Source organism: Mixophyes fleayi, chromosome 1, assembly GCF_038048845.1.
Source record: "Mixophyes fleayi isolate aMixFle1 chromosome 1, aMixFle1.hap1, whole genome shotgun sequence".
Lineage (NCBI taxonomy): Eukaryota > Metazoa > Chordata > Amphibia > Anura > Limnodynastidae > Mixophyes > Mixophyes fleayi.
The window spans coordinates 366,952,622-367,096,800 of record NC_134402.1 but is presented as its reverse complement, the minus strand read 5'-3'; the positions used below and the strand labels follow the sequence as shown (position 1 = coordinate 367,096,800).

The following is a 144,179-nucleotide window of genomic DNA, read 5'->3' as shown; positions in this document are numbered from 1 at the left end:
ATGCGACGAGCGCTGACCACCCCGGTATGCGTGCATTTAACAGACCAAGACAAAATCCAGGGATTTGTGCCATTTCTGAATCTGAACATACATTTTCCTCTAATGCGTTACTGTTTTCTTCCAGCTCGGCTTTTACACGTAAAAGTATTTGGACACCACTTTTGGAGTCTGAATGACAAGGTCTTGCTTGGTCATGACTGACCTTACAAGATGATGCCTCAGTGACAGTTGCAGAACTAGCACTCATAGAGAAAGGCGAAGGCCTCATTCTTTCCTTGCCACTGCATGTGTAGAATGGCATGTTGGCAATTTTACTTTTTTCTGAAGATAACTTTGCCTGGATTACATGTCTTTTTTTCTTGACCAAGGTAAAAGATGTTTTTTTACATTTTTGTTTCTCTGACTTAAAAACACTATGCACTTTAATATAGGCTTTAGCAGATGACGTAGAGGGATTACTATCATCATGACTGGTGCCAGCAGCTGCTTGGTGCTCCTGGTCTTCTGTGTACTGCTGTGAATCCCTTTTGATAACACAACACAATGTGACTGCAGATTTAGAAGTCCAAGCCTGCCAGCCCTAATATTTCTATTTCAGAAATGACAATGAGAAATGCAGCAATTGAGCTCTTATCTTTCTGTTTTACCTATATAACACATTACAATGTGACTACAGATTTAGAAGACCAAACCTGCCAGACCTATTATTTGTATTCCAGCAATGACAATTAGCAATGGAGCAATAAAGCTCTCCTCTTTGTATGTTACCTATATAACACCGTACAATTTGACTGCAAATTCAGAAGACCAAACCTGCCAGCCCTAGTATTTCTATTTTAACAATGACAATTAGAAATGGAGCAATGTAGCTCTCCTCTTTGTGTGTAATCTATATAACACCGTACAATTTGACTGCAAAATCAGAAGACCAAGCCTGCCAGCCCAAGTATTTCTATTTCAGCAATGACAATTAGCAATAGAGCAATGGAGCTCTCCTCTTTGTGTGTCACCTATATAACACAGTACAATGTAACTGCAGATTCACACCAAGACTGCCAGCCCTATTATTTGTATTTCAGCAATGACTATTAGCAATGGAGCTCTCCTCTTTGTGTGTTACCTATATAACACAGTACAATGTGACTACAGATTTAGAAACTCAAGCCTTGCAGACCTATTAATTTCAGCAATGACAATTAGCAATGGAGCAATGGAGCTCTAATGAATGTCACTGGAGACTTTGAAGAACACTGCTACCCCTCCTCTTTCTTTTCTACTTATGACGCTGCCCAAACTTCTCTAGAGACTACCAAGAACTGTACTACCCATTCTGGGTCCCTCTGAAATGGTGCTGGATCGACGTAACAATGACGTTTTGCCTCATTTTCAGTTCCGAGGGCATGCGAAAGTACCGAACCAGCTCAGCTCGGCAGTCGGATCTGCTAAGTTCTCGGGGAACCAAGCCTGAGCATCTCTAATTCAGACACTGACAGAATAATGCTTGCCAGTGTTACAGCTTACAAAACAGGATACTGCTAACTCACCCTTCAGTATTGATTCTGGAGTCGTTGCTTATAGGACAATTACTGTTGCATGATGTGGATATTCGACTTGTACTTATCTTTTGAACTGATTGTTCTCCGAGATAAATCTTAGCTTTAGATTTATCTCCTGGATTTATATCTTCTGGTAGTGTACCTTATTTCATTAAAATCACACTTAAATCATAATAGCTGTATTTAATTTGCTTGTCAGACAGTTATATCACAATTCAGAAAAACAGCACTACAATACTTCTCTTTAAGCATTCATGCTGCTGCTTAATGGCTTTTTGCAATGATAATGTTATTATTGTTCTAGCTGTAACCACTATTTTTCTTTACCCATCTAACTGTACAGCAAATAAAACATTATAACTAGTGTGTATCACTCTAATTCATGAAGTTTTAGTAAATGTAAAAACATCTGTTTGTTGATTGCTCAGGATGTCACAAAGCCTTGCCAGAAGTTTGTAACCAAGCAGCCATGGGTTTGAAGCAAGGAGCTGTGAGATAAGCTGTTCATCAGCAGGTGATCATTCTTCACTGGCAACAATATTCTCACTAATTGGTCATGTGTCTGTAAATCAGGGTCAGAGCTTCCCTGCATTACACACAGTGTAGGCAATGAAATATATGGGAAATAAAGGAGTCTGGGACGTGGCTTGGTGAGAGAAGGTTGCAGGAGAGTGCATTGGTGAATGGGTCTGTAGAGCTGAGTGCATAAAGCAAGAGAGGGAGCTGGACAATGCATGTGTTGAAAACACACTCTATACCACCAGTGCGGCAAGAACCAAATTTAATCAGAACAGTCATTGGGGGGAATTTAATTCTGGTCTATGTGCTGCGAACACCACTGCGATGTTCAACTGCGCACATTTCTAGTTACTACAGTACTCCACCATTGTGGATTTTCCTATGGACCTCTATGGGGTGTGAATTCCCTCCAATGTTTTCCCAATTATCCATTTTCAATGTTTATGCTTCTTAGCACACTGAAACTGTACCTTGTTTTTATCTAATGCTGAAACCCAGTGCTGTCAAAATCAGTCTATGACCAGGTGCAACAATTTGTGCTGTTGTGCTCAGCTGTAGCCTGTCTGTTACTTTGCACAAGACATAGCAGATAAAAACTACCATTTTCCCTGTGAAGGGCTCAAGCCATTGGCCTCCACTCCACGTTCTTCTGTCTGAATTCTCACTGAAACAGTCTTAAGGCTAGATTTACTAAGCTGCAGGTTTGAAAAAGTGGGGGTGTTGCCTATAGCAACCAATCAGATTCTAGCTGTCATTTTGTAGAAGGTACTAAATAAATGAAAGCTAGAATCTGATTGGTTGCTATAGGCAACATCCCCACTTTTTCCGCAGCTTAGTAAATCTAGCCCTTAGTTCTTAAATATTTTCTATACCCCACATATTTTACAATAAACAGCAATATGATCTCTCAAAGTTCATTGGAAAAAATAGCAAAGCCACACATCCCAAGAGAACTCTATGTTTCCTCAAGAACATACTGTACGTTTGAGTTTGAATGCGATAAACCTGTATCCCTTTCAGCCATGGACCCTTAGCTACTGCCCTGAAATGTAACCATTATAATTCACAAGAGTATGTCCGCGTCCATCACACCCTTTAATCAATGGTCTATTTCCAAGTGCAGGACTGACATTTAGGCGGTTGCTGTCATACGTGAATTGCCTATTCTACCCCTAAAGGCCTTCTTTAAATGTATTGTGTGCACAGTTTCGTATTGGAAAGACAGGTGTATTTTTTTATTTTTCACATTTTTGTTTTACACTTAGTGGGCCTGAATCATGTTGAGAAATATATCCGTTTGTGTAGCGCATTTTGCATGATTCCGCACTTACCACAACCAGAAAAGTAAATTACACCAATGTACCTAACTGTATGTGTAACACTCCTATATCTAGGTGTTATTAGAGTTTAGTGTGGATCGTACCTGGTCTCCAGATGCAATTTTTTTGAATCATGACAGATCCCCAATACAAGTAGGACACCAAAAATGAAGTAACATCAAATTTATTATTGAGGAATAATATATTACTAAAATGTTTTTGGGGGCAAATAATAATTAGCAATCAATACCATTGCGATTTTCTAGTTATAAGAAATGCTAGTCACAAATATTTTACTCTTAATTTAAATCAACATTCAGTGGCTTTGACTATTTTGGCAATAGTTATTGAAATAGCACATCAGATTAAACACATTTTTACATTTCTACATACAGCATATCAAATAAAATATTCATCTTTTCCTTTCTCTATAAACAGCAGTGTTTGTGGTAATGAACTTAGCTAAGCAATATGAATGCCAAGCACAAAATGGAGGACATCTCTGAGTTGACAACAACAACATGAAGTTGACATGACTGCAGGAACCGATTAAGGGTTCCAGCTGCCCTAGGCTATATCAGCCGTAGCGCCCCCACTCCCCCTCCAGCCACCTCACCTGCCCCCTTCGGCCTCCTCACCTGCCCCGTTTAGCCACCTCACCTGCCCATCTGCCGCCCCTCCCCCCGAGACATTAGAACGGACTTACCTGCTGTGGAGTCCTCTCTTCAGCGCTGTGTATGACAGGCAGTCTGGCAGCGATCGCTGCTAGCTGCCTGTCAGTGTGGCCGCGGGCGCTTCTTACTCTGGTGGTCACGTGAGATGTGGAAGTCCTGATCTCACGTGACCAGAGTAAGAAGCGCCCGCGGCCACACTGACAGGCAGCTAGCAGCGATCGCTGCCAGACTGCCTGTCATGTGATAGTGACAGTCGGGACCGCTCCTTTAGACCAGTGGGGGTCCCGATGACTCCGCTTGCCACATTTAGGGAAAAAAAAAAAAACATCTCAGTGACGTTGCGCCCGCCCTGGCTCCAGCGCCCCAGGCTGCAGCCTGGTCATCCTATTGGCTGATCAGGCCCTGCATGACTGTGAGGTAAGATCTCTGTCACTGGACACATATTACACTTATCTGGTGATTAAACATAACTTTCAGCCAAATGTTCAGTACATTTCTTTTTATAAATTGGGAGGAATAAATAATATTGATATTCTGGTAAATATATGAAACTATTTGTTGTTTTCCTGTCAGAGTTATTGTCACTTGCAAACAGGTAAATATATCTCACTGTCTCATCCTCTTCTATTATCTCTATCTCTTTATCAGTTTCTCCTTATAATGCTATCTCTCTCACACTTGATGTCTGTCTCAGATTTCGTTCTCACTGCGTCTCACCATCTCTGCTCACTACTGCTGTCACTCTAACCGTTTTCCTGGTCACAGCTGCTATCACTCTATCGGTTTTCCTGGTCACTGCTGCTGTCACTCCAGTTCATTAGCTGCCTTTTTTATCTGTTTTCCTCTATAGTCTCTTTTCATAAGGCTCTTCAGCCCTCTCTCTGTTACTCTGCTTCCTTGAATCACTCTCTCCACAGTGTCATTATTTTTCCTGTCACACAAATCACAGAACTTTTCAGCAGCCTTCACAAACTGGACTTTTCTGGGTTTTAAAGTCTTTCCAGTGTCCTGCTGTGAGACAGTCCTGTTTCACTGGGTCCTAGTGCCCAACAGTTTCTGGGTATCACATATGCAATTCATGTCTGAACACAAATGACACTTGCAACTAGTGAGGCGGAACGGGGGAAAGGAACGAATTAATGTAGGTCATGTACAGTAAGGGCGTTCCAACACCGATGCACAATGATTTAAATCATGGTTTTGTTGTAAATATGCTTGATTTCAGACTGCTCCAGGGTTGTCCATTACTAGACAACACGGTTTGCATAATGATGTACTTATTTAAAAATGTGTTGACTAGTGTTTGATGTTAATAGCACCATCAAATGCAAAAAATTGTCATTTATTTAGACACAATTGTGCCCAAATACATTAATTTTTTTTCTCATTTTATTTCAAAGGACACAATGTTTACCCTTGCCGCTCTTAACTGCTCACTCCAATTTAACATCCACACACAGAGTAAGAGGCTGTATACAATTCCACGCATACCTCAACCAGATCAGTTATAAATGGACTTTCAGGCTTTTAAAAGCCTGATTCCGTTGCCTTGACCGGCCAGAGGCAGCACTTATGTATGCGCCATCATAGCCCTGTGTGCGAGATTTCATAATATCGTCGTCCAGAGTGGGGTAATTTTATAAATAAATAAGAATTTTTTTTCAAACACTGGATTTAGTGAAATAAACAATCAAATTACTGACACACACAAAAAAAAAGTGAAGCACACAAATCATTGTGTTTTGTGCAATCTTTTTCCGCCTGGCCCAATATTTGAAGTGTTGGAACGCAGCTGCCTCTGAGTCTTTCCGTCAGGAGGTGGGTGAGGCTCAGAAGCAGGCGGTACAGCTTAGGCTCCCCGAAAGCAGCAGGTGCAACAGGGCCTGGTGGTGGAACTAGCGAACTGTGGACCCCAGTACAGGGAGGTGGCGAGGAGGGAACCGGGGCCCTGACCCTCTGCACCTGCCATGCAGCGGGCCCAATTATCTCCATGGGCCCCGATGGACAGCACCTACTGCACCTATGGTAGTTCTGCCACTGCCTGGTGGGACCAGATTCTGTTTTGTAAAGTGACAAAAATGCTCAAAATGCTGCTGCATTTTCATCTGACTGTCTTTTATGTCTTTAAATGTTTATATTTTTGCGTTAAAGTATTTTGGACAAGGGTGCTGGTCGCCCACATATACAGCAACATTTTATGACTGTCCATGATATTTGGTCAATCAGGAGATGCTGATAGTGTCCTTTCAGGACATTCTTCATCTCCTTCCTCACTGTCACTGGGTTCATCGCCACAATCACAGGGTTCCTCACTGTGACGTATATTGGAAAAGAGAGAAACATATTTTGCCCCCACATTAAGATTGCACTTTTTCCAATATTTGCCATCATATATAGTATATATATTGATGTTTTGTGTCCCTGTTACAAAATTCCATCGCAACACCATTTTTTTAAAAAAAGTTATTCCTCAACTGTACCAAAACGTTCGTAAAAATTTAGTAATTGGGTTCAAAAATGCCATTCTACCCACTGTACACTTAGCCACAGATATGACTTTGACAGCCAACTGGGTTGGTCATTCGCCTTCACAAGCAGGAACAGCAGCAGCATGTACACCACTACGTAACATTTCTCACAGACAGGCCACTCTTTGCATCACCGGCTTCACTAACAGGCATACAGCTGATAATTTGTTATGAACACTAAGGGATGTCATTGATACATGGCTTATACCACTTGGACTCTCCCCAGGATATGTTATTTCTAATAACGCCAACAATTTTGTGTGAGCATTACAGCTGGGTGAATTCCATCACATTCCCTGTTTTGGTACAGAGCTTCTTGAAAAATAACCGTGAAGTGCAGGAGATGCTTTTGGTGGCCCGTAAAATTTCAGTATATTTCCGGCATTCTGCCACAGCATGTAGGAGATTGCAGCAGCTACAAGAACAATTTAATTTGCCTGCCACCAACTTAAGCAAGAGGTGTTAACAAGGTGGAATTCCACCCTGTACATGCTTCAGAGGATGGAGAAACAGCGCAAAGCCATACAAGCATATTGCACAAGCCATGACATTGGGAAAGGAGGGGGAATGTATTTCAGTCTTGAAAGTGGAGAATCCTTTCAGTCCTGTGCAAGGTGCTGAAACCATTTGAAGTTGTGACGTGTGAAGTGAGTGCAGATTCTGCTAGTTTGAGCCAAGTCATTCCCTTAACTCGACTTTTGGAAAAGCAGCTTGACAAACTGAAGGAGGAGATGAAATAAAGCAATTCCACAAAGTATGTTGGCCTTGTAGATCAAGTACTTAATTCGCTTCGCAATGATCCAAGAGCTATTAAAATCTTGAAGTCGGATCACTATGTTTTGGCAACTGTGCTTGATCCGAGGTTTAAGACCTACATCAATTCCATGCTTCCAAATGATCGAGATCTGAACAGTTGCAAGGAGCTCTTGGTCAGCAATTTGACCGCTGAACTGGGCCTTGGCTTGACGACGTCTCCTCCTTCAGTTTCTCAGGCAGCTGCTGCTCAAAAGAAATTGCACTTTCCAAAGAGAAGCAGGGATGATGCAGGTGGCAGACCACAACAGTTTGACATCTGGGCTGGTTTGAAAGATTTCACCAACAAAAGTGTGACCTCGGCCATAACTCCATCCAATCTTACTATTAACATGCAAAGGATGGTGGAGGATTATTTTTAAGAGTTAATTGATATGGAAATGTCAGACAGTCCCTTTCCATACTGGGCGGAAAAACAAGCCATTTGGAAACCCATGTACAAACTAGCTTTGCAATACCTAAGCTGCCCACCCTCCAGTGTGTACTCAGAAAGAGTATTCAGCACAGTCGGGAACCTTGTCAGTGATCGACGTAGGAGGCTGCTTCCTAAAAATGTGAAAAATATGATGTTCATCAAAATGAACTACATCTTCCACGAGGAAGGCCTTTACCAGCAAATACATCCAAGTACTGACACTTCTCTAATGGCGGATTCCAACGGTGATGAATTAATAGTCTGTGATGATGATGTACACACTTATGATGGTGAGGATGATGCTGAAGATGATGATGACATCATCTTGACAGTGTAGAATTCACTTTACAGCACTGTTGGCCTAACAAGCCTTTAGGCCATTGATAGCTTGTTTAGGGAGGGCCTAGCAGGATTAAACTGTATTTTTCTGAATTTGCACTAATAAGTGTAGCGTGTAATATACACCCTTATAGAAAAGCTGCGTTGGTCATTTTTATTTATCTACAAGTCTTTGCAGGCTTTTTTTCGTAATTTTCACTAATAAATGTAGGGTGTAATATACACCCAAAGAGAAAAGGTGCTTTGGTAATTTTGATTAATAGCGTCCTTAAAGCAGTTCATTGGGGCTGATTCTAAGCTCACTGATGAACTGGGTTTTTACTGTGAATTTTAATAGCTCTTTTAGTGCGTTGTCTGGCACCCTGGATTGGTGTGTGTCTGATAAAAGCACGCATCCCGGGGGGTCAGCGCTCGTTGCCATGTATTAGCTGTAGAATTACCTCACTTATCCAAGAAACAGGTGGAGCACTCGTTGCCATATATTAGCTGTAGAATTACCTCACTTATCCAAGAAACAGGTGGAGCAAACGATCGTTGTCATGTATTAGCTGTAGAATTACCTCACTTATCCAAGAAACAGGTGGATCGCTTGTTGCAATGTTTCCTAGATGTGGTAGGAACTGCCGTGTGTTTGAGTCATTGCTTTGTCGCTTACCATACAGCCAGATCGCTGCAGTATTTGGCTGAAAGTGTATGAAAAGCATATTGTGACCTGTGAGATTGTAAACATTGAATGGAAATCACTGGAATTTAGTGTTAATGAGGTTAATAATAATGTAGGTACAAAATAATAACGAAATGATATGATTTTGCCCCAAAAAATGAAATTTTTAGAAGAAATAGCTAAACAAAACCAACACCAAAACACGCAAGGGCAGTTTTGGCAAAACCAAAACCCGAAGCTAATCCAGATCCAAAACCAAAACACAGGGGTCATCTCTAGCTGCAGCGCTGATCTCTCACTCTCTCATTGTCTGGGGAGGAGATCAGGGGGTAAATGTATCAAGCTGAGAGTTTTCTGGCAGGTTTGAAAAACCAATCAGATTCTAGTTATCATTTATTTAGTACATTCTACAAAATAATAACTAGACTCTGATTGGTTGCTATTGGCAACATCTCCACTTTTCAAACCCCCCGAAAAAGTCTCAGCTTGATACATTTACCCCCAGATGTCTCCTGAGAGAAGCTGCAATTTGTTCTGTGAGTTCCATTTGTTTGGTTTAAGTGAGGGACACTACGCCCCTTACTCTAGAGAGGGAATACCTTTGTATTAGCTAGTAGCTGTATGGCTAGGATTTTGTTTATGATTCGTCTTGTTTTGCAAGCTGGTTAATAAAACTAGCTGAGGCTATTAACTGGAAACGTTGTAATATTTCTGGCTGAAATGCAACTGTCCACCCCAGATACAATTTTAGTACAATATATATATATATATATATCAGAACGCTGCCATTGCTGACATCAACAGGAAGCCCAGGAGGAGAACCAGAATTAGGCCAGGGAGAGGCCCTGTTGAGCCCCAAGAGCAACATAACGATGCCCAGGAGGAGGCAGGGAGCCTATCCTAAGCTCCTGAAGAGGAATGTACTCTTGATTTCATAATAATGGGTGCTGTTTGTGTAGAAAACTATAGGCCTCATAAAATTAATTTTTGGTGATTTCTTAACAGTCTAGGCAAATGCTGCCATTATACCGGTGTATAAATTAATGGTTGGCCCTTACGTAAAACAAACAAACTAGCTGGGAGGTGAGCATCAGCATGTGCCTCCAAAATGCAGTCCTCTGGCTTAGTACAGTGTTACCAATAAGATGAGGATAATCTATAACAATGTAGCGCCTCTCCACTCTGTAGAGCTAGAGAAATGTGGGACCAAACTACACCCATAGAACAAAGATATGTTTGTAACATGTAATAATTTTGTGATGTTTAAATATAGCATTTTATTTTATATATTTTATAGGTGCAGAAACTCCAACCCTGCACATATTAGTAAAACAAATCCAAATATATGTTGCCCATATAAAAATATATTACATTTAAACTTTGATTTGTGCTAAATGTGTGGGTGTGTATGTATATATATATATATATATATATATATATATATATATATATATATATATATATACATACAACTTGTATGTATATATATATATATATACATGCAACTTGATGTATATGTTCAGATGTCAATTAGATGTCAATTAGAGGGCGGGGCGGATCAGCTTGACAGCTTGACACCTTTTAAATTAAAATACCTATATTTATTGTGCTACACTCTGCTGGTTTTAGTATTGTCTTTTATTAGAAATGTTCCCATGTTGCACATGGTGTGTAAATGTTGCAGTTCTAATGACTGCATGCTCATTATGCAATTCCTCTGTGAAATCAAAGTATTAGATGAAGACGCTGCATCTTCTTTTTTAATTATCTCCTTCCATAACTGTGCTGTGTATGAAACTATTTCACCCTGGTGGCAGTTCATTTGACAGCTCAGTGCATATGTAGCCTTGCTTGAATCATGTTTATTTATGTTTTAATTGTAGCAGAATGTTCATAGGATAATTTTCAGATAACTTAGCCATGTAACACCAGGCAGCTATTGCATCTCTCTCATCTCTATCACAAATATATTTATACTCTTTGATCTCTCGGCTGCATTTGACACCGTTGACCACTCTCTTCTCATACAAACGCTGCAATCCCTAGGTCTTCAAGACACAGTTCTATCCTGGTTCTCATCCTACCTCTCTAATCGCTCTTTCACTGTTAATTTCTCTGGAGCCACATCTGCTCCGCTTCCCCTATCAGTTGGAGTACCACAAGGCTCGGTGCTAGGTCCTCTGCTGTTCTCTATCTATACCGCTTCTCTTGGAAATCTAATAAGTTCCTTTGGCTTTCAGTATCATCTCTATGCGGATGATACCCAAATCTATCTATCCTCTCCTGATATCTCGACATCTGTGTTGTCCCGTGTAACTGACTGTCTTTCTGCCATTTCATCTTGGATGTCCTCTCGTCAACTCAAACTTAATCTTTCTAAAACAGAGTTAATAATATTCCCACCCGCCAACAAGAGCATACCTGACATTTCTATCTCTGTTGATAACATGACCATAAATCCCACCCCACAAGCTCGCTGCCTAGGTGTAATCCTTGATTCACGCCTATCCTTTGTTCCCCACATTGACTCTATATCTAAATCATGTTACATACATCTAAAGAACATTTCCAGAATCCGCACATATCTCACACAAGACACTGCTAAAACCTTAATTCATGCACTAATCATCTCCCGCATTGACTATTGCAATTCCCTCCTTACTGGTCTTCCCAAAAACAGACTCAAACCCCTAAAATCTATTTTGCATGCTTCGGCAAGACTGATTTTCCTTGCAAATAGCTATTCCTCTGTTGAATCACTCTGTATGTCTCTACACTGGCTGCCTGTCTTCTACCGAATCCAATATAAAATACTTTTACTAACCTACAAGGCCATCAACAAAGCTGCACCAACATACATCTCCTCTCTTGTCTCAAAATATCTCCCAACTCGGCAACTCCGTTCTGCAAAAGATCTGCGTCTCTCATCCACCCTCATTACATCCTCCCATTCCCGGTTACAGGACTTTTATCGGGCTGCACCCACTCTATGGAACTCTCTCCCTCGCACAATAAGACTCTCCTCTGTTCTACAAACTTTCAAGCGTTCTCTGAAAACCTACCTATTCAGACAAGCTTATAATATTCCTCAACCACCATCTTAACCTCACTACCTTTAGCCTGTTACACAATTTCACACAAGACAACTACCCCCGGACCAACATTGTTGTGTGACGGGATCATTTAGCTTATGAGTCACTTTTACCTTTGCAGTCTGGCTGGGCCAAGATGCAAAATGTATACTTAACCTCATGTGTCAATCTCCCATTGTCCCATAGATTGTAAGCTTGCGAGCAGGGCCTTCTCACCTCTTTGTCTGTTTTACCCAGTTTGTTTATTAGTTTATTACGTTTGTCCCCAATTGTAAAGCGCTACGGAATATGTTGGCGCTATATAAATAAATGATGATGATGATGATACTTAAAAAGTATTCCCATGGTAAATGCTGAGGACAATGAGTCATCCATGGGCGAGCGCTTGAGGATAAGCAAGTAGAAGAGACAAGGATGGCAACAGGCTCCATCTACACCTTCACATGTTCACCCTCAGTAGCGCTTGTTCATGCCTCCGTTCTGCTATCCAGTTCTGATTTTAATGAAAACTAAAAGAGTGACAAAGATTGCCATGACCAGTGTTCCATCTAAGCTGAGCAATCTTGAAATGATAGAGTTAAACCTGTATCTTACTAGGAAACATCCTGCAGATTGTGAATGCAAACCTTTCGGGTGGAGCCCTCATTAGAGTGACCTTTTAACTCTTTCCTTTCCAGATTGCTCAGCTTAGAGCAGGGTTTCCCAAACCCAGTCCTCATGGCTCCCCAACAGTGCAGGTTTTCTGGATCACATGTGACATAATCAGGACCACCTGTGGATCTGTTACAATGTGTCAGTCAGTAATGAATACACCTGTGCTCCAGCAAGGAGATGTGGAAAACCTGCACTGTTAGGGAGCCCTGAGGACTGGGTTTGGGAAACCATGGCTCAGAGGGATCACTGGCCATGACCCTTTTAAAAGTGGAGCAGATTTTTGAAAACACTGGAACATTGGGGGAGCGAAGGAAGCCAGATTTTAATAAAAATCGATTTAATCTACAGCTTATTAGTCTGCCGTGGAAGGCAATGGGGCGCTACGAGCATATTATCCAAGGGCGGCCTGAACACTTAATAAATTCATTGGGGATTACTGAGATTCTTCTTCAACACTATTCATGAGGCCCTGGTTCCTAGGGAGTTATCAGACTGCATTTGTATGAATATCAGTTCTATGCACTCTTCCAATGTGTGTAGGTGGCAGATACCACTTAAAGGCTAAGGGGCAGATTTATCAAACTTTCTAAGAAGGAAAAGTGGAGGTGTTGCCCAATTGTAATTATTAGATAATTGATAGCTAGAATCTGATTGGTTGCTATGGAGAACACCTCCACTTTTCCTTTTTAGAAGGTTTGCTAAATCTACCCCAACTTATATGCTTTTCAATAAAATTATCTTTTCTAATGCAATATGTTAAATGATAAATGTTGCTAAGGGAAACCCCTACATGGCTTCTACTCTTTTCTCACTGTAACCTTTAACTTTCTGTTCTTTGCCAGCAGCCAAAGTGCCTGCTTATTGTGTAACGGAAACAGTAGGCACAACATGCAGGATGTGCCTATGGCCTACCCCCAGAACACGTCCACTCCTGAATCAATCATTCCCCTGTGTCCCTAATTTTATTGATCAGTGGTGGCCAACTCGCGGCTCTCGAGCTACATGTGGCTCTTGCTCTCTAAAATGTGTCTCACAGCCGGGAGCAAGGCCTGACCATGGTGCGCCAACAGAGGCAGATTGGTCCCCAGCCAGCCCCACTCCCCGGTCATGTGACCTACTCTGCACAATGCAGAGAGGTCATAGTGTCTTGCAATCCAATCATGGAAGGAGGAGGAGACAGTGTAGCCTGCTCTCCCTTCTTCCTCTGTGTGGGCTCCAGCGGCTCACCTTACTGTTACTTACTGTTTAAACAGTAAGCCTGAGGGGTCCAAACATTGCCACTTTAAATTAACATGAATGAACGGCGCACTGACGTCCAAGTGAAGTGCCAGACAGCTGCCTCATCTGAATGACTGGCTGCCTGCATGAGCGCTGCAGTCGGAGAGCTGGATCTTCGGGTTTAACATAACTCTGCTTAAATTGCCTTCTTCTTTTTCAGGAATCGTCATTTTAGTGGAGGTGTAAATCGTGTCGGGGTTCTCGTCCCCGTTAACACGTACCTAACCCATCTGATGGCTATGTAAGGGATATGTGAAGATGTCAAAAGGGCATGTGAAGAAGTCTGAGGGGTATGTTGGAGATTTGATAGCATACAGGGGGCATCTGGGGTTATCTAATGGCATGTGGGGAGATCTGAGGGTCATGTTTTTCCCTCACTACAAAAGTTCAATCCATAGTGATTGTGGATGCAGTAGCAACATCAACTACTGTGAAGAGACTATAAATAGCCCTTTGAACCCTACTCTGCTGGAGGAGGGTTCAAAGTGTATAAATACACATATAGTAAAGGTAAAGTTGGCTCTTTGCAGTATCTTTAGATATTTTTTGTCTTTACGTTTCTGACTGGTTGGCCACCCCTGTCATAGATAGTCCAATATTTTTAAAGATTTGTCCCCAGAAAGTTGTGTCCCTGGCAAAAATCCCTGTTTTTCTATATTGACCAACTACACAATAACATTACTCATTTTCTGCATATTAGATGCAATTTTAACCATCTAATTTCATTATCTGGGCTTTTTAAAATTTAATTCTTATTGTAGAGGAGAAGGCAAAAAAGTGTGTTATCAAATTCAGTAAACCTGACATGATGGGGATTGTAATTCTCCCAATTTCGCCAGTAGAGTATTGCACATCATGCATTTAGATACACATGAAATTCATGCAGAAACGGGCCAGTAAAATGTGGAAAAGAAAGTCAAAATAATTGCAGTGATGTGTAGCAACAAGCAAAGGGTTTTTCAGAGAGTGAAAAGTGGAGTTTTCCTTTAAAATGCTAAACATATAACATAGGTATAGAACATGCATTCCATTGTCACTTAAGCTGTTGCTGAACTTTTATCTATCATAAGGTTCAATTTTGAAGGGGCTGCCAATGTTTCTAGCTCCTATACCCACTATTCACTGCACTTCCAGCTCAGAGGAAGAGAACTCTAGACTTCCTTTCCCCTCTGAGCAGAATTAATCCGTTACAATGTCGATGGTCACACAGCAGAAAGCTCATTACCCTGGATACAGCAAAGGGGAGCAGGACCAGGATTAGCACGTGTACCAGCTACATGGGCTCCATCAGCTGAAGAGCCATGAGGGGCCTCCCGCCAGACCCCTTAGCAGCATTTACACATGCTACCTTGGTAGTTACATCCCTGTAAGTAGCACTAAAAAGGATAATATGCATCAAGGCCATTTCAGTCACTTATAGCTACTTATACATCGATGGGAAATGAAAACCTGATGATAAGCCGGCAGAAAGCAATTTGAGCAAATGTCCAAATCAAGAGAAGTTAAATATAACAACAGAGCTTCTGCGTCTGTGGTAATTTAATGCTGATCTACGTTCAGTCACTTGGAGAATGTAGTTTAGATTTGATGGGTTAAATCATTTGGAATAACAGATGAAATGCAGTAAAAGGAGGATTTTCTTGCAGCTAATGTCCATTCCCACATCCCAAGGCACTTCCCTATAATTAAACCTATTTCATATCAAGTGTAAATTGCATTCAGAAAGTCGCTGAACACAACTCAACCTTACCTTACCGTGAACGTTGAAGCAGCGTCATGTGTTCTCATCCTTAAAGTACAGAAAGATTAGGTGCTTTTATGGTGCTTTACTCTATTATCTCTATAACTATTGATTTCTGCAATACAATTCGTGTTATAATAGTTCTAGAATCAATGTTACTTCTCATGGTAAAGTATAATAAGAATGAAAAACCCATTTACCTACTTTTTGGCACAATAGGTTGGAGACGAATGACTGAAAAACAATTATTTTATTAAATGGGCCAAGTCAATTATAAGCCTTAAGGGCATTATGTCATTAAAATCTTGGGAAGATGTGAAAACTGGAATTGGCATACAATTATATACCAATGACATGCCCAGCATATAAGAGGTCACATTCAGATATCAAACTGAGAGATTTCCGGCAGAAAAACTTATATAGCAGTTAATAATTATGAAGAAAAATAACATTAGATGGGGAAGCTATCTGCCTTTCTGTACTAAAAATAAAAGATAATATCAACCCATAATAAATGGCCAACACTAGGCAGTGGAAAGAATATGGCCACAGCTTTTATTTAAATTTATAACATTTTAACCTTAAGGGGAGGGGCCACGGATCTTATGCCTGATAACCAACATCCTTGGGACACATACACCATTGCCAACCAACAGGCCACCTGATGACAACCATAACCGGGGTGTAATAACCCTCTCCATGGGATGGAAATCCCTCCAGGAACACCATCCAGATCAGTTCCCCCCCCCCCCAAAGATAAACCTACAATCCCACCTCATTCCAGGGACAACCAAGCCCCTTATCTACAACACAGCTGTGACAAACATCAACTTCAAGTATAATATTGGCATAAATATCTCATTGCACTATTAATGCAACAGGTGCAACAGACAACACAAACATGTAGTCAGTTTAAACATTCTACTTTCATCTAGACTCCTAACTGAGTGGGATGGGTTGCGTCACTTCCTCGTGTTCCCTGTAAAGAGGGGGAGGTGAGCACACCTTTTCCTTTTATATGCCCCTTGAGTGTAAGACATAAAGCTGCTCCAGCCTCTCATTCTTCTCCTTCCCCTTCTCCATCTATGCCAGGACTTCTTGAAGTGACACCATCCTCTATTCACCATTCAGGGAAACTTCTCCCGAGCCAGCAAAACTTCCCCTGCTTACAGAATGGCAGCAGGACCCCTGGCAGGCTCCCTGGTGCGGTCATGATTTATTGAAACCAGAACTCCTACAAGAAGGTATGGTTACCCGGCTTCTATGGACAATATTACATATTTTATTAAGGTTGAGTTTAATTATTGAGTATGTGTTACACAAAACATATGCTTTCTATGTGGTAATAATGTAATATCAAAATAATGATGACTATGTATAATTTATTTTTTGCTTTAGACACAAAAAGCTTCCCAATTGCAAATTTGGAAATACAAAACTGATGAGTTATAGTCCCTCACTGAAGAGATAACCTGACTACAGGCAGTCAAGTGAGGCTTTATATATTCTATTATGTCCTTGAAACAAAGCAACAAGGCAGCTATGATATATTGCCAGCAAAAATAAAACCACATTACACAACAAAAATTAAAGGTACAATAGTTTGTTTTGCTTATAAAAGGCAGATATATGAGATTAGTTATTCAAAATAAGATAAACGTTTTGTATGAGAGACAATTTAACAAATCATTTTTAAAAAGTTTAATTTGTCTGTTTTCTTTAAAATAGATTGGTATAAGTATAAATTGATAAAAATTAAAATAAAATACTATGTTCTTATGTATGTTACTTTACAATTTGATTTGGGCTAAAGTGGACATGTAGCCTACATTGTAAACCTATTAAGCACATGAAAATGTTTATCACACTCTTTATATTTACTTTGTTACTTCTTAGGCTTCATATATAACACTATATATGACATGCAGCTCAGACCAGAAGTGAAATAGGACTAACTGCCCTTTAAGAGGAAATACAAATGGAATGCTGAACCTAGTATTGATCACAAGAAGATTGCAATCAATGATCATTTCAGTGTTCCATGTCTACTCCTTAATAGAGAACAATTATTCGTATTTGATTGCTGGACTGAACACAGGCAGCAGTTAGCCTTGGAGGTACTGAGTCACTATCTAGAAATCTTGCAATCATTCAGAGCAAATAAGGAAAGCTTATAACAACAATTTGGTGCTTAGGTTGTATCAGTCAATGTTTTGATATGTTGTCAGCAACAGAAGTATAATATACTACAGACAGGGGCAAACACAAATGGTTTCAGAACAAGGGAAAAAACTTGCTGCAATAAACCTGCAACAGAAACTTTTTTTTTGGTAGTTAAATTGTAAAACCTACATACCATATCACACAAACATATACATACCAGGATCAGTTTAGGCAGATATCAATTAACTTACCAATACGTATGGATCATTCGAGAAATCCCATGGCCAAAAGACATACATACATACATAAAACATTGCTTTGAGAGGATGGGAGACTGGATAAGCGTGTAAAATGATCCAAGGGTATTGTTAGTTTTCCAAGTGATTAGGGGACCAGGCCCATAACCAGGTTGAACACATTGGTTGTCACTCCCAACAAGGCACACATATTTTAGAAGTCTATACGAGCGATTTCTCAAGCTGCATTCGCTGCATTCCAATTGGAGTGCAACTCTAGAACACTGCCAGAGAAATAGCGCAGCATCTAAATCCACTGATCCACACAGACAGCAGTGATACTGTTACTGCTGACAGTATTATCATGAGCTTGTAGAACCAGTTGTAGAGGTTTTCACCTATAGCAGCCGCCTTTCCCGTAGTGCTGAATATGCTCACAGGTACTCAGATGCCCCCAGGACTTAAACTCAATGTAGTACTACTTATGAATGTACTGCCGCCCTAGATAGCGGGAGATGGTACAAGCGGAGTAAGGGGCAAGCCAAAGTTCTTAGGGTCTGAAGCAGGAAACGTGGTCAGGTACAGGCAAATGGTCAGGGCTGGCAGCGATCAATTGAGGTCCGGGTAACTAGGCAAAAGTTCAGGGCAACGAGCAAACAATCAAGGTCCAGGTTCCAGGCAAAAGGTCATACACTGTAATCAATCCAAAGGTAAGAAGACAGGTAACTGAGCGCTATAACCAGCAGGGAGGCTAAGCCCTCCCTGCCTTAAATACTGATAGTGTCCAATAAGGAGCAAGCTCCATAAATAGTTAATAGGACCCAGCTGCCATACTAACAAACTGCGCATGCGCCCGGGTAATAGCTTGCCGGGTAGCAGCGCTAATAGAATTAATTATCACTCCCACGACTAGCTGTGTTTGCCTGCCGGGACGCGTACAGGGGCTGGAGAAGTGTCCCGACCGTTGCCTTGGCAACGGACGGGTAGAGGTGGAAGTGACGTCCTGGTCGTCATGACAGTCGGAACAAGGGGTAGAGAATACAATCGAGTCGCGGCAGCTCGTAGTAGAGCCGCGGCTTGTGACAGAAACACACAACTTGAATGTTAACTTTCCTGTGGAGAATGCTTATACAGTAACAAGAGATATTGTGTAAAGCTGCGCAAGTGTCACACAACAGTATAAGTATGTGAAACAATCTGCTGTAACTTGCACAGATCCTGGGTTTTGTTCATAAAAGGCCTGTGGCTGGCTGGTGTTTTTGATGGATATGAGGCTTCTCCCTACACATCAATGGAGTACAGACAGTGATTATGTCAGCGATTGCTTTATTATGCGGCATGAGTACAGGCGCAATCCTTGTTCTATTATCGCCATCTCTCTATGGTGATAACAAAATCATAGCAAAATGCTGTATTGATCCAAAGAGAGACCCCCAACCTCACAGTCTGTGGAGACTTTAACACCGTAGACAATCCCTGACAAGACAAATCCATTGTGCTGCCATCCAATCCTAGCTCTGGTTGGGAAAGTATCCACACCTTAAAAACCCGCCATGAGCTCTTGGAACCCTGGAGACTTCATAATTCAATGGAAGAGACCTACATGTTCCTTTTCCAGGTTCATCATACACTCCCTAGAATAGAATACTTGCTGACTTCAAATCAATTGCTGGAGAACTAGCTCCCCCAAATCGAGAGCATTGTAATATCTGATCATTCCCCTATTTCCATCTCCATACAGCTGCACAGCTGTTACTCAACCTATAAGTCTTGGAGATTCCCATCATAATTGAGTCAATCCCATTCATTTGCTGAATATATTAATAAATGGTTGGTTTGTGGATGGCAATCTGGACCACTGGGATCAGGGGCAGAATGAAAATATAAAGTGGTCCTAGAAAATTTCTGAAAGTGGCCTCGTGGCAGGTGTGGCCAAATTGTCAGTAGGCGGAGTTAATGAACAGGAGGTGGGCAGCAGGATGTGGGACTAACCACCATGCAAAGGTTGTAGCCATCACTTTAGACCAGTGGTAGTCAGCATATTGGTGCTGACTACAACGCTTTGCATTGTACATTGTCCATGCCACATACTTACATTACCCCCTTAACAGCACCGATAACAGCGTTGCGGGCGCCAGTGGCATCATCAAATCTCGCCGGCTTCTTGATTCGTTGGTTGTCACATCAGTCATCCTGGATCCTGGTCGGGAAGGAGGCGTTCGGTGTAAAGACGTCGGGGTAAGTCTTGACGGAATAATCATCATCATTATTCCCTACTCCCCCCTTTAGAAAGTGTTAGGCAATCCACCTTCCCTTCAAACACACTGGCAACGCTGCACGCATCACTGTTATGTGCATGTGGCTCCCCATAAAGCAGACCAGCATGAAGAGGGACATAACTAATTGCAGTCGGGAAAGTTGGCAGTCTCTATCCTACCTACTCTTGCAGCATTCGCTACCTGTTGATGTCTTAAGCTCAGTGGATCCTGGAATGTTGGGGTCCTGTTTGGAAAAGGCGTAGAACACTATTCACCTCCTGGTAAGGTAAGCAACTTATAAACACTCTGGGCCCCTAACCAGTTGCTTTATTAAATTAATAGTATTCATATTTAATAAATAAGTCTATTTCTCCTAATCACTCCCAACATTACATTATAAGCACGCCACTACATCAATAACTGGATCAGCAAATTATATAGCCTGTAAGCAGGGCCGTACTGAGGCTAAAAGCAGCCCTGGCATTGAATTGGCACAGACCCACCTGCTGTGGGCTCCATACAAAATTTTGTTGCATGCTGATGAGTGGTGCAGTGCGACATGAAGCATTGCCACAAACATATGTATCACACTTGGAGCTCCTCAAAAGATCATGGGAGGAGCGGCGGCGCATGTCATTTAATTACATTAGTGCCGACAGCGATGCATCTGCAAAGCAATGTAAATCAGTGACAGCAGAGCCCGGCGAGAGAGAGGCAGCTCCGGCTCGGTGTCCCCTGGCCCTTCTGGCATTTTCCAGAAGTGTCATATGGCCTCCAGGCTTGATTGTAAGAAAACATCTGTGAAATACTAATACAAATGGATTTTGCAACAAAAAAAATAGCATTTCCTTACTATGCCCCGTTGCAATTTGTTCTTGTTCTATTTATTCAGCACAATAAGTGAATCAAACACTCTATAAAAAGAGAAAAGAATAAATACCAAACGGTCAGTGACTCTCGCTATAGCCTGTTCAGCAAACTAAACCATGTGGAATGTAAAATTGTCCATAATTTAGAATTTGACATAACCACTTCTTAGGGGTAATTTATTATTATTTTTTTACCCACAAACATTCAATAAAACTAATAACAATGCTGCCAATTTAAGAACAGTAATGAACGAGGCCTATTTGGTTCACTAAGCATTGTATGTTGGCATTTTTATTATTACAGTAGCATGTTTGGAAAAATGTCAGTTTTTTAAGGGAACATTTTTGAAATGGTCTTGAAGCTCGGTATAATGCGGTGCTTATCCATTTTCACTATAGTCGATTCCTAATTATAGTTTAACTTTAGAACAAGTAAATCTTCTTTTTGACATTAATATATGTTAAAATCTGTGCATTAGGGCTCATAACCACTGTATTTTAAATGTGTTTTACAAGCAGTTTTAATGTTTGTAATAAAACACATGTAAACGTGTCTGACACCAGAAATAATTGTTTATAGCGTTAGCATAACCATTGGCTTTATTAGTTGCATTGCGTTCCATTACGTTAGTGTCTTTCTTAACTCTATCTGTTATTGTTAATTTTTAGCATTTGCCATATTTATTAGCATCAGAAAGCTACAGTGATCTTTAAAACATTAGTAAAACACATAGCGATCTTGTTTGCACTTGAAATGCGTTTTTATTATCTTTAAAAATGCAATGCAAGTAATACACAAGTGAGCATGAAGCCTTACCAAGCTGAATAATATACATGAAATAACTGAAGTGTTATACTTAACTAAATATGTTCCCATGCCCTCTGTCACTGCTCTGCTGCAGAATACCATGTTAGAGTGGAGGACAGACATAGTGACGACTAGCAGACATGGGCGGCCAGTGATCTCATAATAGATGAAAAAATTGCAGGGTCTGATGATCCAATAGGTTGACTAGGCTGCAGCCCAGGGCATAAGGCTTTTGGGTGGGATGCACATTTTTTGGGGGTTCAAAATTGGGAGAGCTAGAGGATAAGCGAGTAGAAGAGACAAGGATGGCGACAGGCACAGGCATGACAGACCCCTCCCCTTGTTCACCCTCTGTAGGTCTTGCTCATGCCTCAGTTCTGCTATGCAGTTCTTATATTAATGAAATCAGTGAAAAAGTTTGCAGTGACCCTTTCAAAACGTCAAGTAGAGGATACTACCGGTGTGCGAAGCATCTGGCATGGCTGCACTTTAATGTCTCTCAGTGGCTGGGCACATAAACGTTAAATATCCAATCCCTCCTAACTCCTACTAATTGCTTGCAAAAAAAACAGCATCTGCTGTGGAAAGGATTCAAGGAGCTAGATATACCAATTCCATCAAGCAGAGATTTATACTTTAACCGGAATCTAGTCCGATTAATCGGACACAAGTGGGGAGACGCTCCCGCCACAGGAGATATTGTGGGCTCATTGACCAATATGTATTGAACAATGATCAGTTACTTCCTCTGCCTTGTTAGTCTCATCGCGCGAGTGACTAGTCGTTCATTTTGTTTGTTTGCAGCAGATTGAGCACAAGACATCAGGCTCATCTCCCATGGAGCTCCCATGAAGCTCTATTGCAGTATCTACTGCTTGCTGGCGCTCTCCTCATGGAACAACTACATTTTGCCATATATTGCTGGTTCACATTGTATTGGTGTGATCCATAGAGGGTCTCAGAAACCCTAAGCCCGTCCTTGCCGTAGAGTGGGAAAAGTTAATTCCACCATTCTGTCCTGTCACTCTGTTACCAAGCACAAGATGGTGGGCTCGGGGCTGGAGCATCATACCAGAGAGCCTTCTCCGAGTCGAGATAGATTGTCAGCCTGACAGATAAACAGACCAGCTCCTTGGCCTCCTGTTTTGGTCATCTTGGTTCCTGCCCGATACAAGTAATGGAGCATTACCACTCCTACACAATGACCAACACTCAGACCGCATATCAGATGTAAGGGTATTATATTCCGGAACAGAACAGCTTCCTAACCAGTTGATTGATTCCCAAACTGATCCAATACATATTACAAGAGATCAACTATAAAGGATTTTCCAATTGAAAAATTCAGAATCCTGTTCAAACTCCTGACCACCACGTACAAGGCCCTCTGCCAGTCTACTGCCCCCTATATCTCTAACTTCCTCTCCATTCACACTCCTGCCCGCTCCCTGCGCTCGGCAAATGACCGTCGCCTCTCCTCCACCCTGGTCACCTCATCCCACTCCAGAATCCAGGACTTTTCCCGTGCAGCCCCCCTTCACTGGAACGACCTCCCCGCTCCATCCGTCTCTCTCCCAATCTAAGCTCCTTCAAACGGGCACTGAAAACCCACCTGTTCCTTAAAGCCTACCATCCTTCCTCCTAACCCGTCCCTATTCTGCCCCTTACACGTCAACTGGCTCCCTTTGTGCTTGAGTTTTGTTCACCCTCCCTTAGGATGTAAGCTCATTTGAGCAGGGCCCTCTTCCCTCCTGTCTCCATACCTGTTCTTCTGCTCCGTCTGTACTGCATCAGCCTGCCTGGAGCCTCTGAAGTTTTGGTATTTATTGTTTACTGTTCAGTTATGTCTCACCCTGTATAGTCTACTGTTTGTACTGTGTACGGTGCTGCGGAACTCTTGTGGCGCCTAACAAATAAAGGATAATAATAATTGAGAAACAGGGTTCGGAATTTCGAGGTTGAAAACAACCTAGAGGAGTTCCTCTGCTGTAAGACAATCGTGGTGCATGAGGAAGAAATCTTAGGATTAAGTCTATGACATTTTACTTAGGGATAATTATATACCTATTACACTCACCCTAATATATATTTTATTATTGCCCATGTTTTTCTCAATTTCTCATCGGAGCTCTTAACTGATACTACTGTTGGTTTAAATTTGAAAACATATTATTTTCTCTACGCATGAGTAACAGTATTTACTTACATCTCAACATAGTTTAAAATTTCTAGGCTGCTTCTATTCTATTACCATTGAGGGCAAAGTAGTGTTATATATGTGATGATTTGTCCAGTAATATCCTATATAATTCATTAAGGCAATACCACCACCTAGTGGACTAATGTGAAACTTGCAGGGATAACGACTATTTCAGCACTCTCTCGATCTAAATCCACAGATGTAGCCATTTTATAACACAAAAACCTACAATACACACTAGGAGACAGCATAGCAGACCCTGAGTGCCAATTTATTATTCTGGATACGCATACAAAATATACTTTGGTCATTCTTTATGCACCGAACGATAATGCCCAGGATTTTTTTTTATCAACATTTGATAACTTCTTGCTGGTAGAGTGAATGCTCATCTTGTACTGGGAGGGGACTTCAACACAGTGGGTGACCCTTTTCTGGACAAACAGCCACCAGCCCAGAATCCACATTCCAAAACATGGAAACAAATCCATATTTTATAAACGAATCATCACATTACTGATCCGTGGAGATTAATCAACCTGACTTACTATAAATTGTACATTGGTCAGCCTGATGAAGAATCCATAAAAAATTATAAACTTAGTTCTTTAACAAGCAAAACAAACTTTAGATTTCTCAAAACAGAAATATTATAGGTGGGGGGATAAAACGGGTAGACTGCTGGGCACAATGTCCAAGGCAGCTACACCAAAACATTTTATAACGGTAACCAAAGACCCAACCTCCCTTAGGTTGAGCACAAAGTCTAATGATATAGTGGCGCATTTTCAACTATACTATTCCGCCTTATTTGAAGATCGCCCAATACACAAAGATGTATAAAGGCGGATTCCACATGAAGCTAATCTTCCGAAATTAACTTTAGAGCAACAATAATTTTTGAATGTGGATATTACATTTGAGGAAGTCGTTCAGACCATTTCCAGTTTAAAATTACACAAAGGTCTTGGGCCGGATGTTCCCACGAGACAATTTTAAAATTCTTCAGTATAACATAATTTCCACCTTGTTAGAATATCAATCTACACAGACCACCCCCTTTTCCTCTTTCAATGAGGAACACACATTTTTACTCTTAAAACCCGATAAGACTTAATCTAGACATGAAGATTCTGACAAAGATTATGGCCAGCAGACTACATTCCTTGTTACCTGGTCTGCTAACGGATCACCAGTTGGGTTGTGTAACAGGTAGACATTCAGTGAAAGCAGTGAGGGCTGCAGGGGCGGTAACTTCATTTAATCAGCCCCAATCACAAAATATATTACTAAGTTTCAATAGAAATAAAACCTTTCATACAGTCTTATGGCCCCACATATTTAAAATTCTTAGATTTAGATGTTTTGGTCCTGTCTTTTGCGATTCAGTATTTCTACTTAAACCCCCGTACACTTCTTTGTTAATCATTGGACGTGAGAAAATAACTATAAGTAGAGGGACGAGGGAGAGGTGTCCCTCATCACCTGTTCTATTCAATTTAGCAACTGTTCCACTTTTCTGAATTCTTCAGTCATGGTCCACTTTTGTAGGAATAAGAGCAGGGAGCCAAGAAAAAAGCTCAGCATTTGCAGACGATGTCCTTCTTTATTTTGCCAATCCCTCCTCCTCATTGTCAGATATCTGAAATAAAATCTTAGAGTTTAGGTCCATATCAGATCTGTCCATTAATATGGTAAAGTCGATGGCTATGCTCTTAACTCCTAACATAACCTGTCCCTCATGGGCTCATGATTTTCCCCTACAATGGGCAAGGATATAAGTCACATATTTAGGAGTACAGACTCCCAAGAATCCTTTTTGACTCTACACATGTAATATCGCTCAGAGAATCAGAAAACTGGAAACGGAGCTGAGGGTGGAGTCTTCTCCTCCTTTCTTATACGGGTAGAGACAACCTCATTAAAATGATTATCAATTCATTATTTAGGAATTTTATATGGAACAAAAAAATGACCACTCATAAGAAAATTGCAGCAATCCAAATCTAATAGTGCCATTAATTTTCCAGATATTACATGTTACATTTATGCTGTAGCTCTTTGATATCTCAAAGACTGGATTCATAGACAAGATACATCAATTAACACAAATTTAGAACAACACATAAGTATGTCTTGTGTTGCAGCAAAAGTTCTGTCTAAATGCTCATAAATCAGTCTTTCTCCTATGAATCCAAAACCAGAATGTCATAGCATCCTATCCCTTTATCACTTGGAAAACCTGGCGGCTAAACTCAATCTCGCAGCTTAATAAAAACAGTAAAAAAAAAAACATTATCCTTTCGAGATGGGTCTGAAAAATATGAAATATTACGGACACCACCTATATGATTTTTGCAAGCACAAAATTATGTAAGTAAAATTGTTAGGGCATTTTCTTATCGAGACTGGAGAAGCTCGAGTGGGTTTTGCCAATCGACACCATTAAGTGTAAAGCTACATCTATACATTATAAGACACTACAGGAGGTAATCGATTATTATAAGGTAAGTTCACTCAGACCTACAATACTGAACTACTTGTTTTCCCTCTGACAAATCAAATCTTACTTCAGACATTATTCAAATTGCTAACTTCCAGAATATATGTAGAGATGTTCCTGAACATTGTTTTAGAATATCCCCACATAAAAGTTTCAAAATGAGCTTACTGCCAAATGACAACTGTCCTTGCTGTGCAGTTCCAGAGCAGATCTATATTGGGATGTCCAATAATTTGACGCTTTTGGCTATTGATCAAACAATACTCTGAAAGGTACTCAATAAATTATGTATCCTTTAACCCAGAGCTGGAAAAATTGGGGATATGAATCTGAAGGGGCGGATGGCACCTGTTACTAGCGATAAGCGCCGCTTGTAAAAAGACAATCCTCCAGCTTTGGCTTCAAATAGATAGTCCTTCAATATCATCATCATTTATTTATATAGCGCCACTAATTCCATAGCGCTGTACAGAGAACTCACTCACATCAGTCCCTGCCCCATTGGAGCTTACAGTCTAAATTCCCTAATATAGACACACACTCAGACAGAGAGAGGCAGAGACTAGTGTCAATTTTGATAGCAGCCAATTAACCTACCAGTACATTTTTGGAGTGTGGGAGGAACCTGGAGCACCCGGAGGAAACCCACGCAAACACAGGGAGAACATATACACTCCACACAGATAAGGTCATGGTCGGGAATCAAACTCATGACCCTAGTGCTGTGAGGCAGAAGTGCTAACCACTAGGCCAAACTAGCCTTTAAATTTAGAGTGAATTGGGTGGAGGCTAGTATGGAAAAGGAAACAAAAGTGGAAAAATATGTTGATACATGGGAGAGAGATATTGATTGCTTGCCACACACTATGTACATCTGCAATCTTTATGTCAATTTTATTGTAATATTGTGCGGTACTTTAATTTAATTAAAAAAAAAAGCAGAAGCCAAATGCAGATTTGAAAACATGGGAACATAAACAGTAGTGGGGGAGTGAAGGAAAACAGATTTTAAATTAAGGTCAAGTTTGCTTTTACCTACTGCATATTATCCTGGTATGGAAGGTGAGGGGGCGCTAAGAGTTTATTAGCCTAGGGCGGCCTAAACGGTTAATAAAGCCCCGAAAGATTGTAATCCCGGGTTTGTAACCAGTATCAGATATCACTACAGTAGAACAAAGTCCTAAATCTATGGGAGAAGCTTCAGCTGTCTAATGAAGTAGAGAAGTAATACTACACTTTGTAAAGATTTGCAGTGAAATGTCGGGAGAACTCTGGACATGCATTCTACCTTCATGGTTCATACCGGGACATTTGAATTTGGGGATTTAATGGTAGTTTAAATAATAATAAAAAAACTAAAAAGTTAACATAAGTATGTTTCATTATTATCAGGATTATATTGGACTATAAAAATGTAAATATGAATACACAGACTAATTATAACATATAGGTGCATTTTGAAATCTGTCTCACATAAAACCCCTGGTAAATGCAGACAAATAGAACAATTTAATAAATAAGATATAAACCACTGCAGATGCTACTAGAATCATAAGCACTTGGCTTATAAGGGCTCTTTTTATCTAAATATAAAATAAATAACAGAATTCTGCATTGGGAACTGCCACCTAATGGTAAATAAAATAATGTATTCAAATTCCACACAAATTGAAGAAACAAACTCATTTTATTTTTTATCTTCCATAGTCATATTCACTGTATTCTTGCCTGAACAGATGACAATATATTGGAGGATGATATTTAGAGAACGCACTTCATCCGACAGGACAGAATGAGGCTGCTATGTATGTAAGTGCTATTAGCCTGGAGGCCAGCCCAGCTGACGGCCGCCAAGAACATGCAGGTGAAGGTGGTACACAGACTGGCCACCATCTGGTCCCTCATTTACGACCAGCCGATAGCCCCTCGCCAGGCCCAAATCAGCAGCACATTTCTTGCCAACAATCATCAGATGTCCTAGTAACTGAAAACAGAAAAAAAAGAAGTTAAAATATTTGCTGTGTATTGTTTATATAGTAATACAAATATTTAGCAATACTGCATAAAGTGTCAAGAGTAATATTCTCCCCTAGACAGAGTGGAAGACTAGGGAGATTACAAGCCAATCCACACAAATCATGGGTGCTGCTATTCATCTGGTTAAACAGGGTGGGCGACTGTGGAACAATCATTTGGGAATGTAAAATGCTACAACTGTTAAAGATGACTGGGTGTACCTGAAGTGGTTCAACTGGCTTCATTAGTTCAGATTCCAATACAGCTCAGCCCATCAGTGAAATTCACTTCACCGCATTAAACCAGTACCCACTGAAACATTAAAACTCTCAATACGGTCTTAAAAAAAAAGATCATATGAACTTTTTGGAAAAACAAACTCAAAAACTTACCTTGAATTCCTTACTCTTTACTCATCCCAAATATCTCACTACCCTCCTCAATCTGCCTTCCTTGCTGCTCACGCTGCCTGATGCTCACTCCCATAAAAGAGTAGATCTCAATTGTGAGCCAACCGCCTCCATCCCCTCTGCAGTCACTTTAAAGCTGCAAACTGAAAGGTTCTGCCACTTACATGGTAATGCAGCTTTAAACTTTTACATAAATCAGGCAGCAATCATGTATGATAGTTGATAGAATGCAATAAATGTTGTAAAAAAAAAGTGGAATTTCTGCTTTTTAGAATTAGTAAAAATTCTGACCTATCTGCCCCAAATAGACAATTTTACATCTTTCACTGTTCTAAGAGGAACTGGAGCAAAAATATAGCCTCAAAGGTGAGGACAAATCTTTTGACAGCAATATTATTTTGACGGGCTTATTTACACAACAGGGTAAATAAGCCTAGGCAAGTATATATTTTATGCAGGTTGAAAGAAGAATGCTGATGTGTGACACCGTGTGCCTGATTTATTAAGGAACGCATACTAGAGCATGTCCAAATTTAACAAGGAGCAGATGTGAAGATACACATGATGTATGGGTGCATGTCCGTTCAGCTTTAGTAGACAAGACACTGCAGGCTACGTCCAATACATACGTGGAACAGAAACTCAAAAGAACGCACAGGGAAAAAAAATTCAATTAATGACAAAACATTAGTTATTTTTTCCATGAAATACATTTATTAGAATGTTATGTATGTCTACTGAACATAAAATAAATTTTTATAGTTGCTCCCGATTGCAAACACATCATAGCATGCATACACAGCCATCAATTGGCAATTAGACTAGACTTGTAATTGGAGCAAGAAATAAGTACCTTAAAGATTCCCAGAGCTTGAATCGAATGCTGCTGTGTGCGCTTTAGCTCAGCACGCCCTTACTGTATGTTGACTACGTGCATACGCCCCTTCCCCACCTCTTTCCTCCCTGGTATCGTAGGCTGTAGTAAGTGTTCTATGTGCTCAAAGGTGAATTGAATGGTGCTACGTTCTATGGTGTCTTGTCCGGTTCTGGGTATGTGCAGATTATACGCACACAATCGCTGTTTATGTCTCTTAATGAATCAGGCCATGTTTTAACCTTTAAAATACTTTTTTGTGGCTCAATTTGCTGTTTTTTCACAATCTAGTGATGTTTAATTTTTTTTTTTTAATCAGACCCTAGTTTTTAAAGCTTATTAGTTGACATTTTCGATTTTTTTTATATCCAACAGCTACATAGTATGATTTATATTTGTGTTTCTTTAAAGGAGTCATTTTTTCTTATCTGTTGGTTTCTGTTCTGCTCCTGGTTTATACAGAATACATCAAAGTAATTCTGTCCCTTTGCTATCTGCTCAGCTTGAGGCAATGTATCCCCAATAGGCTGAAAGAGATCAGCTATTCATCAATATGAAAACGAGGTTTCACTTACAGCGTCATCAGCAGGTTCTACTTCAGATAATTGGCTAATAGCTTTCTTAGGTACCACTAGGAAATGTGTTGGTGCTTGTGGAGCGACATCATGGAAAGCGATACACTAGAGAAGAAGAAAATAAAGACACATTAAATAATAAAACACACCTAGGGCGTTCAATGCACTTGTGATACTTCTGTGTTAAAGTGCACTCCATGAACTACAAAACAATAAAAAGAGTGGAGTTAAAACAAACCATTGTCTAGACAAGTTGAAAGAAAGGAAATATATAGGTGATAAGGGAAAGGGAAAGATCAACACTACATGTTGTGTTATTTTATTCTTGTAAATACATCCCGTGGAAAGTCTTTGTTTGTTCTTGGATGAGGAGATCATTGGTATGAGCGGACTACAACATTGTGCCAATGATCCAAGAAAGTCTTTATAAAAAACCTAGACCAAATTAACACAGACTACAGATTTCCAGAATTACTTATGTTTTTTTGCAATATAACAGTGACTCAGTCTGGAGTTACATTGCGTGCGTGTATATATATATATATATATATATATATATATATATTACAATTAACATTCCAAGCGGCCACATTTATTGTGTTCAACAAGTGCTGTGATTTCAGAGAAGTTGTGGTCACCAATCTCTATTTGTAACACTTAACAAGATTTACAACAATATCACCCATAAGGGTATGACTGAAATACATACATAGGAGTCTTCCCAATTATAAGATGCTACAGAATATACTGGTGCTTTATAAATAAATGTTAAATCATCATAACATCATCATTCTTCATTACAATGGAGGGTTCAAAGCTGCAATATGTTTATCCTTGTGTATGATTCAGAACAGAGATAAGCTCTTTCCCACCCCTTGTGATGATCTATCCATGCCCTTTATATATATTGTACCAATATTAATCTTGTGACATTTTATTTTTATTTTGCAAACATTTTTTGTTTTGGTGTGTGTGTTTTGGGACCTCTAACTCATCTTTGTATTATTTTTTTGGTGGGGAGGGGGATAAGAAAAATACACAATGTAAAAATAACTATAATAATAATGTAAAACTTGGGATATATATCTCTATATCTATATAATGCTCTTTATTGACACAAATGAAAACAAAAACACTGTATTCATACAAGTAGATTGCAAATCAGGAAACTGGAGTAAGGGGTTTCTATGCAACTAACGAACACCGCCACAATCTTAATCAATGATATATATACAAATCAGTACATTGGTTGCATATTTATATAATAATTTCCTCCTTAATAGATTCTGTGCAAAAACTAATGTAGCATATTTATGAATTATTTCATTATATCGATCCAAAAAAGGTCGGTATAATGAGAAGTGTCATCTTTAAGGTTTACCAATCTCACGTGTTCTCACATAGAGGGTGGAGACTCAGGCTAGCAGCAAATCATTATGAATCAGTGGCCTTCTTATTGGCTGCTAGACTGTCACTCACATACAGTAAGTACTGCAGAGCTCTTAGTCTCGCCAGAGTCATGGTCAAAGTCTCATCTCACAACACTAAGCTTAGAACCGCAGCGGGCATGTTGTTGCTTTTACCTGGCCGTCCCCGGGAGCCACCTCATAGGCAGCACAATTTTACTGGCTTCTAACTGCTGGAGAAATTTGTCAAATGCTTATAGTACAGCCAAAATATTATTGGCCATACTCACACTATATTACATAAGTAAGACATTCTCCTTTAACAGTGCTGGAAAAAAAATCTTAGCATGCATGTGTCTCTACATATTTTATATGATCTGCATAATCAGATTTAACCTATTCTGCTTTACACTTGTTACTTTCATATTCATTTGTGATTATATATTGCGTAGGCTTGATGTCCTTCTATATATAAATAACTGAAGTAACAAGTACTGTTTTTCCACAGTAGGGTCAACACTCAGAATATCCGTTCTCCCGCTGTCCACCTATTCATTAAAAGATCTTCTAATGCAAGTCAATTATGAATACGCCTAAAAAAAAGAATACTACTGGCCCTTAACTTCTATCAATCCCAATGGATGTACATCTTCTCTAGTCCCTTAAAAAGATCCTGCCGGAATTTAGATTTGACTGATTGGCTCGTGAATTCTACATTATTTTACCCACATCTGTTCTAAGTTTCTGTGAAGACTGGACCAGAAACACATTCTAAAAGTTCAACCATCTGCATATGCTGTTGATATTGATCAGCTGTATACCTGTCCAATAGTAATACCTTGGTGACAGAAAGTGGCACTATAAAAAGAAAGACTTGCTGTCTTATTGTAACCCCTATATTACAGTTGTCACCATCCCTCCGACTCCTCCCAAAAAAAAATCAGTATCTCCGACTGCTCCATGAGGTTTCAATAGCTCACAGGAAGCAGAGATCTTAAAATCTCTCTCTGCTTCCTGCTCTGTCACATTAAATTTCATTGTCGGATATATAAAGGTTAAGGGTTTTCTTCTGTATAGGTGCCCAATTATAGAGAAAAGTGAGTGTTTGCCATTTTCCTGGAGACCAGATTTGCCTGGTAAACTAGGCAGCACGGTGGCTTAGTGGTTAGCACTTCTGCCTCACAGGACCACTTTCAGGAGTTCAATTCCTGACCATGGCCTTATCTGTGTGGAGTTTTTATGTTCTCAAACTCCAAAAACATACTAGTAGGTTAACTGGCTGCTATCAAATCGACTATAGTCTCTCTGCCTCAGTGTGTGTATGTTTGAGAATTTTGACTGTAAGCTCCAATGGGGCAGGGACTGATGTGAGCGAGTTCTCTGTACAGCGCTGCGGAATTAGTGGTGCTTTACAAATAGCTGATGATGATGATAAACACAGAAGCAGGTGTATGCATTTGAAAATAACTAGTTTTTCAATGGGAGAACAAGGACCAAGAGACAGTTTTATCCGCAAACCAGCTTTTTGGAGAGAGAGAGATAGCAACTAGCCATGTAGCAAACCAGAAGAATCATCTGGACTCATCATTCAAATGAGGAAAAGCGGAGTGCGTGTCTGGCCTCCTGTGAAGTGCCAATATTAAACGTCTGCAACTCGGACACTGTCGTTATCCCCCATACAGTTATTACAATAAATACATTTATTATGTAAAAAATCGTTTACTACCAGTCTCTCCCCATGGTTATATTGTGTCTGTTATTTGGGCTGTCTATACATATAAAATACAGTCACAAAAGCAAAAAATATCAAACAGTATTACCTGTGTTTAGTGTTTTTTTTGTTTTCTATGAATCTATACTAGAATGTCATTATCACAATACATTTCAAATTATTGTTATCATGGGGGAATTTTTATCATCCAGCCCTAACTGTTCACATATACACTATACTCAGATGCCAAAACTTGGCCTAATCCAAATACAGTAATACATATGGTGTCAAACAGTGGACCCCTGGTACGTATGGGGAATAAACTTACATAGTCTACCATACTACTTTATACTAGCTGGAAGTTTGAGTGGTAGGCAGTATTCAGTAGGTATTTCAACTAATGATCTAAAGCATGGTTGTCCAACCCGCGGGCCGCATGCGGCCCAGCATGCCTGTAAATGTGGCCCAGCAGGAGTTTTGGTTGTGGCAAGGGGGCAGCGCTGAGAAAAAAAATCCTGCAAAAAAAAGAAGAAAATACTTACCTTGCGGTCACGTCAGCTGGCTCTCCGGCTCCCTCCCTGGTCTCCTCCTCCATGTGGCGCTCGCAGTGAATGTCGGGGGTGACGTCATCACACCCGACATCCATTGCGTAGCGCAGTACAGAGGAGTCACCCGCGTGAACTATCAGCAGCAGTGAAAGATTATCCAGTATCTTATTGTTGTTACTCTGAATTTGGACTTTCTGCACCATGCAATTATGAACTAGCTGTGTTCTCTGTATGTATCTAATATAAATATTAAGAGATGATTGTATTTTTAATATTTTAAATCATTTTAAATGTGCAGTGCTGAGTAGGGTGAAAATATCACCCACTGTTACCCTCATCAGAGGCTGCTCCATGAGCCATTTTTCCCGCCACCCTATCTTTAAATCTCTGTAGATTTCTATTAGTCCTCATGATGCTACCTATATCGGTGACCATTTCAAACTGGTCAATAAAAAAAATGATTCATGGGTGCAGAGAGAGAGGAAAAAAAGTTTTTGGCATTTAATTCTCCGAACCCCACTAAGGGGCAGATGCAGGTAAGTTAAATTTTAGCTGGTAATCATGATTCTGCAACAGGTTTCCTAACTCTTACTAACTTCATTTCCAAGTAAGTTTAATATGTTAACTATGTTTTCTATGGTTTTTTCGATGATCAGCTATCATTAGTGTTAGTGTATTTTATGTGCGGCCTGGGCCACATTGTCTTCCAATGTGGCCCAGGGAAGCTAAAAGGTTGGACACCCCTGATCTAAAGTATCCTAAATTATCTAGGATAGTGCATTGTCCCAGAGGGGCCAGGGGCCACATGCAGCTCTCCTTTAATTAACCCTCTATGGTACTTTTCATATTGATTCTCTTGTCATAGTACAATCACAGTCTATGCAGCAGGAGAGTCCATGATTTGATGGTGATGTCATCTTACCAGCTTGATTAGCCAGTCAAAGGTTAAAGACACACTCCAGCCACACAATAAAATGGTATGCAATCATCTTCTACTAATATCAGTTTTTAGTTAGATATTCCCCTCCCAGCAATTAAGTAAGGGTCATATATACACGTATCCTCTTCTATATTTACAATTTGAATGTACACCGATTGACTGGTACTGCAGTACCCAGACCTACATAAACAATTTATAATGATCTATGTATCCAATCATCAAGTTTTCTGCTCCTGGTACCATGGTGAACTTCATTCACCAGGTCGTCCAATTACTCACAGCCAGTAAACGCTGCCACCATGTCACCCACATGGGGGCAAATCTTGCCCACTGGATATATGAGAGAGCCCAGGACAGACATAATTTACCCTCAGGGAGTGAACCAAAGACCTTTCGTTGAGTGACTCCAGGGTGTTTATTTACTAAACTGCGAGTTTGAAAAAAAAAATGGAGATGTTGCCTATAGCAACCACTCAGATTCTACCTATCATTTTGTAGAATGTACTAAATAAATAAACAGAATCTGATTGGTTGCTATAGGCAACATCTAAAGTTTTTCAAACCCGCAGTTTAGTAAATATGCCCCCAGGAGTATGATCATTCCCTGGAATCACCTGAGAATATTGTTGCTCTCTAGCCTTTTTTTCAGATAGGAGTCAGACCCTGAGACAGCCATAAGAAAAAAGGTTAGAGTAATTAAAATATGGCTCTTACAATAGGCAAATAACAGTAAAACAAAAATAAAAAAATGGGAGTAAAGTAACAAAAAAATTGTGAATGAAAACATTCTTGGGGGGGGGGGGGGGAATTGTTTTGTTTTTTAGATATTGTTCTTAAATTGTATGTTTAATTAACATGTGGAGAAACATAGTGTAGTTGATAAACAATTATCAACTGCCATATAGTTGATAAACTACTTAACATCTTCTGATTGTCTTACGAGTGTCTGGTAGTATATGTTTATATTGTTTTGTTCATCTATTGAAGAAACAGTGAGTGTATTTTAATCAGCACCTGTTAGTCACTTTGTTTTTTTACTCTCCACCTTAAAAGGAGAAGATTAATTAAAACATGTAGCTCCCATCATAGGGAGACTAATAACAGTAAGGTAAAAATTAGAAAATGAGGGAAAGTCACAAAAAATATTGTAGATGCAAACCATGTTTTGTTTTTTTTTTCCATCAACATTTGCAGGTACACAGTGTACACTACAAAAAACACAGATAAGAGATTTAAATTCTATACCATGTCAACTTTCAGAAAACCTATGCTTTGGTATAGCAGTGGCTTTAATTAATTTTCACGTGCTATGGATGTTTACAAAAGTGTGAAAAACAATCATTTGAGGTATAAAAAGGCACTAGACAAACTTAGATGGACCACATCTGGGACCCTGGAAAACTTTTTACAAAAATTTGATTTGAATATTATTTATATTATTCTGCTGAATTACATATACTACTACTTTAGCCTTGCTACTGTTGCTTATGTATTTCTATATGTATATGCAGCTTGTGTAACATATTTGTTACCTTATTTATATGCACCAATAAAAAAAAGTCACCCACCAGCGCAAGAGTTAAACCTTGCCAGGTGTCAATGTGCATGTTAGGTCATCCCCATTGACTGGTGTTGGGTCTATTCCAACTTCTGTCATTGCACACTCATAAACGTCAGTGTCAATACTACATGCATGGGTTATTCCGCATATTACATGAGTCATGTAACACTATACAGCGCAGTGTGACCATGCTGCATTGCTGCACACTATCAGTACTATCTACCAGCATGTATCATGCACAGGATTGCACTGCTACGTACTTGATCGTCCTCATAGATTATATTAGCCGGGATTTCCTTACGGATAATTTTCCCGAATATGGTGTCACCACCGGCACGGGCTGTCTGTGCTTTGCTAATCTCATCCGCCATAGCTGCAGCCCTGATGACAGACAGAGCAGTGGGAGGAGCTTATGGCATGTCAGGCCTTCATAGGTCTGCGACAATGCGTCGCATATCTGAGGCGTCAGACGCCTCTCCTCCGGTAGCTCTTTGTCGGCCATCTTGGATTTGGGCAAAAGCCAAAAAAGAAATAAAGCAGGATGTAAGCTTTTCGGTTACTAGCTGGAGTAACTTGTATCAGTACAGTGACTACGGGGTAATTATTACCTATAAGACTCGGCAAATGAGCCAAAGTAACACATCCCTGACCACGTGCGTACCGACAATGTAACACAGTACATCTATTTAAAGATACAACACACATACAGGTCATTTGGGAAATAAATGTGCCGGAGCTCACACTGACATTACCTGTTACAATACAGTGTTAAATATGTGGGTAATTGTTTTGGCTACTTTTTTTTTTTAAAGACGTAAGTGACGTCACACATGGGCGTGTCTGCTGCACAGTGATTGGCCGAACACCCCGGAGCTGGTGGCGCTCTGACCCTGATGGAGGGTGATTGAGGTATGACCAGCAGGATGAAGGTGAGTGTTGTGTGCATAGTAGGTGTTAGTGTGTTCATGTACGTCCTCACTAGTCTGCAATCTGACAGATGACCATTATGAATGTTATTTATATAACGTTGCCATATTATTTTGTAATAATGCATATCAGTCCCTGCCTCTTGTAACTTACAGTCTAAATTCTCTGCCACACACTAGGTTCCATAGGTGTTCATGTATTTTCCCCCTCTTTCCACTGCAGATAGTAGTATACGACTTTAATGTTTTTACTTGTAAAAATAAATATATAGTTTCCATTTAGTGTATAAATATCTTATTTGAAATCAATATAATGTACCGGGGTCTGCTTCCTAAACACTTCAGTTGAATCAGTGGTGTGTCAGTCCCACAGTGAACGTATTACTGGACATCCATATACTTATCAAAGGCTCATGAAAGTTGTTTTAATAAATGACAGATGAGGTTACATGATAATGTGTTGTCTGGCTCACTGCCCTTTTATTTGAACATTGTATTTGAGGGCAGCAAGCATGAGTGCTGGTGTATGGCTACCACACATACCTATATCCTCATTATTTATAAATGATGGTTTTGCAAACCATTGCTCACAGTTTGCACTGCTGTGCCCAATAGGAACAAGCAGTAAATTGGGGGAGTTGTCTGAGTTGTGCAGTGGACCTGGTGTGAGTTTTCCTTTAATGCAGTCAGCCTTTCATGATATCACTAACCTTCAAGTCATATTTGATATCTTGTACAACTGTTGTGTTTATAGGTTCTGCAGCTTTTCAAAACATTGCACAGAACAAGACAACATGTGTTCCAAAATGATTCTAGGGCACTAGAAGGTAAGTCACAGTATATTATGAACTTTGTCATATTCAGGGACACTGTTACAGTACAAAATGAAACTGTACCTGTAATAGCTGAGTACCACACATCACAGTCTATTTACTTCTATATCTCTACTGGCTTGGGGGAATTAGATATACAGTAATATGGCAGTGACCAGACTATAAGGCAGGAGGAAAAGTACAAGACAAGATCTTTTTTGGAAGAGTGATCCTTGGAGTCTGAATCTCACACCTGGGGTTAAATGTATCATCTTGCGATTTATGCAAGTCACTGGAAATCGGTAACTTTGCAGTAAAAATTTAAAGTGGCGATGGATTGTAAAGGTAAACTTGCCTTTACAATCCATCGCCACTTTAAATTGCATAAATCGCAAGATGATACATTTACCCCCTGGTTTATTAGTATGAAGCAAATGTTTATGTCAAAGAATGCATTATGAAGGCCTTTGCAAAGTCTTTTGTTTAGTTTAGTTGTACACTTGTACTTTCCCCTCTTCAATTCTTGGGTACTTGTTGATTTGCATTTCTATAACCCAGGCATATTGACACCTAGGAGGTACCTGCTGCCAATGGTATAATAATTACATTGGCAGTGACATATGGTTCTTGCTTCAGCTTATGGCAGTAGTACCAGAGTCATCCGATATTCATTGGTACTTTCAGATCTAAGCTGTATTTAAGTAATTTATGATTTGTGTCTTCTCCCCTTGTTTGTGTGGGTTTCTAACACCGTTCAAAAAAATCATTCATCCTAGTAGTTTAATTTAGCTGCTGAAAAATGGACCATAGCGTATGTGTGGTAGATAATTTAGGCTGGAAGCTTCAATGGGGCAGGAACTGTTGTGAATGATGAACTATTCTCTGCAATGCACGGTGTAATACGGTGGAGATGTTATTTATTAGCATTTATTTCTATAGCACCAACCATATTATGCAGCATTGTGCAGATAATATGTAGTTGTTGGAACTTACAATCTAAATTCACTACACCACATACACACACACACACACACACACACACACACACACACGAGTCCATTTTTTCAGAAGTACGTTTTTTGGACTGTGGCATGAAATCTATGCAAACAAGGCGACAACGTGCAAACACCACACAGATAGTGCCCCTGGTTGCAATCAAACTCGTTACCCCATTGTTGCGCGTCAGCAATGCTAACGACTGTGACACAATGTTCTCCATATATAAATAAATGATGATGATAATACTGCCAAACAAGTTGATCTTTTTTTTTTGTCCTTTTACTTTAGCTGCAAGAAAGAAAATCAATGAAGAATTCCAGAAAAACAAAAGTGAAAGTTCCTCTGTAAAAATATCTGAGGTGTGCACCAACTCTCGTTTATTAAGTTGTGCAGGAAATCAAGTTTAGTAGATATTTAATGAGAGAGATGGAACCGTAGTAATCTTTTTGTCAAGGTGCTTATCTTTTCCCTACCGAACTAAACTTACTGTTCAGTTTACCAGTATGAGGGCATAGGGCGTTTTCTACAGACACAAGGAGCCAATACTGATTGAATAACTGTGGCCTTAAGCTTGTTTTATGTTTCAAGATCTTAACCACTGGCCTAACTCATTATACTTCTACATGTATGTACTTATACATACATACAGGGCAGCATGGTGGCTAAGTGGTTAGCACTTCTGCCTCACAGCGCTGGGGTCATGAGTTCAATTCCCGACCATGGCCTTATCTGTGTGGAGTTTGTATGCTCTCCCTGTGTTTGCGTGGGTTTCCTCCGGGTGCTCCGGTTTCCTCCCACACTCCAAAAAAAACATACTAGTAGGTTAATTGGCTGCTATCAAAATTGACCCGTGTGTGTGTGTGTGTATGTAAGGGAATTTAGACTGTAAGCTCCAATGGGGCAGGGACTGATGTGAGTGAGTTCTCTGTACAGCGCTGCGGAATCAGTGGCGCTATATAAATAAATGATGATACATGCATACATGTTAAATAATTTACAAATATGTTAGGTAGGTTGTACTAGCTGGGGCTAACAAAACTAAAATACAACTTTCAGTTCCTTTAGAAGCAAATCAATTGTATAATATTTTCAGTAAGCAATTAATATTAATTTTTGTTATTTTTCTCCTACTAGCTGCTTAAAATAGGAGAAGATGTGGAGATTCTGCTCAGGACGACCGTTATCCAGGGTGTTCACACAGATTCCAACAGAATAAGTAAGGGTCCCTTTGCCATTCTGCAGGAGAATATTAGGGAATAGAGACTTCCTCTGGAAGAACACCTTCAATTTCACTGAAGGGTAAACAATCCGTCCTTTTAAGGGGAACCTGTCATCTACACACAGTTGAGGCATCCATTTGTGAGCTGATCCTGTATGCGGCCTGTTAATTTGCTTAGAACCAGTTAAATCACTCCTGACTCCTGTTCATGAAGCATTGGCTCCTAGTGAGTTCATATATTACATTGTCATGAATATTTGTTCAGTCCACAAAATAGATGCTTCCACTGTGTGTAGGTGACTGATCTACTTTAATTTGCCCATTGACCAAATTAGGAAAGTGACCACTAAAGAAAATATTGTGAGATGCAGGAGAATGGATGCTTAAAAACCTTCTATGTTTGATGGGGCATTAGATTTACATTTTTACCTTTTAGGGGTAAATTTATCAAGCTGCGAGTTTCAGGTGAGTGAATGTGAAGTGCCTATAGAAACCAGTCAGATTCTAGCTGTCATTTTGTAGAGTGTACTAAATAAATGATAACTAGAATCTGATTGGTCACTATAGACAACTCCACTTTTCCAAACCGCTGGAAACTCGCAGCTTGATACACTTACTCCTTAGAGTAATACAGTGGATGGAGCTCTCCTGCATACCAAACCACATATATATATATATAATATAATATCATTGTCACAAACACGCTCCCAGCTGCCGTGACTTTGGGGTGTTCGCTGTATGAGGTCACACACGATTTCAGCCCGCAGTCTCTCTCTACCTATCACACAGGTGATAGAACTACGGAATCGCCCCCAACACAGCGCTCACACCCCCCAGACACTTCAGGTTTGCCACCACCTACTGAGTATGGGCAATAGGACCCCAATAAACTGTCCCACACAGGCTTCTAGCTATTCACAGACTAGCAAGACCCACACCAGCACACAAAGGGTTACCTCTTCACACCTCCAGACTGTTACACAAATGTAAATGCAAGCACACACAGCTTGTTAATCAAATGTATCAACAAATCACACCCTGGCATTCCAAGGGTTAACTTGGACGAGCAATCTCTTCTAATAGGTTAATGGATTCGTTAGAGTATCAAGGGCGCAACTTATTAAATTATAGATTTAATATACAAAAATACAGGGCATACAGATAAAAAAATAATGAATAACAATTAATTGATATGACAAGCAAAACAGTGTAAAATAAAAGGGGTTACATTCAGAATAGCACTTACGTGAGTTGCATAATCTGCACCATGGGGTATTGGCTAGGAAGATGGACAGCTTATCAATGTGGATTGATTTCCCCCAAAAAGTATGACCCTTTGTCCTTTCAAAACACAGGTTTTTAAGCAAAATGGAATGGGATGGTCTTCACAGGGGCAGCGTTTAATGCTAATCGGGGGTTGTGGCTTGTGACACTTTTTCAATCACTATTACATGTTGCCTGGTTTACTAACCAATTCTACTATGTGATATATTTTTTCTGTAGAGCGTGACATCGATCCAATTTTATCATTAATAAATCTCCTATGACTTTGTCCATCTTTTGATATCAAACACACCTAAATACAGTGTATTCGCAAAGCTTACAACTCCTTTCCTTCATTTCTCTGTGGGACAGAATTCTTAATTTAACATATGAGCTGCCCTTCATCATGCTATTGAGAAATATGTGCTTGATCACTACTTTTATTGATTTTAAGGGGCATATTTTAAAACTGAATTCTTTTGGTCTATATTACATGTAGCTTATGTCAGTACATGGCCTCTTTGAGCCAGACCACATGCTGAGCGGTACCTAAACGTCTATTCAGGTGTCACCAATATTCTAGATCTCACCCCGGGAGCTCTTTGAAGCTGCCCCCAGGTGACACTTCTATCTTCTCACATTGGGATGTGCAAAGCCATCCAATAAATTTACATCGGACTCTCTGACTTCAAATCTTACACTTTAACTGCACTTATCAATGGACTCCTTTGATATAACATATTTACACTGCAGTTATGATTTTATCTCTTATAAATAACTGCAAGCTCTCTATGTTCACGACAATTATTTTATATATTTGTCTTCCAGGGAAAAATGTATGTCTTTTTCAATAGCATTCTATCTGTTACAGACTTGAAACAAAATGTTTACAGTAAAGAAACAGACTGCTTCATATGTGTATGTGTGTGTATGTATGTGTATATATATATATATATATATATATATATATATATATATATATATATATATATATATATATAAAAATCATGTACGATGATCTCTGCGAACAGTCAAAGCAGTGATCATGTCTCTCATTAGTGAATAATAATGAGCAGTTCTCATATCTGCACACTAAGGGCCTGGTTTACAGCTGTATTTAAGTACATTTGCATAAGATAAGGATGCGTCATGGTGGATAATTAAGGCATGGTGCATACGCACGACTTACGTCCATAGTTGATATCTTGCATTTGCGGCTCCATGCACTTGGAGAGGCAGATCAGTGGTATTAACATGCAAGCTTAACGAGATGCGTTTTAGTTGAACTCCTAAGCTAAGAGTGAGTGGGACTCATCCTGCAGATAATCGCCATGACTACAAAGGGCAAGTCCCACTCTTCCCTATCAGCGTACAGGGTTCTGTGTTTGTGTGCAGACACATCTTTGTGTTCAACTCTAAATCTGCTCCCTTTGTGCTCTCTTTCTATTCTCACTTAGTAATACAAATATTACTACTAAGTATGAAAAGCAAACTGTTTTTTCTATAGATATTACTGTACTTTATGGTTTGTTGTTGTTTTTAACGTCCAGCTAAAGGGGGGAAAATGTAATTTTATGCTTGTTTGCTTTTTATTTCAGTTCTCCAACCGAGACACGAGGTTCTTCTAGACAATGTACCATACTGTGATTCACCAGAGAAATAATGTGTCCACAACGGCTTCTGAAACCATTTTATCAGCATTATTTTAGCAAATATTTGTTTCTGCTCCATTTTGGGACACATTTTCATACATGCAAGGTGAAAAAACTGCTAAAATTGTTTTGGTGAAATGTTTTTTATTTACTTTTATGTCCACATATTACTTACATTTTAACTTTTTTTTTTAGTTTTGATCACCAGGAAGATTGTTTGTAAACTGATGGTTATATTTGTGATTAAATTATTTTTGCCCTAATTTATGGTACACTTATATTACTAATTCACAGTAATTATGTGAAGTCACATGGCAAGAAACACTATGGAGTAAGTAATCCTGATCCAAGCTCTGACCATGATTGTGTCTTCATCTTGTAGCTGAATATTTGGATCTCGATGTATCAAATAATTGATTACAATATTTTGTTGTGAAGTTGTACTGAATTTGCACACATGCTAAGTATGTACGTGAAGGAAATCTTATTGTATGTGTGAGGGAGCAGGGAGATTCAGTCGGTCAGTCATGGCCCAATCCATATAGAAATCATTTATGAGGTTAAACAAAACGGCTATGTTGTTTATAAGGGATTTAACCACACGGAGGCACTTGCATGCTTTTTTTGTTGTACAATAATCATTCATATAAAAAAAAACTATTCTATAATTTCTTGCTGGTTCTCCTCTTAAATGTATAGAAATTAAACTATCTGTCCATTATTTGATGCGTGAGATAGAGTGAAAGAAGTGTTTCATGTGCATTAGGCAGCACAGACATGGAGATAGATGATCTATTAACCTTTTTCATTATAGCACCAACATATTACTCAGATTTTTTTTTATTAAATCATTCACACCAGTGGATCTTACAGTCTAAATTCTCTTAACACACATACAAACGCACACAAACATTACCCTGGCAGTATGTTTTGTGAACTTGGCAAAGAAAGAAAGGATAGAGGAAATAGTGTATATGAAGGCACTCCGCGATATTAATATTTACTTAAAATTTTATTTCTTTATTAGTATATTTTAAAAGAATCCCTCCTAATTGAATAGCGAAATATTAAAACCAAAGTGATAGAAGTGAATTAAAATAGCAAAATGAATTGCTAAGCCCCGCTACTTAATATTTATATTAATAAGTATTTGGTGTATAGTATAATATAATAATCACTCCTATATTAGACCAATCTGACAGTTGGATACTACTCCAAATCAAAATGATTTAAGTATGTGTGGTATAAATTGGACTAGTTATCATATTAGTCTTAGTTGCAATAATGTATGAGTGATAAACTAAATGTCAACAACCCAATATCCCAATAATTCTTTATAATAATAATATTTATCAGTGATGGGATATCTTGATGTAATAGGAACTCCACATACATAAAAACACACTCTCTCAGTACTCCCACAACTCCACAAATACGCTTGTATATAGAGCCAATTAAAGGCTTAAGCGCTTGTGTATATTTATAATGGGATTGGTAGTGCTTGAATGAAATCTATGCCTAGCAACTGTTAAACATGGTTAGGTAACCTGGCACTATATTGCTCTAGTGATTCCGCTGATGTATATAAAGGATCAATCACTCTGTTATGAGCCAGGCATCTAGTATGTCTGTTGGAGCTCCTTCTAAATGGGAAGCCTGCCGTTTTGCAATCATACACGCACACACACTCATGCTAGTCTATAACCCATACAGGGTTTAGGTGGTATCCAAGATAACTAAATTGTGGCAGAATAATGAAGGCCTTGAAAAAGCATGTAGCGAAACGCGCGTTGGCGTTTACCCGGCTACTGTGTTTAATCACTCCTCATTATTCTGCCACAATTTAGTTATCTTGGATACTACCTAAACCCAAATTAAACTCATTCTTCATCAAAATCATTTCTCTTATCCATAACGCTAGAATCAATTTAATCCATTTCACAACAGCATGCCCTCTGATACAGAATTCAACTTATTGATACATTTTTTTCACCTTACACACAGCAAAGGTTCAACAATTCTTTTCATACTTCTCTACTTCATCTGTTATAGGTTCCAGCATGTCTCTACTTATGTATTTCTTTAAAAACAACAAACTCCTCAAACATCTCTTTGCATTTAGACTCTGCTTTACTAATGAGTTATCAAAGACCAATAGTTCAGCAAGGAGGATCCATACCAGCTCCCCTGATGTTGTTAGCTCAGATCTTCCCTGTGGTACCAGCTCTAAACCAACAACCGTTTTCGCAGCAATCAGTGTTCTCTCAATCATCTGCCTCAATCACAGTAGTCCAATCTCTGGAACTCAGACATGCTGGGATGTTGCTATTGCTCTTCCCATAAGTGGAGCTTTTGCCCCACTTGAAAGGTTGTTACATTCATGTTGACAAGATATAATCAAGTAGCAAAAAGAATAAACACTATTTTAGCAATTACCAATAAACCAATCTCTTAGGGGGAGATTCAATTTAGCGATAATTGTCTCTGAAACGTCCACAGAGAGACATTGCGCCAATGTTATGTCAGAAATCTCTGCTTCTATTCTAGAATTGTGCAGAAAGATGAGCAGAGATTCCTACCATAATGGCTGTGAATAGGCGTCTCTGAACATTCAGGCAATGTTCGCAACACCTTGCGCCGAATTGAACCTACACCTTAAAATGAGAAATGTGTAGTAAAAAAAGTATCTAAATTCAAACTGTTTCATATTCAAGATTTCAACTGCATCAGAATCAAACTCTTGGAAACTGTTTTCCAGCAAAGCCAAAATGATTACAATGTAAGGTATCAGTGTCTTATTTATGAAACCATGAAACACTCAATACCCTTGACACAGTGGCACCAAACGTAGTTTGGATTAATAACTTCACACGTTCAAGGTTGTAAAAGGTTTTCAATATTTTAGGTGCAGCAGTCAGCGATTGGCACACCTTCCAGCTGTTTGTTTTTTTTTAATCGAAAAAGCATTTCAAGAAGACAAGAAATAAATCAGACTGAGTTAGCTACAGTGCTACTTAAATTTCCAGCCTATATTATTCAGCTTCTGGTCCCAGGTGAGACCGCATTTAGCATAACCAGATGAGACCTGAAGAAGCAGCTGAACAGCGGTAGTCCTTCCACAGTAATACCTACCTTGACCTATAATAAATTTGCGACATGTAAAAAGTATCATAGCACCAATTATTGTGTAGTTTGTAGTTTATTACACCAGCCTCTGATATTGTGCTCCATGCACATTCTTCTATTTTTTCCACATTATATTATGAGAAGCTGCTTATATGAGATAAGACGACCTTCAGCTAGTTATTTTGGGCAGCTGTGTATACCTCTTTGCAGCTGTCACTTCCCATCCTGCTCTGAAATCCTGAGCGCTCATATTGAGAATCCCCACTGAATAAGCAGAGTATACTTCCTGACATTCCTGAATAAAAAAAAAATCAGGACAAAACTAATAAATGCACCTAGACCACACACTCAATTTGCAGAGGACAAGTCCAAATTAAATAGACCACGCCCCTTTTTCTGAGAGACATCAGGACTTTGCTGTGAAAAAAAAGGTTGTTGTATATATGTAGGCAGCAAATTTCCCAGTCCTGCACCCACATTTTCTTGGCAACTGTATTTATTTCCCCAAAATTTCCTGAATTCTAATGATCAGGGGCCTTATTCATTAAGGATCTTAACTTAAGAAACTTCTTATTTTAGTCTCCTGGACAAAACCAAGTTACAATGCAAGGGGTGCAAATTATTATTCTGTTTTGCACATAACTTAAATACTGACTGTTTTTTCATGTAGCACACAAACACTTGATAGCTTATTTTTACACTGAAATTTAAAGTTGATATTTGTGTGCTACATGAAAAAACAGTCAGTATTTAACGTAAGTGCAAAACAGAATACTAATTTGCACCCCTTGCATTGTAACTTGGTTTTGTCCAGGAGATTAAAATAAGAAGTTTCTTTAGTTAAGATCCTTAATGAATCAGGCCCCAGGTTCTTATTTACAGGTGATACTACCCTAGGCATTCTTAGTACCAGTGTAGGCACTCACAACCTCCCAGTGTATGACAAGAGAGGATTCACAGTAGTCTGAGACTGCAGCTCATCCAAGAGGTAAACTGCACAAGAGAAATATCACCAGAAATAAATACTTCATGTATTGTCAATTACAAAATATAAAAGCAAAATGTGGTACCTACAATGAAGAACAGCTCAGGCGTTTCTGTCCACTGTTTGCTTTTAAATTTTGTAATAAATATGGATTGTTAATGCATTATTTGTGGTGATTCTCATGTGTGTTGATTATATACTTCTTATGCTTCTCTGTCCAGTTCTCCCTCTTTCATCAGGAATAACAGGTGTTTGGTTCACACTAACTGGAAAAAACAAAAGGAAATATGTAAATATATTCAACAGAAAAACCTTTCTATGTATTTCATTAATATTTCAAGTGTTTAGTAAGCCTATTTGGTAACTACAGCCGGTGACATTACCACTCCCTACCGACCAAGCTGCAACTTGCCCAATGGGTAAAAAAACACAGGTCAACACTAATTTATGTCTTGATTCTGGAGTGATCCTGTTCTTTCTGGTGACTTATGCTTCTTCTTGCACATTTATCTATGTTACAGCCTTGAGCGCTTTTTACAGACTGGTTGTTTTTTTCTGTGTTTTAATCCCGACCTGATGACACTGCACATTGGAAGCCACTGAATATCTAATGTATATGCAGTCTTTGGTATATTATTGAATAAGTCAATATTAATTTACTATTAAATTAGTCTATTTGCCCAGTGTTGGAGTACAGCACAAATGGAGTTACATGATCCATCATATATTTGTTGTGAATGCTTGTGTGCCTCCGAGCTGCTCTTCATAGGGATCAATGATCCCTACAGTATGTTCTGTTTTATCATCATCATCATCATTTATTTATATAGCGCCACTAATTCCGCAGCGCTGTACAGAGAACTCACTCATATCAGTCCCTGCCCCATTGGGGCTTACAATCTAAATTCTCTAACCTACACACACACACAGACACACACACAGACAGAGACAGAGACAGACACACAGACTAGGGTCAATTTGTTAGCAGCCAATAAACCTACCAGTATGTTTTTGGAGTGTGGGAGGAAACCGGAGCACCCGGAGGCAGGGCCGCCGAGAGATGGGGGGAGCGGGTACTAATTACCCGGGCCGGCATGTCAGGGGGCCCGGGCCCTTGCGCTGCTGCTATTTTTTCTAGTTTAAAAAAAAGAAAAAACATACTCACCTGATCGCGGAGCCGGCATCCCTCCTCTCTGCTGCTCTGTGCTCTATTCAGACTGTCTGAATGCCGGGTGTGATGTCACCATGTCATGCCCAGCATTCAGTCAGTCTGGAGCAATGGAGCACAGAGCAGCAGAGAAGACCAAGAGAGGAGAAAAGGTAAGTGAAGGGAGGAAAACGAGGGGGGGCACAGAGGGGTTAAAAAACGGGGGGGGGGGGCAGCATGTCAGAGGGGTTAAAAAATGAGGGGGGCATAGAGGGGTTAAAAAACGGGGAAGCAGCATGACAGAGGGGTTAAAAAATGAGGGGGAGCACAGAGGGGTTAAAAAACTGGAAACCAGCATGTCAGAGGGGTTACAAAATGAGGGGGAGCACAAAGGGGTTAAAAAACGGGGGGCAGCATGACAGAGGGGTTAAAAAACGGGAAAGCAGCATGTCAGAGGGGTTAAAAAATGAGGGGGGCATAGAGGGGTTAAAAAACGGGGAAGCAGCATGTCAGAGGGGTTAAAAACGGGGAAGCAGCATGACAAAGGGGTTAAAAACGGGGAAGCAGCATGACAAAGGGGTTAAAAAATGAGGGGGAGCACAGAGGGGTTAAAAAACAGAAAAGCAGCATGGCACAGTGGGGTTAATAAACAGGGATCAGCATGGCACAGTGGGGTTAAAAAGGGGCGGAGGCATGGCACAGTGGGATTGAAAAAGGGGGGGGGAGCAGCAGAGTATAGTGTGATGAAGGGGGCAAAAGCAGCATGGAGGGCGCAGTGTGATCATAAGGCATGGCGATGATGAAGGGGCACATTATTGTAATATTGGAGCTGGAGGAAGGCCTAATTATTAATCGTGGATGGTATTTATTTAACGCCAGGGTTGTTTGGAATTATCTAAATGTAGCTCTTTTTTTCCAAATAGGGCCCCCAGCATTCCAGGATCCAGACAAGCCGCAACTAGAGAAACATGCAGCAACAGGTGGTGAAAGTGAGAAGAACAGGTAGGAGAGAGCAGGACAGTATGTGAAATGTTGTGATTCTAGTAAGGACAATGTATATTTTTGGTGAGTGTTGTGCCCAATATAAGGTGGAGGCCAAGACTGAACTCTTTGTGTACACACTGCATTTTTTCTATACTACATTTTGGTGCTAGATGTCCTGAAAGTCAGGAGTGCTTGGACATATGTGACGCTCGGGTGAATTGAGAGCCTAGTGATTTTGATGTATTAGCCACACCCCAATGGTGCATTTGCCGCTCCCCCAAATGCATGACCACACCTCTGAAACGGCGGCGCAATTTTTTTTACCATACTCAACTATGAGGGGGGCCCCATGAATTTATTGTACCGGGGCCCTGAATTCCTCTTGGCAGCCCTGCCCGGAGGAAACCCACGCAAGCATGGAGAGAACATACAAACTCCACACAGTTAAGGCCATGGTCAGGAATTGAACTCATGACCCCAGTGCTGTAAGGCAGAAGTGCTAGCCACTAAGCCACCATGCTGTTTCATCTTCATATGTGCTGGTTTCACTGCTGTGAAATGTTCATTATCAGCAGGAATACAATTATTTAATTAAGTTTGATTTTGAGAAACAATACAATTGTCCTATAAATGTGATTACAAATAGTTTATTATAAAAAGACAAGATTACACAAATTCCCTTTTTGCTATGGGAACAGTGTTCAGTTTATTGCTGTGGGGTACATAAGAAGTCTGCGTATTTCTTGGTTAACCTCATCAGTGCATCAGAAGGTTCACAGCTCGTCCCTTGGTGCTTTCAGTGGAAGGTGCTGGAATTCCTTTGGAACCTCTTCTCCTTTCTGTGATTTCTTGTAAAATCCTGCTTCATCCAGGATTGCAGAAATCTCGTCAGCTGTCTTGCTTCTTATTTTCACCACCTAAAAAAATATAGAGGTAATTGGTTTAATTGGAAATGTAGGATGTGGGCTGACGATAGCTCTTATAGGCTCCTGCATAAATTGGTGGATTTACAGACAGGGGTGTTGCCACTGATGTCATTGTAATATTGAATGGAAATAACTGACATGCTATGCTTTGATATTTAGCTGTTTTCCCAGAAGAACTCTGGTTATTATATTAGAGTTGTGCACTTTGCTTTTTCAATCTGGTACAACAATGAGGGTCACAGAGTTTGCATCTGTGACTGGGCCATTGACTGCTAGGGAAAATATGGAAGTCAAACTGCACTACTACTGAATGAGATAACTCTTAGGTTAATGAGGTGGTGGTGATAAAACACTAGAGAAAATAAGTATAAAAGTGCAGGTTTGCATACATAGAGTAAAACTATACATGGAAGAAGAGCTAAAGGTAGCCATGACTGATCACCAGTCAGCAAGAGAATAGCTCTGCTCCTCAACTTCATGCAAAAAGACATGGGAGACATTGGGAAGAAGTGGTATATGTTGGTGCAAAATCAAGCCTCAGAGGAATATTTTTTGACTTGGCAAAACAGGTATGGGGGTACATTGATAGGGTAATTTAGGAGACAGTGGAGCAGGCATGGGGGAGACCCTGTTATAAACAGATATAGGGGACTGCGCTCCTTCTTGGGTAGCAAGAGTAGCTCTATTAGATCGGGTTCCCTCCCTTAAACATATTATTAAAGATAGAAATAGGCGCTCATTGACTACGAAAATATTTTATGTTCAATATAATGCCTTTATGTAACGATATGGATAGCTGTCTCTAATAATGGGCAATGCTTTAGGGGGGCTTCAGTTTAATGGTTATAATGACCTTCACAAATATACCACCTTTTCTAATAATATATTAAAATTGGTTTTATTAAAAAAAACATAAAACAAATACAGATACTCCAATATACCCTAGAATAATAAACATGGATAAAACATTCTTATTGAAGCTCCTAGACACATAAAACATTCACAAAATCGTGACTGCACATAACCAAAATAAAGTACATTCAAGGTGCTGGAAAATGTCTCATATAGCTCAATGCATCCAATTCAACAGCTAACTTAGTCCAATATATAATGTCCGTTTTGTCACAAGATCTTACTGGTACAGTGCTTGCTGGTAAGGCTCAATATAGGCAGATCCTGAATGGATAATGTAATGTGTCAGTCTGTACTATGCCACAGTGAAATAAACGATCCAGTAAGTCCCATTGCTGTCCTATGAGCTTTATGTCAAAAGCGAGATTCTGTTGCCATTATAATTAATTAACAAGAAATATACTTGTTGTTAGTAGAGCCTTGGCCAGGCAAGGGAAGACAAAAGAATTAGACAAGTTCATTCTCTGGCCGGTTAGCCAGTTTTATCTTGCTCTACTCTGCTGCCACATCCCTCCCTTGACCTCCCCCATGTCTGCACTCTACCATGTAACCTGTTATCTGTTACCACTGTGTTATTGTTTTATATTATGTCTTGCCAATTGTGTCATGTTATATTATGTTATGTTATTTGCATTGTTCACCCATTTCTTCCCACCTACTGTACGGTGCTGCAGAACTCTTGTGACGCCTTATAAATAAATGATAATAATAAGGCAAAAGTGAGGCATTGTACCATGCACAGGACAGACAGTAGGCTAGGCACACTGAGATAGGCAGCTGAAGAGGCAGTAGAGAGACATTGGAGTAGACAGCTGACCATGCATAGAGGAGACGATGAAAGAACAGGTGTATTGGAACTGGCATGAGGCAGACATTAGTGCAGATAAAATACAAAAGTCCTGACAAGATGCATGTGAGAAGTCAGCAGGGATAGACGTAAGATAACAGATACAATGGAATCAGGCAACAAAGTGGGTATGGATAAGATAGGCTCTCTTGTCCTAAGCACAAGGCTTTAGCAATGCCTCGGTTTTTGTTCTTTTTAATGGAGGACAAGAAAACACTTCATAGGCTTTAATTAATAACAAGCTGCAATAGAAATTCAGGATCAGAGTAAATAATTCAAGTTGTCTTAATGCTTTATTTATGAACATTTAAGCTTTTAAGCTGTTTGGCTTAGTTCGCCTTGAAAAAATTTGTCCTCACTTTCAGTATAACTTGAAAACACTAAGATTAATATATATACTTTCATTACAAATCAGTATTTTTGAAAAAAAAAGTTTTTATAAACACATATTCTAAGATTGCTTATGATTAAAAGTAAATAAGTATATATAATATTTGCTGTATAGGATGCATGGCATATTTTGAGCACACAGTAATATGTATATCAATATAGAGTATAGTTGGAGTCAGATTAATTTCACTATTTAAGACCTAAATACTATATCGGGATTTAACATATAAAAAATGTATAAGAGGAAAGCAATAATATCTGTTTTTTCTATAATAATTCTCACAGCAAATAATTGCAGTCACATTAAAGGAAATGAGAAGATGCGTTTTAATAGTTTTGTGCAAATTCAATATAATGAAATGTACTATTTAATTCATTAATAAAATGTGTATTGCATAGTAATAATTCTGTAACTGCTCTCCAGAGATATCATTAAAATGTATATCATTATATATTGTTGCTATCACTTTAGTGGTGGAATATAAGACTTAGGGGTAAAAGTATCAAGCTGCAAGTTTCCGGTAGGTTTGAAAAGTGGAGATGTTGCCTATAGCAACCAATCAGATTCCAGCAATCATTTTGTAGAATGTACTAAATAAATGAGAACTAGAATCAGCTTGATTGTTATAAGAAACATCTCCACTTTTCAAACCCGCCGGAACCTCGCAGATTGCTAAATATACCCCTTAAACTTCATTTATCATAACTCCTGGAGGTGTCACACGAGAAGGTTTATCTGCTGCAGTTTTGTCCCAGAACAAACACAGCGCTTTTTTTTTTTTTTTTAAAGATGTTTTACTATGGAAATTAGTGGTTTTGCCCTGTTGTTGTCTCACAGGCAGATTTTTTGGTCTGACAGCTTGTAATAAGCAGCATGAAATACGTAGGGCCAGCTGGAAAACAACTGGAGCTCTTAATAAAAGTCTTTATTATTTATCTAGTATCTGTCATGTGAGCAATTAGACCAGCTACAGAAACTGCTCAGATGTTATGTGGTGCTTATCAGGCAATGAAGATACTGCGTTTTAATTTTCGTGCCCGCACTAGCAATAGTATACAAACCTTAAGAATTTCTTTTTTGTAATTGTAGAAAATTATCTGAGGTTCAACATCGTCCCTGGAGTCATATTCAAGGTTATGGCTGTAAAATAAAGTGTTAAAGAAAACACAAATTGCAGCAGATGTTTTTGTTGTCAGTTATGTAATTTTCCATGCCATTCCGTTTTATAGATAACAAGGCTAAGCCTGCAACACATTGTCACACAATGGAAATGACCCACTTTATCCATCCAGTCTGTTTAGGCTGCTGTTATATAAGGGTACGCAAATAGCTCTCACTCTTCAATACAAGGGCACTTCAAGAAAATATGTGCACCCCAGATAGACTTTATGCACACTGAAAACAAGGACAAATGTCCTGAAAAAGTAATAATTTATTATAGTGACATTTTATAAAAGTACTACTTTATATAACTTTACAAGCCCTGGGATATAAAGAAATACAATTTACATTAATGATATAAACAATGAAAGTAAATATCTTTCTGTTAGGGGAAATGCCACCTTTTCCCTATGACCTTGTTTTCATAAATGTACCCAGTGTATTTACACTTTTGTATAGCTTTTAATCTTTAATGTTTCAAATATAGTGGGGACAAAGTAACAAAGAATAGAATCAGCAAAGAGGGCCTAAAATAAATCAGGAGGTGATTTTAAATAAGTACAAGTGGATTTTTATATGGCATAGCTACTAGCTGCACTGTCTGTGGCTCTACTGTTTGAACCCATCTACATAGCATATACAAGAGAGAGCAGTTACAAAACTGCAAATTGCACACATACAGGGGCTGGATGGAAATTTTAGATGGGCGGGGCGGAATTGGCTCAGTAGCCTATTAGGAACATTTTAAAGGAAAAAATAAAATTAGGTAGCCCAGTGACCCAGCCCAATATGGGACAGGCCCATGTCCCCCCTGCTCCCTGGTCCAGCTAACACATACACACACACACACACACACACACAATGCAAAATGCTATCATGTATCTTTGCACAAATGCACCCAATGTTAGATGGAGTTTGCATGTCAAACTGGCAGCACCAGTGAGCGTGTACAATTACATGTTCTCTTGGGAGGAGGGTAAAGCAACCGTTTGGTGGGCTGTAACAATATTTTAGAACATAGGCTACCAATTCACTAGGAACCAGTGACCACTCAAACACCTTCATAGTGAAATGATAGGTTGAATTCTCAGTGATGTCACCGGTTTATAGTGAAATTATATGCTGAATTCTCAGTGATGTCACTGGTTCATAGTGAAATGATAGGCTGCATTCTTAGGGATGTCACTGGTTCCTAGTAAAGTGATAGGCTGCATTCTTAGGGATGTCACTGGTTCCTAGTAAAGTGATAGGCTGCATTCTTAGGGATGTCACTGGTTCCTAGTAAAGTGATAGGCTGCATTCTTAGGGATGTCACTGGTTCCTAGTAAAGTGATAGGCTGCATTCTTAGGGATGTCACTGGTTCCTAGCAAAGTGATAGGCTGCATTCTTAGGGATGTCACTGGTTCCTAGTAAAGTGATAGGCTGCATTCTCAGGGATGTCACTGGTTCCTAGTAAAGTGATAGGCTGCATTCTTAGGGATGTCACTGGTTCCTAGCAAAGTGATAGGCTGCATTCTTAGGGATGTCACTGGTTCCTAGTAAAGTGATAGGCTGCATTCTCAGGGGTGTCACTGGTTCCTAGTAAAGTGATAGGCTGCATTCTCAGGGATGTCACTGGTTCCTAGTAAAGTGATAGGCTGCATTCTTAGGGATGTCACTGGTTCCTAGTAAAGTGATAGGCTGCATTCTCAGGGATGTCACTGGTTCCTAGTAAAGTGATAGGCTGAATTCTCAGTGATGTCACTGGTTCATAGTGAAATGATAGGCTGCATTCTTAGGGATGTCACTGGTTCCTAGTAAAGTGATAGGCTGCATTCTTAGGGATGTCACTGGTTCCTAGTAAAGTGATAGGCTGCATTCTTAGGGATGTCACTGGTTCCTAGTAAAGTGATAGGCTGCATTCTTAGGGATGTCACTGGTTCCTAGTAAAGTGATAGGCTGCATTCTTAGGGATGTCACTGGTTCCTAGTAAAGTGATAGGCTGCATTCTTAGGGATGTCACTGGTTCCTAGTAAAGTGATAGGCTGCATTCTTAGGGATGTCACTGGTTCCTAGTAAAGTGATAGGCTGCATTCTTAGGGACGTCACTGGTTCCTTGTAAAGTGATAGGCTGCATTCTCAGGGATGTCACTGGTTCCTAGTAAAGTGATAGGCTGCATTCTTAGGGATGTCACTGGTTCCTAGTAAAGTGATAGGCTGCATTCTCAGGGATGTCCCTGGTTCCTAGTAAAGTGATAGGCTGCATTCTCAGGGATGTCACTGGTTCCTAGTAAAGTGATAGGCTGCATTCTTAGGGATGTCACTGGTTCCTAGTAAAGTGATAGGCTGTATTCTTAGGGATGTCACTGGTTCCTAGTAAAGTGATAGGCTGCATTCTCAGGGATGTCACTGGTTCCTAGTAAAGTGATAGGCTGCATTCTTAGGGATGTCACTGGTTCCTAGTAAAGTGATAGGCTGCATTCTCAGGGATGTCACTGGTTCCTAGTAAAGTGATAGGCTGCATTCTCAGGGATGTCACTGGTTCCTAGTAAAGTGATAGGCTGCATTCTCAGGGATGTCACTGGTTCCTAGTAAAGTGATAGGATGCATTCTTAGGGATGTCACTGGTTCCTAGTAAAGTGATAGGCTGCATTCTCAGGGATGTCACTGGTTCCTAGTAAAGTGATAGGATGCATTCTTAGGGATGTCACTGGTTCCTAGTAAAGTGATAGGCTGCATTCTTAGGGATGTCACTGGTTCCTAGTAAAGTGATAGGCTGCATTCTTAGGGATGTCACTGGTTCCTAGTAAAGTGATAGGCTGCATTCTCAGGGATGTCACTGGTTCCTAGTAAAGTGATAGGCTGCATTGTTAGGGATGTCACTGGTTCCTAGTAAAGTGATAGGCTGCATTCTTAGGGATGTCACTGGTTCCTAGTAAAGTGATAGGCTGCATTGTTAGGGATGTCACTGGTTCCTAGTAAAGTGATAGGCTGCATTGTTAGGGATGTCACTGGTTCCTAGTAAAGTGATAGGCTGCATTCTTAGGGATGTCACTGGTTCCTAGCAAAGTGATAGGCTGTATTCTTAGGGATGTCACTGGTTCCTAGTAAAGTGATAGGCTGCATTCTCAGGGATGTCACTGGTTCCTAGTAAAGTGATAGGCTGCATTCTCAGGGGTGTCACTGGTTCCTAGTAAAGTGATAGGCTGCATTCTCAGGGATGTCACTGGTTCCTAGTAAAGTGATAGGCTGCATTCTTAGGGATGTCACTGGTTCCTAGTAAAGTGATAGGCTGCATTCTTAGGGATGTCACTGGTTCCTAGTAAAGTGATAGGCTGCATTTTTAGGGATGTCACTGGTTCCTAGTAAAGTGATAGGCTGCATTCTCAGGGATGTCACTGGTTCCTAGTAAAGTGATAGGCTGCATTCTTAGGGATGTCACTGGTTCCTAGCAAAGTGATAGGCTGTATTCTTAGGGATGTCACTGGTTCCTAGTAAAGTGATAGGCTGCATTCTTAGGGGTGTCACTGGTTCCCAGTAAAGTGATAGGCTGCATTCTCAGGGATGTCACTGGTTCCTAGTAAAGTGATAGGCTGCATTCTTAGGGATGTCACTGGTTCCTAGTAAAGTGATAGGCTGCATTCTCAGGGATGTCACTGGTTCCTAGTAAAGTGATAGGCTGCATTCTTAGGGATGTCACTGGTTCCTAGTAAAGTGATAGGCTGCATTCTCAGGGATGTCACTGGTTCCTAGTAAAGTGATAGGCTGCATTCTCAGGGATGTCACTGGTTCCTAGTAAAGTGATAGGCTGCATTCTCAGGGATGTCACTGGTTCCTAGTAAAGTGATAGGCTGCATTCTTAGGGATGTCACTGGTTCCTAGTAAAGTGATAGGCTGCATTCTTAGGGATGTCACTGGTTCCTAGAAAAGTGATAGGCTGCATTCTTAGGGATGTCACTGGTTCCTAGAAAAGTGATAGGCTGCATTCTCAGGGATGTCACTGGTTCCTAGTTAAGTGATAGGCTGCATTCTTAGGGATGTCATTGGTTCCTAGCAAAGTGATAGGCTGCATTCTTCGGAATGTCACTGGTTCCTAGTAAAGTGATAGGCTGCATTCTCAGGGATGTCACTGGTTCCTAGTAAAGTGATAGGCTGCATTCTTAGGGATGTCACTGGTTCCTAGTAAAGTGATAGACTGCATTCTTAGGAATGTCACTGGTTCCTAGTAAAGTGATAGGCTGCATTCTCAGGGATGTCACTGGTTCCTAGTAAAGTGATAGGCTGCATTCTTAGGGATGTCACTGGTTCCTAGTAAAGTGATAGGCTGCATTCTCAGGGATGTCACTGGTTCCTAGTAAAGTGATAGGCTGCATTCTCAGGGATGTCACTGGTTCCTAGTAAAGTGATAGGCTGCATTCTCAGGGATGTCACTGGTTCCTAGTAAAGTGATAGGCTGCATTCTTAGGGATGTCACTGGTTCCTAGCAAAGTGATAGGCTGCATTCTCAGGGATGTCACTGGTTCATAGAAAAGTGATAGGCTGCATTCTCAGGGATGTCACTGGTTCCTAGTAAAGTGATAGGCTGCATTCTCAGGGATGTCACTGGTTCCTAGTAAAGTGATAGGCTGCATTCTCAGGGATGTCACTGGTTCCTAGTAAAGTGATAGGCTGCATTCTTAGGGATGTCACTTGTTCCTAGCAAAGTGATAGGCTGCATTCTCAGGGATGTCACTGGTTCCTAGAAAAGTGATAGGCTGCATTCTCAGGGATGTCACTAGTTCCTAGTTAAGTGATAGGCTGCATTCTTAGGGATGTCATTGGTTCCTAGCAAAGTGATAGGCTGCATTCTTAGGGATGTCACTGGTTCCTAGTTAAGTGATAGGCTGCATTCTTAGGGATGTCATTGGTTCCTAGTAAAGTGATAGGCTGCATTCTCAGGGATGTCACTGGTTCCTAGTAAAGTGATAGGCTGCATTCTTAGGGATGTCACTGGTTCCTAGAAAAGTGATAGGCTGCATTCTTAGGGATGTCACTGGTTCCTAGAAAAGTGATAGGCTGCATTCTCAGGGATGTCACTGGTTCCTAGTTAAGTGATAGGCTGCATTCTTAGGGATGTCATTGGTTCCTAGCAAAGTGATAGGCTGCATTCTTCGGGATGTCACTGGTTCCTAGTAAAGTGATAGACTGCATTCTTAGGAATGTCACTGGTTCCTAGTAAAGTGATAGGCTGCATTCTCAGGGATGTCACTGGTTCCTAGTAAAGTGATAGGCTGCATTCTCAGGGATGTCACTGGTTCCTAGTAAAGTGATAGGCTGCATTCTCAGGGATGTCACTGGTTCCTAGTAAAGTGATAGGCTGCATTCTCAGGGATGTCACTGGTTCCTAGTAAAGTGATAGGCTGCATTCTTAGGGATGTCACTGGTTCCTAGCAAAGTGATAGGCTGCATTCTCAGGGATGTCACTGGTTCCTAGAAAAGTGATAGGCTGCATTCTCAGGGATGTCACTGGTTCCTAGTAAAGTGATAGGCTGCATTCTCAGGGATGTCACTGGTTCCTAGTAAAGTGATAGGCTGCATTCTCAGGGATGTCACTGGTTCCTAGTAAAGTGATAGGCTGCATTCTTAGGGATGTCACTTGTTCCTAGCAAAGTGATAGGCTGCATTCTCAGGGATGTCACTGGTTCCTAGAAAAGTGATAGGCTGCATTCTCAGGGATGTCACTAGTTCCTAGTTAAGTGATAGGCTGCATTCTTAGGGATGTCATTGGTTCCTAGCAAAGTGATAGGCTGCATTCTTAGGGATGTCACTGGTTCCTAGTTAAGTGATAGGCTGCATTCTTAGGGATGTCATTGGTTCCTAGTAAAGTGATAGGCTGCATTCTTAGGGACGTCACTGGTTCCTTGTAAAGTGATAGGCTGCATTCTCAGGGATGTCACTGGTTCCTAGTAAAGTGATAGGCTGCATTCTTAGGGATGTAACTGGTTCCTAGTGAATGGGTAGACTTTATATCCAATGATGTCAGGTGTAGTCAGTTACAGACAGCATTACAATAAAATCTAAAATAAAAGGATACTACAGTCCCCAGATCTCCATCATGAATTTGTAAAGCTCCGGCTTACTCTTTATTCCACATCCTACAACACTAGGTGCCTGCAAAATAATTATAGCAAAATAAACTTTTCATGAATTAAAGGCAAAAAAACACAGGAGATTACTGTCAAATAGCCATAACATTAACAGGCAGGTGTCTGGTTGTTTATTAATATAAACTTTTCACCTGGGCCACTTTAATATGGTAGACTATCAAAATACATGCAGAGCACTGTTTTATTTTTTAATATTTTTATTAAGGAATAACCAATTGCAGTGCGTAGTACGGTTCTCTATCTGGAAGGGTGAATCACAGGAAGCCCAGTAATACATTATATATGACCATATGTATTATTATGGAATATTTGCTTATATGTTTCAAATAACAACCGTAGAACAAAGCATTTCTAGGAACTAGGAGGAGCATTGTTTAATTTAAGAAGACAAGTTCAAAACAGATAATCTTTTCTAAGTAAGTAATGTTTCTGTCAAATATCCCTTTATTTTTGTGTGTGTCACAGTGGGAGCGAGGTAAACATACGATCATACATGACTTTAAGTTGTATAGTGCGTCCACTGGACTCCCAGTGATATTACCCAGACAGGGTACCTTACATTATAATGCTTGCTGCCTAGGACATAGGGTTATAGGGATTTATGGACAGTGTCCATTTCATTATGGCAAAAACTGTATGGTTTTACCCCCTTAGCTAGCTCTCATCTTACATCATAAATGCAGGTGGGTCTGCCGCCCACAACTAAAACCAAACTGATGTATTAAAAACATCAAATAAGAATGTGCCTTGTTGTACATATGTATAAAACATTGTCAGTGTCTATGGCCCAAATTTTATCACATAATTAAATGCAGTTGTTAATGGGGATGGGTTGTACATGCTAAGAAACACATGGTCACCTTTTATAGCATGGACCAGTAAATGATGAGTTCATTGAGGAAGTTACATCTGAGATCACAATATTGCATTTAAGACTGGAGTTGACATTGTTCATTATAATTCCTGCTTTGCTGCCTTGGTTTACAAAGAACCAATACAAGACTCTCACCAATTCTCATCACTACTAAAACCTTCAGAGGCTTAGTAGTTAGCAGGAAACCTCTGGTGCTACAATAAACAGCATCTAATATAGTATAATTGTATTACATGTCCCACACTTCATAGCTGATAAGTTGTCTGTAAAAGAGAGCTTATAATAGTGGAGGGCAGTATAATATTTAACTGGCTGAGCAGTCGCAACCTGAGAGGTGATCTCTTAGAACAGGTTACTCATTAGCTGTTCATTATGTTTGTCTTAAAATTATCTCTTTCTACAATATTTTTTGTTTTATTATTTATTATTTTATCAAACATTATGGGTCCGATTCAATTTTGCCGCGAATATCGCGACGTTAACAGTATTACCGTTAATATGGTCATTTTAACCTGGATTTCATCTGGCAGCTCAGGGAGCCGCAAGTAAAAATCCACCGTTGAAATTACCGTATTAGCGGTAAAACTGCTAAAACCGCGTTATTCTCGGCAGAATTGAATCGGCCTCTATCACTTCCAAAAAGCTATTTAATTTCATAAGACTAATTTCATAGTTGGAGTAAGCCAAAGCATACAGCATTACAAAGTTACTGTTAACATGTTTTAACTGCAATGAAAACCAAAATAAAATATAGTAAATATGATATACTTACAATGACAGTCCCCCTGGCTATTTCAATGTCTTCAATAAGTGTTCTTTCTATAGTGTCAGTGTTGTTCTTGGCATTGTCATCTGCACGGACACAAATACAGAAGGCCAAGACACACAGCAATGCTTCCCGCAGCATCGTTCTATATGTCACTGGGTAAAATACACTTTAGTTGTCCACATCAGCTTAAAATATTGTGGGGTTGAACCACCTTTTCAAAGGGGGGTTGTTCCTATCATGCTATTGATGCACGTTACAGAAACAGAATGTACCATGTGATTACAATTAAACTAGACAGGTGTTTTACAATCACATTTTCTCACATGAAAGAGGTTTTTTGCCAAGGTGTTATTTTTAAAATACTTTATTTAACTTAGTTAAACATTAGCAAATTTACAGAAAGTTGGTGGGTTATACTGGTGATAGAAATTTTAAAAGTAATACTTTTAAAATATTAATCTGTGTAAAACAGGAATAAGTATTTGTCTTTGAATCCCTCTTAATTTTTTTCTCCATGTCTTTATTTGTTTAATTCATCTCCTCCCTAATAAGGCAATCTATCATCATTTTTAACTACAAAACAAATTTGGTAATTTTATCTTTTAGAGCAGATATTTTTTTCTGATTAAAAAATATGAGCTAGACTTCCAATGTGATATTTATATGGATGGATTTTATGTATATATGCAGCCACTAGAGGGCACATTTGTCAGCTTTCGAATAGCCAGAACTTGTACATCATTACATAAGTACTGAAAAATACAAGACATCTAATCAGGGGCGCACAGAGGATTTTTCAGGGGGGTTTCCTCCACCCCCCAAAGAAAAACAAGAACCTAGAAACCTGCCGCGCAAGCGCCCGCTCCGTTTCGGCTGCACTGTAGTATACAGCAGCTGCGGCGCTGTCAAAGAAGCGTCCCCCCTGCGTGCGCCACTGCTAGTGGCACTATCATTTAAACATTTTGATATATGGTAATGACGTAATGTGTGTTTATTTATGTAAAATATTTATATTAGTTTTAAAAGAAATATTTGTTTCAAGATTTGTAATTAATATAAATATATATATATATATATATATATATGTATATATATATATATATATACACACACACACACACATATATGTATATATATATTTATATATATATATATATATATATACATGCATGTACACACACACACACATATATATGAGGCAACTAAACAGTTTGATAGTTTGATAAGTTGGCAAATATTTATGTACCTCCACATTTTATTTTATTGTGATTGTGTTTAAAATGTGCAGAATTATACATTCTTATTTTTCTTTTAATTACTTAGAAACATGTTCTTTAATGAATCCTACACATTTATATGTAGGGCGCACTGTCAGGTGAAATTGTCAACGCAAATTTCTACAGGACTCAACGGGGGCTGGGAGGCAAGACTTGGCTCAGCAGCCTATTAAGAACATTTTAAAGCAAAACGTCTGTGACCTAGCCCAATGTAGCCCACTACTTGAATTACCCAGCGTGCAGATGCCCCTCTACAGCCCTACAGAGTCAGCCCCTGGGACTCAACATGAACACTTCTCTGTGTAACTAGTCAACATGATCCAAAACTGTCCTATAATTTTTCTGAAATTATTTTCTTGAATTGACCAAGGGAAAATCTATATACAGCAGTGACAATAATTAACCCTCAGCTTCACTCTTTAAATAAAGATAGCATCTTACTAAAATGAGAGTAGAGATAATTGAAATTGAATTTTGCTTTAGAAAATAGGCAGTTTTTTGCTCAATGAATAGAGTTGGGATGATGCCGGTCAGTTCGTTTTAGTGTGGTATGGATATGGTATGAATGGGGTTGGTGAAAAACGGTGACATCTCTATTTCTGTTGATAGCATGACCATAAATCCAACCCGTTGCCTAGGTGAGATCCTTGACTCACAACTATCCTTTGTTTCCCACATCGACTCTATATCTAAATCATGTTACATACCGTATATACTCGAGTATAAGCCGAGTTTTTCAGCACTTTTTTTGTGCTGAAAAAGCCCTCCTCGGCTTATACTCGGGTGATGGAGATGCAGACCTCAATAAATAGTACTGAAGGGAATGGTGGTATATCCGGAGGCTCCAAACTGTATAGGACATAACAATAAGGAACAATGCAGAGCAGTCCAGCGCTGCAGCGGCAGAGGATGAATGGGATGTGAAGCGATGAAGCGATGAATGGTAAATGAATCATCGCTTCACATCCCATTCATCCTCTGCCGCTGCAGCGCTGGACTGCACTGACAGCCTGTTTAGTGAGACATGAGGAAATCAGTAACAGCCGGGACGTCAGGAACCTCCTGCACAGGCGCGTCTGAAGAATGGAAACATCACTACTTCAACCAGCGCTATTGGAGTGGTAGGACCAAACGGAGCTAGGAACTTTCCTTCAAAAGACTTTGTGTCTGGACGGCTATTATAGTCAGCGCACCCCATCTGTTTGCTTGCAGTCTTTAAGGAATACCGCGGACGGACTGAGAACAGCTATCAAGAAATCGTGAGTTATACACTCCAACACTGCTCTGCATTGTTCCTTATTGTTATGTCCTATACAGTTTGGAGCCTCCGGATATACCACCATTCCCTTCAGTACTGTTTATTGAGGTCTGCATCTCCTATATATCCTTTGTGATATATTACATGTTGGTATTGCTACACCAGTCAATCATCCTATTTATTTATCTAGTCTGGGAACAATACATTTGTTTTTATAGATTGTATATATCATTTTTATTTTTGAAATTTACTAGTAGCTGCTGCATTTCCCACCCTAGGCTTATACTCGAGTCAATAAGTTTTCCCAGTTTTTTGTGGTAAAATTAGGTACCTCGGCTTATATTCGGGTCGACTTATACTCGAGTATATACGGTATATCTAAAAAAACATTTCCAGATCACTGAAATCTCTTCTTTTCCCAACAAGAAGGCCCCGGCGGTGGATGGAATCCCGATTGAGGTATATAAGCAATATAGAAAGTTCCTTGCTCCTAAATTGCTTGAAAATTACTCCCAATTTCTGGAGGGTGGTTCCCTCCCCCCTCTATATCAGAAGCCTTTATTATAATTATACTTAAACAGGGGTAGGATGCTTTGCATCTGGATTCGTACCGCCCCATTTCCTTGATTACCACTGATGCCAACATTTTGGCAATAATTTTATCCATTAGACTCAATAGGGTCATACACTAGGTCATCCACCCAGACCAGACGGGATTTATTCCAAGCAAGTTCACACTTACCAACATCAGGTGATTGTTTACTCAGATTCAGAGGGTCCGGTCGGAGGAGGAGAGGGCAGTGGATGCAGCCAAGGCCTTTGACTTGGTCGAGTGGGCCTATCTCTAGCGTGTGCTTGAACATTTTGTAGTTTGACCCCAGTTCCTCAGCCTTGTCCAGCTGCTCTACTCTGCTCTGGCTTCCAGGATCAGTGTTAACGGCTTTACCACCCTCTCGTTTGGTCTGGGTGGCGGACTCGTCAGCTCTGTTTGCCTTGGCAATAGAACCTTTGGCATGTATGATCCATTCCCACACTAACATCAGACGTATTGGGATGGGAGAGGTCACGGACCACATAGCATTGTATGCGGACAACATGCTGGTCTTCTTGGAGGACCCTGATAGGTCCCTGACTCTTCTTTTAGAGGAGGTTGAGGGTTTCGGTACTTTCTCATGCCTTAAGATCAATTGGAACAAATCATTGGTGTTTCCACTGGGGTGAAAGCCTCCACCCGGGGAGGGTAATGTATCATGTCGGTCACTGCTGTGGACCTCCAGGTTCAAGTATTTAGGCCTTTTGGTTACGGCACGGGCGTCTGATAATGTGGAACTTAATATTGACTGATTACCTTAAAACTAAATCCCATAACTGGCAGAAACTATCTCCCACGGTTACTGGTAAGATTAACCTTATAAAAATGGTCAAAATATCGATATCCCTTACAACACTCCCCTATATACTTACCACTACATGTGTTTTAAAAAATTAATAAACATTTAATCTCATTGGTCTAGGGGGGTAAGAGAGCGAGGGTACGGTTTAATACCCTATGTAGGACCAAAAACTCGGGAGGGCTTGCGCTCCCCAATCTTAGAATATATTACCTGGCTTCCCAGCTTACGCATCTGGTTCAGTGGCTTGGCGCATCCCGGGATTTTGCTTTTGGTTACTTTCTGGACAAGCAGATGGACCCTTCCCTTGGTCCAATACAGGTTATGTTAACTAGACACGGTCCTGGCCGAGTTGCTCCTATAATACGACGGGCCTCTTGATTTGGTTGGTGGCACATGGTCTACTGGTGAATGAAGGACTGGACCTGGATACTCCACTGTGGCATAATCCTAACTTTGAGGAACTGATGAAGTTGTAGGGTAATGTGATTTGGAAAAGTGCTGGAATACATACCTTTGGCCAATTATATACAGATGGGCATTTACATTCATATGAACAGTTGAAAGCTGTTTTTCAGTTGTCTAATTCAGCATTCTTCCGTTATTTGCAATTACGTCATGCGCTGAACAGGATTGCCCCAACTTTTAGATTCTCCTGTTAAACATGTATTTCGCCCTGTGGGTTCCTGTAGAACAATATCCAGGGGCGAACGGAGAAATGTGGGGGGGGAGTTCCGCCCCCCCGGCCCAAAAAAAAAAACCACCCCCCGCGAGAGCCTCTGTGAAGGATGGGCCGATAGTCCTGAGTGTCAGAGATGCACTTTCTGGCACTTCTTATGTTAAGTCATTAATGTTATATTTCGTTTCCAGCCCTGCATAGCTATATGTGCAGATTTTACTGCGATTTCTTAATTTCTTGACAACCTGTTGAGCGTTACAGATTAGAATTTGATGAGTTGTAATACATTGTTATACTGGCTAGGTATGTTGTTTGATCTAATTGTTTATAATGGTTCACATGATCTTGTATGGACACATTTTATATCATTAGATAGATGGGGTAATTAGTTAGGATGTAGTTACTTGTATGTTTGTTTTGAAAATCTCAATAAAAAATAGTTTATTTAAAAATAAAAAACATTTCCAGAATACGCACATATCTCACACAACACACTGCATAAACTTTATTTCATGCACTCATCATCTCCCGCATCGAATATTGCAATTCCCTCCTTACCGGTCTTCCCAAAGCCAGACTCAAACCCCTACAATCTATTTTGCATAAAGCGGCTAGATTGCTTTTCCTTTCAAATTGTTCTGCCTCTGCTGAGCCACTCTGTCAGTCTTTACATTGCATGGGCTAAAGCATACTCATATATTGATATTCCCATGCCGTTCTAAAGTTGCATGGGTGTGTTGTTAACAATACTAACAACGGATCATTTTCAGTCAGTTGGAGCAGTGGTGCATTACAGTGCTCAGGTCATGAGTTTGACTCCTGCCATGGTCCTATATGTGTGGAGTTTTTATGTTCTCTCAGTGTTTCCGTAAGTTTCCTCCAGGTGCTCCAGTTTCCTCCCACACAGTAAGAAAACATACTGGTAAGTTAATTGGCTTCCAATAAAAATGAAAGCCTTTGTTAGGGAATTTAGACTCTAAGGGCAGGGACTGGTGTTTATGATTCCATAGACTATCAGTTTAGCACTCCCAAAATGGCTGCCTCACTCTCTGCATCAATGTAAAGTGCTTTGAGTCCTATTGGGAGAAAAGGTGCTACATACATAAATAATTTTTATTATTAAAGAAATACCATATAATGCCAGTAAAGACAAATTATCATTCACGGATGGCTGCTGATGCAGTATTTTATTACATTTCAAAAAATAAAATTTAAACACAGTATCCCATCATTTCTTACATTCCAAATATATATGAACCGAAAAGCAATAGCCAAAACCTCAAACAGGCCTATAAAAATGTAATATGTTGCTACTGTCTCTCAAGACTTTGAAAATATAACAAGACCTTCTCTCACCAAAATATAAATAAATGATTATACATGGATTCCTGTACATAAGTATTCTATTTCTGGTAGTTCATTCTGGTTCTATTAAATCTTATGTTTATGTATTTAACAATCAATCGAATTAATAACAATGAAAAGCATGAAAATATTGTTTATCGTTGTATTTTAATATTTGTGTTAAGTACAAAAAGATTAAAGAAAAAAAACAAGCAGAAAAATACTCCACGTTGTAAGGGACAGTAACAAACAAAGGTGGGTACATGAGAAATCAAAAGTAGGCAGTGTGAGAATAACAAGTAAATTTATCAAGCAAGCGGGTTTGAAAAAGTGGAAATGTTGCCTATAGCAACCAATCAGATTATTGTTGTCATTTTGTAGAATGTACTAAGTAAATGATAACTAGAATCTAATTGGTTGCTATAGACAACATCTTCACTTTTTCAAAGCTGCAGCTTGATAAATTTACCCCCCAGACTTGCAATAACGGGGTGTCAACAGTGGGGGAACTTCTATCTTGTTACAAACCAGTCCGTGGCAATCATTCTTGAACAGATACATTTTATAGGAGAATGAACTAGGACAGTGGGAAATAGGCACCAACATTGATTGACTACTAGACATTGACACAGCAGAGTCTTGTGCCATCTATCGCAATGGGGATTTACAGCAAGTGAAGAGGCAAATATAACTGCCCTATAGTGGTAATAAAAGATATAGCAAATCCAGCCATAATAATAGGGCAAGCTTTATGGGACTGTATATCTAAAATGAATTGTTTTATTGCATGAGCTACAAAACTCCAAAGATTTTGACAAAACAGCATTTGTAAACTATACTTTCTTGGTTTTATAGTTTCTCCCCACAATAAACTCCTTTCTCTTTGTTCGGCCTAAAATAATCTGTCTACTGAAGTAGAAATTGCATACAGCATAATAAATAGCCTTTGTACAAAAATTACTGTAAAAAATATTCTTTCACAATATGCTAGAGTGAATACCGCTATCTCTGCCGGACTTAAATACATTAACAACATGTTGCCAATATATTTCCTCTTTAACCTGAATAATAAATTACAGTCTGTATAGATAAAACAAATAATGTATGCTTTGGCCACCTTTACTTTTATTGGCTACTATATTTACTGGGAACTGTATACAGAATATATATATGTTTTTTAAAGAAAAATACTGTTATTGCACTTTTATTATTTAGTTTATAGTATAATATGTAGCAATATATTAGAAACATTTCTCTCTTTGGATTACTGTATATTAATTAGTTTATGCCAATGCTTTTCCCCTTATGCTGTTGCCAGTGCACATGTTCTAGGGTACATGGGCACAAGTGGTTAGCTTGCGCTGCCTCGCCAGAAGAGCTGCATCTCATTGAACTAAATGATATAGAGCTAAATGCATCCATCATGGAACTTTATATGTGATCAAAGATCGCTATGAGAATCATAAAGGCCATTCACATGGAATGGATTATACTACAAAAACATACTGGTAGTTTAATTGGCTGCTAACAAATTGACCCTAGTATCTCTCTGTGTGTGTGTGTGTGTGTGTGTGTGTGTGTGTGTGTGTGTGTGTGTGTTAGGGAGTTTAGACTGTAAGCTCCAATGGAGCAGGGACTGATGTGAGTGAGTTCTCTGTACAGCGCTGCGGAATTAATGGCGCTATATAAATAGCTGATGATGATGATTCACATGGAATGGAATATAGACTTAACTTGTGTTTTTTTCAATCTACAAAAAGCAGAATCTTCATTCTCCAATGTGGATGGTGCCTAGATTGTCATAGTAATCATTGATCTCCTGTGTGAGCTGCTTTCTGGTCCGTCTTAATGCTAGTTGAATGTAATGCAGCACATGCGGAGGGAGATACATGCTTAGTCATAGATTAAACCACTTCATAAACAGCAACATCTACAGATTAACAAAACGAGGAGCAATGTCATAAAAAATTATAATTATTTAACAATGACATGAATTGCAATCATGAATTACATCAATTTGATTAGAAGCAGCATCTCAGACAGTTCACAGTAATGGAGAAATAGTTACAATAGTAAATGTATGGAATGAACATCATAAGTTTCAAACCCGAAGCCAACTCTTTTTTGACACTTGACATTTCGTGAAAAATAAAAGGTTCAGCAAAGATATACGGTGGAATTTAACTGTTCCATTTTTCATCAAGTAAAGAAATTGGTCCATGAGATGTAGAGAAATGAAGTAAGAAAAGATTCAGTCCAAAGTTAAGTCTTCATTACAGGCTGTAAAATGAACTGACATCCTCTGTGAAGATTCAGTATTTCAGCAAGTTTCAAGACGGTAAAGATAAATGCAAATTTGCAGCATCATTTTTTTTATTAATCCTTCATAGACTGAAGAATTAAATGGTTGCAGTATCTACTTGTCATTAACATCCATGTGCGATAAATTTCATTGCCTAGAGTTCGGCAAGAGGTGTGCAAAAGCCAAACAGCAATCGCATTAGCAGCACAAAATCAGCAGGGACTTGATTTGTGGAGTGTTGTTTCACCATTCCGCATGCAGCGTCTTCTTGATACAATCCCACATGACTAAGAGCCTTTCCCTGTTAGCCAGGCGATATCACCAGTTCTAGAAGAAAAGTCAATCAAGAAATATAGAAATTATGTAGTGTATATTCTTTTACAAAAATCTCACTATCCATCTACTCATTTTCACATTACCTTTCTGGAAATGGTCAGTAAATAAATGGAGGTGAACACAACTAAAAATGATCAGGTTACTTCACACAAAAAAGAATAGTTGACTATTAATGTTCTCAAAGGCATTTTTCATGGCCACCTGAAAATCACCTAAGCACGTTATTCGGAACAAATAGCTAGGTTTACTTAAATTTCAGGACTTATTAATGTGCCAGGGTATATAATGAAATAACATCTTTAGAAAGCAATCAGACATTGCCACCTAGTGGACAAATTATGCAAAAAAAAAAAAAGGTTAAATGTACTCTTATCGGGCCTGATTCATTAAGGATCTTAACTTGAGAAACTTCTTATTTCAGTCTCCTGGACAAAACCATGTACAATGCAAGGGGTGCAAATTAGTATTCTGTTTTGCACCTAAGTTAAATACTGACTGTTTTTTCATGTAGCACACAAATACTTGATAGCTTATTTGTACACTGAAATTTAAAGTTGCTATTTGTGTGCTGCATGAAAAAACAGTCAGTATTTAACTTATGTGCAAAACAAAATACTAATTTGCACCCCTTGCATTGTAACATGGTTTTGTCCAGGAGACTGAAATAAGAAGTTTCTCAAAGTAAAATCCTTAATGAATCAGGCCCCATCATTATCAGTATACACATTGTCTCTATTTGAACTCTATAACATTATATCTTGATTTTTCCTGCCACTTCCAACAATAAAATATCACTTATAGAATACATGTAATGTAGCTGTTTTTTTAACATATTTTCCCACTAACTCAGCATACATATTAAAAAGAAGTAAATATCCTGTCTGAAAACAAATATAAAACTGTAGCAATAAACTATTATAAAACAATGTATTTTTTTTACAGAATAAAAAAAGTACAAAACAAGAACATTTTAATATCCCAAATAAATACATCTTTTAATAGAATATGGTATAAAAATAAATTTTGTTCCATCAAAGAAATTTCATATTTTTCTACTTTTATAAAATATTCCCTTATAGACAGTGGTCGAAGAGGAAATTTGGAAGTGGCGGTAATGAAAATGTAAGTGAATGGAATTTAATAGTTTTATAATGAAGTCAGTAGGAGATGTGTTTTATAATGAAGTCAGTAGGAGGTGATGGTATGGCGTACCTTCCTGTACCAGCCTGCTTCCACCACTGCCTATATATCTATAAATGTAATCCACAACCTCAATAGTACAAAGGATCACTTAGTCACTCTAATTCCTGTACTGTGGTAGGTGTGGATATGAGGCAACAATGCGCTAAACCATGGGCTAAAGCATACTCACATATTTCAATTCCCCACGCCGTTCTAATATTGCAATGTTGTGTTGTTAACAATACTAACCCATCTACTCATTTTCACATTACCTTTCTGGAAATGGTCAGTAAATAAATGGAGGTGAACACACAAAATAAAAATGATCAGGTTACTTCACAAAAAAAAAAAAGAATAGTTGACTATTGACGTTCTCAAGGGCATTTTTCATGATCACCCGAAACTCACCTAAGCACATTATTTAGAACAAATAGCTAGGTTTACCTAAATTTTCAGTCAGGTGGTGCAGTGTAATGGAACACACTTTTTAATGAAGTCACTGTGCCTGGGTGCTCCTACCTAACGGCTGCATGTACCAGTTTGGTGGGGTTTTCTGAGGTGTACAGGATTTGATAAAGAGTGATTTGAAGTTTTCTTTGCTTTTTGACATCTGCTCACAGCATAGGATTGCTATATGTCATAAAGGTCTGTGTGTCGCTCATATTCTATAATAAGCTAAAAGGCCTGGAGATGGGGAAACATGGAGGTGCTCTCACAGGGCTTAAGTGGCATCATCAGCTACCTGCAAAAGAAGTTACTTTGTCCATTGTAAGCACATAGGATGCACTTAGCCCACACTAAGGCATTAAAAGATATTCAAACTATAGCAATTATTTCAAATAAAGACAATACCCCCTTACAATCACAAGATATTTAATGAGGGTCAAACAAGCAGCATGTTAAGAGAAATTATAAAAATGTAAAATCTGTGAGCGCTAGGGCCCAGGGCCTACTTACCTTGTCCGGAGAGGGGCGGGGTGGCATCTTCTTTTCTTGTGGCATCATATCCCAGCACCACACTCCCAGCCCATTACCAAAATGGAAGAGCAGCAACTGGGGGCTTCACAGGTAAGAAGCTGCCGACTGCTGCCCCTCTATATCATTTGCCGGAGCTCAGTGTGGGGGCGCCTTGGTGAAAATATGGACACTGAGGGACTCATTCATTAAGGAAAGTTAAACAAAAGTAAGTAAGGCAAAACCATGTTGTATTGGAGGGGGTGGTAAATTTAAAATGTGATGGCTGATTTATATTTGGGGTAGGGTATGTCCTAGATCAACTTCAAATGTCAGTGTACAATTAAGCTATCAAGTATTAGTGTGCTACAAGAAAAAACAGACAGTATTTTCCTTATGTGCAAAATAAACTAATTTGCACCCCTTGCATTGTAACATGGTTTTGTCCAGAAAACTTGAGTAAGAAAACTTACTCAATTTGTTGGCTTAACTTTCCTTAATGAATCAGGCCCTGAATGAATAATATTATGTCACTCATTCAGAATTTTAGGCGCACCATAAACCCTGGCAACCTAGGCAACCACCTAGGTTTGCCTAGTAGTAGTGCTGGCCTTGGGGTGGCCAAATGTTATGCGCTTTCACCAATGCAACATCTGTGCACATTTACGTTACAGATCACAAGACCCAGTCGCTGCTCAAAAATCAGTGCAAAGAGGGCTCGTTGAGGCCTGACCAAGAGGGCACAAACATGCAAATTCAGGAACAGTGGTGTAAAACGAACAACGCTAGTTAGCTATGCACTATGTGCTTACAAAGATCTACCAATGTCTTGTTATTAATAGGTGAATTTATGGAAATAAAATACTACAGGGGGTATCAACAATACTAAGTAAACAGTATACTTGTAGAACAAAACATCACAGAACAACAAGAGGACACATGTAACAATCACACCATCTATGAACATACTTGCCATGACAGATAAACATCCTGTATTAGATTGAAGCATTAAAAGAAGAGTTTTTATCATAAATCACATTATTTATGTAGGTGGTTACCGATAATCAAAGCTATCTTAACAATATTTTCGGATCGTCTGGCACAAAAATGATAATTGAACAATGCAATGTGTTTCATTCAAAAATGACCTAGTATTTCATATATAATTTTTTTTTTATAATAACACCTCATATTTATTATGCAGTAATATGAGAGGAGCTTTTAGTCATATGCAAAACCTCTATGGAGTTCACATGACCTAGGGGCAGATTCAATTAGACGCACCTTGTCGGCTAATACAGTTTTAGAATCTCAACTCATTTACCCTTGTATGTCTGTGGGATGCAAGGGGAAATGAGCAGTGTTTTTAGTAAAATCTCCGCCGCAAAGTGTCTCCGCGGACTGTACCAGAGACACGTCACTGCACCTTGTGGCCCATTGAATTATCCCCATAGAGGCTGTAAACATATTTAAAAACTTTTTCAAGAAAATCTCTTTTGTCAGAACAAATAATATTTTCTATTTAATTGGCTTTTTAAGTCAATGTCACAGTGCTGAAGTCAGTAACAATCATCTCTGCAAAACCAAAGAAACCTAAATAATATAAATATCTTCTGCACAAAAGACATTGTCTGCTGAGGAGGAGCTTAGCAAACCTGCATCAACAGGTCAACAGAGAGAATTTGAGGCATAATAGGGCATATCATGGGGATTGTGGAATGGCCAATTGTATCTCGATTTTTTATTTGGGAACCCAGATATCTCTTCTGTAATTTTTTTTATTTAGTAATTCACCTAGCAGTATAAACTGTGACGATTCACATGCATTTAATGGGAGCTTGATAAGGGATCCTATAATTATGTAATGATAAAACTGCACACCGTGTGATCTGAAGTTTCCTCAGGCCCAAAAAATGACCCTATGTTTCTGTTTAGGTCCAAATAAGGTAAAACAATTATAATAACATATTCATACTTGCAGGGGCGGATCTAGAGAATTCTTCTACCCGGGGCGATTTAGGGGGGGTGATTTAGGCCACGCCCCCTTTTTTACATCTGAGGCTGCCGGCGGCTGCACACTATGTGCAGGTCCGTTCAGCAGTGACAGGTAGGGACAGTGTGCTGCCCGGATGCTCTGATTGTGTTTAAAACACAATCAGAGCAGCCGGGCAGCACACTGTCGCTGCCTGTCACTGCCGAACGGACCTGCACATAGTGTGCAGCCACTTGTCATGTTAATTTGGTTGCTCAAGCGGTCTGAATTATAGAACACTACGTAATGTGGAATTCATTTTTTGGGGAAAAAAATGAGGACTGTCCTGGAAAAACCAGAAACTTGGGTCTTGATTCACCAATTGTGTCATTCTCCTTTGCTAGGGAAGCCTTAGCATTGTCACAAATTAAATCTGAGTAACCAGCCACCTGAAAATTTCTATAACAAACTTAAAATTCATTTGAATATTATTATATATTTTATGACCCAACACAAACTAAAATGTTTACTAGTAAAGAGATCAATGGGTCCATAACAATTACAGACACTAATACTTTAAATAATTAACAACAACAGGTGAGGAGGTATTTTTGGGTTGTTTTGCAGTCTTAATATTCCAACACTGGTACTGTGGCTGGTACCCCAAGCTCAGGGCCTGACTTTCATCAGCAGTTAACATCCAATGGGAGCTAAGTAGGGGCATTGTCATCACATTCACAGTTTACCAACTGAGTGAAGCAAAAGATTTTCTGCACCTTAACTGCTGAACAAATACCAAATGGTAAGATAACAAAGCTCATTAAAAAGGGGTGCCCCTTGTATCACACAAAGGGAACCTCTTGGGATATCGTGTTATGCTAAGTTTCCCTCAGTGGCATATTAAAATGAAGTTTAAGGACCTCACAAAAACGGGGCCCACAAATTAAAGGTTAAGCTGTTGCCTTTTTTCACAAACCAGTGCCCAGACAGCTTCCTCACTTGTGTCGATATAGAACATATATGTCCTATGAGGAGGCCTGGACAAAATTATTTTCTCACAGGCTATACCATGCACCTCCTCCCTATTGTGCTAATAGTACCTCTCTCACACTAGAACCAGTCTTGCATATGTCTGTGTACTGTGATGTGCTTTGTCTTCTTTATTAAGGGTTGTTCAGACTGTTATTTACGGTAGCAGGGATTTACTCACATTTGATCAGTAATTCACGTTTCAAGACTCTAGAACACAAAATTTAAAAATCCCTACTCACTCAACATCCCGCTTGCGTATAGACTTTCCAGATGCCATCACTTCTGCCACTTTGGATACAATAGGGTCATAGTTCATACTGGCTACTGCAATTACCTCATCATTCCTGAAATATACAGAAACAAACACATTTTGACTTCTTTAGTATGTGCATTTTAACATCAACATGTAAAGTACCTAGCTCAATTTCAGGATTGGTTTCACAATCCTATAATGTGTTTTAATACTCTGAGTGATTGTCAAACTTAACACAGTATACAAAACATAGTTTCTATCACTGAATAACCACTGTGCAGATATTGTGGGATGATTCTAGGTCATTCAGACTAAGACATGCAGAAGAAAACACCAGCTCATCCCAATCAAGCAATCATTTTTGGGGGAGGAGTCATCTAGAGTCCTGAGCAGAGTTGGGTCAGAGGTAATCTGAGGATTACAGCCAACTCTGCAAGGGGTCGCATGTAGACAAGTTAATTCCCCTCCAACAATATGTTGTTTGGTTTATATTGTCCCAAAGTGAGTGCAGTGCATTCATGCAGTCTATGTAGCAGATTGGTCTGCAACTGGATAGAGATGCACCAGTAGGTTAACCTACTGTCAGGGCTGGGAGAACACTTCATGCTGAGCTCATAATGTGATCTGATATTTCCCCACAAAAATAATTTGCAACACTCTTTTGGGGCAAGAGCTACTTGTGATGCCCCAAAAATATCATGCTGAATGTAATGCCGGCGGCATTATAGTGTGGCATGTCTCACTGTGAAGGCATGGGTATCGCAATAGGCGCAGCAATACAGACAACTGTGTCATAATGAGTGGGTGCGGAGTTTAGCGTTGCGAAAGTACCAGCGCTGGATATAGGGTAATCACATGGGGAAGCAGAGTCTATAAAGACTCTGGGTTGCCCGTGATCTGAGGGCAATAGTCATCTTGCAAGCTGGTACCCGGAAAGAAGAATGGAGGTCCAAGGTCCCCGCAGGGGGTGCACAGCAGATTCCGCAAGTAAGGGGCAGGCTGGACTGGGGGGCAGGACCCATAGTGGGCTACTGTGACTGGATCACGTAGAAATAATTTATTGTAGAAACTTTTTTCAATTAGTGGTGCAGGCGCCAATTTATACAATTACAAATGTACTTTTTTTATATACTGGTATGTGTTTATATAGAAATGTATTGATTTTTGAGACAGTATGTCATGTACGGGTTTTGTAACCTTTCTATAGGAAGTCCTAAGTAAGCATCTGAGTGGGGAGGATGTGTTATTAAAACTGTCTGGAGACAGGTAATCTCATGTTAATTAGACCTTTTCATCATTGATTGACCAACACGTCTGTTGAGTCTGAAACCAACGAGGTAATAATTAGAATGGCTGGTAGACTTTTTATAAGTGTAAGTCTCAGGATGCAAGTGATGACAGATTAATGTGAATTTTGCAAGTTAAATTGTGAGATTAGAGAACATTTTATATCCTGATGGTAAACATTCACTGTAAAACCTCAGACGCTGTGGGGCCGCTAGTAGAAATGTAAAAAGGTGTGAGACTGAGTGATGTGCAGGCTGCATGAAGCGCTTGGATTAGTTAGAGGAACAGGAGACTGGATTAGCTCCTTCCAAGGTATGTGTGTAAATCTGTGTAAAAAGCAGACTGTTTGACCATGTAATGTATCATTATACCATCTGTACTTCTGGAGATCACTAATACCTTAAACTAGTGTACTTGAGCTAATAAAACATCACTGCTTCAAGATCCTGTTTTGACACCTTCTTACCTACGACAATTCCTGTGACCTACAGGCGCGGGTTGGGATATATCAGCCAGGGGGGCGCACAGGCGGCCGCATCACATGACACGCAATGCAGCCGTGTCCAATGAAGCGGCCGCATCGCATGTCATGTGATGCGGCCGTCTGTGCGCTGACACGGCCGCATCCCATGTCATGGGATGCAGCCGCCGGTCAAAATCATTAGATTTTGCAATGGAGGAGCGGCCGGCCGGCCATAACAGCGCTGAAACAGAGCGACCCGGGGGACCGATGCCCCCCTGCCACCCGGGCCAGCCCGCCCCTGGTGACCTACATATTATACCAATCTAATCTGTATCCAGCTGTTCTGAGGTTGGGACCCAACATTCTAGTACCAACGCTCTACCCGCTACATTGCAGCTCTGACCAGTGTGATAGGCCAGAGGGAACCATCTACAGCAACCCTGATCTAAAGGAATAGTTCAGGGGTTCCAGTTCAGGTGCCAAGCGAGGGGGTACCCCAGCAGCAAAAGTTACCCAGAAAAAAACAGTTCTAGGCACTGGTGTAGGAGCTTAGTGGTGGCAGCAGGCTCCTCCTACTGCGACAGGAGGGGCGCAATTTGGGATAAAGAAAGGGGACAGTGGCAAGGCAAGCCTAGCCAGTTGCCAGCAACAACAGTCAGGGTGGCATAGGAAGTCCATCCTGTCACAGCTACCTTGGACTGGGTCACTGGGCCACCTGCATTTTTTCCTTTAAAATGTTCCTAACAGGCTGCTAAGGCGAGTCATGCCCCTGGGCTAAAATTTGCAAGCCCTACATTAAAGAGGCCCATTAGGAGTACCCCAAGAGTAGGCACTAGTTTGATGATCTCAGGTGGATATGCAGAAGGGGAATCTCTTCCAACAGGAAACCCCACATAGGAGACTTAAAGAAGAGGCCCCTGAAGAAAGTTAGTTTGTGGTGGTTACCACTAGAAAACAGATCAGTCTAAAGGGAAGAATGTGGGAGATGTATTACCAAGGCACAGTAGTGAGGAGAAGTAAGAAGAGTTACACATGTAAAACCCTGCAATAGAAAGGAAGTAAACAGAGGGGAGAGGAGTGCTGTATATAGAAGTGTGGCTGCAGTAGTAGAGTCTTTGGATATTAGGATGGATATAAGGGAAGCAGCCTGGATGACCCTACGTGAAGAGCCCTGTCAGGAGCTGTGAGGCTAACAGAGATAGAGTCCCTGGATATGGGGGGTTGATGGTATGTGCAGCAGCAGGAGGAAAGCCCCATTGAAAAACTTCCCCATACCATGAGAGTGGGTCACTGGGTATAGGCAGCGTGTCTACATGAAGAGGAGGAGTCAGTGGCTTAGGGGATGGCTGCTAGCTGTGACATAAGAGAATTGTGGAGCTACTGCTCCCAGTGAACCTACTGGTATGTACTTTGTTATATACAATGCTGCAGGGCCGGATTCACCACTAGGCTACATAGGCACTTGCCTAGGGCCCATCAGTCCCCATGGGGCCGGAAGCAAGGCGGGTGGTGGGGTATACCAGCCAATAAAAAAAAAATTGTGTCAGAGGGAGAAAAAAGAAAAATCACATGATTGCAATGGCCCCTGGCAGCCTCCTCCCCTCCTCCGTTGTGTTGCACTGGATGTCGGGCGTGAGTCATGCCGTGTGACGTCATCACGCCCGACATCATATTCAGAGAAGACTCACTGTGGAGTGGAGAGGAGCAGCACATGCGACGGGGCAAGAAAGAAGACAAAACAGAACAGAAGATGAGAAAACAGAATGAAGAAAACAGAAGAGAAGAAAGCAATAGAAAGGTAAGCAAACTAACGGAGGCACAATGGCACACTATAATAAAGGGTAAACAAGTTGTTTCACACACAATTATCAAGGGGCACAGTGGTGATGTGAAGGGGCACAGAGGTGATGTGAAGGGCACAGAGGTGATGTGAAGGGGCACAAATGTGATGTGAAGGGCACAGAGGTGACTTAAATACTTATTAGGTTGTTTTGACCCAACTACTTAAAAAACGGGACTGCTCTGTAATTATTTAGTGTTGCCTTTTTCTGTAGGAGGGTGGCCTAGCTCTTTTCACATGTTAGGTACACCCGACAATGCAAACCACGCCCCCAATGGTACGGCCACCCCTTCTTTTGCAGCACATAGCTTTCCTTTTACTCAACTATAGGGGTATATGGTATGCTACAAAAATATAGTGCTATGTATTGTTTCAGGTAGGGGGGCCCCAAACCAGTATCTTGCCTAGGGCCCCATGAGGTCTAAATCTGGCTCTGCAATGCTGTATCAAGAACTGTGCAGGAGGGGAAGGAGTCTATGTGGAACCTTCTGGTCGTGGATGCCACACCCACGCCATAGCCGGAACTCCAGAACTAATGAGGAGAGAAACAGAGAGGAGGATACAACACCACATACTGCCCACTAGTGGCCCTGAGGCCACAGGAAGCTCTCAATTTTTAATACACCAGTGGGTAAATGTTTAAAGCTGCTAGTTTCCGGTGGGTTTGAAAAGTGGAGATGTTGCCTATAGCAACCAATCAGATTCTAGCTATAATTTTGTAGAATGTACTAAATAAATGATTACTAGTATCCAAACAAACCAAATAACATTTGCAAAGAAAAATAATCATTATTCATCCTAAAACATCAAAAATGCATAGTAGCAGTACAAAATGCAGACAACATCAATGTGAACAATTATTATATTGTTTGCCATTCATATTCATTGTTTATTAAACATGCAAGTATTTAGGTTAATTAACAAAGGACTGGCTGGTGGCTTTCTGACTGCTGGGCAAAATAAGTTTGAGAACCAAGCTCAAAATAATTGTGCCAGCCAGAGTTGATATACAATTACTAAACATCCGTTATACAACCAGGACATGTGTGTTAGTGAGATTAATGGCGGAAGGAAAAAAAATGCTAGTAGCCCAGTGACCCAGCCTTAAGTAGCCCACTATGGGATTGGCCCGGGGGGCAGATGTCCCCCTGCTCCCCAGCCCAGCCAGTTCCTGGTATTATAGTCCATTAAATACAACAATTACATGTATATCATGCAAAACTAAAAGGGAATACATTCTATTACCAACATCATGGTTCAAGTCCCTAAGACCACTGAACTTGTGATTTGTAATGGTTGCTGGATAAAGGGAGAGGATAAGAAAGGAAATACCACATAGTGTGAAATGAAGATCCCACTGGAAAAAATATTAAAAAGACTGAACAATAGAGTTACCACCTACAGGACAACTTTGAAAGAACTGTGCCGTGTTCCTATAGCAAGAAAAACTGTAAATGAGCACTAGTGGGTGATATTGTATGTATGCAATGCAGGTTACAAGCAGAACTAGCCTGAGGTTGCATCTTAAATGGGCAGTGAGACCGAAAAGGGAAGATTCCAATGGTGCCATTTAAACAAAACTGTACCTGAAGCGGCCATATGTACACGTTTTCCAGGACAGTCTTGTTTTTCTGGACGTGTGACTGTTTAAGTTATAATTGGCAGTTCCTTCTAAGATCTTGTACACACAGGGTAAATCTAGACTGTTATACCCCAGGCACAGTCAGCAGTAGATCCAGATACAGCTGTATACAGAGACATCCATGAGTACTATGAACACGACCTCCGCACTCACTAAAGATCAGGACACACCTAAAATCATACATGTTGGACTTCAGGTGCAACCTGTTCTTAGTTATCACAGATATTTACCATAGAGATGAATGACCTCTATAGATATAGATGCTGTATATGTCTGTAGCTGACTGTATCTCTTGTTTTACCTATGGTGTACATAACCTAATTTTATATATTGATAATAATAGTATCCAATGTATATAAATCTTACTTATTGCTGCAATGAAGTGGCTAATATATCATAGTCCTGCAGCCAGATATAATCATTTGCCTTTAGTAAACTAATGATAAATCCATGTCTGGTCACTTAATGTGGTCTGACTAGGTAGTCACTATATCCATTGATCAATCATTTCTTCAAAATAAACTTGTTTTTAGTATATTTATATGAACTGCAAAAGCAACAAATGTTCTTTGCATGTATAAAACTGTATAAAACTGGTAGAGCATGGTAGTCAATATCATTAAGGCACCAGAAGTCCGGTTGGGTCATTTTTTATTGCTATGCATGATGGGAACAGACGTGTCCCTACAAAAGGGTCTACCATTCAGAAAAACAAAGACAGTTTATAATTTCCAATTTGCAGATGTAAAATAGTGTTGTGAAAAAAGTTTTAAGGTTTTAAAACCACTACAAGACGCAAAAATGTAAACAAGATGTATAACGGCACCAATATTATAAATAAGGAAGTCAGCTCTATTGTTCAGTCTAGAAGACACCAGAGAAAGTAACCTTTAACCTGGAGCCTTCAGTGAGTGCTCCTAAATATTACCTCCATTGCTCTACGCAGGATGTCATCTTACTATTGGAATACAACCTCCTTTTGGATCGCCTAAACAGTAAAATAATGTACATCTTTATACAAGTATTTTGAGGCTCCAAATAATAACCTGTGACTGAGGCAAGACTCAGAATATTCATTAAAGTTAAATTTCCATGTTAGTATTAATGAATTATAAGTAAGGACAGAATACTAGTATTTTTATCGACATTCATTTTTGTCTATCTCTGATGGCATAATCATGCAGACTGTAGAAATCTCCGGTATATTCTCTTGTGTGTCATTCAACTGATTCTGAAAATGATGCATTTCCAGACGGCTCAAAGGCTATTTAAGTTAGCAGGAGATTCACCGATGGGATTCAAGCCTTAGTTGGCTCTTGTGGCATATATGATACAAGAAAAGCATGGAAAATGTTAAAACTATTAATCAAATATGTATGAAATTGAGCTTTTACACTATAAAATATGTACACCACATAAAACCTGTTACTGGCAACTATTCAATGGGCCTTTATTGTAGTCTGACACTGATTTTGTTTACTTGTAAAAGTATAGACTTGAAAATGTAAAACATACAATAACATAAAATAAACTTATCATTTAAACCACAAAATCACCTAAAATAATTGCTTTGGATCAGGCCAGTTGACACATTTTGGCGATGTGCCCATTTCTCAGGGAATAACTTTTGTACATCTTAGCATACACAAGTGAATATTATAGAGCTTCATTTTGATAAAATAATAGTATAAATATGGTTTTTATTGTATGTGCATTATATAGTGAAGACCAGGCAAAATCCGTTTTCCTTGATCCTTCCTTAGTTACTTTTGCATGATTACTGTTACATAAATATTTATCTCAAAATGTTATGAGATAGCTCGCCTTAGATACCGAATATGTGCACGTTATACAAGGTCTAACACCGGGGTCCAGGGTCTTATAAAATAGTGTACCAGTGTACCCCTGTTCAAGAACCCGTCTGGAGAACAAACAATGGAGGGATGGTACCACTTGAAATTTTGGGATGACCTTGACTGTGTGTGACAGTCAAAAAAAAATGTGTGACACTTATACAAATGCCTGATGGTTTTATTGATCTGGGGAGGGAGATAGGGAAAAAGATGAGTTTTATTTTTTTTTGAACAACCACAACACAACTAAAGGAATCTCTGAGCCGGATCATCCATTAGGCAACCTAGGCACTTGCCGGGTCCCAGTGGGCACTGAGGGGCCCAGATTAACATAACCCATTTTTATGTGTCTGTTTTTAACAAACAAAGCAAGCAGAGTGGGGAGGGGACAACGCAAAAAGGCAGGAATCGGCATGACATAAAAAAGTCTTACTTTGTATAGAATGCCACAAATTTTGATTCCTCAATATCCCCTTGAATTATGACATCATCAAAACCTTCCCCATTGCCTGAAACAGAAAATAAGGCAGTTAGAGTATGGAGGTCTATGTACATTGTGAACATACATGTATGATTTATTTCAGCTGGATATGTAGCAATTGTTTGCTAAAGTAATATAAATTTATGTGTGTATAGTACATGGTGCACATTATCCATGATCAAGCATAGTGTAAAACTGTGCATCAGCTTTCTTGCACTTTGTCTAAAACATGCCTAAATTTAACAGATTTAACAGATTTTTTTTAGCTGGTCTGGCGTAGGATCCATTTGTAAACCCAAACTCCTGTGCCAACCATGCACTTGCAAAGGTACAACGTTGTGTCTAAGTACTGCCTAGCTGTGTTGCAACATTCTCATGTGACCACTGTTTAACTGTTCATTTAAGCCTCCTGTTATCATTAGAAGGGTTGTACACAGTGGGCACTTTTGGTACTTAGTGAGGGTGGTGAGTTCAGTGCTGTAAAGAGGCTCCAGTCACCATCCAAGAGCGAATACTATCTCTATTCCTCCAATGCTGTCAGTGAATGGTGGAAGGAGTATATGTGACTTGAGTAACCCTGTGATCCTTCTATAATCAATCACTGCAGAGTGATCAGTGACCACTCCAGGATTGTGCCGCCTTTCCGTATAGGAGGATATACAGCCACACTGATGAAACTCTAGGTTTGCATTGCCCCTGGCCACCGTAACTAGCTTCTGATATGTCTTTTTATTTTGTCTATGTGGTTATTGGTAACAATTTTCTCTTTTATATATTCTTAATATTATTTAATTATTCTTTTCTATGAGCAATCCCCATAATTCAATTATTGTTTTCGTATTATGTCCAATGTAATGATTATTTCTTTCTTGTTATCTCTCCATTACCTATAACATTTCCACCTCATGTCAGGACTTTATAAATCTCTCATATATCATCATATTTCTCCAGTTTCTTCCCTGTTATCCTATCAGTTTTTTTTATCATGGTTGTTAGTCATGTACAGCTTAGTGGCAAACATTGTGACACGTGGGCCTGATTCATTAAGGAACTTAGGGAAGAAATTTCTTACTTAAGTCTCCTGGACAAAACCAAGTTAAAATGAAAGGGGTGCAAATTAGTTTTCTATTTTGCACATAAGTTAAATACTGACTGGTTTTTCCCGTAGCACACAAATACTTGATAGCTTATTTGTACACTAAAATGTAAAGTTGATATTTGTGTGCTACATGAAAAAACAGTCAGTATTTAACTTATGTGCAGAATAGAAAACTAATTTTCACCCATTGCATTGTAACATGGTTTTTGTCCAGGAGACTTAAGTAAGAAATTTCTTGCCTAAGTTCCTTAATGAATCAGGCCCACAAAGTCCTGCCATTCTGGCTAGTATAACAACACTTATATTTCCCAGGCTGATGTTATATATACAACTTTAACATACACGATCATACTTTTACCTGCATAGCGTATGCTCTTCCCAAACATTGCAGTCCATAGGTATGGAATCGTATTTATTTCTGTACCTTGAGCCAACATGTTCAATGCTGCTATACGGCCTGGAACCCAAAATAAAAGAAGTCAGAATTTAAAGGGAAACTGACATCACTACATCTGAATTATGTCAGGGAAGGGTTGACAACTGACCTGGGAGGTAATTACAAGAAGGTTTTATTGCAAGATATTATGATTTTAATTTACATAAATCTTAATTAAATATTTTACTAGACATGGATACATAGCAAATAGGTACATTTGTAGATTCATTCATATGCAATGAATCAAAATTCAAGAGGAGGTATTACGACTCTATATGCACGAAGAGTACTAAATTATACTTCTGCAGTTAGCCGCTAATACTTCTACCTAGAACTACTAGCATTGAATAGGTATTGTCTTTAAAACATTAACCATAAACAGGAAGGTACACTTAACACGAAAGAGCTACTAATCATTTACAAAACTATATTTGAAAGTTTTATTAAGATATTTGAATTAAGGTTATTTCTGTTGGGAGCCTCACATAGAGAGCTGTACACAGGGCCGTTGTGGGGAGCTCCAGCACCCCCAGCTAGGAGTTGGCGCATGCACCATGATGTCTGGCACTCTAATCTCTCTAATGGCTGCACTGAGCATGCGTTGCTCTCCCATACCTCCACACTTGTTCTTAAAGTGCCACTTTGTTCGACCCCAGAATTTTTTTTTTTTACGGCAGACGGTGTGTGTTCCACCAGCCCTGGCTATACAGGCAAAATATCTGTCTTGGTATATGAATAATTGTGACTACTATAGGATATATTATAACGAATAAAGCAATTTAGCAGCCCTTTAGAAACATGCTGTAAAGCATATGAAAGGCGGTAACTTTCCCACATGCCACTCTTCAACACAAAATGGCAAAATCACAGTACAATTCTACACAAAATAAATTTCTTGGCAGAATAGTTCTGAAAATTTGATTAAGCTCTAGTAGAAATCTTACATGTTATATTGTTATTCTTATAACATAATACCATTGGTTTGTAATTACATTTTTTTTACTATACATTCCTTTAGTGTTCTCCATAAAGATAAGAAGTGTTCTCTCTAATTATCTTTATTATAGAGCATAATCTGACAAATGAAGAAAAGTACAAATTACTTAATTACATAATAGTATATTTCAAAGTTCATGCTATGCCATTTAAACATATAGGTATAAAGTGATAATTAGGTGTTATTTGATTCCTGTTGTGTATGAAGTGACATGACAGATTTTTTCACCTTTGAACCCCCATAAAAGGATTTGTTTTCACCACTAATCTGCACAATCTCTCATGCTAATTTAAGGTAAGAGTTCTCAAGATATATTAAACTGATAAATGTAATTGCGGTACATTTTATTAGTATTTTGTTTTAGTGGTCATTCTCTGAAATGGATTAAAGAATTCCCAAATGTCCCATTTTGTACAGACTCTCCTTCTTTGAGACCCAAACCTCCCATGCAGTTAATTCAGGAGAAATTAAAGGGACCACCTGGACAATTGAAGAGAGCTTCCATGTAAGTCCAAGTAGCCTGGCTTTAGAATTCATGCCTCAATCTTCACTCCAAGGGAATTCCCTGACTCTCGCTCATCATGAGGTTTCCGGAAATCCTGCCCCCATTTGCCAGCTGCGTCTATTTTGCATTTTTATATTTTGTTAGGGCCATAAAATGTCAGTAGTTATGAAAGAGTTTATGCTGATTTGGCTCCACTGCTATGTTGCCTTTGTAAACCAATGTTTCCATGCAAACATAATATGGAATAGTGTGGCCCTTAATATTTATCCCACTTACCATCTGGTATACCTTCTTTGGTTATTTAATGTGTATTGTTAAATTGTTTTCAATTTATATTGGAGGATTTCTATAGATGAGTTTGACATGAAACACTCACAATTACCTTGCATGTGCGCCATCTGCCAGTGAGGCACATTGAGTTTTTTGTTATTTCGAAAAGCAAGTGGAAAAATTACAACATCACCTGCAGCAAATACACCAGGAATGTTTGTCTGCATCATCTGGAGAAAAGAAGATGTTGTATTTTAATGTACAAGAGTGACTTTAACACATATAACAGTATAAGTGCCCTGATATAACTGTTGCTGGTTCACATAACAAGTATGTATTTGATCGCAATAGCTGTGTATGTTCTATGGAATGAATCAAATTATAGTATTGTAGTATTTTAGCTGTTGTATTACTTTTGCTAATATGGAGCGCTATGCTCCATCTCCCATCTTGGTAGTGATGTGTCCTGTGATTTAGTGAAGACAGAAAGTGGGGCAGCCTCCAGCCATTGGCATCGCTCTACTGAGCATGCCCAGACAGGAAATTGGGCTCTCAGCAGTTCTTCCTGTGACAGTTAAACTGAAAAGACGTAGTTAACTGAAGCTGCACCCATCTGTGTAAAACTTATATAGAGAAACATAAAGTGAGCGGAGAAACAAAAATATATATAAGCAACTTGTTCTCTGACATTGCCCACAATATAAACTTACTACCATCTGCATATATGAATGTACTATAATAGATTTAAGTACATTAACTACATAAGCTTGTCATACTGCCTGTTGGTTGCAGTCAGTGTCAACTGTGAGCAACTGTATATATGTATATATCATCTGTTACAACTAGTTCTGAAATAAAACCAACAAATTGGTTAAGTCTAAAAGCTTCTTGTAGTTTAACATCTACCACCATTGCTGCTAACACCTATTACATATAACAGTACAAGTGCCCTGATAATAGGTTTCTGCCAATACTTTTGCCATGTAAATATTACAACAAATATCAAGATGGACAAACAGTGCAGACAACCATGTACGAGTTTGAATAATGTTGTTAGAAATTGCATTACTTTAGGTAGCTAAGGACAATCAATCTGGGGTAAGATTTGTGACCATACATATGCCAACAGATGCATACAATCTCATCCTGTTGCTTGCCTATTAGCATATTTAAATAAGACTTATATGATGACGATAATGTCTGGTAAATATCTTTGAATGCTCATCACAAACATATTTCTATGGTAACTGTATTAGGATGTGCAAACATCTGAGATCTGGATTGCTGACAAGCTGCTGCTTATGTTGGTTTGATAAACAGAATACTGGCACGTTGTCAGCTGACTCTTAGTCAATGATTTAATGTGTGGGATGGTCATTAATCACGTCACAATAAGTGAGGAGAAGATGGCATAAGACAGAACATGTGAGAAAATAAACAAAACACTCCATTCTGTATTGTAGGATTGGGGCTATTAGTTATAGACATGGGTTTTATATATATATATATATATATATATATATATATATATATATATATATATATATATATATATATATATATATATTTTATGTGTGTATATATATATATATATATATATATATATATATATATATATTTGGGCTGTCTTTAAGGTTTTCTCACATTCATTCAATATGATATAGTTGTTTATTCCATAGCAGTTTAACAGAACATATTATGATTGCATACAGATGCATGTTTTGAAAACCTGGCCATTCTTTGGGGGTCACTTAAGAAGTGGATAAAATACTGCTACACATTTTATATATAAATGTGCCTACTTTTCAGCTAAACTCATACTTTCGAGCACACCTCCTCCTTCTTTTTGAAGGTCAATCTAATAGCAGCCAATTAACCTACCAGTATGTTTTTGGAGTGTGGGAGGAAACCGGAGCACCAGGAGGAAACCCACGCAAACACAGGGAGAACATACAAACTCCACTCAACTAAGGCCATCGTCAAAAATCGAACTCATGACACCAGTGCTGCGAGGTAGAAGTGCTAACCACTAAGCCACCGTGCTGCCCAAGGTTGTGACCTTACTTATCTGTAATCATGGAAGCAAACATGGTTACAGATGTTGCTGTGAAAGGCCAGTTGGAGATTTCAGTACATATTGTGATAACTATATTTTTTGCCAGTAAATATGTATTTTGGATATTACATGTAACCATTAAAGAAACAGCTGTGGTAACTGATAACATATTGTATGTTTAGAAGCCTTAAATAAACAATGTCACCTTGTTAACAGGAATGTATCCTTTGGAATCAATGGTAACACCACTTTGTCTTAAAAACCCAGTAGTAGGACTTGCTCCTAAAAATAAGAGACTATTGTTGTAACTAGTTCTGTTTTGTATATTTGGTGTGCAACATTTCAAACAAAGTTATATGAAAACAGCATAACATTGAATATTACTGGCAATGGTGTTTCAGTTCTGTAAAATAATATTGCATTGATCAATGTCCCCTTTGCACTGAGCGGTCTGGCAATGAAGGAGGTAAACGTTCAATCATGAGAACAAACCCACAAAAGGTTGTATTCAAAACCCTGTGGTCACTGACGTGCTGTAAAATGGACTTTTCTGAATAGAAAGTATTAATAATACAATTTCAAGCTTAGAGGAAACATTGATGCTAATTATCATCACCAACATCATCAGTGTGTATTTATCATGTTTATGTGGCCCAGAAAACCAAGACAACAGAACATTAATGATAAAAAAAAATTTTTTACTGAAAGCCTGGGAACGTGCTTTCAAAACCCAAAGTGCCCAAAAAAAGGTGCAAAACCAATAAAAAAAGTGCACAAAGGAGTGCGGTACTTGACCCTTCCTTTAAAAAGAAAAGGACCCTGGTCCCCGATCCCCGGAACCAAAAGGTCCCATAGGGGCCAAGGGTCTTCGGACCCCCTTCACCGCAAGGTGAAGGGGGTGGACTAGATGTCGAGCTTTAATGATCAATTGCCCACTCGCAGCTTTAATCAGAGGTGATGAAGGACGCCAACAGCAGCGCAATGATACATAAGCTTGACTAGCTGAAACAACTCCATCAGTCTAATGGTACACAAGCACCCCTTATTTTAACCATACAAACCCATCACTTATACTCTCTATTTGCTTGCACATAGCACACAGTGTAAATGACAAGTTACAGGCACACTGTTATGATAATCATGCACTTGTGTGAGTGCAGATTTGACAGAAACAGTACAGTGCCATGATTTCCTGCTGCACTTGTCTTACCTATTCCAATCACACACACATCGGCTCGAAGAACTTTTCCACTCTTCAGCACCACTTCTTTTAGCTGAAAACCAAGTTGTCCAATTAGTGAAGCGCACTGTTTAATAGCAGTGAACCAAAAGTAATCATTTCTTACTAATTATGTAAGTCAGTTGAGATATTTACTCACAAGCAAAGTATTAAAGTAATTTTGCAGCACTGAGCTTAATTCACACAATATACAGTATCTTCAAGTTGTACCATAATCATACATAGGCTATATTTCAGTAGTGGGTAACATGATATTTATATGCAGGAACCACACACTGTCATGGTGGATAAGCATCACATCAATTTGTAAGACCAGAGCAACCTATACAATAAGTTAGCCAATGTGTAGCTAGTCCAGCCAGTTAGAAGGTACCACAATGTGATTATGGTCTTGCTAGGCAGACTGTGTTAATAATCTGTATTCTCTCTCTGGCATCAGTGTCCCCAAAAAAATATGTTTTGGGTACATAAATGTAAGTACGTAACAACCTTATAAGTAGAAATGCTCACTGACCCCTGTGAACTGGTTTTGATTTTGGATCTGGATTAGCTTTGTGTTTTGGCTTTGGTTTTGGCAAAACCGCCCTCACATGTTTTGGTTTTTTTAGAAAAAATCCTAAAATATGCTAAAATCACATAATTTTGCTCTTTTTTTTGTTCCTACATTATTATTAACCTCAATAACACTAATTTCAAGCTATTTGCAGTCAATTTTGACCACCTCACAGGTCACATTATTATTTTCGTACACTTTTGGACAAATACTGCAGCGACCTGATTGGATGCTAAACGACAGAGCAATGACATTAACACACGGCAGTTCCTAGCACATCAGGATACATTGGCACACAAGAGTAGCAGTAAAGAAAAATGGGCGTCCGCCCTCCCTCCCACCCCCGGTTATGTTGGATCTTAAAAAAGAATCCAAAACTCACGAGATCCGAAGTTTTCACAATGACGTTTTCCCTCGTTTTCAAATCCGAAAAAGAACGAAGGTACTGAGCGCTCGGTACTTGGATCCCCTAAGTTCGGGTATATTCATTTCTCGGGAAACCGAGCTTGAGCATCTCTACTTATAAGTATTTATTTATATCATTTACTTTTTATAAGATAAACACATTAAACAGATACGTGGTTAGAACTCTTATTTAACACACTTGAGCTCTCATTAGCTATGTATCTGATGGGTACCCAGAGCAGCTTATTTCTTTGTGAAAAGAAAATATATGAAAACAAATATCAAATGAAAATGTGTTGCCTGTTTTCTTAGAGAAGGTCTACATCTAATTTGTACAATATTAGTACAGTGTCAAGGCTATCATCTCTAGCTATGGGTTTTACATTGTTTTATAGGAAACATTTGTCCACATTGCACTAGTCACTGTTAAGAATGTTGAGAATATCCATTGTGTTCCTGTAAAGTGACCCATATGTGTGCAAGAAGTCCTCCTATTTATTAGTTACCTTTCCTTCTTGTTCTCTTAGTTCAGACACTTCTGTCTGCATGTAAAACTTCACCCTGTTGCTTTCAAACACCTGGAATAAAGACATTGCAACATTTATCAACTATATTGTTTCACTTTGTGCAGAACCCAGAGATTATTGTGTTATTTTCTTGATACTTGGAATCATTAACAAGTGCGTTGTAGAGTTCACAAAGTTCTATGCAGTAATCCATGTACTTGTGTGGCCCACAGAAATCACACTATTTACAGCAATAGTTGTAATACAACAGTTGAATTGAGCTGTTTTGGTAACAAAGGCATCTTAGCTCAATAGGCATTAGTTACACAATGTTTATAGTCATAAGTAGGAATAACCATTTATCTTCTTGAGCTGTAAAAACTCTAGACAACCAAACCAGACATATAATAGCACGAGAAATAAAGTAAGTCATTTCACTTGCAATAAATAGGGATTAGTGATTCCAGTAAAACAATGCGGTACTTGTAGCTTCTCGCTTCATTATATGGGTTTTACAGCATTTAGTAATATTGTTTGTGCTTGGGTGTATGTACAACCTAGTCTTTTAGGAATGCAGTTGTAAAAGGTCTTGAAATATAATTTTCATCATCATATAACATTTTAATCAACCTCAAGCATAATGAAATATTTATCTATGTGTCAACTTAACAAGCAAGTAAAGCTACTATTTGACATTACTATATCTCAAAGGCTATGTATTACTATATAATAATATATATAAAAGTAGGTTGCCATGGTAGTAGGGAGATGCTTCTTTAACAGTAGGCAGACATTGGTAGATTTGCTTTGCAGGAAAGAACACTGAACAGTTGCAGATTCACAGAGGCGGGGCCATTAATGTCACAGCAGCTCAAATGACTGTAGTCTTAGCTTTCTGACTTGTATCAGATCCTAAAGATGTGGGAGAGGCTTAGCTATCTTTAATGGAGTAGTAAGGTTATTCTTTACTTTTTAACACAGCTGCAGTGGATTTACAGGATAATAGTTAATGTACGGTATTCTACCTTCATTGTTAGTATATCAAAATGTTTAAGGTTTAGTGGTCCTTTAAATATCACTAGGAATGTTTGGGGATTGTCATGATCATATCCTCCAAACAGACCGCGTTGCGCCCTGGGCAGTCGCCCCTATCGCACAGCCCAAGTTACGGCCATGCCTCCAAATGATTCTTGTATTGATTCTTCTTAATAGAAGAATGTTTAAAAATGTCTGGGTCAAGTTTTACAAATAGAACCTTACGTGAGTATGAGTAGCCATAGTTTGTAGTACTTAGTACTACTAACTAGGGCGACTCATACTTAGTAACTAGCACTACTACTAGTTAGTAGTAGTAGTACTTTTTAATGTAAAATGAAAACTACACTTTTCATACTGCAGTGGATGCATTTCTACATAGAAATGAGATGTCTGAGACGGCATTTTGTTAAACTTTAAGACACAGGTTCAAAAAGTTGTGTTTGTCATTCACTGGAATTTTTCACTTTTGTTGAAACAATGAGAACGTCTAACCTTTATCATATGTATATATGTACCTAGAAGTGCTCAGCTAATCCATCCATGTTTGACAAGAGAGTGGCTACAGGACCAGCAATGGTTAGGTTAGTAGTACTAGTGTCAATAGGATATTATGATATGAGCAACCTACTCTAGTGCCCAAATCACCCAAAATACAAAGGACTATGAAATAAATAAAAATTGTACTCACTATTTTGTAATTATACCAGATTTCTAGCACCAATAGTGAGATTCTCATGAAGGCAGGAGGAAGTAACATCACAGATACATAATAATAAGGTTATATATATATATGTAAATGGTTGTCATCTGCATAACATGTGCAGTACTGTACCAAATATGGACAGGGCCATATTCAGTAGTGATGTTGCCCTTGGTTTTGTGAGTGAATATGCATTTGCTCATTGATTCCCAACATGTTCTTACACCACTACACATCACCCCCTCTGCTATTAGTTTTACTAGAAAAAAGTGGTGGCCAAATAAGTAGTAAAAAACTAAATACATAAAGGCATTTTCACCCTGTTCCATAAATAGTGCTGGTATAGGTATGCAGCCTCTTTGCTTCTAAAGCCCCTTTTTAGTTAAAATCCACTTAAATTGTTTGTTTGCTATAGTTTTTCAGCAACTGATGTGTCCATATTACCATAATTGTTGGGGACATGTTCCTATAACTTCCATCCTGTATCTACCACCCAGTAGGAAGATGTTATATATAAACTCAGTGCTATTCGAGTAACAAAAGCAATTTAAAACATTACACACATCCTGCATTACAATTATTAGATATCAATGACAGCTTAATAGCCGGTCTGCTATCATGTCATGGATTATACTGCTCTGGCTCATAAATCCATTACTACCATTGATATGAGGCCAAGTTGTTGTTGATAACCTCAATAAAGCATAATTCATGCAAACACAATTGAGACAAGTTTTGATCTATAATAGCTTCTGTTTACTGTATTATCTTAATGCAGAAATCTTTGCACTTCTGCCAGGTGTAAAATTAATAATAACCCATTGTATAAGATATCTTATCACACATATACAGTGTGACACAGGATTGCTTGAAAAGCGTCCCACCGCTTTAAAGCCAAGAAGTAGTCCAGCACATTTAAGGATGTATAACCGATAATGTTGGATGCAATGGTTGCTTTATAAATACACATATGTTAATGTTAGTGAATTGATCATTATATAATCACAGTGCAAATGGTCAGAAATCACTGTTCGCCGCTCTAAGTAACTACATTTTCTTTTTGTGTACATGAAATGTCATTAATATCCCACTATACACACCTTATTATTTAGAATAAGTAAGACCAAATGTTCAACTAAAATAAAATGATATTTTGTTGGAAGTATCTGTCTTACATAATTACATGCACATTGTTCAGCTGTGGCCTTCTATATGTATTTAAATATGTATGTTCATAGTGTTATTACCTTCATGATTGCTAGTCCAACCTTTTCCCCTAGAAATTTTTTAAAGGGGATGTTCTCCAGTTCTACCACAGAGACGGAGTGAGCTTTTTCACACAGATAGGCTGCAACTTCCATGCCTGTATGTCATGATTCATGTAAAGAAAGAGAGATATAAAATTATGCACAGGTACGGTTCAATAAAGTGATATCACATAATCTGCTGTTTGATATATTCAAGTCATTACCGGACCAGGGCTGTGAGATGCGTATGAGATCTATCACAGTTGGAACAGTAATTTGATACATACTTGTGATACATTAGGAGTCCACTGGTATATTTGTTAATAAAAGACTGGCTAGAATAGCACATAACTGAAAAGGAGGCCACTACATTGTACTTAATTCATTAATTGTACTTAGTGCTATGGGTGCAAATGTCCATGAGCTTGAGTTAGACGGCATCATCATGGGGGCAGCACGGTGGCTAAGTGGTTAGCACTTCTGCCTCATAGCACTGGGGTCATGAGTTCAATTCCCGACCATGGCCTTATCTGTGTGGAGTTTATATGTTCTCCCTGTGTTTGCATGGGGGTGCTCCGGTTTCCTCCCACATCCAAAAACATACTGGTAGGTTAATTTGCTACTATCAAAATTGACCCTAGTCCCTGTCTGTCTGTCTGTGTGTGTATGTTAGGGAACTAAGACTGTAAGTTCCAATGGGGCAGGGACTGATGTGAGTGAGTTCTCTGTAAAGCTCTGCGGAATCAGTGGCGCTATATAAATAAATGGTGATAATGATGATGATCATAGTGTGCTTAGTGTAAGGAGTATTGCACTACATTTATAACAATTTAAATGTATTTCTTCCCTGATTTGTAATTTCTTCCAGGAAGAAACACTGAGAATTTACATCCCTGTGCTACATAAATGAGCATACAGTATACATACATATATAAAATATATATATACATAACGACTGTCACTAGAGCAATTTAAACATATGGGAGCAGAAACATCACCTAGGAAAGATGCTCCCACAATCACAGCGTTTCTACTAGTTGCCAGTTTCACTACCCTGTTGGCATCCTCAGGAGATCGTAGCGTGAAAACATTGTCCAGTTCTTTTCCTTTACAGGTCAAAGTTTTGGGGCTGTGGAGAAGTCAACTTGTTACTACCCACAATAACTTTTAAACAAACACATCTGAACATATGTCTGAGAGTGACTTATTTTTATGTCACAAGATATGCTAAACAAATAAATGTCCTTTTTAATTTATTTATAGAAAAAGCCTTTAAATGGTAAAACGCTGACGTATCAGCTGTGTTACTGTTAGATTAGCAGCGGTTGGAATAACAGTGTCATGTATTCAAGACTACACCCGCGCTGCCCCCCTGGACTGGAACAAGCTCCCTCCCTCCATCAGAACTTCCCCTAATCTGTCCAGTTTCAAACGGGCTTTAAAACCCACCTTTTTCTTAAAGCCTTCCAGTCTCCCACTTAACTTCCTACCTTTTCTTCTGCCTCTACCCCTCTTTCCCCTTCCCTTATCCTTATCTTCCGTTCCTCCTTCTCTCCCTCTCTCCCCCGTGTCTCTCTGTCTGTCTACTCCACCCCTTACATTATACGCTCCTTTGAGCAGGGCCATCTCTCCTCCTGTCTTCACCACTTTTAACTCTGCCCTCCAGCTACCTAGCCCTCCTCCTCGAGGACCCTCCACCCCCCATCCCCTCTCGCTCCCTTCTCTCCCCTCTGGGGGTCTCCCTGTCATTCGTGCCCTCCCTCTTGGACTCCGTCGTTGGCGGACCTTCCACTCTCCCCTCCTCCACCCCTTTAGCTGTGCCTTGAGCTCACAGAGTTACTGTGCTTATTGTTTACTGTACTGTGCTGTCTCACCTTGTATTGTAATTTTGTTTGTCCCTGTACGGCGCTACGGACACCTAGTGGCGCCCTATAAATAAAAATTAATAATAATAATAATAATAATTTAAAAACCATACCAGTCACTTGGTGTATGTCAACCACAAGTCAACCATAGAATAGTTCAAAACTTTGTCTTAGAGAAATAAAGGACAAAACAAAAATGAACTCACGTGCTTCCAGTGGCGATCAGCAGCTTGTTGTATTCCATCCTAAATCCATCTTTAAAAAGAACCGTCTTGCTCTTTGTGTCCACATTGACAACCTGAAATCATTTCTGTACAATGTGAATTTAAGAGAAGTTTGAAGTACAGGTAAATGATCACATAAAATAAGGGCCATTTTAATGACTTGTCAAACCTGGCACTTTTCCTGAGCCCATCAAGACAGTGAGCCCAAAACTTGTAATTACATTTTAGATTAATTTATAATCAATATATTATTATATATTATCAATACATTATATTATATTAATATATTAACCAATATATGTTTATATTAGTTCAGTTAGTATTCTAAAATAACCTACCAAGTCATCATTTTTATTTCTAGATTATTTCAGTCTGAATATTCAAAATATAGTATTTTTCCTCATCCAAATGTTTTACCTGGGTTTCAGTCAGAACTTCGATGTCATATGTATGGAAGAATTCCTTGGATCTAAGCAAAATCTGTTCTGCCTGAGAATCCATTGACTGCAATAACAATCAATCGCACAAGTTGCTGCATTACTTTAACATACACCACTAAAATATGTTTTCAGTCATTATTTATGCAGACTATGGCTTAAATACATGTCATTTGAATACTTTTTGTACACAACATTTAGTCACATTACTCTGAAACCTAAACAGTTAGAGATACAGTATACTGAAATTGTAAACACATACTTTGCTTAATTTGGATCGATCGTACGGCAGATACTTCTCAGACGTACACATTACAATCCTGTCTGAAAATCCCTCCTGTCTTAATGTTTCTGCACACACTAAGCCAGCAGGTCCTGAAAAAAGTACATATTGATGTAATATGATACATAGTATTATTCATAACAAGTAATGTTCTGCACTAGATGAGCTTTTTTTTTACCTGCTCCAATTATGAGAACATTAGTAATCGCTGTGCTATAATTACTGAGTGCTAAACACTTTGCCATAACTTTGGTTCTTCTTTGTGACTGTAGAGCCTATAGAAAAAAACATTAATACACATTTACTTCTGACAAAAAACTGTGAAGACTTATAGACTGATTCATAATTGAAAACAATTAATGCTCACATTACCTATGTGTAGTATGTATCATTTTCTGTCCTGAACCTATATTTATGATAATTAGATATATTAATTCACTGAGAAGCAGTAACATCACTTAGGCTTGTAAACACTAAGGGCTAGATTTACTAAGCTGCGGGTTTGAAAAAGTGGGGATGTTGCCTATAGCAACCAATCAGATTCTAGCTTTCATTTATTTAGTACCTTCTACAAAATGACAGCTAGAATCTGATTGGTTGCTATAGGCAACATCCCCACTTTTTCAAACCCGCAGCTTAGTAAATCTAGCCCTAAGCGCCTGATGCTGAGTTGGATGGATGTGTATTTTTTTTTTGCGTAAAAAACGCTATTTCCTTACTGTGCATGAATAATGCGTAAGCGCAAGTCCCTATGTAGTGTAAGACATATCTCATTTGCTACTTTCTACCCTTCGAGAGACAGGAGAGGGAAGGCGCAAGCATGTATAGCTAAGTACAGTAAGGGCCAGGGGAGGGCTGGCAAATTTTAGCCTGGGGGGGCAAACCTCGACTCAGCAGCCTATTAGGAACATTTTAAAGGGAAAAAATGCAGGTGGCCTAGTGACCCAGCCCAAGGTAGCCCACTATGGGGCCGGCCCTAGCGGAAAATGGCCCCCTGTAAGGGCATCTCTGGTACTTTCTGCCCATGCAGAGGTAGAAGGATCTGCAGATACATCTGTCTGGTGGTGTATCTGTAGCAGCTGCTCTATCCCTGGTGCAAAATAGTAAAAAAAAGCATGGTGGGAACAGTCCCCCTGAAAAATCCAATACCAGCCCTAGGCTCTGACAGGCATTGCTGGTACCACTATAGCAGGGAATGGAGTCCCCCCACCATAATGGCAACCAATCCTAGCCCATTCAGCATGGGGCTGAAGGCTATATTCAACTATTTATAAATAACACATTTAAATGCCAGTCTGCATCATCAACTTGATGACTGGCTTCTCTACTGCTTATATGCTTAAAGCGCATGATATAGTTTAAACGTATCTTCATTCAGTATATGTATTTAATGTAGTATGCTGACTCACAGGTATGTTAAGCTGTGTGCAGCTTTGCATGCTATGGAATTGGCTATAAATTGCGTCAAATTCAGAAACAGCCCTTAAGTGCCTCAGCAATGTCACTGGTATAGTGAATACAGGGGACAATTAAGCAGAACACAGGATATTGAAACTTGGATTGGGCTATTGTTAGGCAGTGGAGATTGAATGGTTAAGTTTGGCACCCGATACAGTCATGTGCCCCAGGCTGTCGCCCAGCCATACTGTAGTTTGGGCCAGCTTTGTTTAAGTTTATACTGCAAATTTTTAGGATTATTGTAAAGCTGATTACTTGCCTGTTTACTTGCACGAATATATACTCTTTCCTTCTCTATTTTAACCTGCAATGCACATAAAAGCAATATTAATCCTAATAAATAATGAAAAACTTGCCAAAAACATTTGTTAAGGAATTTCTTATATGAATTGCATAGGGAAACCTATTGATTGATCCCTATAGTCAGCAAAAATCCCAATTTAAATTATAATGTGTGCTGCATTTTGATATATTGGATTGTAAAAAAAATGTTTTGATGTGAACAGGCATATTCAATGAGCATAGTGACCAATAATCCAGATGTCACCGAACATTTTCGATTCAATGCAATCAACACCACATGGAAAATGCATTAAAAACTTGAATTCTATTTCCCGGTCTAATGTTTGCTCTTGAAATTAAAACAGAAATATCACATTGCTGGCTGGCTCCCGCATGCACATTAGAACCGGACTGACTGAAAATAAAAAATGATAAAAAATACAAATAATATTTTTAAAATAATTAATTTGGAGGTATACCCAAGTGAAAAAAGATAAAGCATTTTTTACATTCAAAATACCCTTCTATCGCTGTCCTAAGATGACGACAACAAATGCAGGATGGCAGTGGTGTTCTACCACTATCCTTGTCATATAGGGTTCCCCATGATTTGTAGAATGTACCTGAAATTTTGGCAGGCCATCTAACCCTGGAAAATCTTCTATATCACCAGTTGCAATGTTGAAGCATGCCCCATGCCATGGGCAACGCACTCGTCCTCTAGAGAGTACACCTGTCAGGTATAAAGAGCTATTAGTTATCTTGAGGAGATCACGGGTCAATGTTATCATACTGCAAATATATAGAGTATGTAGAGATAAATAGTAATAAAAAGAGGGGAAACATGAAAAGCCCACTACCTGCCCTCCTAACCATAATAAAAAAGGGAAACATTTTCAATATAAGCAGACTCCAGACCAAGTCACCTTGGAAATATCCAACCAGTTTCACATCCCTGGTGATTTCCCAGAGAATTGGCAAAGATGGTTTCAAGGAAATGGTCATAATCTCAATGTTATTAGCTTGTTAAAGTTTACATTACACTTTCCTAAACTCAATCTTTATCTATTAAATGGGGGGCAATCATAGCAAATACAAAAAAAAAATCACTTTCATGTAAATTAATTCGCCTTTCAGTTAAAGAATATACTGTATTTTAAACCTGGTAAATTTAATTAATAAGTGTGAAGTTGCATCAGAACCACTATGCAGTAAATTGATATAGGAAACATTTCCCACCAGTCTCCTAAAAGTGTATTTATCCCCTGTACACATTGGAGGCAGCAATTATTTAACAAATATTCATAATAATGCAGCCTTTGTAACCATCAGTGCAATTACTGAAGTCTGAGGTATAGTATTTGTGTCGTTCCTAATGGAAATGGTCCCCTACATGTTGTGTGTAGACGTTGATAGGCTAAGGCTGTTCTTGGTGAAATCCGACAAACAAATGGAACGTGGAAAGTGTAATTCAGACAAACACTTCATATAATGGCATTAAGACAATTAAGTATGTTGCACCGTTTATTGAAATTCAATTTTCTCCATCTGTATTTTAACACTAAACACAATTTGGTGATATTTTTAACAAAGGAGTATAGGTGCAGGATACTGAGCATGAGTAATGATAGAGGGGGAGTTTAAAGGGCTAACGAGTTATGACAATGAGCAGTAGGCCACTGACGAATAGAAAAACATTAAAGGGAAATGGTAATGCTAACGGTTTCTTGACCACAATTTATGAGAAATTATTCAGAGTTCAAAATCACAGTGGTCCACAATGTTCAGATGAAATAAGAGAAGAATAGCCTGTCAGCCAAACAGGGAGAATCAGTCACCAGCAAAGTGTCGCAGTAGCATCACTTGTTTTAGTAAAGATGTTCGCTCTTTTTTTGCTTGTACCTCATAAAGGTGCGACCAAAAAAGAGCAAAGTTCTCATTACCGTAACTGACAGTAATACGCAGATAACCGTAGTCATGAGGTTACTACGGAGGCTAATTGATTCTCCTCCAATGAATAGACAACATGACATTAGAAAATACAATGTGCGGGTATTAATGGCTGTGCAGTCCATGTGTAAGACCAACAGAATACAGTGGAGACATTGAGAATACAGTGGACTGCTCAAATCCAAACCTTTCACTAGTGGTGCCCCATAGTGCGGGCATTTGTGTCCCATTGCATAGTATTCTCCATTCTGCTTAATTAGCAAAGCTTTACCACAGCCCAAGTCAACCTCCCGCATCCTAGTGATAAACATAAACAAAATAATTAGCAAACCAAAAATGATCTTTGCAAACTCTAAATAAAACACATTTAGGGCCTGATTCAAGGAATGTGAATGGCGATATGTGCCGTATTTTGCGTAAAATCACTCTGCGCATGCCCAGAAGCTGACTATACACCAGTGGACGCAAGAAAATCCAATACATCTTCGGGCGCAAAGGACAGTCTACAAGTTCATGGATGAAACAAGGAGGGGAAGGGATGTACTCACATAGTCAATGTACAGTAAGGTATGCCAAGCTCGAGCGCACACAGCAGTGTCTGATTCAAGCTTTGGGCATCTCTAAGTAATGTGTTTTTCTGTCGTATCACCTGCACCAGCTACAGGGCAGGTGACAGTCGTATATGCATGCTAGAACGTGTGCTTGCAATCGGGAGGTACTGTAAGAATGCATTTTATATATAGACATTAATAACATCATGATAAATGTATTTGATTGAAAAATAATCTTTTTTTTTAATTATTTCATTAATGACTACATTATTAACAGGCGATGCTAATTGTTTTTGTTTGTTTTTCAGTGTGCCCTGCTGAGACTTTATATTCCACATATGTATTGGACGTATCCTGCAGTGTATTGTGTCTATCAGAGCAGAGCGCACCTCGATCCATATACATAACAAGAGACGCAGTTAAATGCAGACATGAGTGTGCCCGAATTTTGTGCATTTTTAAAAAATTCCATTTAAATTCGTTTTGTGTGCCATAATGAATCAGGCCCTTAATGTTTAATTTCTGATGGGTTGCACATTTATAAGAAAGCAATCAATACAAACCATTAATGGATACATTATTTAACTTCAGTATTGCTTTAGGATAGTTATGCACACATTCCAGCTAGCAATAGGAAAAAAAATACTACTAATAATAATAAGTAAAATAAAAAAACAAAATGAAACAAAGAATAGCCTAAGTATATGCAGTACTATAAAAATTACTGGCAAACCTGAGAGTGGGCCATTAATTGGTGAAACCTGTCAGCCATTTTGTTTACTAAAGACTACATCACACTGCCAGCTACAAAATTATCAGTAAAACAAATCAGCAGCATTATACTGATTAGGACATTAGCACATACTGTCCATTTTCCAGATCCTTTACATGGCACACGGAGGCTTCCACCATATCTTTGGGGTTTGTATAAGGATTGAGAACAATGGGTCTTTCCTCGTGGTGATAGTGTCGAGTTGTTCCATTTGTTTTATATGCAAGAGGACTGGCTTTCCCATTGGGAGACATTTCTTCTTTTTCCCTTTCTTTCTCAGGTAAAACAACTTCAACTTTTACTTCAACTGTAAAACAAACATCAGTTTTACATCTTGTAAATAGTTTTATTGCAATGAAATGTGAATAATGCTGTAAAGAACACTAAACCCCAAAATTTACATGTTCATATATAAACCATGAATGTAAAATAAAATACATTGTTCATTACTAATATGACATTCCACTGCAGCTATATTAAAGGTATTACTACCTCACTACACTACAGACATCTGCAACTGTCTGGTAGTGGCCGGAAAGCTGACACTTAGCTGCTGTGACTTCACTGGCCACACCCATGTGTATGAATCAACCAATCCAAACTGTGCATTTCTGAAAAACAAGTCTGCTTAGCTGTCAGTCACTGTCTGCTTGTTTAGTATAAGAAGCACATACAATCTAACATGGAAACCTGCTGCAGAGGAACACATGGTGGATATATTTATTCAAGTATAGACATTCAAGTTATTTCATGTATATTATTAAGCTCAATAATACACAGCCTTTGCTATATACCAATGTCAATTAGAGACATTACATGTTCTTTAAAGAGGACTGAATGGTATTTTTCCTAAAACTTGGCTGTGCAACCTTTTTAAGTCTGTGCAACCATTTTAAATGACATAACTGGAGCATCTAGACTCATAAATGTTGGTGTCCTTGACCCATCTCATCGATTACCCATACTTTTCACACAGAACCTTAAGATTAAACCAGCAATCCCGTGATAAAATCAGTATGTTTCTGTGTAGTAGACTGTCTGTGTCTGGCAGACATTTTTATTAGCCAACCAGAGAGCTTTTGCAGACAAAAAAACAGTGATTTGTAGGAGGATACTTAAAGAGTACTTATCTTGTTATTTGAAGAAAAAAATCTTATATGCGGGATTGCTGATTTAACTGGTTCTGTCACAAAGAACCAATATAGCTCCTCTTCTGTACACAATTTATTCCCACTTCAGTAAGACCTACACAAGTTGATTTTTGTCATTCTCTCATTTTTTTTACGGATAAAAAAACAAAAGTTTATCATACATACTGTGTAGAGAAAGAGCCATCTCTCAGACACCTCTGCCAGGCTTAGGCACAGGTCAATTGTGTCTAATTCTAAATGCAAATCTACCTCCAAGATTGTACCAATATGCTTAAAAATCAATGATTTTGCTTGGAGCTAAGAAGCCTTACTGCAGATTGTTGGGGGTAACTGCTTGAAAAGGAAGCCCAGCGTGCCCAGGGGGAAAGATGACCCAGTGCTTATGTGCGCCATATTCAGTCAGAGTTGTCTGAATGAGTAGCAGATGCGTTCACTTGACAACAGACACAATCTCAGACACTTACGTCCAAATAGCGAACATATACAAAAACCTTTTATTTTATATGTTACAAAGCAGTTGCAATGAAACATCATTTAAATTTGAATAACCTAGCTGTCAGGATGAGAGCATAAATCTGATATGATGAAATAGAATATTAAATGTTAGGGCCCACATAAAATATTGCATTGATACATTATTCCACTTCCTAATTGACTTCCTTTCAATAGGCAGTGTAAACACAAAGAACCACTAAATGTAAATGAGAGAGCCAGATGCCTGGGTGAGAATCTTGGGGATGAAGGCAGCAGTTTGAAGGCCTGTACAGGTATATAGAAATATGAGCTTCAAAAGGAAAATGTCTTCATAGTTAATATTTTGGTAAATCCGGGTGGAACTCCATACTGAGGAGCAGAAATCACACTAGGGTTGTGAATGACAGGAACGGGTGGTATACGTGAACAGCTAAAATCACATATCTTTGGAAAAGGTATGTCACATTGTCAAAATTTCATCATGTTTGGTAATAAAAGATGGACAAAGTCATAAGGGATTTATTAATAATAAAATTGAGTCTGTGTGATGCTCCACAGAAAAGTTAGGTCACATGGTAGAATTGAGTAGTAAATCAGACAACATGCATATGGTTATTGAAAAAGTGGAAGTGTCTTTAAAAAGCTGAAACCAGTTACAGCAAATTGTTTTTGGGAAATTAATTCACATTGATAAGCTGTCCATCTTCCAAGCCAATTTCCCTTGGCCAGAAAAGGCAATTCATGTAAGTGCTACTCTGAATCTCTTTTATTTTAAACTGTATTGCTTGTTATGTCAATCTATTAATTGTTTATTCATTATTTTTTTTATATCTGTATGGCCTGTACTTTTGTATATTAAATATATAATTTAATAGGTTGCATCCTTGATACTCTAACGAATCCATTGGCCTGTTAAGAAGAATATAGCTCAACCAAGTTAACACTTTGAATGCCAGCATGTGATTTGTTTATACATTTGATTAACAAGCTGTGTGTGCTTGCATTTATATTTGTGTAACAGTCTGGAGGTGTGAAGAGTTAACCCTTTGCTTACTGGTGTGGGTCTTGCTAGTCTGTGAGCAGCTAGAAGCCTTGTGTACCAGTGTGGGACAGTATATTGGGGTCCTATTGCCCGTATTCAATAGGTGGTGGCAAACCTGAAGTGTGTGAGGTGTGAGCGCTGTTTGGGGGCGATTCAGTAGGTCTATAACCTGTGTGATAGGTAAAGAGAGACTGCGGGCTGGAATCGGGTGACCTCATACAGCAAACACCCCCAAAGTCACAGCAGCTGGGATCGTGTTCATGACACTAGCGAATACAGCAGGAACAACTTCCCAACATACGTACAAAAAGTCTCTGTAAGTTTCTGCGAATCATATGCAAAACCTCTAAATATGAACAGTTAGCTAATCGGGTGTTCGCCATTATCCGCTGCTTACACCCGCCACTCACCACCCGCAATTAAAATATCTTTATCAGTCATATCTTCCAATACATCCCAGTCTGAATATGTACACAATTGATTGAACACGACCTTACTTACATTGCCTACATTAGAACACCTCTTCCCTCCCCTGTCAAACCTCTTTAGCCGTAAGGAGTGCCAATAAGTCGCAGGTCTGAATAGCTGCAGTTGTGCACGTTCACTTTCTGAGTATGTGTAGTGCAAACATACGTACATGTCACTGTGAGACAGGCCCTTACTATGTTCTTAATGTGCTGTCATGCAAAAGAACGGTGATAAAATAAATATGTATAAATTACAAATTGCAGATATAAAAAAATAAACAATTATCTATGTTCAATTATCTTTGCAGCATGGAAGCGACTAAAACCCCACACATTAACAAAGAAGTCCAAATTTTCCACACAGTTTGGGTTCCATTGACATTTTCGTTAATATTTGGTTGACTTTTATATCTAGCATTGTCATTGCCTGGTTCTAAAATATGTGCATAATTATAATAAGCTATTTACAAAGTTATGAAACTATATTAATTTCCTTAATAGTTAAAAATAAATCTTTCTTGTATTTAGCATCAACTGCCAAAACCATGCACTTATCAAACTACTCCCCACTGCTATAAGATTGAAAGGATTTGGCATTTTTATCATTAATGTGGCATAGTCTTGCAGGGTACAAACTATATTAGTTCAAGCTCATTATAGTAAAATTCCAGCTGAATGTTCTGTATGTGAAAGAAAGCAGAATAACATTTTCCTGGGATTAATTGTAACCTAGAGCGCTCTTTAATCCTCCCTGCAAGAGCGCAGAATTAACATTCCTTCCAGCAGTAGCCCCGCGGAGTCTGTAAGTCTGTACATGGCTCATTGTGCACAGCATTATGACATGAGCTGCAAAATAACCTTAATGGGTTCTCACCTGGTTTAGGTTTGGAGAAGCATCTCCCCATGGTGAATTAAATGCGAGAAATGAAAATGTACAAAACATACAATGGTTCCGTACACGCAGGTCCCAGGTGAGATGTTAAGCCATGCTTTAGTGAAGTACATACTAGAAAAGCCTGCAAAATAATAGAAAGGACATCCGTATCGTTGGAGGAGCCTGTCTTTTCATGCTGCAAGGTTTCTTCACCACCTGTATAGGACACAAGAGTTACATTAATTGGTGGAAGACCCATGAGTCAGGTTTATTACTTTCAAAAGAGAAAACTACGACAAATATCTGCCACAAATCCACAATACATAAAAAAATGCCACTATGTTGTCATTTGTAGCAAATCAGTAATAGTCAGGGGAGGGCTGAAAAATATGAGTCCGGGGGGCAGGACTTGACTGAGCAGCCTATTAGGAACATGTGAAAGGAAAAAAATGCAGGTCAGGGGCAAACGCAGGATTTGTAGAGGGGGGTTTCCACACCACACCGCCAGTGGGCGTGACCAGCATGCATGGGGGCGTGGCTATAATTTTAGATAGTGCTTGGCTGCTGTCCAACTCTTCCTATCCCCATAATATACACAGGCAATGCTGCGTGCACTACTGTTAGATGCACACAGCTCTCTCTTTTCAAGCAGAATTATGTGAAGCGGGAGTGCCCCAGGCTTGAAGGGGGGTTTCCAGGCACTAGGAAACCCCCCCCCCACCTTCCTTGGTTTGTCTATGCAGGTGGCCCAGTGACCCAGCCCAAGGTAGCCCACTATGGGACTGGACCGGGGGACAGATGTCTTTCTGCCCCCCAGCCCAGTCTGCCCCTGATAATAGTAAGGTGACAAAGTCATCTAATTAATTGAGAACATATACATCGAACTGTGCATGTCATGTGGATTACTCGCCCTGGCTACAGATAGATGAAGATACAACCAATGCATCTTTCCTGCATAGCAAAGTTACAGAGAAACCCAACAGAAAACTGTAATCTCTGTGATGAGCAGTTGTTGTTTGTTCAGATATCAAGTCCACATTTAATAGGAACCACAGAGAAGAATTAATACACATAGAGAAATTGTACAAACTGCAGTTTGTTGTTAGTTAGTAGGAGCGCTTGGGGTTGTGTTGAACTGAAGTATTACAGTATTGAGAAATTTTAAATTTCCAAATAAAGACAAGTTGCAAAGACTTGTCACAATCAGCATACAATGGTGAGTGTAATGCAATTCTGTAGCACAATCCCTTTGCATTAGCTACAATGGCCGCCCATGTGACCCCACCGTATCAGCATCAATTTACAATTAATGACACTTGGCAAGATGCATTTCATAGAGCTGTCTCCTAAGTTACAGGAATTAATTGGCACACAACCCAAGAGTGAAAATAATCTATGAAAATAATCATTCCAGGTAAAGATTTCCTTTGGCAAAACTGTGAGAACCATTGAACATGCCAAGTGATTATTAAGCATCTAAAAAGAAATGCAAGATTACCCTTTACATGCCTAGTTTGGATTGCTTGCATAAAAGATATTTACCATAATACTGAGAAACCAGTGCAAATGCTTGTTTCTCCCCCTTTGGTGATGGCATGCACCTACATTAAAATAACAGTGACAGAGCAAAATTTGAATTAGGCATTTAATAGTGATTGCAGGCTATTTGCAGTAATGTACAATAATTAATATGGGAGGAAGAGATCAGTGGTCGAAATGGGCTAGTATACGGTGTTATGCCGTAACTCCACTTCTCTCACTGCCTTCATTGTAAAACTATCAAATGCCAATCACTTACATTTTCCATACTGCCACTTCTAATTTCTCACTTTGACCACTGGAAGAGATAATGAATTTCAGTGGTAGAAACCGCACAATTTTTGAGTTTTTGCAGATGTCAGCAGATCCCTTATAGATGCAGACAATTGCTTAAGTTTTGCACTTAAACTTTAACAGGGCTCCCTTTCTGTCATCTAGTAATATTTTATATGGCAAAGTGCATTTCATTATCCACAAAACATTATAATGTAATGTGATGCCCTAAGGATGTTCCCTTTTTCTCATGACTTTATTAAGACACAAATCAAGCACCAATGAGCAGTATTTTAGGAGAAAAAAGTAAGGCTGGGTACACACTACAGAAAGTTTCTCCCGATACGACATCTTTAACAATTTTACGAACAACTGAAAAAAGTCCCGATCAGCATGCTGATTCATGTGTACACACTATACACGTTTTACACAATTTACCTTCAGATCTGTGCTCTTCATTTGTCAAAACCATCTGCTGAAAAGATTGTGATTCTGTACATTCCATATAGATCTATGGACACAGCCGGTCATGAGTGCATACACACTGCAGAATTGGAACAACATCATCCCATCGTTGAATGACATTTTTAGTCCAGATTAAGAATGAAATGAATCAATGTAATGTGCTTTGGAACGATAATCGTTCATCGTTTGAGCATACACACTAATGCAATATCTAGCTGAACATTAATTTATCGTGTGATTGGCCCGATAATTGACTGAAAGCCATGTAGTGTGTACCCAGCCTAAACGTTATTACTCATTAAGGCGAGGTTCAACCCCAATTGACAGTAGGAAGTACTTTGAGGTGATGTTTTTACTTTGGCAGACATGTATATCACCATGACGGACTGTAAGGTCAACAAATGTATCACAAATTGTCTACATGGATTGTTATGATTGTTGTTAATTTGTAATGGCTCACAAAATTTGTGAGTCTCCCAAATATTCTAGGATACTAGGCAAGTGTGAGATGCACATTAGCAGAAAAGCAAATGTCTAGGTGCATTTTTGACCAATGTAATAAAAACCGTCAAATAGACAAAACTGACACATGTAATAAAGAAATTCAGAATGTTTCCTCACTCTCATGATTAATTTAAGACAGGCATGAGAATAAATGAAGCAGTATGTAAGGTGAAATGCGTTGAGCTGAAATGAGTGAAGGAGGTGATCCTAAGCTGGAAGTGGGTTGGAACTTGTAGTGAGGTTTTACTAATCCCATCATAAGCATTTTCTATAACATCCACAACCTGCATATGTAGGCGCATTCCCTCTTACAGAGGTGTTTCACCTGGGTATGTACCATAAAATTGCGATTGGGGTAGAATTATGCGCAAACAAAAAAACCTGTGAAGGTCGGCATTTTCTGCATATGCAAATTAGCCTTAATGCTTCTTTATCAAGGCAAGATTAAATATAATTCATTTACAATAACAGATCGGGGATACCCAGTGACTAATTATCATAAAATGGCAGAATGTTTGCATTACTAAACATTATTATTATCTTTTATTTATAGAGCGCTGACATAATATGCAGTGCTGTGCACTGAAAGGATCATGGCATGAACAGATTATATACAATGACATGAAACACAAAGTAAAGATGGCTATGCCCAAAGGATCCTGTAGTTTAAGAGGTTTGGGGAACACGTGATACATAAGTTAGAGGAATAACACTTGAAGCAGCTGGAAAGGAAAGTTTATGTTATCCCAATTCATTCCATTCATTTTCGACAGGGTGAAACCAATCTTTAACAGCTGATCGGTAATCAGCCTGAACATCTAGGTGTGCCATCTACTTGTATCCATTGTCAATACTTTATTTTCCATGAGATCATACTGGTCAAAGGGCCTGTAGTGAGGTATGTCTGTCACAATGCTCTTGTCAGCATTCATGTCTGCAGCAATTGGTTAAATACATTATCTAGGAGGATCTGTCAGCAAATCTCTGCAAATTGGACAAACTCCTAAAGTAGCAGTTAAAGCAAAGCTTATGGCATTGTCTTACAAAAACCCACCTTAACAAATGAAGGAAACGTGAATTTTAGAAATGATGGGGAAAGACGCAAATTATCTGTCTCCCCTAATACAATGGCAAGAAGCTGGGAAGTCAACAAGCATTGTTTAACTATTTAAAACATCATGTCCCAGAGGGTTCATTTACTATGGTTATTGGTACGGTGTATTAAAATACTTGGCTATGGGCCGGAAAGCTTGGAACAGTGACAATATAATCCCAGCTTTAATTCCGCATTTCTTATAACTTATCCTGTCTGCAAATTACCATTTTTCTACTTATTTAGTCTTCCAATACTAATCCTCTTGTGGTTTCACAAAGACACAAGTACTTATAAAGGCACTACTTGTTCTACAATGTTATTATTGTCTGAGTTACAGATTTTCCTGTTTTTTTGTTGTACCCAGACTGCAAGGGGATCTTTTAATTTTACCTGAAATGGAATTTTAGTGAAGATCAACGTGGATGATATACTTTTGCTTCATTTAAAGCTGCACTATCACCTACTGTAAAATATCACCTACAGTAAATGTTACTAAAGTGCCCCCCCCCCCATCCAGAGCCATGGGGGCTGCACTATGACTAAACCTATGACCCGCCGATGACATTTTAAGGTGCAGCAAATATTTTTTCCTCACATAAAAAATATGAAAATAACAGTGGTCCATCACTGGCATGAACAGTATCCTTAAGGTTTTCTTTTTCATAATAAAAAAGGATAGTTTTGATAACTAACCCTTGGGCTAGCCAACTTGGTGTGGCACACATTAACTTTGAGAAACACAAAGCATGGAGACTGCACTAATCATAGTGGTAATCACACCCTGGGCATTTCAGCTTGGTGCTTACTGCTTTTAATATGAGGATGCCAAAATAAAGTGTGCCCCCATATAGGCAAAACCCAACCAAGTGCAAGGGCTCTGCCAAGTCAAAATGGGTTCAAAGTTAGTAAAATGTGCTAACAGGGGATTTTGAAAACCATTTCCTGGTCACTCTAGTGTTTGGGTTGTTAAGCTTATTAATTGGGACTATCAGAGGTGGTAACTATGCGAGGTCTATAAAGTCTCTGTGAAATGGGAGATCAGAATAAACCCTGTTCATTACATTACAGTAAAAGTGCCTTTACTGAGATTTTTTTGGGATCTTTTATACCACTCACTGGTCATATATTGGATGACATTTTGATTTTTTCTAAAGATTTTGATTCGACACCATAACCAGGTCAGGTAGGTTCTCAACCTCCTCCGGTCCAATCAACTCTATTGTAAATTAGAACAATGCCTCTTTGGTGCAAGGGAAACCCATATTCCTCAGATTACTTGTATCAGGTCAGGGTCTTAAAATGAATCCAGAGAAAGTGGCACCAGTCCTCAATTGGGCTCAACCTTTTCGTTTCAAGGCTATTGAACGATTTGTGGGATTCACTTATTATTACTGTAAATTTATCAAGGACTTCTCTTCGATAATAGCTTCCATTACTGCTCTTACCTGTAAGGGAACTTCTCACAAGATCTGGCCATCAGAGGCAGTTTCTGCTTTTCAAACTCTAAAAAAGACTTTCTCTTCTGCATCAGTCCTTATGCATCCAGACCTCACCCAGCCATTCTACCTTGAAGTAGATGCCTACATTAAAAGGATTGGTGCAGTTGTGTCCCAAAAAGATTCTACTGAGAGGTTTCATCCCTGTGGGGTTTTCCTATAAGAAATTCTAGCCTGCCAAAAAACAACAATGGAATTGGTGATATAGAATAATTGGCAATTAAATCAGCACTTGAGGAATGTAGTTAAGTCCTAGAAGATGCTGTGCACCCTATCACCATATTTACTGACCATGAGAATTTAGTCTACCTTCAGACAGCTCATACCCTCAAACCATGACAGGCAAGGTGGTCTCTGTTCTTTACACACTTTAACCTGATCCTAACCTATAGAGCGGGTTCCATGAATCAACAAGCCAATGCTCTGTCTCGTTGTTTTGATATCTCGGATCTTCAGATGTCTCCTGACCAAAAATCAATCCTAGATCCGGTCAGTATTGTAGCTTAGCAGTACCTCTTCTAAAACTCTGCCAGCAGGTTGTTTCTCTTTAAATCCTAATTTCTAATCTAAGGTGTTTTTTTGGGCTCATGACTCAAATATAGCAGGACATGCGGGAGTCAAAAAGATCCTCTCTTTGATTTCCAGGTATTACTGGTGGCCCACTATTCACTAGGATGTCCAGCAAAATGTCCAGGCTTGTACAACCTGTGCTTAGCATAAAATTATTGGCACTCTCCCATGGGTCCTCTCCAGCCATAACCTATCCCTGACAAGCCTTGGTCCAGCATCTCTACATACATCATAACTAATCTTCCTGGTAGCAAGGGTTTAACACAGTCTAGGCTACGGTTGGCCATTTTTCATTAATTACTTCTTTTGTCCCACTGAAAAGATAACCCTCCGATCCAACCCTGGCCAATCTCTTTATAAATTAATTTCTCGGTTTTGCAGGGCATTTGTGATAAATTAAATGCAACTTCTCCTCTGGCTATCATCAACAAACGAATGGGCAGACAGAAATGGTGAATAAAGACCTTGAGCTCTTCTTGAGAATTTTCTCTTCAGAGAATCAGGATAATTGGAGTAACACCTGGGCTGAATTTTCCTACAACAACCATCTTCATAATTCCTCTGGCTCTACTCCCTTCTTCATTGTGTTAGACACTCTCCACGAGTTACTTGTATTTTCTTCCCTTAAGAACTCTACAGTTCCCACTTTAGAGTCACTGTTCCATTATTTTTCTCGCATTTGGACCCAAACTAAAGAAAATTTTACAAAGACGCTTCTTCGCTACAAAAGAGTTGTCTACAAAAAGCAGCAACCAGTACCAGTATTAAGGTGGAGACAGAGTTTGGTTATCCACCTACAATTTAAGACTCTGGTTGCTACCATGAAACTGTCTTCTCATTATAATGGGCCTTACCGCATCTCACCAGTTATCAAACCTGTGACTTTTAAACTTGAATTACCTCCTTCCTTCAGAACCCACAACATATTCCATATTTCCTTATTGAAGCTACTAGTTCTGAATAAATTGTCTGTCCCCCTTGTATTGAGTTGTTGAATTCCTAGATTTCCAAAGGGAGACTTTAATTCCTAGTTGATTGGAAGGGTTATGGTCCTGAAGAAAGAAATGGTGAATAAAGACCTTGAGCTCCTTGGTTGAAGCTAAGGAGGTTATGCTCCCAATTTCTCATAAAAGTACATTTTCGCCTAATTATCGGCACACCCTTAAAAGGGGGGGTACTTTCAGTGCCAGCGGTGCTAGGCAATGGGCCTTAACTTCCGGTTCCCGGCTGGTATGAGGTATAGGACGCGACCCGTTGCTAGGCATTTATTGACCATTCAAGTCTGCTGCCTGCCTGAACCTTGGCTTGTAACCAATCATCGTGTCTGCTGCCCGTAAAGACCTCAGCTTGGTACTGTGTACCCTGTCTGCCACCCACATTGACCTCTGTTTGTTAACATTCATCCGGTCTGCTGCCCATACTGACCACTGCTTGTTACCAATTATTCTAGACCTTAGCTTGTGACTCTCACAAATTTTGTCAGCTGCCTTCTCAAACTTTGTATTGCATCTTTTTCTGTTCCTGGTATTTGTTACTTCTCCTATTCCTATTTCTCATGTTATTATATTCATTTACCTTTTGTGGGGTTAGTCTCTTATATTCTTTGTATCCATCCATGTATAAACCTTTACTACTGCACACAAGACATGATGGCAAGTAAGTACTGGTAAGCACATAGCGCTCTATGGGAAATAGGGGCTGCTATATGTGAAGACCTCATGTAGTTCTATAGGTTTATTGTTATCATTATTTAATTATAAGACACCACAGATTCCGTAGTGCCAGACAATCGTACAAATACAGATAATGCATTACTAATACAGTAAGCAAAATTACAAATACATGAAACATATAAGCAGCAAAAATTAGTGTGAATAAGACTGTAGGGACTCACACAGAATGTAGCAAAATATATGACAAGAACATATGAGTAAGATGGACAGTAGACAGTCATTATGCAACAGGTAGAGGTCCCAGCCTGTGAGAGTTTACATTCTAGAGGGGGTGGTGGTGTTGAGAGACAGTAGAAAAAAACTAGGACAAAATGTCGTTGGTGGAAAAAGGAAAAGGAGGTGATGGACAAGGAGGTCAAGAGGGGGTTGGATAGGCAAGCGTGAGGGGGTAAGTTTTGAGGGTGCATCTGAAGGATTGTAGGTTGGGGGAGAGTCAGGTGAGGCAGGGTATGGAGTTCCAAAGGTGAGAGGCAGTACGGAAGAAGTCTTGGAGGCTCTTCTGTTATCTCCCTCACAAACAGATGAAAATTGTTAAAACACAATTTATTATTTTAACAAATCATTTTTTTTATGTGTACATTTTTTCATTTTATAAAATGTATCTAGTTTTGAAAAATCCAGCCCTCCCACCTTTGTCCAAAATTATCTCCAATATCCAGGAGACAAGATATGGAAGCCAATGTGTTTTGATACTCTACCCCAGTCTCCTGCCCCCTGATTTAATGCCAGCAATGGTTTGACTATTACACGGAGCACATAGGCACACCAAACTCTAATTCTATTACGTAACTTAGTGTATGTCCTTTTATTGTCTCTTCCATCACTTTGTACCATGTAAGTTATATTCTCAAATATTTGATATGTGTAAGTCTGTCTCATAAGGAAACCATTTTATATATACTCCCTTTCTTTGTTCCTTCCCCAGTTTGATGTTATTCTGCCCCGTTGTTCTTATAGTGGGCAGTATGGTGGCTCAGTGGTTAGCACTTCTGCCTCACAGCGCTGGGGTCATGAGTTCAATTCCCAACAATGGCCTTATCTGTGTGGAGTTTGTATGTTCTCCCCGTGCTTGCGTAGGTTTCCTCCAGGTGCTCTGGTTTCCTCCAACACTCCAAAAACATACTAGTAGGTTAATTGGCTGCTATCAAAATTTACCCTAGTGTGTGTGTGTGTGTGTGTGTGTGTGTTAGGAAATTTAGACTGTAAGCTCCAATGGGGCAGGGACTGATGTGAACGAGTTCTCTGTACAGCGCTGCGGAATCAGTGGCGCTATATAAATAAATGATGATGATGATTGTTACTCTATATTTTTACTGTTTTTCCTCTTTTTTTCATGGCTATTTATGCATATGACCTTAATGGAAAAATCTTTTAATAAAACGATATTGAGTTATAAAAAAAAGAATATATTTTTAAACTATTTTTTATTAGTGCAACTGAAACTTGAAATCAGGCATGCACATATCTGTAGAGCTGCCCCAGCAATATTTTTAATGGTAAATTGCAGTGATAAGAGATCTATTACCTCCGCGATGACTTGTAGATAAAAAAAAGTCTTAATCATCGGAGAAATGTCCTATTCATATATAGGACCGTACATATTGAAGGTAAACAAGAATAAATGTTGAATTGATTTGGATTGAACGCTGCTTGAAATTAGTTTCTCTTTAAAAAGTCTATTGAACAAGTTGTGAATCAATGCGGTACAGCATGTATGTAAAATGAATGAGGGGTAGAGTTCAGCAATTAACTAGTGAAACACCTGTATTTCTTGCTCTGTTGGATTTCTTCCCACAGGGCATCTTCACACCTGTGTATCCACCTCACTTTAACAGGGTCACTTCTGGGCCAGTATTTCTGTTGCGATGTTGTGATTTAAATGTTGTTATTTCCTATCTTACCTGCAGGCCCAGATCTGCTTATAAAGGGTAATAATAGCCCATAGCCAAAAATATTCTTATAGGATATACAGTGCGCAAGGTGCTGCTGAACACCGTGAGCATATTTCCCAGTACTACGATATCCCAACATCACACCTCTATGGGGTGCGAAGAGAAATCTGCGATGTTACATCGCCGTGGAACGCCCCAGCATCCGTTCCAGGGGCACTCCGAGGACAACTGAATTCCTCCAACAGAGTGAAATATCCATAGACATACAGTCACAATAGGTGATCAAGAACCGGATAAGTTTAAAAGTGTTTTCTACCTTTGTAAAATGGACTCTAGCACCTAACACCCTTGTTATATGTGCAGTGCAGCTGTCCCTCATACATGTAGGGCTGCTGCTAGACAACTGCATGATTTCAATGATAGCTCCACTCAACATTAAAACAATTCCTTCAAGTTTGCCCTGTCTCCCACAGTTTTATATAAGAGATGTGTATTGATTTGGATCAAAAATCTTTTTTGGCGTTGTAAACGCTGCAAGTTGTAGCTAACTAGATGTACAGGAAGCTGATGGACAGAAATTGCAGAGTGTACACCTTAATACTCGCACTTTTAGGCAAAAGGACGTGAAGATTCACAGTCTGGCATATGTGAGGAATTTGTAATTAGTATTGCTGGCCTGAGGAATAGAGAACAACTCGCAAAATCTTGTTGTAAAACAAAAATGAATAAAAGACTGTCACCAGCTACTACAGTGCTTAAACAAGACAATGAAACACCCCACTACCAGCAAGACCACAGTTATCAGCCAGAAGAAGCTTATGTACTATTATTATGTATTATGAATGTGTATATTATTTAATCAATATTTTCTCATGTATTAGCATGAGGAGATTCCTCTATTCTCTGCTGCACTTGAACATAAATGTATACATTTTTAAACAATTAATATTTTAAAAATGATCAATAACACCAGGGTGTAAAAGTATCAAGCTGAGAGTTTTCCGGTGGGTTTCAAAAACCAATCAGATTATAGGTATTATTTATTTTGTACATTCTACAAAATGATAGCTAGAATTTGATTGGCTTCTATAGGCAACATCTCCACTTTTCAAACCCGCCAGAAAACTCTCAGCTTGATACATTTACCCCCAGGTGGCTTCACAATAGCAGGTCAGTGATTGAAGGATTCTCTATCTATATAGTGGAGAACTGGGGTCCACTCACCATAGCACATTAGTTATGGGTCATGGTAGCAGTTGTTTTCATACATGCCTGTTTATTTAGTTATTTGTGGCTTTCTTTATAGGATAAGGACGGAGTCAGGCTCATCAGAACAAAGAAAAATGGCCCCAGTTCCAATACCATTGGAGAGATTAATTAAAAAGTAATTACAAACGTTTGTTTTTAACAAACTGGAGGTAATTTAGTACCATGTGGTCAATACCACTCTAAATACGTTTATCATCACGCCCCGCCATTCTCTATTTGCTTAGAAGATTGCACCTTGTGTGCTGCATATACTAAGTACACAGGGTGCATAGGTGGAAAGGTCAGGACAAAGTACTGTCTACTTTACACTTAGGGCACTCTTTAACATATATAATTGTTCCATTTTTTTTTCTTCAAAGAAAGGCTAATTTGATCCTTGTTTATCAATTTATTTCTTAACTTATACATATTTTTATGAAAATATTAGGATAAGTTAAAGAACATTGAGTGGAATTAACATTTAACAAGTAAAAGATAACAACTGATGTTTATTGTTTCATAAACAATCGTAATAGAATATAATCTATTTATTTTACATTTGGAATAGTACATTGGTATATTAGTGCCTAAATGGCAGCTCAGAGAAAGCAGTTATTTAGCACCAAGCTGGTATTAAAACCAAAGCCTTTGGCAGTGTTCAAAGTAGAGAATACCTTTATACATGTCTTTGTCCATGGGCTTGTTCCATTTGTCCAATGCAAACTGTCTGCCAAATTATGTACCTTTAACTCTTACCCGATCTAACTCTGTTTTACTTAAAATAAACAGCCCATCCACTTATGTCACATCACTTGTGTTAAAATTATGCCATAATCTAAAATATAATAATCATTAAAGGCACAACACACATAGATTTAAAGACAAACATATTAAATGGATATAATATAGGTTAATGTATTATAGGAAATAAGGAAGCATAAATATTTTGGAGAATTTCTTGGTGCTGAATATACTACACCATATCTGTGCTCTTACCAGGTGGATAGTTGAGAATGGATCCATTGGATCAATCCACCTGATTGGACAAAGCAGTATTTGATACAGATTAGTTCTGCAATATTAAGATTTGGGTAAATATAAAGCTCACTACAGGACTGTCCTCATGTCCGCATAGATCCTCACCGTGGCTCACACTCATGGATTAACATTATAACAGGACTCATTTATTTTTTAATATTATTAATCATTGATAAACCTTGCAAACATTGTTTTTTTTAATAATAATAATCACATCCTATCTTAACTTCACTATATTAACTGAACCAATATATTTTTCCCCTTGACAAAGATGAAACACAGATGTCCACAAATGCAGAAAGAGATACTGAAAAACTGAAAAACATGTGGGCCTTGAGTTAGTAAAGATGAAGATATATCACTTTCATTTTGCTATGGTGACGTTATGACACATGCTCTAGTATAGCCAGTATTGAAGTATGTCTCATAACATAATGATAGCAAACTTTAAATGATATATTTTCATCTGCACTGTACTAACTCAAAGCCCAGCATGTTTTAGAGCTCAGAGTTTCTTTCTGGAGTCGTGGAATTATTTGCTTGAATTGAACCCGGCTCTTAGTACAATAAAATATTATATATAGCCCTTGAGCTTATTATTTTGTGTGTTCAATTCAAATAATATGAATACTACCATAGCAGGTTATGGGCCTCATTTAGAGTCGGACGCAAAGTCCATTTCAGGCGCATCCTGCACATTTCCACTGACAAGCATGCGCAGTAAGCAACAGTTCCCTGTAGTTCCGTCTGCTTTTCAGACGCAAGTGTAGACTGCGTCAGCTTGCGTCTCAGTACGAGGGAAAGGCTGGAACACAGAGCTATGTAGGCGTGACGTGAATAATTTAGATACTATGGGCGTCTACCTGCAAAAAGTACCCTAGTCGGATCTAGACGCAGGCAAAACACACGTCAAAACAAGACTGAAAAAGTGCGGCAGTAATTAGGTGGGGCAAGTAGTTAGCTAGCTGCAGGAACTGGTCACAGCTTGGTAAGGTATTACGAGTGAGAAGCAACTGGGGTTGCTTCCCACTCGTAATACCCTACCAAGCTGCGGCACACTCCCACTCCTACTCTTTCATATAAGTCTTAGACGCACATTGCGTCCGACTCTAAATGAAGCCCCATGTGTTCAAAAATGAAGGCAGGAGGAGAGTGTTGACATTAGTACCTTTACTGAGTGAAATAAAATGGAACAAGTAAATTCTGACCATTGTTACTCATTCTTTTCAAAAACATCATCAGAAGAACAATAACATTATAATTCACATCTTAATTTCAATACATTTCTTTAGTACTCTCTCTAAAACACTGTAGATCATTATTCTATTACAAATAACTAACAGTATTAATCAAAATACAAATAATGACAGTATTTGATTTAGTGTCGTATTGTTCTGTCTTTGTCTTACATCTCCCCTAACACGTACACCAAAAGCCCCATTTCCCTGAAATCTGCAGTCTGCAGTCATGCAATTTTAATTAAGTTTCAGAATATATACCGCCACTTCTCCTATTGTCTTCCTTGGAAAACTATCAAATTCCACTGACATTTTTCATACCGCTACTTCTAAATATTTCACTTCGACCACTGGCTGTACTAGAGAAATCACAGTTTTCATAAATGTTCCCCAATATTTTTTGCTCAGTTATAAACTAATTTATTCGCCATATTATGTGGTTGGCAAGAGACATGTCACATGACTCACAGCAATGAAAATTAGAAGATAAATGGTACAAGTAGTCAACACGATGATACTAGCAAAATAATCCTTATATCACGTACAAAAAATGTAAACAATAATTATTATGATAAACTGGGTTCTATAAAGACATAACAATCAAAATGTTTGCTTGTGTTATAATGATTAGACAGTATTAGGCAAGCTCAGCAGTTGCAGATAATAATAAGGATATACAACAGATGTGTCCAAGTTCAGTCCTCAAGGGCTACCAACAGGTCATGTTTTCAGGATTTCTGTCTGTAGCAAAAGGTGGGATAATTACTGACCCAGCCAAATATATCAACTCACCTGTGCATGATTAAAGAAATCCTGAAATCATGAGCTGTTGGTAGCCCTTGAGGACACCTGTGATATAAACAATAGTGTTAGTACTCATGTCCTGATACAATATAGCAAATATAATGGGGACACAAAGCTGTAATTCTTTGCTCAAATACATTTTGATACTGATATCTTCTACCTTTGTGCCCTAGGACAATTTTATACCGTAGAATAGGGAATATTTACCTTTGTGCTCAAACACAAAAGATATACTAAGGCCTAAGATTTGGATACTGGTTCCTTGGTAACTTACATTGATTTAAAACTTTAATATTATTCTATTTGGCTAATGATTTTGCATTGTACATCCTTAGATACTGAAACCAGCTGGGCTTGTCCAAATTTATTTATGGCTTCGACTAAACTGAAAATGATTGGATATAATGCAAGAAGGACTTTTACACTGAAGTCAAAAGGAACAACCATGTAATTGTCATGTCATTGTATCTGGCAACAACTAACAAGAGTTAAAGTGACTTTTCTGCCCACCCGTTGGTCTATAGCTGCTTAATCCCCATGTTTAATCTATTTACTACTGAAGATGAGTTTAAATGAGTTTCTTGCATCACTAGACATTGGCAAGTTCTGCACATTCAAAGAGAGAAATAGTTGACTCTGACATGGAAGTTGTTTTTTATACAATAAAAGTTTAAGGAGTTTTAGGATTTTTCTTATAGAGGAAGGGTGAAAGAAAGTGGAGTGTCTCCAAAAAAACCCCAAATAAAAATAAATTGGAAATGGACTTCGATTCAGTAATAAAATAATATATGTTTCAAATTAGTAAGGGTGGATGTACATCATATTTTATGTCAATGCTCTGAGTCACTTACAGTTTGGAAGGTTGGAATGTCTGTGATTACATAGAAAAAAAAACTGGTGATAAAAGAAACTCACTGAGATTGGCAAAAAGGAGGAGTTATTTTGACAAGAAAAAAAATGGAACTAAAAGAGAGTAAAATCAGTATTTTAAACACACATATTTGAATTGCAAAATGCATTATATCCAGAAAGTAAAGAGCCCCTTGTACGTACTGATCTCCAGATGTTCACAAATTTAGCACAAATATCTATTATACCCAATATTTACTCTTGGACCAATCCTAGTTCATACAATTCGTACACCTTAACTCGCTACAACAAGTCAATTCCCAAAGCTCCAGCACAAGGTAATGGAGAAAAACTTTCATAGACTTGTGAAAAAAATAATTTAACTTTTTTGGCATCTCTGCCATATGTGAAGCATAACCTCTCTGTGCAACAGCTTCCTGGGTAGCCTGGGACAAAGTGAATAACCTGAGCCAGACCAGATGACTTCTATATAGCACATTAAACAAGCACTTCTCCTCAATGACACCTCACACATGATGTCAGGGAAGGCAAACTGTACATCGCCCTTTGCACTGATAGTTCAAATTCCTAAGTTAGGTAAAAAGGGCAGTTCAGGTTACTAGAATAAGGGTTTTAACAAGGGACAGGAGGGAAACATTGTTCAAAGGAAGAGAAGTATTATAACACCAGGACATGCAGTGACACTGGAGGGAAGTAGGCTCATAGGAAATTTGAGGAAAAACGACTTCACATAAAGGGTAGTGGATAAGTGGAATAGCCTCCCATCAGATGTGGTAGAGGCTAATACAGTACAGCAATTTAAACATGCTTGGGATAGACGTAAGGATATCCTTATAAAGATTAAATGATCAAATAGGGTTTGAGGTTACCATAGGTTAATAAAAAAAATGGGCATACATAGGACTGACAGTGCTATTTTGAAGCCCCTATTAGTTATGAAGTCCCTGGGGGGATGATTTTGTTTATCTATAATGATCTGCAAAATGTTTGAAGATAGTTTAAACATTTACAGGAAATCAATGGTACTTGTAACATTATAAGGACAGGATGTAGGTAGAGAGTTCTATTGCATGTGTTAGAAGACTGGGAATACTGTAGGAAAAGTTACTAATTAGTGGAGTTAACATGTAAAATAGATATTTAAAGGGTAACTGCTCTAAGTAGATTCAGTGCTTCCATAATGTTGGTGAGCTCTTCCCTGTAAACTTAATTCAAGTTAAAACTTTTCCTTTAAAAAAATCATTAGCAATTACACTTTCATTATTATTCTTCTTCTTCTATTATTAATTATTATTATTATTATTATTATTATGAAGAAGAAAACGAAGAAGAAGGATGCTTACTGTGCAGACACAATAATACAACAGTTTTATACAGTGTGCTTTCTAAAGATTCTTCAGTACATTAATTGTGTCAGTATTTATCAGGGGCGGATCTAGATTTTTTTTTTACCCCGGGCGATATAGGGGGGGTGATTTAAGCCCCATCCCCTTTCTAACTTCTAAGGCTGCCGGCGGCTGCACAGTATGTGCAGGTCCGTTAGGCAGTGATAATGTGCTGTCCCGCTGCTCTGATTGTGTTTAAAACACAATCAGAGCAGCCGGGCAGCACATTATCACTGCCTAACGGACCTGCACAGTGTGCATCCGCAGGCAGCAAGCCCCGATCGCCCCCCCCTGGATCCGCCACTGGTATTTATACTAAAATGATTATTTACATTTACAAATCTATCACAATTCAGGGCTGCAGTCATATATATAAAAACAATGAGTGGCAGTATATATAACATATATAAAGGTTATAAAGTCAAATGTATCTTTCAGTACACTAATCCCATAACTATTACACTCTTAAGACAATAACATTTTACTGGAGAACAAAATAAATTAATATATAGAAGTGCATTTGTAAAATGTGGCAAATGTGTCTGCTTGCATTGGACAAATTGAAATGTTGTAAAATTATTAGAATGAAACTATATTAAACACACCCAAACACACATAAACATTAAGCTATCAGTTTTTGGACTGTGGGAAGAAACCTAAGCACATAGGAAAACCCCACACAAATACAGGGAGTATATACAAATCTCACACAGGTAGTGCACTATTTGGAATAGAACAACACCAACAATGTGATGCAGCAATACTAACCACTGTGCCACCCTATATATATATGTTTTATTTCTATGATACTATAGAGTCTATAACTAAATACACATACATATAAATAATATATAATCAATAATTAATAGGTGAGATGTGAAGATGGAGATGATATATTTATAGGTATATATTCCCCAATTGATAATATGATTATTTGCAAACATTTATTTTTACTTCAGTCTATGGTTCTCATGTTTGAATGGGAGATTTAAAATGATCCTCTTGTCTGCAGCTCTAAGGCCTCTTACCCAATGGCATCAGAACTCCTGCTTTAACTATCATGTTTCACCTCTAGTACAAGCAGGTAACAAGGTATGGAAATGGAACTCATTCCTGTGCCAGCATACCCGTAATGCACTTTCAGTCGCAGGACAGCATTGTTTCTAGAACACTACCTGTCCTATTGGGGTCAATGGAGTGTCCTTCGTTGACCACCCTGACTGCAAGTGTAAAGTGGTTACGTTTTCGTAACACCATTGGGTAGCAGCCTAAGGGCTAACTGTTCTGGGGTGAGTTGCAATCTTGTTTCAACAAAGTAAAATAAAACAAACTTCTATTGTAGTTAATAGGGAAAGGAGGGGGGTAAAATGATCTCAGATTAAAATAGCAAAATCTCCAGCCCACAAGTAGGTTAGAAATAAATAAATAATATTGATATGGGTCCACCAGAAGGCAGCAGAAAATGTGCTAAAAATTAAATAGAAAATCATATTACTATAAATTATATTAAAAATAATTGCATTCTCTTTTAAAGGTGTACATGACACTTTCACTTGTATGTCTCAGAGCATATTTGTACTATATATAGCTCACATGTTAATTGCTACATGGGCAGAGTGAGAACTAACTCTGGGGCACTCCCAGCAATACTAAAAACCCTCGTTCTTTCACGTCAATCATTATATCCTACAGCTACATTATCTATTACAATGAGACATGTTATGTAATGTTATGTAATAAACAAATTATAGTAAGATAGTCAGCAGTTCTGTACTCCTCAATGGAAGCCAGGCATACCACGGTTTTTGTGTAAGGATGTAAATAAGTTTATCCGTGCAGATATTAAAGGGTTGGTGTGCTCAGGCATTTGATCTGCACCAATTACTGCTCCTTCTGTAGCTAAGAGAATCTGACAGATACCCTGGGCTGCACATGCTAGTGTACAAGTATCATTGCACATATTTTTCCCCATGCAGGGGAAAAATAACCTGCCATGTCCTGCTTTGCACATGGTTTTACCATCCAAGAAAAAAGGCTAAGAGATACCAATATAAAGATTGTACCATTAGCCATGCTGCATGCAACTGCATTCTGACAAACTCCAAACCTGCATTGCAATAGAAGGTGTGTAGCCCAGCAATCAGTTCTTCAGTCTGCAGGTTTCCTGATGTGCCTCTCTCAGTCCATTTGCAAGTTGACTATTACTATGACTAGTGACACAATAATAAGCTTCTTACCTTATAAATCAGTATAAATCAGAGTTACACAGAGCTTCTTTTGGTCCCTTCAAAGCATGCAGGACTGCAAATTCTTTGCATTGTATTCCACTAAGAGTGTCTTTGGAGGTGGCTAGCTGGCGAACAGAGAGAAAACTGCTAGTCCAATGTTTGCAGCAGTGAACACAGCCAGCTCCCTACAGCTGCATGCAGTATTGATGAAGTAAGTCAGGATGCAAGCACAGCAAGAATTGTCAAACACTCTGCCCCCTCCCACCTAGTCTATCCCATAGCGTGAGCAAGCTCTACTTCCAAGTGAAGAAATCCCTAGAGTAATAAACCTTGTGTCACCCTCAGGTTGGAAGTTGGCTTGCCTATAGCAGTGCACCTGAAAGACTGATAAATATCTTACCTGGAGATGTTTTGTGTCAAACTAACCTCAGTATTTATCTTAAATTTACATCATAAACCTGAATGCTGTGGAAATAACCTGTGTAAGAAGAACTTTATGCTGACAGGTGATGTCCCAGTGTCTCACCCTATGGAATATGGACATTGCCTGGTACATTTACTGAAAGAGTTCTATATTTACAATTATATCCTTACTCAATTGGACTGAGGTATTTTCAACAGGTTTACTAATGCTTCAATAGACCTGTTTCTATCATAAATGGTGTCACATAATGAGCATGCTTCGTGCCATTTAGTCTCTTTAAAGGTTATTTACTAACTGCAGAATTTGCATTGAATGTACCCCCATTCAGGGGCCCACCCAAAAAAACACAGCAGCTCCGTTTCGGCAGCACTGTACTATACAGCAGCCGCGGCGTTGTCAAAGAAGCGTCCGCGGTGGTGCTGTATACAATACAGCGCCGCAGCTGCTGTATAGTACAGTGCCGCAATGTAGGGGCACTTCTTTAGCAGAGGGGAAGGGTTTCTGGAGACCCAGAAACCCCCCCTGCGTGCGCCCCTGCCATTTGCATGGTGAAAAAACCCCAGCAGGTACCCACACCTATGCAGAGTTGCAGACATCCACACTTGAACCTGCTTGTGCCTGAAGAGGTATAACAGGACGGGGGTTTGGGGAAAGGGCATTCTAAAGTAGGCAGAGTAAGAACGAGTTTGCGTAATTGCAAACCGATTAAGACCTGAACGTAGCCTTTTACTGCCATATTATTTGCATCAGCTTAGGGGCTGGTGTAAATGCACATTGCTGATGATGATCACAGCACTAGCTAACCGCTTCTGATTGGCTGATTTCTAATTAACCTCTGAAGTTGCTGGGTACTTTCTTTATTGCTCATGCATATATTATAGGATTGTGTGTTCGTATTTAAAAAACTTTTTTGTGTTAATTTCATGCGTAAGCGAGAAGAACGGTCATATCTGCTGTATTATATGAAGCCAAACAGCAAATGTGTGTTTCGCTGTGAAAACTAATGTCTACAGAGTTTTATTGACTTACGATCTGGTTATGTGTATGGGTATATTGGTATAAGTACATCTGCCATAAATCTGGTGCATATGCTACAGAGGCAGGGCTAGATGCAGTTTGAGATGTGCGTGACGCAGCATATGGGCTGAAATACAATATTTTTGCACTTTTTGGGGGCAAAAATTACACCCAAGAGGTAGGACATGAGAGGGAAGGGGCTTGTAAGTACAATAAAGGTGTGCTCGCATAAGTCAGATCTGGACATAGACCACTATAGGAGCCATATTTCTTGCGGCTGCTGGATGGCTGGTGCAATGATCTTTGTAGTTTAAACAAAGAAAGACTTAAAATAAATAAATAATAATCTGTGTGCTCCCTACTAGTGATGGAAGCACCAGCGCTCCTAGCCTTGTAGTTACAAGTACAGCTCTCCCCCTACAAAATCCTCTACCAGCACTAGTTATGACAGACTGGGCTGATGACGCTATAACAGAGGACCGTAATGAAGGCAGTGCGGCAGGTACAGCAGCCCAGGGAGAAAGACCACAGCCGCCCATTTGCCCCAAGCCCAGCATACAACAGGACCATGGAGAGAGGCACCCGGCTCCCTGCTGTGTCGCTGATGTGATTAACTGATGTTAGTGGAGAGGAGCTGAGAGGTGCCAGCAAGGAGAACAAACAGGGCAGGAGAAGCTGAGAGGAGCCCTAAGGTTTATAAACTACTGGGGAGCTGGAAAGAGAGGCGAATTTTCTTTGTGGTACATAAATATATGAAACATAATATATTATAAAAAGTAATAAAATATACAAATATAACAGTTTAATTAAATGTGAATGCTTCTAATTTAATTTTTGGGGGCTGGTTGTGAGGAAGAAGGCTTATTTATTAAAAGTAAACAGTATTTGGGGGAAATAAGCATATTTATTAAATGTGAATGCTACTAACTTAGGGAAAGAGGTCTATTTATTTATTAAACAAAGGCTCTATTACTTTAATCTGGGCTGTAGGGTGGACTAGAACAGTGGTCCTCAACCAGTGTCCTGAGCACAACGATGTGCCACGTGGCAATGCCTCCAACATGAGAAAAAGCACAAGATTTATGTTGGTACAGGCGTCATACTATGGTTAAATGGAAGTGTGGTGGTCGAGTACTGATGGGAATCCTTCCCTTACCTTGTCCTCCAGACACGAGTCAGGTTCTTTTCTGTTCGGATATCCGGTGGTCAGGAGATAAATACTTCAATGAAATGGACAAGGATTGGTCAAACAACTTGGGTTTATTGAGAATGCGGTAAGGATAGTTTCGGTAAGACACCGCACCACTGACCCCTTCAGCTCAATAGTAATGACAAAATAATGCGTCTGATCAGCATAGAGCACAATAGCATTTAACATATGACATACACCTGGTGAGTATAAGGCAGAATAACGATAACATCTTTAATACACATTGTCTAATAAGGCACACTGGTAATCACAGTTACTACTTTCACGTTAACAATATCTGACTGGTGATGATGCAATAACCATCAATAATAACCCATCTAGACTCTCACGGTTACTACCGCGCCCACTAGAGGGCTACTTCTTATTCAGGTGTTTGGGGTACCGTGCTATTCCCTATGGGTCAGGCGCCCCACTTTTAGCATCTACTGCTAAGTTAACTTGAACTGCAGCGGTACCACTAACACTGAATATCACACCTTCAATATTAATAAATCAATTCTTAGGTAAATCACATAACATTAACATCCATCTCAACATTTGGTGCACCAATATTATCCCTGGTAACGTTACCATATTTTCCACTCAGTCCTGGGCTGACCTGTGCACAGGAATTTGGTAGTGTTCCAATGTCCTGCAGAGGTTTCCATCAAGGGTTAAGTATTATAGTAGAAAGCAGGGCTGTTGCTCATTTCAGCCACAAGATGGCGCTGTTCTCTCAACAGTCAATGAATCTCTATCAGCACATGTGCTCTGCAACAGGGTATGGTGTCCAGATATCAGCACACACACAGGATATAGCTGAAACGACCGTCTTAATTGTTCCCTGCAGCCTGTGTGAAGGTATGGTCTGGGGGAAAAGCTCTCACAATCCTTCCTTGTACAAGAATGCAATGTCAGTTTTGGATAGATTCTCTCATCACTCTTCCCTCTGACACTAGGGTGTGTGCAGTACACTGCAGGCTAGGGTTTTACCTTGAGACGGTTCTGCAGATAGTGGAGACTGTCTTTGGCACCCCGCTGCGTGTCCCCAGCTGTTCTCCGTCCGCTTTGCTGCAATGTCACAGTTCTGGCAGCAGCTCACTCTTGTCTCTGCTCGGCTGCACGTTCTCCCCCTTGTTCCTTCTACCATGCTGCTCTCTCTCTCTCCTCCTTCCTGCACATCCTCTTACTGTTACTCCCCCAGCCAATAAGGGCCTTCATCCTCCTCCTGTCAATCACTCCTGGGCACAAGTTTTCAGGAGCACAATTAACCCCTTGTAGCCCTGCATTTTAAAAGCGTTTATGCACTCCTCTGTGCTGTTCAACAGGGCTTTGGGGTAGCACAGAAGACCTTACCTTAAGGAAATCATTTCACCCTTTGTTCCATATGTTTTCTTTGTAAAATATTTTAGTGAAATAAAGAGTTAATTATTATTATTATTATTATTATTATTATTATTATTAATATGTTACGGGGGTGACACGTATGAATGTATCGCATACGTGTAACGTTCATGCAAGCGTGTTCTTTATCTCTCTGCTGCTGTCCCTGCCATAGTTGCCAACTCCACTTATAACAAGTAGAATTGGGCTTGTTTTTTTTTCAAGTTGCGTTTTTATTTTTGCAGGTCGCGGGTTACGGGTTATTGGGTGTGCTACATGTGTTGCGGGCTACACGAGCTCAGGTCTGTCTCGCCCTTGCTTTAGGTACTTCCTGAGAGTCTAAGACACTCCTAAATTTCTGCCCCTCCTCTCTCTCACGTATGTTCCTTTCCTAACTTCCCCTCCCACTGAACCCAGAAGTGCTGCCCTCCTCCCTACTTATCCTTTCCCTGGATATGGAGCTAGCACTGCCCCTTTGTTGTTACTTGCTGTGGTTATCCCGTATTGGTGAGTTTAAGTTCATTTAATGTTCTCTCGTTTAACCACTGATCTCCACCGTCTCTTCCCTCCAGCAGTCTCTTCCTTTCTCACCCACATTCACAGCGGCTCTCTCTGTCTCCAGAGTTAAAGTGCTAGCTCTTCGGAACAGGGACATCTGCAGTCACTTCCTATAGAACGTTTCATATTGTGCAATGAAACTGGTGTACTTATCAGAGTTCATGTAAATAGGGCTCAGCCTGAAATAATCCACGAAGTTCATTATTATCATTTAGGCACTGTTCAAATAATCACATAGATAATTATTGTTTTTGGGGACCATGTCTTTTACTTGATACTGCACAAATAATTTGGTGTTCAGCTAATTAGAAGGTACTGTATTTATGCTAGCTGTAGAATATGTAGAAGGCCCTTGACCAAGAACTTCAAGTTGCGCTGTCAAATATCGAGCCGAATATAAAACTATTGTGTTCATTAAAACAAGCACAGGTATCATATTAGTTGTAGTTAAAAATTAATATTAATTATAGTTATAAGCTAACACAGTTAATATTGTTTATAAGAAAAAAAAATTATTAGCTGCAATGTTAAATTTAACACATAAAAAAATAACAATTAAATGTAATTTCTGTATATGCACTTTATAATTCCTGCTTTTTTTGTATATTTTTTCTTTTGGTGTACCGCGGGTGAGAAAAGGTTGCGGAGCACTGGACTAGAGTGTTCACTCATTGCTCAGCTTTCCAGAAGGTGAATTGTAACCATGTCTTTTCCAAACAGGACCCCGACATTGCAGGATCCAGCCAAGCAACAACTGAGCTTGTGATACCAGCAGCAGCACCAGGTAGTCAAAGCTGCAAGAACAGATAAGAGAACGGTCTAGTGCTTGTATAGGGCTAGGCACACCCCCACAGTAGGATGGTTATGCCACCTACTGTTGTGCACCATTGCGGGGCAGCAGCATTTACTCCCACCAAGATGGAAGGCGGTGGAGGCACCAATGCTCTCTCATACCCAAGGCAGTAACATGTCTAGTCACGGCTCTGATGTCACACAGTGCTGGTCTATTCAGCATGGGGCTGAATTCCTAATTGAATTGAGTGCAAAAATCTCCATCCATTAGGGAAAAAACACCCTCTTTCCGAAAGCACTAGGACTCCTCCCAACACCCGTAGAAGGGAGGATGGGGTATTGGGAAAGTATTGTAATAATAAGTAGTTAAAATAGACAAATAAGCATTTTTCTAGTGAAACTACTGGCAGCCATATAGTTATAAATCGGAATCTTCTTTCCTGAAGTATTCCAAATAGAAAAGTCATTACATGAGCATACCCTTACTATACTAAGCTAATGCTTGCCCATCCTTATTCCACCTGTCCAGGTGTGAGACACTCGTGAACTATGCGCACAATATGGAAATGCGCATCTTGCGTCCAATTGTAAATGAGCCCCTTGATGTCCCTTGACAGCATTTCCAGAAACTACATCTTCAGTCTTTTGTTAACTGCATTGCTTTGTAAGGCTCAATACAAGCTAACGATCCCATACAGTATCCAGACGCTCCATACATTAGAGGGAAAATCCATCTTTTCACCTAAATCCTCTTTTTTCTCTTTTTTCTTAAACATATCCCTTCTTCAGTTCTCCTGTGTAGATATATTCATAAACTGGCTACAAAGGATGTCTATTTGACTCAAATATGTATACTATCATCCACAATTTAAACTATTAGATTTTTATAGCTTTTTTTGTGATTTGAATGTATAATACATTTTGGTGGAGCACTTTATAAGGTGGATGCTGGACCGGGGGCTCAATGCAATTTAATATGATCCTCTGTTAGCCATACTGCAACAGCTGCAAGCCACATTCCACATACAACATCTGCCAGTTACATTAAAGAGACTATTGCACAAATCACCCAATAGAAAATGACTCCTTTTCACATTTGTTTTCATATATGCTCTGTCTTCCATTGTAGAGAGAAATGAGGTGTGTTGCTGTATTGAAAATTCTTGCTGCAGATCACAGCTTCAAGCTTCCTTTAGTGCCTCACAGAGCCTTCTTATGTTCACTGAATCACAGCTGACTTCTGGAGCTTTATCTGGTGCCAAATATATATAAAGAGGAAACATATCTGTATTTACCAGCACCTGCTCAAAATGTTTGCTCCACTTCTTAGCTCTGGTCACCCCAGTCCTTTTGACCTCCATCCATTCTCATTAGTAATTCTGCCTCCTATATCCTGATCACAGCAGCTATTAGCCTCCTGGTTGATCCCACGGTTACCTCCCCTGAACTAAACTTCAAGGGGTATAGTTACTAAACTGCGGGTTTGAAAAGTGGAGATGTTGCCTATAGCAACCAATCAGACTCTAGTTATCATTTATTTAGTACATTCTACAAAATGACAGCTAGTATCTGATTGGTTGCTATGGGCAACATCTCCACTTTTTCAAACCCGCAGTTTAGCAAATATTCCCCCAGAAGCCATTCTGAGATCTGTGTAGGAGCAGATCGCTGCCAGTGATAGAACAGGCTTATAGCCAGGGCTGGATTAAGGGAATGGAGGCCCCTGGGCTAAGGGGCCCACCATTCCCCGCGAGGCCCCCAATGTGAGCCGTCCGCCGCCCCCCGCGAGGACCCCCCCCCCCCCAAGCACTTACCTGTCAGTGCAGTCCTCCGTCCCGGCGCGCTGTAAGCTCCTTACTGAGGAGATCTTGCGAGAGTTCATGAACTCTCGCGAGATATCCTCAGTAAGCAGACTACAGCGCGCCGGGACGGAGGACTGCACTGACAGTACTCAGCAGCATTGATCGGGCTGGGGGCGCCCCCACCCCTGACCGATCAATAATGCTGCTGAAGAGTTTGAAGGGCCCCCTGGATGCCCGAGGCCCCTGGGCTATAGCCCAGTTAGACCTCGGGTTAATCCGGCCCTGCTTATAGCTGTTCAACAATTCATGACAGATGGCAGTAATACACTGTATGAAATCAATGCCATTTTGGCAATTCCCAACTAGCGGTAGTAAAGCACATCTCAGCCCTCCTGCGGGTAACAACAATTAGGGCTAAAGAGCAATACCTGATTGCAGTTCATATATACCTTCACTCTCAGTCTAGCTCTGCAGGAGCAAAGTCTGGATTACAGCATTGATTTGTTTACAGACTAGTACTGGTTTGTTTTTTTTACCTCTACTTTCCAACTATTCTACAGTCTTCACCCCTATAACCACAGCTTACTCCTGCCACCCTCCTACTCTCTTTGGTGAGACAGGTTTGTAACATATATGATTTACTGTAGAATCCAGAGGTCGTATACGGTGGAATGCCATACCGCTACTTCTCCTACTTCCCTCATTGAAAAATTAACAAATTACATTTATTTGTATTCCAATTACATTTTGCATACTGCCACTTCTAAATTTCTACTTCAACCACTGGTTAAATCAGAACATATTTATATAGTTGCAATTTAAAAGGAGACTAAACGATGACTAGAGATTATTGAGAGGAAAGGACATGACACTTCTTCTGCATATTTACATTGCATGAGAATTGCCATATTGCACATGTTGGCATTTAATAGACCAAATATATAAATAATAAAATTACATTAGAAGTTGACAGCTGTTTCAATAGAGATTATTATTTCTATATACACATATATACATACTATTTTGCACTTAATAATCAAAATATCTGATAAGGTGAATATGCAGTTGTTTTTAAGTGGATGTTATTCAAGAAATTGGTGCTGCTCTAGACTTCATTTACAAGACTGATAAATACTGTAGTCTTCTTAGTTTCCTCTATTTAGAAATCGAATGTGCACTTTCTAAAGAAGGATTTCCTGCAGAGATTATCAGGTCTATTCATCACATTCTCCTGTCTGTAACATTTAGGTTAAAACAACTATTTATCTTAAGTCTTCTGGCTGTTAAACTAGTGCAAAACAATAGCAGCTAATTTATTATAGCTGGGGAAATGGCAATTTCAACTTCATGAACTCTAACATCCAAGAGACACGGGCTACTTGTTGTTCAAGAATAATTGTTTCAGAACTTTTTTCTCTAATGGAAGTGAGAGGAGTTTAATTAGTTCAGTGATTTAAAGCATTGAGCTCTTTGAATTACTGGGGCTTTGAGGTGACAAATCCATGATCCAGGTTAAAGTCATGGGTTAGAGACTGATGGGTCCCATCAGGACACATTCAACTTGTGAGTAGTGACTGGAAGTTAACTACAGCTTATTACTGATGTTATAAAAGGAAGGTCATACCAAGGACCGATCCAGAGCAGCAAGAACTCTGTGATCCCAGAGCCTAGTTCTGGGTCTGCTAAGCGGATTCCCCCTTATGTCTTTGGGACCTATAGAAGTTGTGGACCGAGTCCAGTGTGGATCATGTGTGGCTCAGACGCACATGTCAGTACTACACTTATTCAAATATAAACCTTTTTACTCAGTGCACAATGCTCTCCTTCCAGTGCTGAATTCTGTCATGTGAACTGTCTTAGCACAGGTTACTGCAATAGCACAATACGAAGAAAAACTAGGCCAGATTTGTGAGAAACCACATAGGTTTGACCCTAAGGAACCGGTATTACAGAGGCATCAGTCTGCTCATTGCTTCTTCCTTTTACAATGTTTGCTTTTCCTACATTTTCTGCCCAGGTGCTACTAAATCAGTGATTGACCTTCTCATTAATTTTATATGTACGTGAACTTCTGCTGGTATTAGGGGATGGAGTTTGTTATCAAGGTCACCTTAATGTATTATTGGGTCCAGTACAAAGACCACATTAAAGGTGTCCCATACCACTTTGCAAAACATGAAGTCACCATGGAACGTTTTACTGGTAAATGCCCTCTTTTCTACTCTACTAAAGTGAACCTGTGTATTGTCATCTTAAAAAATATGTTCAATTTAATTTATTACTTTTTTACAGATAGAACTTGGTATCAGTTGAAACCATGAAGTTCTGCTCCGTGACGGGCAAGTGGAAAGCAAAATAACAGCCTAGACATGCAAAAATAAAAATTAAATCCAAGTGCTATAAATTGACTGCTTCCAGAATTTTTCTTTTCAGTCAATATTTTGACCTTCTCTAAAATTTTCTTAAACCATGAAATTAATTATTCACTGAGCTTATCTATTCTTAATTTCATAATCATGTAAAATATGCCAGCACAATTATACCAATTTGTGATAACCTCATTTCCTCCCATTAGAGTAGCATTCACTATTTGAAAGCAAATAAATACCTTTACATAGTTTGTCACCTGCAGAGAAAGCACTATACGCTAAAAGCCAGGGCCTCTCTACCTGCTGATTAATTAATGAGTGCATCGTTATCTTCTCATTCACACAAGAACCTCCCTGCATAGATAACTGCAAAGGATTCTATGAATTTGTATATAACTGGCAAGGAATGCTTTACAGATGACATATACATTGTTTGAATGCAGTGGCTTTATTTTGCTATTCTTCACTAGTACTATAACAAGTGAATACTAAATTGAAAACACAAATGTTTCCATCTGTCATTTAAATATGTAATAATCCACAGTAAATGATAATGATCTTAGAAGCCACCAAGGAGCTCCATGTCCAGCTGGATTAAGACCCCCATGGGGCCCTAGTCAGGATACTGTTTTGGGCCCCATGTACTCTGATATATCAGATCTTGTGAGAAAGTTCTCCGGTTATAAATACTGGACTGCAGCTAAGAGCTCATATGTGGCAGAAGCTCTTAGCAAGCTAGTAGATGAAGAGGATGCCAGGAATCAGAAATCATGGGGCCCAGTACGAGCCTCCCACCCCTCCATGAGCAACAGCGCAACACAAACTTACCTGGGGGCCCGCTGTCTCGCAGTCCTCTGGTCTCCGCTACTCTGCACTGATGCCAGATCACATGATCGCAGGGGAATGATTCCTCCACCCCTGCGATCGCATTCTGGTGCCTGGCTGTCATGGTGACAGCCAGGCTGAAGACATCAGCGCAGAGTAGCGGAGACCGGCGGACTGCAAGACAGCGGGCCCACAGGTAAGTTTGTGTTGCCCTGTTGTACCTGGCCCCCTGGTAAGCCCGGACCCGATACAACAGTGCCCCCTGTACCCCCCTGATGGCAGCCCTGCCAGGAATGTCCATGTGTATATAGGTGAGCAATAAAGAGGGTCAACTAGGGGAGTGTTTATTTCAAATAAATATGTTTTTTTATATGGCGTCTGTAATTTTTTTTTTACATTGTTCCCTAGTGCACTACAGATACTAGCATGTGGTTCACCAAGTGCCAGAATGCCATATCAGCCATGGGTATGCTGGCTCTTGTAGTACTACAAGTACAGCGATGCCCATACACTTAATGGGGGTGTGGGCATGCTGGGATCAATACTGCACCACTGAGAAAATGGTTAATTAAATATTTTATTCATTAAACCACACCCACTGCACTAGGCGGTCATGCTTTTTTCAAATTATTATTTATTTTATTTTTTCATACACAAGCTCTGTGATGATAATCACCAGTATGGATTTTACAGCAGGGTGGAAGCAACTGAAACACATACACCTCCTAGAGGTGTATCTGCAGCTACTTCCCCACTAGCATAGTACGTACTATGATTTTGTCTACCCGCCCCTACCTCCCCCATTCTTCGTCTCTAAGCGTAGAGATGTGCAAGAGGGAGATACGTCTTAGTCTGCGTTCATACTGAGACATAAATTCTTCTACTGCTCATGCACAGTTCTAAAAACTCTTTTTGCATTTAAGAGTTGGGCTTAAGTCCGACTATACCTGACCCAAGTGAATAGAGGGAGAGGATAAAGAGTAGGACTATGAAGAGGGATAATTGTAACGAGTCGCGGCGGCTTCAGGCACCACCGCGACTCGCTCCTTCAGATGTCTTCACGTCCCGGCCTTCGTCATGATGACCGGGACGTCACTTCCGCTTTGTCCCGGCCGTTGTCAAGGCAACGGTCGGGACGCTCTTTGGTCTCTAGCGCCGCGTCCCGGCATCTAGGGCAGCCGAGCGCATGCGCAAAGCAGTAATTAGGTGCCAGCTGGTTGTACTCTGCTCCTGCTTTCAGGACAATTCCTATTGGACCACATTAGTATTTAAGGCAGGAAGGGGCAAGCCCTCCCTGCCGGGTATAGTTCCTGCTTGCTGCTGACTAGCCTGCTGTATTTCTGGTTTCTGCTACCTTTGCATTGATTCTTGCTGCCGACCTTTGCCTGACTCCTGACTTCGTTTGATTGCCTGTGTCCCTAGACCTCTTTGCCTGGTATCCTACACTGCTAATTTGCCTGTGACCTCTGACCCCGGATTGGTATCTGGATTTTCTGTTTGCTGCCGGCCTCGACCTTTGCCTGAACCTCACTCTGCTATCGCTCCTGTACTCTATCGCTGGGTTCTCCCCAGTCAGCGCACGACCCTCAGCTGTCTGCGGCCAAGTCTGTCCCCACCACTAGGGGCTCCAGCGAAAACCAGACTTCTGAGTAGACTCCGGGTTTCTGTGTTGCTGGCTGTTGCGGGTTCCTAACAATAATGGGGCAGATGAAGAGGTATTGCAGTCCCAAGGGCTACACAATGATAGTTAACTCAAAAACAATTTGATATGCTGTGTTCTTAAGCATGACGAAGCAAGGCAAAATAAATGCATTTAGGGAAAATGTTGACTGAGTCTGACAGTAACCTCTATATGCCTCAGTCTCCACTGAAAATGGATCCCTCCCTATACAGGTGCATGTGGCACTGAAGTGCGACGGGGTGAGGGCTTGGGGTAGCTCAGTGCTTCTGAAGCACTGGGCACAATTACAAAGGAGGCGGCACGCCCACAGTGACAGACAAGCTACCTTCTAATGCACATTCTGCCGCACTCTGTCCCAATTTTTCTTTTAAAAATGTAGGGAGACATACATATGGGAAGGGGCGGGGTAACTAATCTTGCGCAGAGACTCAGTAATTTGTTAATCCCATGGTGGCCACCCTGATAGTGATTGTATCTTGCTACACTGTCTCTGTGTTATTGTCATCATCATCTTGAACTTAATAACATCTCTAAAGCGCATCTGTTCACACAGGGCAGCAATGTTTTTGATTTCAACTGAAGCACAATACAAAATAAGTTGCCTGCCCAAATAAGCCCCAGTCCTCCACCTGAAACACACCTGGGGGTAAATGTATCATACTCCGGTTTCTTCAAGTAGCCGGAAATCGGCGAGTTGACAGCTAAAATTTAAAGCGGCGCTGCCTTGTAAAGGCACGTTTCTCTTTACAAGGCAGCGCCGCTTTAAATTTTAGCTGTCAACTCACTGATTTCTGGCGACTTGAAGAAACCGGAGTATGATACATTTACCCCCTGGTCTTAAAATAAATACTTGTTCTGCTGGTCTGTCAACAGAAGTATAGATACAAGAGTTTGGTGAGACAGACACAGCCTAGAAAGAAGAGTTGGGATTGGTACTTAGAGTGTCTTTCATGAATATATTCTGTTTTGCCTTCAAAACTACTCTCCAACCACGGCCTCTCACAGTGGACAGATTCTTCTACTCATTGGTGTGGCACTACCTTGATCTTGTTTTCTTTGGACAATGTTCAATTTCTGATTTCTGACACTCCTTTCCACCTCTCAGATGATCACATTATCACCTGGAAGCTCTCGTCCTTTACTTTAAACAATCTACTGTCAAACTCTATTTTGCTGTCAAACTCTAACAACTCTCCACCTCTCTGCAACAACTTCTCTCTTCAATTGCTACATTCTCCTCTTCTGACAGTACCACATCTTAACCAAATCCTAGAAACAACCATTGATAAAGTGGCTCCAGCTACACATTACACTCTGCATCAACAACAACGTTGGCGGTGATGTGGCATGTGGATATCGCGCTGTGCACATTGCCAGCAATTACGGTAGAAATCTCTGCACATTTTTCTTAGCGAAAAATGAGTGGAGATTTCTGTGAAAATCTACAAATTGTCTCCGGAGTTTCGGTGAGATACTGTGGCTTATTGTATTCCCCCCTAAATGATATCTAAAATCCCTAATAGTTTACAGTATGGGCGGCATGGTGGCTTAGTGGTTAGCACTTCTGCCTCACATCACTGGGGTCATGAGTTTTATTCCTGACCATGGCCTTATCTATGTGGAGTTTGTATGTTCTCCCCGTTTTTGCGTGGGTTTTCCTCCGGGTGCTCCGGTTTCTTCCCACACTCTAAAAACATAGTAGAAGGTTAAGTGGCTGCTATTAAATTTACTTTAGTCTCTCTCTCTCTCTCTCTCTGTATGTCTGTGTGTATGTTAGGGAATTTAGACTGTAAGCTCTATTGGGGCAGGGACTGATGTGAGTGAGTTCTCTGTACAGCGCTGCGGAATTAGTGGTGCTATATAAATAGATGATGATGATGTCATTCCTTATAGCAAAAGTTTTCCTAATTAACACTGATCAGCAATCAGCAACTTTAAGAATTGACACCAAAAGTCAACATTTAAGAGTGAATCATATTTATATGTTAGCATAAATTGCCTCTTATATGCCATATACCTCATACAGCACTTTAGGCCCAAATTAATTTGACATAAAAAAGCAGCCCGAACGTACATGCAAAAATGCATGTAGACAGAAATATATAAAAATATAGATTTGGTTAGAGGAAAGATACGGCATCCATCATCATCAACTTGATAATATGACCGTAGTTTTAAAATAAATAGTAACAGGTTCTTCAAAAAAGGTAGAAACATTATTTAATACAACTGTGGAATTACAAGTCTGGGTATGACCTGGCAACCATGGCCGCTAGAACATGTAATTCCACAATAGTATATCAGTAAACACCCACACACAGTTATCAAAATATTTTAAAATAAAATAAAACCAAATTACTAAATCCAAAGGCAATATTCAAGTCTTAATGAAACTTTCAACTGCTATATGTTTGGTGTGTAAGATTATAATATTGAAGAAATATTGTAACATTGTTGTATAAGCAAATTATACTATTATATACATATGTGTCTGCATTGTGATTGGCCTTCATACAGTAACTACTGATCAAAGAACTCTGCAAGAGAGGCGTGTTCTTTAAGCAATGGAAAGAAGTGGGACTGGAAGTGTGAAAATGGTGAGAGTAATTAACAACACTATCTAGGAACAGTGTATGGAAATAGTGAGCATAAATACATAAGCACATATTTAATACACCTTAATTTCCTGCTACATAGTTTGTAAATAACCTTTATGGCCTCTCGTTCTCCTGCTGATTCTTTTGATATTTTCACATATTTTAAAATCTCGCCTCGCATAAGCTTCTAGTTGTCTTGCTTAAAATTCTATATTTATTATTATCTCTACTATATTGATATAGTGTTATCGTTCATTAAAGTGCACTTTAAAAAGCAAAGTGTGGCGAAATGTAGTATATCTAATGATTGATTGTTATTTTCTGTTGAATTTATGGATAACACTGTGAATATTTTAGTGTATAGTGTAAAGTGTATTTGGTTAACTGACCTGAGTCTGACCTAGGAAAGTGTCAATGGTCTTGTGAAAGTAGCCAGGCCCAGGCACAGATAAATCTCTGAGTAGTTTGTGTATGCAGAGGAGTTAAACTTAGCCAAGCTGAACAAACCAACAGAGGTGAGACTTCAAGGTCCTGCATACATTCCAATCTCAGCTCACTTCGAAAGAACTGTGACATTTGGGAGATCAATCTGTCTTTATTGACAACTAAATTCCTAAGGTGAGGGGGTGTAGAGCCAACAAGAAATGGTTTAAAATCTTCTGCCTTAGACATCAGATTGTGCATTTTATGAGGGGTCTATCAAGACTGAAATGTCCGATCCTTTTCCATTGTGTTCCCTCACACACAGCCAGTCTACCTCGTAAGTAGTACTCTGATTTTATTTCCTATTTTATTTCTGAAACTCTTTTGTGCAACATATTGTATGTCTTTTTTATTAATTTTTGTAAACCTTGGAAACATTTTTCAGATTAAATAAATTTAATCTAGTGTATTCTCCGTGATTCTTTGTGAACGTACGAAGCCCAGGGAGGCTCATGCTACATATGTATGTGATTTAAGTGTGAAACTTTAATAAGTGGTTTTGGTGAACGTAAGGACACCATAATAAATTCTTTGTGTTGGCAGAAAAGGTGTATTCATTGCTAAGTGACTAAGGTGACGCCAGTCACGGCCAGCTGTTCAGATTGCTGTATCTGGGACAGGCTGGGTAATCAAGACACAAAGTGCAAAAAAAAAAAAAGAAAAAGTGTAAAGGCATTGAAGGCAATTGACAGCTAGAAGTAATAAACTCATAGGAAGTAATGATCGGCTCCTGGTCTGAGGAGCTGGATTGAATTGTTCCATTTTTGGTTGTGAAAAAGTGGTGTTAACTTCATTATTTGTAGGTTGGTAAGTAGACAAAACTGTGTAGGTTCTAGTGACGTGAGATTGGAATTCATTGAAAAACATAACACGCGTGCAAAATTTATAGTCCATAGTCCTTAGACAAACAACTGATCTCTGCTCCATAAAAACACAAAATTGCTAACTAGCCCCTTTAATATTTCAATTTAATAATGATATTTAGCAGATTATTGAATTGTTCACTATCTTGTAAACCTTGATGCATGTTTACTATTTATTATTATGGTGATGAATGTCTTCAAACAATCACAATTTTACAACATCTATTATGCTATGTTATGCTTATATCTAATTTTTAAGATTTATTGCCCATACATAAGAATGTCTCCATATAAATGTACATTTTTATTCTTTAACTTCCCGGGACAAATGCTTCTATGGAGGCTTGTAAATCTTACCTCCTACACCTTGCCATGGTCACCAGAAAAAGCCTCCCTAACACATAATAATTATTATTTTAAATACCCTGAAGTCTGACAACATCATATTATTGCTAGGTCATACATCCTAACACTGGAAACCTCTTGAATCCCAACTTCACAGGAGTCGGCGACGAAAGTGCCAACCCCTTATATCAGGTTAAATAGAAGGTATGGTATGTGTGTGGCACACAAATGATTTAAAGCCCATAGATTGTAAGCTTGTGAGCAGGGCCCTCTTACCTCTCTGTCTGTATGTATTACCCAGTATTGTTTTATTACTTTGTTCCTAATTGTAGAGTGCTACGGAATTTGCTGGCGCTATATAAATAAATGTTGATGATGATGATGAAGCAATTTTATTTCACCCAGAATTACGGTTTAGAAATGTGACTGCCCATTAAATAAAAACAATTTCAATGTGAACAAATTGAAATTTAAAAATTAAAAATTGTGCTTACTCAAAATGTGAACTATTCATCCAAATAGACAAATTGGTTTTACTGAAATGTATAATATACTTCAATAGTTATATGTGGGTTAGAATTGTTAATTACACCCCTTCTGCAGTGATGGGGCACCGTTACTTTCAACAAAACGCTCTTTGGATTATCTAGGTGCATTTTATATAGGAAAGTAATCAAACAAAAAAATGTGATAATGTGACACACAAAATTCAGACAATGACAAAGTCCTTGTTATGTAACACAGTATTTCATGTGTAGCTATTAGTGGGATTGCATGTGCAGCCGACTTATAAAAGTGGCTTGGAGAAATAGGTAAATAAATCCAGTGCTTTTCTTGTCATAGAACTCACCGGAACTGACTTCCGGCACCTTTTTTCAACAGATTTTTCAAGTTTTAAAAGTAACTTTTGAACCTTTGATGTTTGGTCCACGTGGACTTGAGTCGCCCTGTCGAGCGTAGCTGGTTGGAGGCAAAATCATTAAAACACTGCATGTGGGCTGCTTGTGTGTCGAGACCGATGCATGCGTGCTCCGTCCGCGCTGGTTGTGTCGGCACTGCTCGGCTTGTGGCGCTGCTCAGCTTGTGATTTGGTCATGTGGTTGCGCGCTGAGAGCTTATTGTGGGCGGCGACCATTATGTTTCATTACATAACTGATGTGTGTGGGCGGGTGTACAGTGATTGACTACCTGATATGCGTTCCGGCACCTTTTTTCTTACAAAAAAAAGCAAGGAATAAAACAAATTATTCTTAGTTCATAATGATGCCCAACGACTATGCCTACCTTACTTACTTACTGGGGGTGATCTTAACACAGAAGAATGGGCAGTCCCTAAGTCTAACAGAAGCCATTACCCTGGTGGGGGCCTAGTGATAGTGACATCTCTTACATGCCATACATAAGAGGCACCATGCTGGATCTGATCAAGATTCCCTGTGTGAAAACATTTCATCCACACATGATTTCCCCAATACCGAAATCTTTATGTCCTTCAACACATCCAACAGCATGTTATTATCTATGATTAATTACTAACCTCAGCCCCTCCCCATATATTGTTCTTTCCTTGCAAAACTTGATTTTCTTGATTACTCAATTTCACCTTCCACCCAGGTAGCCAATTTGAAGACTTGTTTTTCACAAATAACATTAATGTCGTAAGTGTACAATTTGTATTTGTATTTCAAATTTGCACATATCTTAATTTTTATCTCTCAGATCACACACGCTCAGTGTTATGTGCCTCTTTATCTACTGCAAGGAAATGAAAACTATATCTGTTTTAAGCCTGAATTATGCATATGATCATCTAGCCACACATGTGGCAATATCACTAAAGAATTAAGCAGATTTAGACCAATTTTGAAATTCAGACCAAAATCATCACTTCAAATACACTAGACACTTATACAGTTGTTTGGCAAGCAACTGAACATGGGTGACTGTCTTAAGTCTCGTGGCTAACAGTTTCTGTCAAAGAAAACGACACAAACATTATAAGCGGGTATTCCAAGTGTGTGGCCATTTTGGCCACAGACTAGGATGACCAAATTGAACAGATCTGGTTGTTTAGTGGGTGAGCCGTGTGACTGAATCACAAGTAGCACAATGTTTTTTGTCAGTTGATGGTCAGAAACAGGCTGCAATGGTCATCTGGCAGCAGGAATTACCACTTGGGGGTATATTGACTAAATTGGGTTTGACAAAAGTGGAGATGTTGCCTATAGCAACCAATCAGATTCTAGCTGTCATTTTGTATAATGTACTAAAAAAAATTATAACTAGAATCTGATTGGTTGCTATAGGCAACATCTCCACTTTTTCAAACCAGCAGTTTAATAAATATACCCCTTGGAGTTTGATTGGCATTGATAGTAATGTTGGACACACACACACACCAGTTTTGAGGCAATTTGCTCTACAGCAACAAAATTGCTGTGTATTTGGTACTGCCACTGTATAGGTATGAGATAAATATCTCTCTTTGTAAGTTAAGCATTGCTGTGAAACTGCTTAAACTATCTTACATTTTTTAAATAAATTATTATGAAAACATCGCTGAGTTATTATATTGAGCTTTCTGGGCACACAGAAGCCATACAAACCACTAACAAACAGTTAAAATTTGTCACAATGTGCAAATCATATTTGTTCTATTTTTATTGCATTCAGCAAATTGTGTAAAATACATTGTAACTACTGCAGACATATTTTGTCTATTGTGGACAGACTTCTGGCAATTGCTGCTGACCTTCACAAGCAGGCATTCCCAGCACCAAGTGTATCACAGTGTATCATTTTGTATCATAATAGTTCTCCATGATGATGACTTGTGCATAATTAAATGACTGCAATAGTAAAAACTTAGCTTCACTGAATTTATGCAAGCTGACTTACAAATAAAGTATTAGAAATTAACTGTCTTATAAGAAGTGCAATAATATGATTAGGTTTCCCCAATAAGTTTGTTCAAAACTACCAGCAACTGTGTTGGGATCTATCGGAAATACACAGGTTATCATTTGTCTTAACTTGTATTTCCAATTTTTAATTATTTTTTACTCTGGGCTCAGTTAATTACTTGACATATACCAGTTCCTTTAACTTGATTAAATAACTGAATTAAAGTCAATACAGTTAAAAACTAACTGGAAAGTGAGTATGCTCCATTCTAGATACTTGTGTTTGGAGCTGTACCGAAGAGAGTTACAAATTCTATCACGGATGCACTGATCTTGGTAATTATCTGTTTGT

The 144,179-nt window shown here is 39.2% G+C and overlaps 4 protein-coding genes across 5 annotated transcripts; 1 reads left to right on the top strand and 3 right to left on the bottom strand.

The window, feature by feature from the left end:
- Positions 1-28,297: 28,297 nt before the first annotated feature.
- HINT1 (histidine triad nucleotide binding protein 1) lies at positions 28,298-37,084 on the bottom strand. The gene is made up of 3 exons (XM_075178744.1): positions 36,931-37,084; positions 30,505-30,609; positions 28,298-28,613 (listed from the first exon to the last, which is right to left on the bottom strand). The coding sequence occupies exons 1-3, from the start codon at positions 37,039-37,041 to the stop codon at positions 28,449-28,451; spliced, it is 381 nt and encodes a 126-aa protein (XP_075034845.1). The 5' UTR covers positions 37,042-37,084; the 3' UTR covers positions 28,298-28,448.
- A 410-nt stretch (positions 37,085-37,494) lies between these two features.
- LYRM7 (LYR motif containing 7) lies at positions 37,495-43,804 on the top strand. Of its 2 annotated transcripts, XR_012680253.1 has the most exons (6): positions 37,495-37,599; positions 38,351-38,423; positions 39,696-39,766; positions 40,542-40,623; positions 43,488-43,647; positions 43,737-43,804. XR_012680253.1 is itself a non-coding variant. In XM_075192946.1 (5 exons), exons 1-5 carry the CDS (start codon positions 37,582-37,584, stop codon positions 43,550-43,552), a joined length of 309 nt encoding a protein of 102 aa, XP_075049047.1. In that variant the 5' UTR covers positions 37,495-37,581; the 3' UTR covers positions 43,553-43,804. The 2 variants fall into 2 exon arrangements, 1 of the variants encoding a protein (XP_075049047.1); XM_075192946.1 differs by having other exon boundaries at positions 43,488-43,804.
- A 6,662-nt stretch (positions 43,805-50,466) lies between these two features.
- Positions 50,467-62,113, bottom strand: LOC142108957 (selenoprotein M-like). Its single transcript, XM_075192934.1, has 4 exons — positions 61,793-62,113; positions 60,074-60,150; positions 53,921-53,999; positions 50,467-50,700 (listed from the first exon to the last, which is right to left on the bottom strand). The coding sequence occupies exons 1-4, from the start codon at positions 61,925-61,927 to the stop codon at positions 50,557-50,559; spliced, it is 435 nt and encodes a 144-aa protein (XP_075049035.1). The 5' UTR covers positions 61,928-62,113; the 3' UTR covers positions 50,467-50,556.
- A 5,435-nt stretch (positions 62,114-67,548) lies between these two features.
- AIFM3 (AIF family member 3) lies at positions 67,549-124,783 on the bottom strand. Its single transcript, XM_075178731.1, has 20 exons — positions 124,606-124,783; positions 106,218-106,433; positions 102,303-102,516; positions 101,074-101,183; positions 99,560-99,669; positions 98,914-98,958; positions 97,375-97,471; positions 97,176-97,288; positions 96,894-96,980; positions 96,459-96,550; positions 95,386-95,516; positions 94,388-94,503; positions 91,403-91,474; positions 89,909-89,972; positions 88,904-88,980; positions 86,755-86,872; positions 84,793-84,891; positions 83,288-83,363; positions 75,756-75,860; positions 67,549-70,367 (listed from the first exon to the last, which is right to left on the bottom strand). The coding sequence occupies exons 2-20, from the start codon at positions 106,246-106,248 to the stop codon at positions 70,328-70,330; spliced, it is 1,797 nt and encodes a 598-aa protein (XP_075034832.1). The 5' UTR covers positions 106,249-106,433; positions 124,606-124,783; the 3' UTR covers positions 67,549-70,327.
- Between the last annotated feature and the right edge of the window lie 19,396 nt (positions 124,784-144,179).

Bases quoted from the DNA above. Each gene is read 5' to 3' on its own strand.
- HINT1 (XM_075178744.1), bottom strand. From the start codon at position 37,041: ATGGCGGATGAGATTAGCAAAGCACAGACAGCCCGTGCCGGTGGTGAC. The intron at 30,610-36,930 runs GTACGTAGCAGT...CTTCTTCTCTAG, and splicing joins TAATCTATGAGGACGATCAA to TGTATCGCTTTCCATGATGT. The intron at 28,614-30,504 runs GTAAGTGAAACC...TTCTGTTTTCAG, and splicing joins TAGAACCTGCTGATGACGCT to TTACTAGGACATCTGATGAT.
- LYRM7 (XM_075192946.1), top strand. The intron at 39,767-40,541 runs GTGTGCACCAAC...TTCTCCTACTAG, and splicing joins CCTCTGTAAAAATATCTGAG to CTGCTTAAAATAGGAGAAGA. The intron at 40,624-43,487 runs GTAAGGGTCCCT...TTTTTATTTCAG, and splicing joins CACAGATTCCAACAGAATAA to TTCTCCAACCGAGACACGAG.
- AIFM3 (XM_075178731.1), bottom strand. From the start codon at position 106,248: ATGGGGAGATGCTTCTCCAAACCTAAACCAG. The intron at 97,289-97,374 runs GTAAAAAAAAAG...TACTTTTTTCAG, and splicing joins TGTTCTCATAATTGGAGCAG to GACCTGCTGGCTTAGTGTGT. The intron at 70,368-75,755 runs GTGAGTAGGGAT...CTTTTCTTCTAG, and splicing joins ATACGCAAGCGGGATGTTGA to AACTGGTGATATCGCCTGGC.
- LOC142108957 (XM_075192934.1), bottom strand. From the start codon at position 61,927: ATGCTGCGGGAAGCATTGCTGTGTGTCTTGGCCTTCTGTATTTGTGTC. The intron at 54,000-60,073 runs GTATCCTTTTAT...TTTATTTTACAG, and splicing joins ATGGAGATCTGGGGACTGTA to CCATAACCTTGAATATGACT. The intron at 50,701-53,920 runs GTTTGTATACTA...ATATTTTTTTAG, and splicing joins ACAAAAAAGAAATTCTTAAG to GTGGTGAAAATAAGAAGCAA.